Source organism: Loxodonta africana, chromosome 15, assembly GCF_030014295.1.
Source record: "Loxodonta africana isolate mLoxAfr1 chromosome 15, mLoxAfr1.hap2, whole genome shotgun sequence".
Classification (NCBI taxonomy): Eukaryota; Metazoa; Chordata; class Mammalia; order Proboscidea; family Elephantidae; genus Loxodonta; species Loxodonta africana.
This window is the reverse complement of record NC_087356.1, coordinates 30,779,864-30,924,042: the sequence shown is the minus strand read 5'-3', so window position 1 is coordinate 30,924,042 and position 144,179 is coordinate 30,779,864. Positions and strand designations below refer to the sequence as shown.

General features: G+C 40.1%; 2 protein-coding genes across 9 annotated transcripts; one reads left to right on the top strand and one right to left on the bottom strand.

Moving 5' to 3' along the window:
• Window positions 1-62,499: 62,499 nt before the first annotated feature.
• On the top strand, window positions 62,500-123,050 carry GCFC2 (GC-rich sequence DNA-binding factor 2). 8 transcript variants are annotated; one of them, XM_064268781.1, is made up of 17 exons: window positions 62,506-62,813; window positions 71,313-71,462; window positions 73,029-73,253; window positions 74,264-74,361; window positions 79,506-79,621; window positions 81,601-81,787; window positions 83,902-84,025; window positions 85,381-85,462; window positions 85,956-86,068; window positions 87,036-87,235; window positions 89,045-89,195; window positions 93,844-93,947; window positions 102,648-102,724; window positions 104,563-104,629; window positions 106,387-106,533; window positions 110,733-110,857; window positions 120,785-123,050. In XM_064268781.1, the coding sequence occupies exons 1-17, from the start codon at window positions 62,555-62,557 to the stop codon at window positions 120,900-120,902; spliced, it is 2,343 nt and encodes a 780-aa protein (XP_064124851.1). In that variant the 5' UTR covers window positions 62,506-62,554; the 3' UTR covers window positions 120,903-123,050. The 8 variants fall into 8 exon arrangements, 7 of the variants coding, with proteins under 7 accessions (XP_064124854.1, XP_023408582.1, XP_023408580.1 ...); XM_064268782.1 differs by having other exon boundaries at window positions 62,507-62,813; window positions 89,048-89,195; XM_064268783.1 differs by lacking the exons at window positions 79,506-79,621; window positions 81,601-81,787 and having other exon boundaries at window positions 62,505-62,813.
• Window positions 123,051-130,185: 7,135 nt separating this feature from the next.
• On the bottom strand, window positions 130,186-140,320 carry MRPL19 (mitochondrial ribosomal protein L19). Its single transcript, XM_003413704.4, has 6 exons — window positions 140,188-140,320; window positions 139,879-139,996; window positions 133,002-133,120; window positions 131,473-131,607; window positions 130,653-130,834; window positions 130,186-130,523 (listed from the first exon to the last, which is right to left on the bottom strand). The coding sequence occupies exons 1-6, from the start codon at window positions 140,288-140,290 to the stop codon at window positions 130,302-130,304; spliced, it is 879 nt and encodes a 292-aa protein (XP_003413752.1). The 5' UTR covers window positions 140,291-140,320; the 3' UTR covers window positions 130,186-130,301.
• Between the last annotated feature and the right edge of the window lie 3,859 nt (window positions 140,321-144,179).

The following is a 144,179-nucleotide window of genomic DNA, read 5'->3' as shown; positions in this document are numbered from 1 at the left end:
TTAAATATTTTATTTAACTCATTAATCAGTGTGAGAACCAGTAAGATGGGAAAACTCATTCAAAGGATAATCTAAAGAACAGACATATTTATGGATCAGGAGTATGAAAAGGAATGTGTAAATGGAGGCAAAAATGGCCTCTTCCACAGTGGAGGAGGGGAGTCAACTGAGCTTCTACTGGATAAAATAGAATTTGCATGTCTATTATAGACAAAAATCATTTTGCATTGCCGTCAGTCATCTACAACTTAAAATGAAACCCACAGCCGTTTAACCTATTCCGACTCATAGCGACCCTATAGGGCAGAGTAGAACTGCCCCATAGGGTTTCCAAGGAGCTCCTGGTGGAGTCAAACTGCTAATCTTTTGGTTAGCAGCCTGAGCTCTTACCCACTGTGCCACGAGAGCTTGTAAAATAGCTCAAAGATACAGAAAAACACTTATATAACCCCATAGATGGTGTTGTTTTTTAGTACAACAGAACAAAATGCTGCCCAGTCCTGTACCATCTTCACAATCATTATTATGTCTGAGCCCATTGTTGCAGCCACTGTGTCAATCTATCTCATTGAGGGTCTTCCTCTTTTTTACTGAGTCTGGAGCCTTGGTGGCACAGTGGTTAGGAACTTAGCAATTCGAATCCACCAGCTCTTCCTTGGAAATGCTATGGGTCAGTTCTACTCTGTCCTATAGGGTCGCTGTGAGTCGGAATCCACTTGACAGCAACAGGCTTTTTATCTTTTTGGCTACTTTAGCAGGCATGACACCCTGAGGACGTGCTCTATACAATGCATAGCTTTCCATTGAAGCACTCATTTTTCCCTAGTAAGATGAGATAACCAACACAGCAGATCACTACAAAAGCAATCCATTCAGGTACACCAGGAGTGCCAGAGGCATCCAGCAGATCAAGAGTGCTGTGGATTGAACTATTTGTTTCTGCTTGGTCATTGCTTCCTTGTTTCCAGACATAGCATGGACCCCTTCTGCAGTCACCAAAAGAGCATTGAACAAACAGCACCCATGCTAAGCACATAGGAGGCTGGGAAAGACACAGCAGACCAAGCAAAGGGGAAGTTCCTATAATGGACAATCAAACCATTGGCCTGAATCGTAAATTCATGATAATGAAGGCAGAGGAATAGCACAAAGTCATATTAATATGGACAGAGAGTAAGGTGTAGTTTCAGTTCTCAACATCCAGGTATGTGGTATAGGTGGTATGGATTCTCAGCAACAGAGGCCAAAACTCAGATGTGCAGAAAATATTCTGTTTTTCTATAACTCAGCTTGTTTCCTATTTGAGGCCCTATTAAATTTTTAATGCCCTTCGTTATTAATACCCTGAATGCACACATGAGGTTCTGGAGCAGAGCAGATTATCCAGGAATTCTGAGAAATACACGAAGATTTATTTTCCCAGACCCTGATTACACAGGAAAATTAATCTCAGCCCATTAAACTCCAACATCCCACTTTTCCTAGGGCTGTGTTTGGATTTCAGGGGCTTAAAAAGTACAAAGAAAGGCTAAGTGAGGGAGCCATTTCTGGTTCTCTGTGAAATCTGTCATCCAAAGAAGCCTCCCTTGTGGCCACTTTTTACCGCAGAGAGACTCTTCTTCCCAGCACCTGGCCCTCTTCATGTGCAGGGACTCTCTCTCTCTTACTTCCATGCTTGGAGCATAGGAATAACTGCAGCTTTGTTTTGGGTGTGGTCATTAGCTCTACAAGGCTTTCCAACTGCCCATCTTGATCCAGACCTTCCAGTCATTCTCTTCTAAGTCTTTCTCCCTCCCCAGAGGTCTACCGAAGAAACATGGCACCAGGGCCCTCTACATCAGATGACACCCCACACCGTACAGCTTTGCTCCCATCTCTTTCCTCCTTTCTTTGCTCTAGTTCCCACAGCCCAGAAATCTGGGGATGAAGTAGATGGGGAAAACCATTCCTACCTCAGATTCACAACTCTCAAACATTCAGCCTGTGCCTCCCCATTCTCTAGGCCAGGGTTTCTCAGCCTCAGCTCTATTAACTATCTAACCAGATAATTCTGTTATGAGAGTTGTCCTGTGCATTGTAGAATGTTTAGCAGCATCCTGCATACCCACTAGATGCCAGTAGCACCCACTAGTTATGACAACCAGAAATGCCAAAGATGCCCTGTCTTAGTTATCTAGTGCTGCTACAACAGAAATACCACAAGCGGATGGCTCTAACAAAGAGAAATTTATTTCTTCACAGTAAAGTAGGCTAGAAGCCCAAATTTAGGGCATCACCTCCAGGGGAAGGCTTTCTCTCTCTGTTGGCCCTGGAAGAAGGTCCTTGTCTTCAATCTTCCCCTAGTTGAGGAGCTTCTCAGGCACAGGGACCCCAGGTCCAAAGGACATGCTCTGCTCCTGGTGCTGCTTTCTTGGTGGTATGAGGTCCCCCCTCTCTCTGCCGCTTCTCTCTTTTATATCTCAAGAGATTTCCTCAAGACACAATCCAACCTTGTAGATTGAGTCCTGCCTCACTAACACAACTGCCACCCATCCTCCCTCATTAACATCATAGAGGCAGGATTTACAACATATAGGAAAATCACACAATACCAGGAATCAGGGCCCAGTCAAACTGATACACACATTTTTGGGGGGACATAATTCAATCCATGACATGCCCCTTGGAGGTAAAATTGCAGCAGATTGAGAAACACTGCCCTACAAAAAAACAAGGGGGAAAGCCTTCAGTATTTATTTCCTTCTTGCTTGCCTCATTTTCCCCTGAACCACTGAATTCAGGACTGCCTGGCTATGTGAAAGGAGGAAAGGTAAAAGGAAAAAAAAAATCTAGGGAGAGGAAATGTAGGTTAATATTTCATAATAGCTTCCCTTCACCTGACCACTCCATCTCAGTGGTACTCAAAGTCACCTGGGAGTTTATTGAAGATGCAGAATCTCAGGCCCCACCTCATACTTAGTAAAATAGGAACTCTACTGTAAGGGCCAGCAATCTGTATTTTAACAAGATTTCCAGGTGATCCTTAACCCATGTAGAAATAAATGAGGGCCATCCAACTGAAAGCTGGCAAAGGCTATTTATTCAGAGCTTGCTGTAGCAAGGGAGTCAGCCACCATCACCTGCATTAGGTGGAGACTCAAGGTCAGGCAGAGCAGTGGGAAATCTTTATAGTGAAAAACAGGAACGGTCTCAGGTATGCTGGGATTGGAGGTAGTGGGCTTGGAAAGCTGAAGGTGGGGAGGTGTACGTGATTGGTTTAGGGAGCATATTTGGCTTTCTCCAGTTGATCCTAAGCTGGAAGGGGAAGGCAAAAATGAGTGAAGCTGTTAGTTGTTGACCAAGTTCTATTTTTGACCAACTGCTGCAGAGGTTGTGGTTTGGCTCTCCAGACTGGTTGCTGCAGCAGACGTAGATTAGAATTCTGTTTTCATATATGGCCAGGCCATTGCCCATTTATATATTCAGTCTCTCAGCTGCTAGAGTATGAGAATCACTGGTCTTTCCGAAATACCTGGCTGAGTCCAGTGCTGCAGTTTGGACAGTAAGAAGATACCCTCAAGGAGTTGCCAGTTTAGCAGAGGAGAATAACACTAAAAAGACCTACCTACCTGCCATTCAAATCACACTGAGGTGAGGGCCTCAAAGGAGGCAGAAACAAGTTACCCTGAGTACAGAGACGAGGAGTAATTCCTGCAGACAGGGAGATCAGGAGAGCCTCGCAGATGGCACAGTATGTGTATTGAGTCTTGAAGGCTCAGTGAGATTTCAAAACAAAAAGGAGAAATAAGATAAATCAGCTACTTCTGAAAAAAGAAAAGATTTTTCATCAAGGGAGAGAGTCTGCAGGGCTCAAAAATAAAAGTGGTGTCTTCAGTTGGAGGGAAGGGATTGGTCATACTATTCTCCTACTGCTCCACCTATTGTTCTTCCTGTGTCTGTCTCCATGTACCAGATAAGACAGAAACACCAGAGCCAGTTAGAGATGTCAGCACAGAAGCAATAGACATTTGCCTTCTGGCAGGGAGCATCTCTGCCCATAGCCAGTCCTTAAAGGCTAACGATGCTCCAATAGCAGTGCTTGTGTAGCAGGAGGAAACCTGGGGAAGAGCTAAATCTTAGAAAGGGAATGAAGGTGGGACTGTCACATGAATAAGCAACCTGTGGAGAGAGTGGAGAGGGAACAAAGAGGAAGGGTCAGAACTAGGAATGAAGCCAACCCAGGGACAAAAAAGGAGAGGCAAAACATGGAAGGCTGCCATAGGAGTCTGTGAATTTGAATTAGCATCTTGAGAATCCAATTTGCCCTGGTGAAGCAAGAAATAAAATGGTGTGGGAGGAGTGGAAAGCAAGGATTGTATGACACCATTTATCAGCCATCCAGTCATTTGGCTGGTCATTCATTCATAAAACAAACAAGTATTGGACTCTTGGAGTCCCTGGGTGCTGAAAGCAATTAATGTGTTCACTGCTAACCAAAAGATTGAAGGTTCTAGTCCACCCAGAGGTACCTCAGAAGAAAGGTCTAGTGATCTGTTGCTGTTGTTAGGTGCCGTCAAGTTGGTTCCAACTCATAGCTACCCTATGTAAAACAAAACAAAGCACTACCCAGTCCCGTGCCATCCTCACAATCATTGTTATGCTTGAGCCCATTGTTGCAGCCACTATGTCAATCCATCTTGTTGAGGGTCTTCCTCCTCCTCCTTGTCAACCTTCTACTCTGCCAAGCATGATGTCCTTCTCCAGAACCGGTCCCTCTTGATAATGTGTCCAAAGTACGTAAGAAGTCTTGCCACCCTTGCTTCTAAGTAGCAAGTGATCTAGAGATCTGCTTCTCAAAATCAGCCATTGAAACCCCTATGGAGCACAGTTCTACTCTGACACTCATGGGGTTGCCAAGAGTCAGAGTCAACTTGATGGTAACTGGTTGGTTTTGGTTTATTGAGCTGTTACTATGCACTGGTTGCATAAGTGCTGGGGACAGAGTGGATTAATGGTCTAACTCAGGGGTCAGATGTGGAAACAAATAACTTCAACAAAATGTGATAAAGGCTGTAAGTGAGAAAATTAGGTGCTACAAGAGCACAGAGGAGAAAGAATCTGACTTGGCCTAACACTGAGAAAGGGTCATTCAGGAACACAAGGAGGTCAAAGACGCTCCAGGCAGAGACAATATCATGGGCAAGGATTCAGAGTTCATGGCAAGTGTAGGTTGTGGTGGGGGTTGTTGTAAGTTTTCACATCAGCTCCAATTTGTGGTGACCTTATGTATAATAGAACAAAATGTTGCCAGCCCTGCACCATCTTCATGGTAGTAGGTAGAGGGTAGGAGGAGACTGTAGAGAGAGGCACTGGTCCAATCCCAACAGGTTTCCTACAGTCCACTAAAGAGTGTGCATTTCTCTGGGTAGGAGACAGAAGGTCATGCAGTCTACTTGGAACTGTGCTCCAACCTCTAGCTATTAGAGCACTGGAAACCTCCTGTAAGTGGGTTGGACTCAAACCGGTAGTTGTAAGGCCCTATTGGTTCACTATATGGATTAATAAAACAGAAATGGCACGCAGAAGAATTAGTACAGAAATATGCATGCATTATTGCTTTTCCCCAACAGGATGTTAGCCCATTTTGTTGAAAACCATTGATGTACAATTTATTTGAAGCACCTACAAATAATAGGAATGCTGTGTTTTCTGTCATGACAATAAAATAAACACTAATAAAATATGACTTCAGGAGAGTTGAGGTTTCAGAAAGGCCTCTAAGTTTCTCTTTAGCAAGCGCCAGAGGAAACATGGTGGGCAAAGATTGAAAGTGTAAAAGCAAGAGTATGGTTTTGCTCAGAAAGCTGAGGCTGATCGTAAGATCTCGAATCAGAGTTCATGGTGGTGGTGGTGGCGGTTGTTAGTTTCTGTCAAGTCAGCTCTGATTCATGGCGGCCTTATGTATAATAGAACAAAATGTTGCCGGTCCTGCACCATCTTCATGGTGGTAGGTGGGTGGTAGGAGGAGACTGGAAAGGCAGGCACGGATCTAACCGAAAGAAAAGTTCTAAATTTGAAAACAAAATAGTTTCAGGGTCCTTGTATCATGGATTATTCTTTGTGCCCTAACTCTGCCCTGGGCTCAAATTTCTAAAAATCTTCATTTCAGAAACCCATGCATATTTTATGAATTGAGCCTAAATGTCCCATCATCACAAATTCCTCAGACTCCTTCTGCTCAGAGACTGATCATTAGTGAATTCATTTTGTATTCTAGCAGTTGTCGAAGGCAATTCTGAAGGTGTTACATTGAGTTTTGACATTAATTGATGAACACTTAAGCTCATCATAACTCTGCTGGGCTCCAGAACAGCAGAAATTAGAAAGATGAATGTCAGGAGATGAACCCATTGAAAAGAGCTGTGACTTCAGAGTCATTACTGTTGAATGCTCGGAGTTCCATGACATCCACAGTGAATGTAATAGGGCTCCTGGCTGCAGCCAAGCATAGGGCTCTGGGGAGAAAAAGAGTGATTCTGTATGTTGAGCAGAGCTGGACCTTATCAACAGTTCTACTTCATAGTGCTAAGTCCTGGGCACACATGAGAACTAGATTTGCCTTGTTCTATTAACTAGTTAAAGATGAGCATCCCAAAGGGGGGGAAACCATTTAGGAGGAAATCATAAAGAGTTTTTATTTCTATTACACCAGAGGATTTGTACAAATGGAAAATGTCACTCTTAGGCTCGCAGGCAGGAATTGGCGTCATGGAATCCCGTTAGCTTTGACAAGCAAAGTATTAAATAAAGACATGGAGCTAAGAAGAAAATAGAGCAGTTTTCCTTGGCAGCAATGGGTTCTTGTCCAGTTCCGCTCTTTGAATACCTCATTGGATACTCAGCAAGGGTCTTGACATTACAGAGCTTTCCAAAAGGATGGTGAAATGATTAGACAGGCTGAAAATCAATAAATATTCAAGATCCATAACAGCCATCTCAATGCGGGTCCAAACATATCTTGGGTCACTTGCCTGAAATTAAAAATCCAATCAACACAAATGGTGACTTCACTTCTCCTTTCTTTCTATTTACTCTTCAGAACGCCACAAAGGTAGATCGGTTGTTTGTCTTGGTTTAATTTTATGTTTTATGTAGGCCCTATCTCTGTGAGGCCTCTGGGTGGCAGTGCAAACAGCTTGCTTTTGGCTGCTAACCTCAAGTTTGGCAGTTTGAGTCCACCCAGCGTTGCTGTGAAAGAAGGACATTGTGATCTGCCTCTGTAAAGATCACATCCAATAAAAGCCTATGGAGCAGTTTCACCCTGGGACATGTGGGGTTGTCATGAGTCGGAATCAATTCAAAGACAATGCGTTTGTTTTTCTGGCTTATCATAGTGAGGCCAGGCAAGTAATTAACTAAGCTTTTAGAAAAATATTGAATTGTTTAGAATAATTTGTAGCTATACCTCCTTTGACAAATGAAGGTTTTCAGTGGCCGTTTTGTTTTGTTTTGTTTTGTTTTTTGTTTTTTTCAGAAGTAGATAGCCAGGCCCTTCTTCCTAGTCTGTCTTAGTTTGGAAGCTCCACTGAAACCTGTCCACCATGGGTGGCCCTGCCGGTATTTGAAATACCAGCAGTGTAGCTTCTAGCAACACACAAGCCACCACAGTATGACAAATTGACAGATGACTGGTGGAAGAAGTACAGCCAGAACGCTCCTTAGAAGCGAAGATCGTAAGACTTCATCTCATGTACTTTGGACATGTCATCAGGAAGAACCAGTCTCTGGAGAAGGACATCATGCTTGGTAGAGCGGAGGGTCAGCAAGGAAGAGGAAGACCCTCAGTGAGATGGATTGACACAGTGGCTGCAACAATGGGCTCGAACACAGCAACGATCGTGAGAATGGCGCAGGACTGGGCACCTAACAACAACAAAATACCTCCTCTGGGTCAGGTATAGTGCTAGCCTCTACATACTTTTTACTTCTCACATTCTCTGGGTGAGGAAAGGAATACGATTATCTTTAACTTACAAATGTGTAAGCTGAGGCTGGGGGAAGTCCACTGAGTTTTCAAAGTGATACAGCTGGTAAATTTTATAGCCAGGTTTCAATCCCAGATACCTTAAGCCCAGAGCCCAATTTACCATTCAGTCTCCATCCCCTGACTCAGTTGACTTACTCATCGGGGATATAGGATGAGCTCTTCCAGCTGAAGGTAGAAAAGAATTATTCTCACTAAGAGCAGTGTTTCATACAGCCAGCTGACTAACTGATGCAATTTAAGATGCGGTACTAAGTTTCTGGGGCAGATTGATATTCTTGAAGATTACAATGATGTTGCTGGTGACCATAGTAATATATAGCTCATAGAATTGTCAGAGAGCTTTCTTTTGAATATTGCATTCAGTCTTGTGTCTCAAAACCATTTATAAATTTGGAAGCCAAGCAAGTAAACCTTTGCAGTGATTATATTTTCTTGGATTAGCATGCATCTCACGTTCCTATGAGTTCATTGCCTGTTTTGTGTAATTTTAACCATATTTTTTTTTTCCGGTAGTGAATGTAATATGTGCTGACATGAAGGATCAGATTGTCAACACACACTCACAGATACCTTACCCAGATTCGAGACTTTCTAGTAACTTTGAGAATTTAAGTAATCATACGGCACAGAGTATGCAAAAGTCCAAAACTACCAACACCATGCCCTAGGTTCCTTCTTGCTGCATTAGGACATATTTGGCACAGAATAAATATACAGGGTATTTGTGCGATGGGTACAGCTAGCATTAACATGAAAGGGTGCTAATTTAGGCTGATTTACTATAAGCAGTTCTAGACAGACCAGGTATCTCTTGCTAAAAGTATGTCATAGGTAAGGAATCTCCCACTATTAAACACCGTTCATCTGTTTGCCAGAAGGTCTGCAATTAGCATATTTACAAACAGACAGAATCAGGAAATTCTTTCCCCAGCCATGCCTCCATAAAGTGAGAGAATAGAAGCAGGCCTGCTGCTAATCCTTTCCTTCCCAAATACATGCTCATTGGAAACATGTTTGAAAACATATATATGTCACATATCACATGTAATTAATAAACATCAACAATCCAGAAATATTTACTATTAAAAATACTTGATTGTGCTTCAGGTTCCCTCCAATCATTTTTCTATGTAGATTACATTTCCATGCAAATTAATTACTGTGAATTATGCGCTCCGTATATGCTGTATTTGTCTTAAGTTTGACCCAAAGGGATCTGCGAGTGTCGAAGACGGTCTGTCAGATGTGAATAGGAGGAAGTGAGACTCACACAGAAAGGCCAGAAAGCAAACAGAATTTAGCGCACACAGGGCACAAAGAGGAAACTACAGCACGCCAGCACACAGGGCCACTCAGGCAACAAGCTGGAACTGCAGGAGACGGCTTCTGTACGCGAGCAGAGTGTGGTCTCAGGGTTAGGGCACTGAGGTCTTATCAGTCAATTTAGAAGTTTCTAGCGTGTTATCGAGGAAAGGGAAGAAATTTTCGTCATGAGGAATCATATGGGACAAGGACAGGAGGGGAAAGGAGTAACTGCAGCCATTAAAAGATGGTTACACAATGGCAATGGAGTCTCTATCCTGGCGAACGGTATGGGGCATGGCGAGGATGGCCAGTTAGCCCACATCTATTGAGAGACCGGATGAAAAGGCAGGAATTGCCATTTCAGAAACTGTGTGAAAGGACAGCTAGGAGGAATTAAGGACGCTGAGGTAGCACATTATGTAAACCACAAACTGGCTTTATGACAGTATTGTAGACTGCATATGACCCTGGCCAATACGTTGGGACCATATTCCCCTATTTCTAAATAATATCCCCAAATAACACTTTTGGTGATTGTATACTATTACGGCATTTGGACACACCATTCTTATTTAATAAATAGCCGTTATTGTGAATTTAGATGATTATAGGCTGATGCGGTTTTCCCTCCCGAAAATTTGTAATCTATGCGACACTCATGAGGACCCATTCCAGCAGCAAAGCTGGGATATTTCTATATATGCTTCCCAACACTATACTTTAATATATATACTTTTAATCTTAATACTCATGTAGGAACCTACAGCAGCCTAGATCTCTGAGCAGCTACAGTTAGTAGAACCCTCCCGTTGCCCCACACTAGTCTTATTAGATGGACAAGAGGTAAACTTCTGTTTTGATAAGCCCTTAATATTTTGCCTGTTACTTTGAAGACCTGGTGGTACAGTGGTTAAGAGCTCGGCTGCTAAGCAAAAGGTCAGCAGTTTGAATCCATCAGCCACTCCTTGGAAACCCTAGTTCTACTCTGTCCTATAGGGTAGCTACGAGTCAGAATTGACAGCAATGAGTTGTTTTTTTTGTTTGTTTTTTTGGCTTGTTACTTCAGCATAACCTTGTCCATCCCTACTGATGAATTTGCAAATATTTTCCAGGTTTTTGTAAATTTAAATTTAGTTAGGTTTATATATAACATTTTGAATTTCCCCTTTTATTTTATTTCAAAAAGCATTGAAAACTTTTTTGCTGGATGGAGATGAGATATTCACCCGTATTTCCTTCTAGTTCTTTTGTAGCTTTGATATTTATATTTCATCCTTTTTAAAACAGCATTTGCTGTCCTTCTTTTCTAATCATGAGAGTGATGAGTGCTCAAAGCAGAAAACTTCAAAAATATGACAAAGAATAACTGAAATAAAGACAAAAATGTTGTATTATGTCACCACCAAAAGATAACCAGTACTAAACATTTCAAAAAGAATTAGTCAATGTTCAACCATTTCAACAGGTGGTATACGGTCAGGAACCGATGGTACTAAAGGAAGAAGTCCAAGCTGCTCTGAAGGCATTGGCCAAAAACAAGGCTCCAGGAATTGATGGAATATCAATTGAGATGTTTCAACAAACAGATGCAGCGCTGGAGGTCCTCACTCGTCTATGCCAAGAAATATGGAAGACAGCTTCCTGCCCAACTGATTAGAAGAGATCCATATTTATGCCTATTCCCAAGAAAGGTGATCCAACTGAATGTGGAAATTATAGAACAATATCATTAATATCACATGCAAGCAAAATTTTGCTGAAGATCATTCAGAAACGGCTGCAGCAGTATATCAACAGGGAACTGCCAGAAATTCAGGCTGGTTTCAGAAGAGGACGTGGAACCAGGGATATCATTGCTGATGTCAGATGGATCTTGGCTGAAAGCAGAGAATACCAGAAGGATGTTTACCTGTGTTTCATTGACTATGCAAAGGCATTCAACTGTGTGGATCATAACAAATTAAAGATAACATTGCAAAGAATGGGATTCCCAGAACTCTTAATCGTGCTCATGAGGAAACTTTACATAGATCAAGAGGCAGTTGTTCGGACAGAATGAGGGGATATTGATTGGTTTAAAGTCAGGAAAGGTGTGCATCAGAGTTGTATTCTTTCACTATACCTATTCAATCTGTATGCTGAGCAAATAATACGAGAAGCTGGGCTATATGAAGGAGAAAGGGGCATCAGGGTTAGAGGAAGACTCATTAACAACCTGCGTTATGCAGATGACACAACCTTGCTTGCTGAAAGTGAAGAGGACTTGAAGCACTTACTAATGAAGACCAAAGACCACAGTCTTCACTATGGATAGAACCTCAACATAAAGAAAACAAAAATCCTCACAACTGGACCAATAAGCAACATCATGCTAAACGGAGCAAAGACTGAAGTTGTCAAGGATTTCATTTTACTTGGATCCACAACCAACAGCCGTGGAAGCAGCAGTCAAGAAATCAAAAGACACATTGCATTGGGTAAATCTGCTGCAAAGGACCTCTTTAAAGTGTTGAAGAGCAAAGACGTCACCTTAAAGACTAAGGTGCGCCTGACGCAAGCCATGGTATTTTCAATAGCATCATATGCATGTGAAAGCCGGACAATGAATAAGGAAGACCGAAGAAGAATTGACGCCTTTGAATTGTGGTGTTGGCAAATAATATTGAATATACCACGGACTGCCAAAAGAACAAACAAATCTGTCTTAGAGGAAGTACAACCAGAATGCTCCTTAGAAGCAGGGATGGTGAGACTGTGTCTTACATACTTTGAACGTGTTGTCAGGAGGGATCAGTCCCTGGAGAAGGACATCATGCTTGGCACAGAACAGGGTCAGCGGAAAAGAGGAAGACCCTCAACGAGGTGGATTGACACAGTGGCTGCAACAATGAGCTCAAGCATAACGAAGATTGCAAGGGTGGCTTAGGACTGGGCAGTGTTTCGTTCTGTAGTGCATAGGGTCGCTATGAGTCGGAACCAATTTGACGGCACCTAACAACAACAACAATGAACACTTCATTGGAGCCTGGTGGAATAGTGGTTAAAAACTTGGCTGCTAACCAAAAGGTCAGCAGTTTGAATCCACCAGCTGCTCCTTGGAAACCCTATGGGGCTGTTCTACTCTGTCCTATAGGGTCAGTATGAGTCGGAATTGACTTGAGGGCAACTGGATTTTTTAGACATTTAATTATGTGTGTGGTCAGTCAGTCTTTTCCCTATGCAGAGATATACATTTATGTGAATAAATGGTATGACAATTTATGTAATATTTTGAAGCTCATTTTTCAAATATACAAAACATTCTATTTCCCGAGATAAATGCTTAATTTCTGCTTAGTATTTTGCCATGTGAATGTACCAAATATTTTTTTTTTAATTCATTGATTTGAGACCTTAAGGTTGTTTGCCATTTTTCACTATTATAAATCACAATGTGATGAATATCTTATAAATATACCTTTGTCCATAGTAACAGTTACTTTCAAATATAAATTGCAAATGTCATGCACAGTACTTTTTACATATATTGTCAAAATTTCTTCCAGAAATGTTGTACCAATTTATATGCCCCTAGATCCATTTTACAGGGCAGTTTTGCTCTTTCTATAGGGTCACTATGAGTCGGAATCGACTCAAAGGCAGTGGGTGTGAGTGTGTGTGTGTAGATCCATTTCATAGCATTCTTCCCAGTTCTGGGTGTTATCAGACTTTTTAGTCTTTTCCAGTTATAAACTAAAAATTACCCCTAGACATTTTACAATTAGAAAAGTTTAACATGTTCCCATCTGTTCACTGAGTTATGGAAGTTCTTTTTTACGAATTGCCTGTTCATGTCTTCTAACTGTTTTAAATCAGAATGTTTCTCCACCTTAGTTACCTAGTGCTGCCATGACAGAAATACCACAAGTGGATGGCTTTAAAATACAGAAATTTATTTTCTCACAATTCTGTAGGCTAAAAGCAAACCAGGATATTGGCCATGTCAGTTCCTTCTCTGGGCCTGTCTCCTGTTCTCTGGTGTCTGCCAGTATTTCTTGGATTCCAACACATATTTTAGAAGAACACAGTTCAATCCACAACAGCCTCCTTTCCTTATAAATACATTTTATCTCTTTCAAGTTTATCAACTCTTTATCATATATGTTGCAGGTAGGTTTTTAATTTTCTCCTTTCCCTTTTAGTTTTACTTATTTTTTTTAAACATGCAAAAGGATTTAATATTTATATAGTCTTATTAACCACTCTTTTTATTTAGGATGTATTTATTTTTCTCTATGCCCAGAAAGACCTTCTTCTCACTAACATTCCATAAATAACTGCTTTATCTCATCCTTCAGTTCTGATTTTTCCACTCTCCTATGTGAGAACAGAGTCCCTGGGTATAGTAAATGGTCAATGCACTTAGCTGCCAAACATAAAGGCTGGAGATCTGAATCCACCCAGAAGTACCTCAGAAAAAAAGCCTGGAGCTCTACTTCTGAAAAATCAGCCATTGAAAACCCTATGGAGCACAATTCTACTCCGCCACACATGGGATCGACATGAGTCACAGTTGACTCGGCAACTGGTTTATATGAGAACAAACAACTGAAGTTTCCTCTAGCCAATTCTGCTTTCAGTAAAGCAATCATTGCCAAACGCTATACACTGTGGCATCACCAATACCACTAACTCTGGACTCTCAACCCTGCCTCCTGCAACACTATGATGGCTACGCTAGTGATGGTCAATGTTATGTGTCAACTTGGCTAGGCTGTGATTCCCAGTGATTTGGCAGGTATTAGACTGGCTGGTCTTCCATAATGTAATATAATGTAATCACGTTCCATGATGTGATCCAATCAGTTGAAAGGGGAGTTTCCTCAGGGGTGTGACCAAGGTCATATGTCATTACCCTGGATGCCAGGGAGTCTGAGAAAGCTACAATCTGTTCTTTTCCGCAGGCTGACTCTACCTCCCACTGAGATTCATAAGATGGAAAGTTCCCTGCCACATGAAGGGGTTTGGATGATGAGCTGCCAAAACATAATGACAAATATCTTCTGAATTAATATTTCAAGCTAGTATCCTGACTCAATCACTTAAAACCATATAATTACCTTTTATCTCTTCAATTTATATACTTGAATTCAGTCACTTATTATTTTCATGGATCATTTATAAAATGGGTGTATCAGTTAAAATTAAATTCAGCTGCAAGTAAGAGAGAAACTAAAAATAACAGCGATTTAATAAGTTTATTTTCTTTCTCAAGTTAAAGAAATACAGAAATAGTCTTGAAGAAGAATGACATTCCATGGTGACAAGACCCAGCCTCCTTCAATCTTGTTGCTCTCCCATGTGTAATTTCCATTTCCAAGGCACCTTGATGGTTAAACAGCTTCTCTTAAAAAAAACCAAACCTATTAGTCAGTTGCGAAGGATAAATATTGTATAAGACCACTATTATAAGAACTTGAGACATAGTTTAAACTGAGAAGAAAACGTTCTTTTGTGGTTACGAGAGGCGGGAGGGAGGGAGGGTGGGAGAAGAGCATTCACTAATTAGATAATACATAAGAACTACTTTAGGTGAAGGGAAAGACAGCACACGATACAGGGGAGGTCAGCACAATTGGACTAAAGCAAAAGCAAAGAAGTTTCCTGAATAAACTGAATGCTTCGAAGGCCAGCGTAGCAGGGGCAGGGGTCTGGGGACCATGGTTTCAGGGGACATCTAAGTCAATTGGCATAATAAAATCTATTAAGAAAACATTCTGCATCCCACTTTGAAGAGTGGTGTCTGGGGTCTTAAACGCTACCAAGCAGCCATCTAAGATGCATCAATAGGTCTCAACCCACCTGGATCAAAGGAGAATGAAGAACACCAAGGACACAAGGCAATTATGAGCCCAAGAGACAGAAAGGGCTACATGAACCAGAGACTACATCATCCTGAGACCAGAAGAACTAGATGGGGCCAGCTACAACCGATGACTGCCCTGACAGGGAACACAACAGAGAACCCCTGAGGGAGCAGAAGAGCAGTGGGATGCAGACCCCAAATTCTCATAAGACCAGACTTAATGGTCTGACTGAGACTGGACGGACCCCAGTGGTCATGGCCCCCAGACCTTCCATTGGCCCAGGACAGGAACCATTCCCGAAGCCAACTCTTCAGACATGGATTGGACTGGACAATGGGTTGGAGAGGGATGCTGGTGAGGAGTGAGCTTCTTGGATCAGGTGGACACTTCAGACTATGTTGGCATCTCCTGCCTGGAGGGGAGATGAGAGGGTGGAGGGGGTTAGAAGCTGGCAAAATGGACATGAAAAGAGAGAGTGGAGGGAGAGAGTGGGCTGTCTCATTAGGGGGAGAGTAACTGGGAGTGTGTAGCAAGGTGCATATGGGTTTTTGTGTGAGAGACTGACTTGATTTGTAAACTTTCACTTAAAGCACAATAAAAATTATTTAAAAAAAAAAACTGTTGCTATCTAGTCGACTCCAACTCGTTGCAACTCTATAGGACAGGGTAGAACCACCCCATAGGGTTTCCAAGGAGTAGCTGGTGGATTCAAACTGCTGACCTTTTGGTCAGTAGCCATAGCTCTTAACCACTGTGCCACCAGACCTTCAAGTAGCTGCTAAATCTACAAATGTTATGTCCAGATTCTAGCCGCTAGGAAGAAGAAAAGGGAGAAGACAGGCATATCCTTAGGATATTTCCAATAAGTTGTACACACCACTTATACTGGTTTACATCCCATTTGGCAGAGCTTAGTAACTTTTTTTTTTTTTTTTTAGTAACTTAGACACGTGGCCAACTAACTGTAAGGGAAGTTGAGAGACATAGTCTTTATTCCAAGAGGCCATGGGCCCAGTTGAAAATTAGGGGTTCCACTACTATGGAAAAGAAGAAAAATGGGTATTAGGAGACAACTATAAGTCTTTGCCTCAGTAAAGTACCTTTATTTCTGAGATTGCAGAATTACAGAAAATTAAATTGCTTATCCAAGGTTTGGAAACCTTGGTGGCATAGTGGTTAAGTGCTACAGCTGCTAACCAAGAGGTCAGCAGTTCGAATCTGCCAGGTGCTCCTTGGAAACTCTATGGGGCAGCTCTGCTCTGTCCTATAGGGTCACTATGAGTCGGAATCTACTCAACAGCAGTGGGTGGTGGATCCAAAGTTTGGTGGCAGAGAAATTCTCTAATCAATCTCCCAGGCACCAGATCTGTTTGAACTCCCTGATTACTGCAAACCTCTTGGATGTGCCCCCCCACACACCCTGAAACTTCGAGTACTGGGATATATTTCACTTTCTCCATGGCATCTTCCCTAATTAAAAGAGCCCTCCTGGGTTCTGTAAACTCTGTGGGACTCACTGTTCCTATTACCATTGTGGTCAAGAAATTCTAAGGTAGCCCCCGAAGTTCCTGCCTCCTGGTATACCTGCCTTGTATAATCCCCTTCCCATAAATATGATGATGTTATGAATTTAATTGTGTTTCCCAAAAATATTTGTTGAAATCTTAACCCCTGTACCTGTAAATATGACCTTGGGGAGAAATATGCGTTTTCTTTCGTTATGTTAATAAGGTCATACCAGAGTAGGGTGAATCCTAAACCGAATCACTTTTGAGTTATAAAAAAGAACAGAATAGACACAGAGACACACACAAGGGGAGAACAGATACCAAGGAACTCCCAGTAGTACCGATAAGGAAGGATCAATCCTTAAAACTGGTGTCCTGATTTGGACTTCTAGCCTCCGAAACTGAGAAAATAAATTTCTGTTCTTTAAAGCCACCCACTTGTGGTATATTTTGCTACGACAGCACTAGACGACTGACAGATTGCTCTCACAATTATGTTACATTATATAAGACTGTCTTAGTCTGGAGAGAAAAATTCTCTTGCTGGCCTTGAAGAAGTAAGCTGCCATGTTGTAAGAGGGTGTGGAAGAGGGCCATGTGGCAAGGAGCTGTGAGTGGCCCCTAGGATCTGAGAGCAACCCCCAGCTGAAAGCCAGCAAGAAAACAAGAACCTCAGTCCTACAACTGCAAGCGATTCTGCCAACAACAACAAGGCTGACACCTTGGCAGTAGCATGGTGATACTCTAAGCAGAGAACCCAGCTCACCTGTTCCAAGACTCCTGACCCACAGAAACTATGAAATAATATATGGGTATTAACTCATTAAATTTGTGATCATTATTATGCAATGATAGAAAACTAGCATGATCATTGTACTACCTTGCATTATTAGAAGGAAAAAAAAGAAATGTGAAAATAGCATTCAATGAAGGCTTAAGAGATTAACCTATTAAAGTAAGATAAGTCTCAGAGAAGTTAAGCAACTTGTCCAAGGCATAAAGCTGCAAAAAAGCAGAACCGACCAACTGGACCAAGAAGTGGGCTGAGCTATTTCTAGTACTTTTCGAATAATTGTTTAATATGAAAAGTCCTTAAAACAATGGTCGCTAAACTTTTTGATAAAGTTACCACTATCAATGCAAAGAATATTTGAGTACTTCTCACCGTATTTATCTATAATTTATAAACCATATATTTACTTATGCACTACACATGTTTTGTTAGAATAGACACTGAATTTTTGTGTTTGTGGGTTTGCTTTATGCATTGACTTATTAAAAGGAAAGAGAGAGATGAATGGGAATGGAAGGAAGAAAGAAAAGAAAGAAGGAAGATGGAAGGAAGAGAGAGAGCAATTGTGGCTCAGATGTCATATGTCTATGAAGAGTGGAAAGGAGGAGAAGATCATGGGACAAAGGACTCCACTTGGAAGCTAAACTAGCACAACAAATATAATCATTTCTTAAGAGCGTTTTCAATACAGTAGTTTATGATCCAAACGCAGCATAGTATGTCAAAGGATTCCTGCCAACTTCCCTAGGAACTGTTGTAGGAACATTGAAAGTCAACGTGGACCATTACAGCCTATCTCTGATACTTTCCCTGTTGTTTAGATTAAATTACAAGTAATCTTATTACAAGAGCCTCTGGTCATTGTATAAAAATTGTAGTAGTCCTTCTCACCATTGAATTTCACAGTATGGTGATTAAACTTTTCAAAGTGCTAGAATTTTGGTTTCTATCTGCCTGATTGATTTCATTCTCTCTTCTGCCTTTTTTTTGGTTTATTCCCAAAATATTATTATGGCTTTTGTCCATCATTTCAGAAGGTCCTGTTTGTGCAAATTTTCAGTCTCTCAATCTTATTCTAGTAATATATCTCATGTCTAATTAGGCCCAGATATTTCAATAGCAGATGATGGTCTGGCTCAGATTGATTACAGCTGTTAGTGGAAGATAGTGATTGTTATTATTGTTGTTGGGTTCTGTCAAGTTGGTTCTGACTCATAGATAGCAACCCTATGTACAACAGAGCAAAATGCTGCCAGTCCTGCGCCACCCTCACAATCATCGCTGTGTTTGAGCCTATTGTGGCAGCCACTGGGTCAATCCGTCTTGTTGAGGGTCTTCCTCTTCTTCACTAACACTCTACTTTACCAAGCAGATCTCCAGGATCTGGAACCTCCTGAAAACTTGTCCAAAGTACGTGAAATGAAGCCTCACCATCCTTGCTTCTAAGGAGCTGTACTTCTTCCAAGGCAGATTTGTTCATTCTTCTGGCAGTTCGTGGTTTATTCAATATTCTTAGCCAACACCATAATTCAAAGCCATCAATTGCTCTTCAGTCTTCCTTATTCATTGTCTAGCTTTTGTATGCACATGAGGCAATTGAAAATACCATGGCTTGGGTCAAGTGCACCTGAGTTCTCAAGGTGACATCGTTGCTTTTTAACACCTTAAAGAGGTCTTTTGCAGCAGATTTGCCCAATGATACCAGTGATAGAGAGGTAGTAAAAAGACCACATCTCTTTTCATATTTTGGAATTTATTATAAGCTCCTCTGTAGCTCAGTGAAGCTTGTTTTCATTGCTCACCTCTAAGACTCAAAGAAATGTCAAAAATCACATTGCAGTACACCATTAATATTTCTTTGCCCAGCTGGCTGTGTAGGTTTTCAGACTGCGAATCTAATCTGTTTTACAAGCTTTCCTATCTAATTCTTGGCTTTATCCCCAGATTAGATACTGAACACTGTTTTAGCTGCTAATTTCCTTGGGCAGGTCATCCGTGCTGCAAAATAGAGGCAACTTTTTTATTTGTAGTCACTGCTCGAGTCACAGAGATAACAGGTGCAGTTTGCACTAAATTGGCTAGGAAAATATATTAATTAATCTCCCACTGTTCATGGATCTAGTAAAGGTCCAGGGACAAATAAAGTAAATAATAAAAGGATTGACAACTGCCACATAAGAGAGACAAGACCGGGAATTTTTTTTTTTTAATTTGTTTTTAACTTAATAAAAGCAAAAGTAGACAACTTGACTAAAACTTCTAAAATCAGAAACCCTGTGATTAAGGTGACAGTTATGGACTGATTTGTGTCCCCCCAAAATTTATGTTGCAGGCCTTACCCCCGGTACCTGTGATCACGGCCTTGTTTGGATGTAAGGTCTTCGAAGATGCTATCAGTTAAGTTAATATAAAGTCATACCAGAGTAAGGTGAACCCTAATCTCGTCTGAGAGGTGTCCTATAAAAGAAAAAATGCAAAGATAGTCAGACAGAGAGAAAACACCCGTGTGGCAAGGAAGTTATGTGGCAGCTACAAGCAAGGAACACCTGGGACTAACAGAAGCTGAGAGAAACAAGAAAGTATCTTCCCCTTGAGCCTTTGAAGAAAACATGGCCCTGCCAACACCCTGAACTCAGACTCCTGGCCTGCAGGACCATAAAACAATAAATGTCTGTTCTTACAAACCCCTCAATTGTGTTGCTCTGCTTGGACAGACCTAGGAAACTAATAGTGACCAAGGAATTGTTCAGAAACTTCTGGAATATAGTCACATCCTCGTCCAAGACAGGTGAGGGGGAGGAGTGGGAGTCGTGGATAAGCCCAGATTAAAACTTGTCAAAGCACAAAAAAAAAAAAAAACCATACATTTATCATTCTATAGGTGATACACAAGTGTGAATAAAAAGACCAAAGTTTTAAAATAGTCTGTTGTTATGGTTTCTTTATTTTTTATGAAAAATAAAGACTGAGAAATGAGTACTGAACTTCGAAAACTAAAAGTGGAAATTTACCAAGACTGCAAGGGAAGTATATATATATATAAAGATTCCATTTAAATTACACATATATTATTTAAATGGAATCTTTTTGTTTCCTGGAGACATTACAAAATTACGTATATATAATAATTTTTTTTAATTTTATGTATATATACATATAATTTGTGTATATATATAGCTTTGAAATGTCTCCAGAAATAAAAAGATATACCAACAACAAAAAAAAAAATAACAGTTGCTATTGAGTTGATGCTAGCTCATCGTGACCCTGTAGGACAAAACAGAGCTGCCCCATAGGATTTCCAAGCAGCAGCTGGTGGATTTGAACTGTTGACCTTTTGGTTAGCAGCCAAACACTTACCACTGGACCACCAGGGCTCCAAACAGATATATATATATAATTTTTAAATTTTATGTGTACATATGCATATAATATATGTATAGATATAATTTTGAAATGTCTCCAAAAACTTTTAAAAAATTTTTTTTCATTTAAATTCAGCTGATGGATTCTGCCCAGTTTTCCTCTGATTTTACGAGAGATTTTCTTTTTTTTTTTTTTAAATCTTCGACCTCATGTGCTAAAGGGTGCCTGCCCAGGCTATATCACACACAATCGGGGTCTGTATTAATAATGAGTGTGGCTCACTCTCCTTTCCCTGAGTTGAGCTCAAAGGATATCCACAGAATCACATCTGTGATTTAATGAACACTGGCTACGTTTGCTTTGGTTTGACTAGAGTTTACCTGAAAAAGAAACTCTAAACAAGGTTTAACAAAGAGACCAGTGTGGTTTAGGTCAGAATCTTCACACATCTCTCACTCTGGCAACGCCTTCTTTTCCATCTCCTGAGGGGATAATTACTTAGAGTTCTGCTTTCTGCTCACCTGCCTCCTTGTGTCAGGTTTGGTATCTCTATTGCAAGATAATTGCTGCCTGGAATATTCAATTAGCTTTTAATTAAATATTGCTCATTAATATAACTGCAAGACAATAAAACATATGTCATTTGATTAGCCAAAAAAATTCAAATATAAATGACATTCATTTTTATGCCAACATGTACTTTCCCTAATGAGACATTTGTCATCCTGCTATAAAAAGATTGTGTGTGATCTTACTTTCCTTGAGAGATTTTTTCAAATGTCTACAAGCAAAGTTTAAAAATTGTACCTGGCAACTCATATTCTTTCCCTTATTTCTACATCATCTATCTAGAAAAGAAAGCTGTGTACAATAGCATACAGTAGGACTCCTTTGTAACACCAGGCATTTAGATATTAGCTTACCCCCCAATTTTAAGCTATACTATCCTACATCAAAATTTGTTGCCTGTGGTCATCATATATTTTAGGAGACAGCTGGATTTTAATTTAACAATGTATTTTTTCTTATTGTAAAAGTAATATATAGTTATATAAGTAATCTGAAAATACAGAAGAGAAACCCATTAATATGTTGACGCATTTTCTTACAGTTTTTTTCTAAGAACTTTTTCTATGTTTCTTATTCTTTTTTAAAAAATTAGAATTATAGTATATATTATAATATTTAGTCCTGCTTTTTCCACTTAACATTATATTGTGACTGTGTCCTATGTTACTAACTATTCCAAAAATAAAGGCTACATATTTCGTACAGATCGACTATAATTTGTGGACATTCAGGGTTTTTTTTTTCCTATAATTTTTCACTATTATAGGTCAAAGTAAGGCAAACATTAATTATCCATAAATCTTGGCCACATCTTCGATACAGTGAGTTGCTTCTCTATGGACTTTCTAGCCAGGGTCTTCTAACCCTCCCAAAATGATTCACTGGGCCACAATCTTGCAAGGGGTTGGCCAGTTTATTATGTAAATTGAGTGACTTGCAGTCCACCAAGGGGATCGGTCAGTTCATGGTCCTGGTGAGAGGTCCCACCTTGAAACTGACAAGGGGTTTGCTTTATATAAACACTGGCCTCTGCTAATTCCACAGGTGTAGGAGGGCCTCGCTTCCGTCAAGAAGAGTCTGGAGAGAAGCACCACCTTTGGACCAAGGACCCAGGGTCCCTGCACTGAGGACCTCATTGACCCAGAAGGCAGAGCTATAACACTGAAGGCGGCGCAAGACAGCAAGATTTGCTTACCAGCCCGTAGAGCAAGAGTTGAGTGCTTTCAGGCAAAAGGCTTACTAGCAGAGCTGAAAGAGCAATAACATTTGTTTGTACAGGGCAAGAGAAGCATGAATGTGCCTCATGCAGGTTTTGCAGATCTCCCCACCTGGGCAGCAGATGTCTGGGTAGTGTGGCAGAAGGCAGCAGCAGAGGCCAGTGAGGCCCAGTGACAGAGCAGAAGCCGAAGAAGCCATGCCACCCCCCGAGCAACAGAGTGATAGTCTGAGGCAGCAATGACGTGAACATAGCATCTGATTGGAACTACAGAGTTCCTGCTCAATGACATAAGAATGGACATGGGTAGTTTGGGGAAGGTGAAGAGTTTCCTCTTTAGGAATCTGTTGTTATCGTATATTGTTTGGTTTCTATAAATAAGAAAATGGCTTTCACTTTCCCAACACTGTGTGTCTCCTGTGTCTGGCTCAGTCACAGACGAACATAGCACCCATAGAATGATTGATGCCAATCGGTGTATGTGTCTCATTCCCAGCAGTCCTATGGCTGCCTGAAAGTTTGGGGCACAGCCTGTCTGCATGTGCTATGCAGGTAGACAGAGAATACAACATCTCTGATAGTTTCCTTAGGTTTGATTTCTAGAAATACTATTACTGGAGCAGAAGTATTAAGTGAATACTTGTTTCCTTAGTTCATGTGTCTTCACATGGAATGGAGAGTCCTGGTGCAAACACTTCCGAGACCCTGTGGAGAACCTGAACCTGATTTTCACATAGGAAGGCAGAGTTACTGCTATGGTTGGAGAGTCAGGACAACCCTCTGGCCTCATATGGTCCCGTGAAGGTTACCCCATCTCTTGACCTCTTGGATCACTTAGTGATCGAAGTAAGATCAGGAACCCCAATGAGGAGTGACTGCTATTTAAAGCTTCCTGACCTGTAAGTAAGATGAAGTTGGGATGGGCAGTAGGAAGTCAGAGTTATCAGGTCTCAAGGTCTAGGACTGGAAGGAAGAGAAGAGGCCCACTGTGTTCTCCAATCCAGCTCTAATTTACAGGGCTGTACTTCAGAACATTTTCACTCTTTGACTCAGTTCTTTTGGCCTCTACTTTATCCACAAGAATCTAAGTAGGGAGTAGAGACAATTAGTAGGAGAAAGGCTTGCCTCGACAGCATACAACAACAGGCAGCAAACTTAACTAAACTTCCAAGAAAATAATATAAAGCAAGATTTCAGGAGAAAGAGAGCAGTAAATTCACACTTCGAAGCACCTTCTGCCTCAAATATACAACAATGATAGAAAACTTATGAAAAAAAATGAACAAAACAAGAGATAAACATCTCCATGAAGCAGACATGGAAAAATACTGCAAAATGGGGGCTGGCCTTGGGGTCAAGGAGTTAAAAGGAACAATTAGGAAATCATTCCTGTGGTATAATGAAGAATAAAAATGATCCCTTAGGCAGGGCAGAGGATCAGAGCAAGATCTACCGCCTAACACAGGGTTTTGTGAAGGATCTTCAACGCATGAAAGAAGCCCGAAGAAAACTACCACCAACTGTGCCTGTGACTGCAGGGAATAGGAGCCATGGGAGGCCAAAAGACACAGATGAAGCAGAATTCCAAACAACGTGAAGCTATCTAATGCTAAGAAAAAATGCTCTACAGATTTAGCAATCTATGATTGAATCTGATCTGAATGAAATTAATTTTATAGAACTGTCTTACCAAGACTTTAGAACAAATATATTAGGTCCATTGATGAAATAAGTGAAGGAAATACAACCAAAAAAAAGGAAAATAAAATTATAAAATAAAGCAAGCAAAAAAAATTTTAAAAAGACAGGTGGCTCAGGCAAAAAAAAAAAAAAAAGAGCTCATTTGAAATCTTAAAAAATAAAAATATGATCATTGAAATTTTAAAAAATCAATGAGTGAGATAAACTGTAGAAAGAGTACAGGTAAAGAAAGAATTAATGAATCAGAAGACACTCTGAGCATTCACCAAAAATACAGCAGTTAAGACAGAAATACACACACATACACACAAACACACACACGCAGAGTACATGATAAAGCAGTAAGAGACGTGGAGAAAAAACTGGAAAATGGCAGTATGTGTTTAAAAGGAGCTCCACAGACTAGAGGGAAGAGCAGAGAAATAAGGTTTGACAAATTAATGGCTGAAATTTTTCCAGAAATAAAGAAAGCATATGTCCTCAGAGTGGATGTGCGCTCCAGCTACTGAGCAGAATAAGTAAAAATCAATCCATACTAAGCTACATCAGAGTGAAATTATGTAATGTCAAGGTAAAAGAAATATGTTACAGGTTAGCAAAGAGAAAAGATATATTATTTTAAAAGAACATTAAGATTAGCAGCAGTTTTCTCCTCTGCAGAAAAAGATGCCAAAAAAGGTAATGAAGTAAAAATCTTAATAGCACTGAGCATAATAACTATTAATCTTGCCTTTTTTGTTTGTTTGTTAGAGCTTTACAATCTCTTCAACATCTAAGTAAATGTTAAAACATTCCCTGATTTAACCTTAAATCTCTTCTTTATCTCCTTTCAATCCCTCATGAGTTCATCTAGTCTCATCGCTTTAAATACCATCTCTACAAGTTGAAAAAGGTATATGGCAAGTTTGTATTCCTTTACTTTACTTATTCAATTGATATGCTGAAAAAACTCTCTGAGAAGTTGGGTTACATGAAGAAGAACATGGCATTAGGATTGGAGAAAGACTCGTTAACAACCTGAGATATGCAGATGACACAGCCTTGCTTGCTCAAAGTGAAGAGGACTTGAAGCACTTTCCAATGAAGCTAAAAGACTACAGTGTGGATTATACCACAACATGAGAGGAAAATCCTTTCAACTGGACCAATAAACAACATCATGATAAAGCACGAAGAAATAGAAGTTGTCAAGGATTTCATTCCTCCTGGATCAACACTCAGTGCCCACGGAAGCAGCAGTTAAGAAAGAAAATGGCATATTACATTGGGCAAATCTGTGGTAAAAGGCCTCTTTAAAGTTTTAAAAAGCAAAGATGTCACTTTGATGGGTAAGGTGCACTTGACCTGAGCCATGGTATTTTCAATCGCCTCATATGCATGCCAAAGAGGAATTGACATTCTACTTGTGTTGTGGTGTTGGCAAAGAATATTGAATATATCATAGACTGCCAGAAGAACAAACAAACCTGTCTTAGAGGAAGTACAGCCAGAATGTTCCTTAGAAGTGACAATGGTGAGGCTTCTTCTTGCTTGTTTTGGATATGTCATCAGAAGGAGCCAATCACTGGAGAAAGAAATCGTGCTTGGTGAAGTAAAGTGTCAACGAAAAAGAGGAAGACCCTCAATGAGATGGACTGACACAGTGGCTCCGACAATGGGCTCAAACATAGCAAAGATTTTGAGGATGATGCAAGACAGTGCAACGTTTTGTTCTTTTACATATAACGCAGCTATGATGCAGAGCCAACTTAACAGCACCTAACAAATACAACATGTTGATGAATTCTGTTGCGTTTACCTGTTGCTGCATAACAAATCTCCCTAAAACTTAGTGGTTTGAAACAACAACTTATTATTATCTTTCACCGTTTTGGGATCTGACAGGCTCAGCTGGGTGCTTATTGATTGTTGTTGCTGTTAGCTGCCATCTTCAAGTTGCCCCGACTTACAGTGACCCTATGCACAATGGAACAAAATTCTACCCTGTCTTGTGACTTCTCCATGATAGATTGGGGATTGGGCCATTGTGATCCACAGAGTTTTCAATGGCTAATTTTTAGAAGTAAATTGCCAGGCCTTTCTGTCTCAATCTGGAAGCTCCGCTGAAACCTGTTTAGCATCAAACCAACATGCAAGCCTCCATTGACAGAAGGGTGGTGGCTCTGTATGGGGTGCATTGGCCAGAAATCGAACTCAGGTCTCCAACATGGAAGATGAGAATTCTACCACTGAACCATCATTGCCTGTCAGGGTCCCTGATATGGTTACAGTCAGCTGGCGGCTGAGGCTGGAGACACGCAAAGGCTTCTTCACCTACAGGTTGGGTGCCTGGGCTAGGATAACTGGAACAGTTGAGCACCAGTTAGGTAACTCTGTCTCTGGAAGGGTTTTGACTTCCTCACAACATAGTAGTCTCAGAATAGTAGGTCTTACATGGTGTCTGACTTCTCCCAGAGTGAAAGTTCATGAGACCAGGCAGAAGCTGCAAGGATTCTTATTACTCAACCTTGAAAGTCCTAGAACTTCACTTTTGTCACATTCTATTAGGTAAGCAATTTACTAAGAGCAGCCCAGATTCAGAGGGAGAGGAAGAATAGAATCCACTTCCCTATGAAAGAATGGCATGTGTGAATATAGAGGAAATACATTGATGGCAGGCATTTTGGAGACAAGCTGCAACAACTCCCAACTTTTCATCTCAAGCCTTGACCTCTCCCCTGAATTTGAGACTCATATATGCAGCTCCCTGTTTGATTTCTCCATTTGACTAGTCTTGAACTTAACACACCTCAAATTGAACTCCTCATATTTCTACCCTCCCCTCCGGGGAGGGGGGAAGAAAACCCTATTCCTTCCACTATCTTTTTCATCTCCAGAAATGGGAGCTTCGTTCTTCCAGTGTATCTAGCCGAAAACTTTGGAGTCATCCTTGAGTCTTCACTCTAACACCTTGTATTCAATCCATCAATGAATCCTGCTGGCTCTATTTTCTAAATAAAACCAGAATTGGATCATCCTTAACACTTCCATACCATCACTGTGGTCCAAACAACTATTCCCTCTTGCCTATATAACTGCAATACCTGACCCAAGCCATGGTATTTTCAATCTCATCATATGCATGTGAAAGCCGGACAATGAATAAGGAAGACTGAAGAAGAATTGACGCCTTTGAATTGTGGTGCTGGTGAAGAATATTGAATATACCATGGACTGCCAAAAGAATGAACAAATCTGTCTTAGAAGAAGTACAATCAGAATGCTCCTTAGAAGCAAGGATGGTGAGACTGTGTCTTACATACTTTGGACTTGTTGTCAGGAGGGATCAGTCCCCGGAGAAGGACATCATGCATGGCAGAGTACAGAGTCAGCGGAATAGACGAAGATCCTCAATGAGGTGGTTTGACACAGTGGCTGCAACAATGAGCTCAAGCATAACAACAATTGTAAGGATGGCGCAAGGCCAGGCAGTGTTTCATTCTGTTGTGCACAGGGTCGCTATGAGTCGGAACCGGCTCGACGGCACCTAACAACAACAACAATATAATTGCAATAGTCTCCTAACTGACCTCCCTATTTTAGGTCTATCTTCCTAGAGTGTATTTTCCACAGAGCTACCAGAGTGGCTATTTTAAAACTATGCCAGTTCACGTTACTTCTTTTCCCAAAGCCTCCAATGGTTTCCGATCTCATTCAAAATAAAAACCAAAGTCCTTACACTGAATGACATGACCTTACACAATCTGGCTCTTGTTCTCTGGCTTCATCTCAAACTATTCTCCCCCACACTCATCCTCTGCCTTCACCCTAGCCCAGACACAATCGATTTCTTGCTATTCTTTGAACACATCAGATGCTTTCCCACCTCAGGACTTTGCACTTGTTTCCTTTACTCAGACTACTCTTCCACCAGATATCTGCAGAGCTTGTTCCCTCACTTCTCCAGAGCTTTGCTCAAATGTCACTCTCTCCGTGAGGCCTTCCTTTACAAGTGTGCTCACCACCCTACTCATTATCCCTGCATTTTTTACCGTAGCAGTTATCACCATCAGAAATATTATTATTTCTTTGATTATTGACTGTCCATACCCACTAGAATCTAAGTCCCAGGAGGTAAGAATTTTTCTCTCTTATGTTCCCTGATGTATTACTACACCTGAAACAGTGCCTAGAAAATTGTAGGTGCTCAATTCACAGTGGCATGCTGGGAAATGTTTAATGACCAGCTTTCCAAAACAAAAACAAAACCCACCCTTGACTTGTAGTATTTGTCAATTTCTATGTATTCCCACTCTGGCCGATTTTAAGCTAATGTCGCTGAACATGGGCTTGGGAATGATGGGCACGCTTGACTCTCCTGAGCTGGTACAAGTTGGCTTTAGCACATCACTGTAATATTTGTTTTAAAAAATGAAAGAATAAAAGAAGAAAGGAGGAATAAAAATTTATCTGTACTATAATTTAATATGGAGGGAAATCAAGACTTTTTCAAATAAACACAGAATTTTTTTTTTTATGGGAGTTTACCACCCACGGCCCTTGCTAAAGGAACTGCTAAAGAATCCTTCAGTAAAACCAAAGGGATAGTATGGAATACAAAAAAAAAAAAAAAAAAATGGCAGTGCACTACAAAGATAACTGCCTTCAACAAAAGTCATATGAGCAATACCAGTGATTGGTCTAAAAAAGTTACTTGTATGTTTAAATGCAAATATTACCCAAATATATTGGAAGTACTCCCCAAAAATTAAAAAATAATGGCAGCACACAAATTAATTAAATATGTTGATAAATTTAATGATCAAATGAAAAAATTAAAAACAAAAATAACTGATTTTTCATGTTTAAAAATGTGACACTAAAAGTCTAGACAACAAAAAGAAAAGTAGTAAAGAGTATCGATATGGCCTTTGTCTCGTTTAGGAGCTGGATACAGATTTTGAACAACCGTGTGTTAAATGTTTAAGGACAACCACTGAAAAACTAAAAAAAAAATACTGTATATAGCTTCCAAATAGTGAAAAAACAAGGAAGAGAATATGGAAAGTTTTACATGTCAAAATGTAGAGAAAAGTGGAGTAAGGAAAAAGGACAAGGAAGAGAAAACACGTGAAATAGTATAAATAATTCACATAAATAAAAGCAGATTAAATGCCGCTATTAACTGTCAGAAACATAGTTTTATTTTGTTTTTTGTAAATTCAACGTTATATCTAAGATATATACTTATCTCGAGATAAAACAGAGAACTTTAAAATGATAGTGTTATGGAGTGAATCATGTCCCCAAAAAGGTATGTTGAAGTTCTAACCTCTGTACCTGTGAATGTGGCCTTGTTTAGAAATAATTTCTTTCTTTGAAGATGTTATCAGGAAGTTAATAAGGTCATATTGGAGTTGAGTAGGTCCTACTTCCTCTAAGTGCTGTCTTAGAAAAGGAAAGAACAGATACAAAGATAGAATAACATAGGAACAAGATGCAACTGCCAGAAACTAGAAGAGAGGCATGGAACAGTTTCTGTGTGAGCCCTCAGAAGGGATCAACACGGCCAACAGTCTGACTCAGACTTCCATCCTCCAGAACCGTGAGACAATAAATTTCTGTTCTTTAAAGCCACCCACTTTGAGGTATTTTATTTTTTTTTTATGGAAGCACTAGGAACTGAGGAAAAAGCTATGCCAGATTTGCAAGTAAAAAGTGACAAATTGATCACAAGCATTTACTTTTGCCCCATTCTGAAATCCTACTACAATGTCAGTAAATGTTTTTAAGGCCCAAGACTACAAAAACAAAGACAATGGGAAACGAGACATAACCATAACATTTTCAAAGCTATAAAGTAGGTGAATTCTTGATAATTGACTTAACTGGTAATGAGGAAAGCAAGAAAGCTGATTTACACTGCAGACTGACAATGCTACTATGATTCGGTGGCAGCTGGGATCTCTGGAACAAAGATGAAATAATGAAAATTATGCTGAATATAGGAAGATTGGCTGAATGTGTTTAAGAAGCCATTCCCCAACTCCCCTCATAGGGTTGTTTTGAGGATTATATGAATAATGTATATAAAACATGAAGAGAAAAGCCTGAAACAAGTTGTTTTTGTCAGTTGCCATCAAGTTGGCTCCAACTCATGGCAACATTATGTGAACAGAACAAAATGCTGCCAGGTTTTGTGTCATCTTCATGATGCTTGAGACCATTGTTGCAGCTATTGTGTCAATCCAACACACTGAAGGTTTCCCGCATTTTCACTGCTCTTCCTCTTTACCAGCCATGGTGTCCTTTTCTAGCGATTGGTCTTTCCTGATGACGTGGTCAGTATAAGCAAGCTGAAATCTCACTATCCTCGCTTCTAAGGGAGCATTCTGGTTGCATTTTTTCTCAGACTGACTTGCTTGTTCTTTCGGCAGTCCAAGGTATATTCAATTTCTTTGCTAACACCACAATTCAAATGCATCAATTCTTCTGTCTTCATTTTTCACTGTCCAACTTTCTCACGTATGCGAGGCAATTGAAAAGAACGTGGCTTGGGTCAGATGCGCCCTAGGCACAAAGTTAATGTTCCATACATGTTTGCTATTATTTTTCCACAGTAAAATATCAATCGATAACTCTGTTAAAAAACAGACAAGTAGTAAAAAGTGTACTATAAAGGTGAAAAGGAGCCCTGGCGGCACAAACAGTCAAATGTTTTGGCTGCTAACACCAGCAGCTCTGTGGGAGAAAAAACCTGGTGTTCTGCTTTTGTAAAGATTACATCCTAGGAAACCCTATGGGGTAGCTCTACTCTGTCCCATGGGATTTTTATGGGTCAGAAACAACTCGACAATATGCGACAACAACATAGAGGTGGTGATAAATACTCAGAGAATTATCTAAGGGGAGGCAAATCAGGGCTTACTGCTTTTTATAACAAGCCTCACACAATATTTTACCTTCTATAACTATGATAAACATAAAAATGTAAAATTAGTTCAGTAAATTTGGAAACTGATAGTGGTGATGGCTGCACAACATGGTGCATAATTAATGTCACTGAATTGTACATGTGAAAATGGTTGAAATGGCCAATGTTTCATTTTGTATATATATATATATTACCACAATGAAAAAAGGAAATAAAGAATAAAAGGCAGAAAAGCTGGCTGGCACACTGGCAAATACTAACCAGAACGAAGCTGGTCTAACAATATTCATACCAGATAAAATAAAATTCACTTATTTAAGATGAAGAAGAAAGGGCTTTGTAACTACAAAGGTATAGTACCTTTGAACTTGTGTGTACCTAGCGGCATAGATTCACAAGAGATAAAAGCAAAAACTGACAGTATTATAAGAAGGCTTTTTAAAGAACATATACAATCTTATCACCATAGTCAGAAGTTGGTATATTAAGCAAATGAAAAATAGGATATGGATTATTTGAACAATAAAATTTGCAAATGAATCTGTTTTATATTCACAGACCCCTGCACCCAACAAGAATTCAAGTACACACAGGATATTTATAAAATCTACCAGGTGGTGGCGTAATGGTTAAGTGCTGCAGCTGCTAATCAAAGGGTCCACAGTTCGAATCCACCAGGCGCTCCTTGGAAACTCTGGGGCAATTCTACTCTGTCCTATAGGGTCGCTATGAGTCGGAATCGACTCGACAGCACTGGGTTTGGTTTTTGGTTTGGTTTTACCAGGTTCTGGGTCACAAAGAAAGTCTCGACATAAAAATATCAAGATGATACAGACCACATGCCATCAGCACAATGAAACTGAATCATATACCAAATCAAAAAACCCACTCCCATCGAGTCAATTCCAACTCATAGCGAATCATATATCAATAGTAAAAAGAAAATTTTTTAAAAGAAACCCATGTTGGAAAACTCAAAAAAAAAGAAATGCCTTCTTAAATAACTCAGCATTTAAAAACAAAATATGAATAAAAACACTAAATAAATAATAGATAACAATGAAAGTTCTGTGCATCAAAAGCAGCGGGATACAGTAATGTTTAGTGTTATATTTATGCCTTTAAATGTATATATCGAAAACTAAAAAATATATAAATTAAATGAGTAAACTGTTCACCTCAAAAACAAAAAAAAGTAAAAGGAAGTAAAACCTAAAGAAAGGAAAGAACACATTTTGAAGAAAAGATGCAGAAATTAACTCAATATTTAGAAAAAAGAAACAATGGGGCAATAATAAAAGAAAAAAAAAAGGTATTCAAAAATACGAACAAGATTCACAAACCCTTAGCAAAAATGAAGAAAAAAAGTGAAAGTATCCACTAAAAAGATGCAAATCTACATATAGAATGGAGATTTTCATGAGAGTAAGATTTAAAAAACTTTATCCCACCAATACTGAGAACTTGAATAAAGTGGACAATTTCTTAGAAAGATATAAATTAGCAAAATTAACTCCAGATAAAATGAAAACTAAATTAAATCAATAACCATTCAATAAATTAATAAGTAACCAAGTATTTATTCACTCTCCCCACAAACGACAGCAGGCCTAAATAGTTTCGTAAATGACTTTTACCAAATCTTAAAGGAATATCTAATCTAGTACTTTTTCATAAGATTATGTATACAACCTATGTAACTTATATTTTCTAGTAGCCACATAAAAATAGAAAGTATTTTTAATAATATATTTACTATATTCAAAATATTAGAATTTCAATGAATGATACTAAATATAAATCACTTTGAAAAGTATTAATGAGATATCTTATATACTTTTTTCCTACCAAATCTTTGAAATCCAGTGTGTATTTTACATTTACAGTATATTTTGTTTCACACCAGCAACATTTCCAGCATTCAATAGCCACGCAGAGCTAGTGATTCCCATACTGTACAGTGTAGTACAACTTTAGTCCCTATTTCAGAGGAGCTGTTTCATGTCATAATAGATAAAACTGCCCAGTGTATTTAACGAGGCTTAGAAAGCTCTAATACCAAAGCCAGTTAAAAATAGTATTAAAAAAAAATTACAAACCAATCCCTTATAAAATAAATGGAAAAACTGTAAATAAAATATTATATAAAATTCGTATGAGAAACCCCAAAACCAAGAATATCAGACATAATCTGAAAACAAACAAATAGCAGAATTTGTCCTACCAAATATTAACTTATTTTAAAGCTATGGTAATTAGGATAGTGTGATATTGGTGCAGACCCAAACCAAACCCATTGCTGTTGAGTCGATTCCGACTCAGGGCAACCCTATAGGACAGAAGAGAACTGCCTCATAGGGTTTCCAAGGAGCACCTGGTGGATTTGAACTGCTGACCATTTGGTTAGCAGCCATGGCCTTTAACCACTACACCACCAGGGTTTCCTGATATTGGTGCAGCACTAGACAAACAGACTAAAAGAACCATACAGAGAACATGGCAAGTGACAAGACAAGCTTTGCAAACAGAAGACAAGAATATGCTGCTCTGTCTATGGTGCTAGAACAGCTGATTGTCCACAATGAAAATAAATAAATAAGATGCCTACCTCACACTCTACAAAAAAAATATATTCCAATGGTTTAAAAACCTAACTGTGAAGAATGGATCTTGAAAACTTTAAAAGGAAAATTTAAAACTTCCATGAAACAGAAGTATCACATAGACAAATTTTAAAAACAATTCCCAGACTGGGAGCAGATATTTATAATTATAAAACTAATAATGGGATAGATCTGGAATACATAAGGAATATCCAAAAATCACTAAGGAAAAGACAAAAAAAGAATCCAATAGAAAAATGAACAAAGAATATGAGGAGGGAAAATCACACAGCAAAAAAAAAAGACAAAGAAACACAAATAAATGTTCAACCTCGCCAGTGATCAAGCAAATGCAAATTAAGACAATAACAAGATAGCATTCACACTCAGCAGACTAGTAAAGTTTTAGTTTGATGATTACAAGAATCAGTGAGAGTACAGCAGGAACTTATCCATGGCACAGTGGAGTGGCCCCATCTCCGCGATTACACTTACGGGTAACACCCTTGAGAAAATCTTCTTGTTTATTATGCAGACCAATTTAGTTCTCTCTTCTTGTCTTACTTTTATCCCTTCAGGCTAGGTCCAGAGAAGGCTCCAATTCCTCAACCCCAAAATAGATCAAGACATCTCATGGTGTTTTCTTATACAAAATATAAAAACAGCTTCCCTGAGTTGAGATAATTATACCACTGACCTACAAGACAAAAGTTGCTACAGTCAGTTTTATTTAAAAATAGTAATTATGCCTTCCCATCACAGATAGAAATTCTACTGTAATAAGAAAGGAGCCTTGGTGGCACAACGGTCAAGCTCTTGGCTGCTAACCAAAAGGTCGGTGGTTTGAACCCACTAGCAGCTCCATGGAAGAAAGGCCTAGAAATCTGCTCCTGCAAAGAGTACAGCCTAGAAAACTCTATGGGGCAGTTCTACTCTGTCATGTAGGTCACTATGAGTTGAAATCAGCCTGACAGGCCGCAACAGCAACAAGAAGAAGAAAGTGTTAGCAATAGGAGCAATAAAAATGGAAGCTAGCCTTGAGTGTTCCTGCAATAAGAATAAAGTCCAAAATCCTTAACAGAGCCTGTAGTTATAATAACGTGTGCTCTCTCACTGGCTTACCTCTCCAGAATCTTGTTGCCCCACTCCTTGCCTGGCTCTCTGCACTCCAGCCACAATGAGCCTTAGTAATTCCTTGAATACATCATGCCTTCCCCACCCAAGGGCTCTTGCTGTTCCCTCAGCCTGAAAGCTGTCTTTGGGTCCTCTTTGTCTCCCTAATTCATTCTCAGTTTACAGGTGGCCTTTCCTGCCAAACAATCAGTATTTGATAAGTACTTTTTTGCCCGACATATACTCGCTAAATAATCTAATGATTTGTCCTATTTGACCGTTCGTCTTCAGGTGATAAGCCTGGTATGATTCCTTTCAAAATCACACCGCAATCTAATAGTTGCATCCAATACCAAGGAGATTGGCAGCCTGAGAAGGCGGGTAACAGGGTGAAATCAGAATGCTAGTGGGAATGGGTACAGAATAAATAACTGTGCCAACTTTGACAACATTCACCACTACCAAAGCATGACATGAATGGGAACATAAAAACGAATGCCTTGTAAGATGAGACTAGGTCAAGGGCACACAGCAATGCTTTTTGGTGTTGGGGTTTGCCTTGGGCTAGGTTCTCCAGAGGAGCAAATCCAGTGAAGCATATGTATACAAATGTATACAGAGAATAATTTATTTCAGGGAAATGGCTCACATGGTTGAGGTGGCTGGCAAGTCCCAAAACCAAGGGTCAGGCATCAGGCTAGAGGCTTCTCCTGACTCATGTGAATGCAGGGGCTGACAAACTCAAAATTGGCAGGCCAGACATCAGGCCGCTGGCTCACAGGGCTGCAGGAGCTGGTGAATACCAAAATCTGCAGGTCAGACAGCAGGCTGCTGGTTCACATCTCAAGAACCAGAGATCAAAGGATGATGAGTCAGATGCAGGATCGAGAGAGGGTGAGCTTTGCCAAAAATCCATATATATTGATGCAGGCCACATCCCAAGGAAACTCTGCTTTCAACTGATTGGCTACTCACATAAGATCATGAAATGAAGGATGATTACATAATATCTGCCAAAGCACTGAGATTCATGGCCTAGCCAAGTTGTCACATAACCTTAACCATGACAGTCCACCACTTGTCAACTTGGCACCTGTACATATCTCCTTAAACTATACATAATCTCTAAATAAAGACAATTATAAAGTCATACATGTGTCTTACATAATGCAACTAACATGGGTACAACTGAAAATACACTAGCCCCATTTACATCTTATATTTTGTAATAAGTAATGGGATAAGGGGTGGGGGGTAGAAAACAAAGATATAAACCTGGAGTTAGGAAACCAAAAAGGAAGAACACACTCAGCATTTCTCAAGCTGACAGAACTGATTAAAGATTCAAGACTCAAATTGCAATATTGAAGGATTCTATGGGCAAAATACTGAATGATGCAGGAAGCCTCAAAAGAAGATAGAAAGAATACACAGAGTCACTGTGCCAAAAAAGAATTGGTAGACTTTCAGCCATTTCAGGAGGTAGCTATGTGATCAAGAAATGAATGGTATTGAAGGAAGAAATCCAGACATCGGCTCAAAACCAGGCTCCAGGAATTGATGGCATACCAAATGAGATGTTTCAACAAACCGATGCAGCACTGGAGGAGCTCACTCATCTATACCAAGACATTTGGAAGACAAATGCAGACCAACTACATGAGATCCATATTTGTGCCCAGTTCAAAGAAAGGTGATCAAACAGAATGCAGGAATTACTGAATGATATCATTAACATCACACACGGGTTAAAATTTTACTGAAGATAATTAAAAAGTGATTGTAGCAGTACATCGACACGGAACTGCCATAAATTGAAGCTTAATTCAGAAGAGGACGTGGAATGAGCGATATCATTGCTGATATAAGATTGTGGTACAATGGGTCGCTTTTGTGTGGCCTTTCTCACAATGGTCTTGTAACTCGGACCCAAGATGTTGGTAGGACTATGCAAATAGGGTAATTGTGGCCCACCAAAGGGGATTGGTCAGTTTTGTCATTCTGTTGCACTCGAAATGAGCCATCCCAGAGGCAGGAAAGGGAGGATCCCACCAACGCCAGGGAAGAATAGCCAAGGCCAGAGCGCATCCTTTGGACCCAGGATCCCTGCTCTCCAAAGGTCCTGGAACCAGGAAACCAAGAGAGAAAGGAAGCTGTAAAACTGAAGACAGTGAGAAATGGTGGTAGAGAAATGGCAGAAGGAAACACCAGCAGGAGAGACCAGCAGGAGGCAGTGTGGGGGGCTTCCCATTCCACAGAGAGAGAAACGTGAGTACCTTTGGGTAAGATGCTTGCTGGCAGAATGGGGTGCCTCTGGGCACTTACCGGCAAGGGCTAAAAGAGCTTTGTAACACTTGCCTGAGTAGGGCAGAGGCCAAGATGTCAAAGAGAGGCATGCCTATGGCACAGCTGGGAAGAGGCCATCCTGATGGAAGAACTGTACCCTAAATGTTCCTGAGCCTGAACTGTAACCTGTTACCTCGTGAATAAACCCCATAATAATAAGAATTTTCTGTGAGTTCTGTGTGGCCTTTGCAATGAATTACTGAACCCAGCACAGAAGTAGAGAGTGCTATGGGAGAGACAGTTGGTGTCAGAATTGGTAAAGATAGTGTAAGGAGGAGGAATGTCTGACCTCCACCTCACAGGAGTCAACCTTGGGTTGTTGATCTTGATTCTTCTTCTCCCTTGTGAGTTTAGAGGACGTTAGACACTGCCCCTAAGCCATTTTTACACAGATGGATCTTGGCTGAAAGCAGAGAGTACCAGAAAGATGTTTAAAAAAAAAAACTATGTTTTATTGACTATGCAAAGGAATTTGACTGTGTGGATCGTAACAAATCATGGATAACATTGCAAAGAATAGGAATTCCAGAACACTTCATTGTGCTCATGTGAAACCTGTACGTAGACCAAGAGGGAGTCATTTGAACAGAACAAGGTGATACTGAGTGGTTTAAATCAGGAAAGGTATGTGTCAGGGCTGTATCCTTTCACCATACTTTTAAATCTGTAGGCTGAGGAGATAATCTGAGAATCTGGACTATATGGAGAAGAATACGGCATCGAGATTGGAGGAAGACTCATTAATAACCTGTGATACACAGATTACAGCCTTGCTTGCTGAAAGCAAAGAGGTCTTGAAGCACTTACTGACGAAGATCAAAGACTACTGCCTTCGGTATTAATTACACCTCAACACAAGGAAAACAAAAATCCTCACAACTGGACTAATACACAACACCATGCTAAAAGGAGAAAAGACTGACATTGTCAAGGATTTCATTTTACTTGAATCCACAATCAATGCCCATGGAAGCAGCAGTCATTAAATCAAACAACAAATTTCACTGGGCAAATCTGCTTCAAAAGACCTCTTTAAAGTGTTGAAAAGTAAAGATGTCATTTTGAGGACGAAGGTAAGGCTGATCCAAGCCATGATATTTGCAATTGCCTCATATGCATGTGAAAGCTGGACACCGAATAAGGAAGACCAAAGAAGAATTGATGCCTTTGAACCATAATGTTGGTGAAGAATATTGAATATAAAATAGACTGCCGAAAGAATGAACAAGCCTGTCTTGGAAGAAGTACAGCCAGAGTGCTCCTTAGAAGCAAGGATGGTGAGACTTTGTCTCACATGCTTTGGATAGGTTATCAGGAGGGACCAGTCCCTGGAGAAGGACACCATGCTTGATAAGGTAGAAAATTCACGAAAAAGAGGAAGGCTCTCAACGAGATGGATTGACACAGTGGCTACAACAATGGGCTCAAACATAGCAATGATTGTGAGGATTTTGCAGGACCAGGCAGTGTTTTGTTCTGTTGTACATAGAGTCATTTTGAATCAGAACAGACTTGATGGCACATAACAACAACAACAAATACACACACATACACACGTATAACAAAACAAGGAAGAAACACTAAAAACAATTATGGTCCTTCTTTCTACAACAGGTCTTATGGTTGTAGATGGCATTTAAAACTCCTTCTTGCACCAACCATTCAGTATTCCTTTTGCTCTCAGCAAGCACTTGAGCTATGCCTGGTCCTTTGCCTGGTAGGGAGACCCAAAACTTTATTCTTGAAGAGTTTGAGACATTAGTATCATGTTGGAATTGGGTTGCTGCAGTTTTCCATTGATTTGAATCACAGGGTATGGTAGTACCAAGAGATATCCTAAGGAATCTCCTGTATTCCAGACATACCCTTCTTTAACTCTATTATGTAATATCAATACAATATCCCCTTGGTAATCAGGATCAATCACACAACCCAATATGGTAACTCTTCTTTGCCTGTTGATTTCAGAGGCATGAGGAGCACAAAGGGGCTGCGTGGTATTCTTAACTTCCAGTTCAACGGAATCAGTGTTGTGTCTCCTGGTGGGAGCATTCCTCCCTTTGGAACAAAGACCTCTAGATTCACAGAGCATAGAATCATGCAGACAGAAAGCTTAATTTTGCAAGTGGGTCACTAGGGGTAATTGTGCCTTTAGAAGGTCATTCCATGATTATATCAAGCCAGCTGCTTCAGCATGGTGGCAAACATGGTAAGACCAGAGAAATCTATGAGCAGAGGCCCATTGCCACACTTCATTTGCTGTGAAGTGATTTCCTTGATTCAAGGCAATACTGTGTGGGATACCATGACTGTGGATAAGGCATTCTGTAAGTCCATGGATGGTAGTTTTGGCAGAAGCATTGCATACAGGGAAGGAACAATCCAAAAGTTGTTTACCAGAAGGAGAGTAGTCATCTACAGAGGATGGCAGAACTTTGTTCCAAAATCCTAAGGATCTGCACTGTGATTCACCAATAGGAGCCTGACAAAGGCTCTAAACAGCATTTCTGTCTACCACTGACACTTCAAGCACCACCAAATGAGCCAGATCTTATGGCCCAAGTGGCAGAGTGGCTTGCACAGCAGCCTGAACCTGTTGTAGAGCCTTCTCTTGTTTTGGGCACCACTCAAAATAAACAAGGAAGTACCTCTCCTTAGAACATCTTGAATTTGAACTTCTAGCCTCTTGAACTGTGAGAAAATAAATTTCTGTTCTTGAAAGCCACCCACTAGTGGTATTTCTGTTAAAGAATCTGTGCTTAGTGGACCCATATCAGTAAACCCGGACTATCCAGTTTTATGTTCCTTACACCATTATCCACTCAAAACTAGCAGCTTTTCGAGTCACTTGATAAAGAGGCCGGAGTAGCACACCCAAATGAGGGATATGTTGCCTTCAAAATCTGAAGAGGTTCACCAGGTGTTAAGCCTCATTTTTAGCTGTGGGAGGGGCCAGATTAATAATTTATCACTTTAGAAGGAATATCTCGACATGCCCCACATCACTGGTCCCATAGAAATTTCACTGAGGTAGAAGGTGCCTGAATTTGTGTCAGATTAATTTCCCATCTTCTAGCACACATGTTTTACCAATAAGTCCAGGGTCATTCACACTTCTCCTTTACTAGGTCCAATCAGCATAATGTCATCAATATAAGGGAACAATGTGACATCTTGTGGAAGGGAAAGACAATCAAGGTCTCTGCAGACTAAACTATGACAGGGCTGGAGAGTTGGTATACCCTGAGGTAGGACAGCAAAGGTGTATAGCTGGCCTTGCCAGCTGAGGAAAACTGTTTCTGGTGGTCCTTTGAAACAGGTATGGATAAAAAGGCATTACCCAGATCAATAGCTGCATACCAGGTATGAGGATACATGTTAATTTGCTCAAGCAATGAAACCACATTTGAAAAAGCAGCTGCAACCAGAGTCACCACATGGTTAAGTTTATAGTAATCCACTGTCATTCTCCAAGATCTACCTTTTTTTTTGCCGGGCCAAATACTAGCTGAATGGGGTTGTGATGGGAATCATCACCTTTGCATCCTTCAAGTACTTGATGGTGGCAGGAATCTCTGCAATCTCTCCAGGAATGTGGTACTTTTGGTTCATTATTTTCCTAGGCAGGGATACTTCTAATGGCTTTCACTTGACTTTTCCTACCATAATAACCCTTACGCTTCTTGTCAGGGCTCTAATATGGGGGTTCTGCCAGTTGCTGAGTATATCTATCCCAATTGTGCATTCTGGAACTAGGGAAATTATTACAGAATGGGTTCAGGGACTCACAGGACCCATCGTGAGCCAAACTTTAGCAAAGACTCCATTAATACCATTAATAACCTGAATGCCATACGTCCTCACTCTGACTGATGGGCCATAGTGCATTTTGGGTCTCCTGGAATTATTGTCAGTTCAGAGCCAGTATCCAGTAATCCCAGAAAAGTCTGATTATTTTCTTCTCCCCAGTGAACAGTCACTCTTGTAAAAGGCCATAAATTCCTTTCGGGTAGGCTGGGAGAAAGATTAACCATTACCCCACACACTTAATAGCCATACCCACATGTATTCCCATATTTTTTTATACCGTATTTTTGTTTCTGTACCATATTTTTACACAAATAGCATGTACCTTCTACATTTGTTTGCCAACCACATCCTCTCCCTGAAAGGTATTTTTGTAAGTGCACTATTCCAATTTTTTTACAGCAACATATATTAAAAAAAAAAAAAAAACTCCATAGCGGGGCTTATGAAAATATTTTGTGTAAAAATACAATATATTAGAAAAATCAAGCAGTTCTTTTGTAGTGTAGCATATCTCCTTCTGGGTCACACTTTGCACTTTACCTCTTGGCACTCACTGCAGCTTAAGTCTAGTTATAGGTCTGGAAGCAACAATGAGCGGTAAGGATGGATACTGGGAACATTCAGCAACGTCTTGTAAGGCATCTGCCTCAGGCAATGTTCCAGGCAGTGCCTCAGGTGCCACCCCAGGTGATATCTCAGACAAAGACTCTTCAGGCACAACTGGGTTAATCTCGTTAGATAGGGGTGGATGGGATAATGGTTTTACTGGGGAGGGCGGCTTAGCAGAAAAAGATGGAGTAATCTCTTCATAAAAAAAAAAAAATCTCTTCATACAGGAGTAAAAACACTGGTTCCGTTGGGAAGAGCGATTCCACAAAATTTAGGGTCTCGATGTCTCCAGTTTCTTGATTATCTGTCCATATGCTCCCATCTCAAGTTTCAGGATCCCAATTCTTCCCAATCAATACCCTCACTTTAACTTCAGACCCCATTTGAGGTTGGGAATTCAATTGGCATTGCAATTTAGCCACTCTTTCAATAAGACTCTGGGTTTGGTTTTTGGCAATATCACCTTTGTTACTTCAAGAAATGAGGCTTTTTTCAGGGCATAAGTGGCAACTTTTAGGTCTTGTATGTGGTACAAGCTGTGACTCTGAAGATTTGAACACATTCCTTTCTTTCACAACTTAGTCTAAAAAAAGTAGGGCCAACCAACCAGCTTCCTTATATTATACTTCTCATTCTGACAAAATTGTAGAAAAGTATCAAATATGCAATCACCCAAAGCCTTGTCTCTCACAAATATTTGATCCACTGGTGATAATATTTTTATTTTTATTACTACCTCATGTCATGGATTAGCATTGCCCTCTTTACTACCGGAGGCACAGTCATCAGCAGCTTTAATACTAGCCAGACTTGAGAACCAATTCAGAAAACTCATCCTTACTCTTTTGTTCCTCTAGAACCACTCTCAGTACCAAATGTCTTAGGCTGGGTTGTCTAGAAGAACAAAACTAGTGAAGCATATATATATGTGTAAATATATAGAGAGAGAGATACATTTCAAGGAAATTTCTCATGCGGTTGTGGAGGCTGGCAAGTTTCAAATCCATAGGTTAGGTGTCAGGCTGGAGACTTCTCCTGACTCACATGTTACAGGGACTGACAAACTCAAATTGACAGGTCAAACTGCAGGCTGCTGGCTCACATTCCGAAAACTGGAGGTCAGAGGATGATGAGGCAGGTACAGGACTGATAGAGAGCAAGCTTTGCCAGAACATCCGTACATATTGGACGTAGGCCACACCCTCATGAAAACTCCCCTTTCAACTGATTGGTTGCTCACATCAAATCAGAAAATGGAGTATGATTACATAATACCTGCCAAACTACTGAGATTCATGGCCTAGCCAAATTGACACATAATCTTAACCATCACAGGGTCCTTTTTGGTTCTGCAGCTATCACAAGTGGTGTTTTTGAAACTCCCTTTGTAACACAGTATTGTGGATTGAATTGTGCCCCCCGCCCCCCGCCCCAAACAGTGTTGGAATCCTAACTCCTCTACCTGTAGAGTAATCCTGTTTGGAAATAGGACCCTTTCGTTATGTTAATGAGGCCATATCATTGTAGGGTATCTCCTAAACCTAATCACTTCTGAGTTAGAGCAGATGAGACACAGAAGTAAGCATATACAGCGGGAAGACAGATTTTGACAACAATGACAGAGGCAGATGGATCTACAAGCCCAGGAACTCCAGGGATTGCAGACTACTCGAAGCAGAAATAGACAAGAAAGGATCTCCCCCTAGAACAACATCTTGAATTTGAACTTCTAGCCTCTTGAACTGTGAGAAAATAAATTTCCGTTCTTGAAAGCCACCCACTAGTGGTATTTCTGTTAAAGCAGCACTGGGAAACTAAGACACACAGGTAACCAACAGAACTCCATTTGGATCATCTTTTTGGATTTAGCTATGGCACAAAGTGCCTGGATGGGGTACCCTAGAAGGGGCAGACAGTCTCCCATCTCTGAGGCCAGGCTATGTATGCGTTCAAGCCTGGCCAGGCTGGCAGCCCTGGGGCTCTTGTTCTCAGAGCAGTGTTGTTCTATGTGGTTGCCTGCCTGCTCCTCTTGCTAGGTTACAAAGTACTCAGGCTACAGGGTTTCTTACAGTGTAGCTGTTTCCTTGGCCCTGTGGTACTCTAGATTCTAGTATAGAACGTGCTTGCCCAGAGTTCAAGCTGTTAGTTAAAGGATGATAAAATAGAACATTCCAAGAACATAACTCTAGATCATGGGAAATGTTCCAGTCTCTCTCAGCTTCTCCAAGTTTTGGAGGCCTGCAAGTTTTGTTGTGGCACGCTAGGCCACCTCCAGGCTGATTTATGGTAGCCTAGCCATTATTGCTACCACTCGTTTGTCAGTTTGTCATAGTGTGGTGGCTTGCATATTGCTGTGATGCTGGAAGTTATGCCACTGTGGTTTAAAATTAGGAAAGGTGTATATCAGGGTTGTATCCTTTCACCATACTTATTCAGTCTGTATGCTGAGCAAATAATCTGAGAAGTTAGGCTGTATGAAGAAGAATGGGGCATCAGAATTGGAGGAAGGCTCATTAACAATCTGCTATATGCAGATGACACAACTTTGCTTGCTAAAATCAAAGAGAACTTGAAGCAGTTGCTGATTAAGATCAAAGACCACAGCCTTCAGCACAGATTACACTTCAACATAAAGAAAACAAAAATTCTCACAACTGGACCCATAAGCAGCATCGTGACAAATGGAGAAAAGACTTAAGTTGTCAAGGATTTCATTTTACTTGGATCCACAATCAATGAACACGGAAGCAGCAGTCAAGAAGTCAAATGACATATTGCACTGGGCAAATATGCTGCCAAAGACCTCTTTACAGTGTTCAAAAGCAAAGAAGTCACTTTGAGGACTCAAGTATGCCTGACCCAAGCCATGATATTTTCAATCGCCTCATATGCATGCAAAAGCTGGACAATGAATAAAGAAGACCAAAGAAGAATTGATGCCTTTGAATTATGGTGTTGACAAAGAATATTGTATGTACCATGGACTGCCAGAAGAATGAACAAATCTGTCTTCGAAGAAATATAGCCAGAATGCTCCTTAAAAGCAAGGGTAGTGAGATTTCGTCTCACGTACTTTGGACATGTTATCAGGAGGGACCAGTCCCTGGAGAAGGACATCAGCCTTGGTAAGGTAGAAGGTCAGTGAAAAAGAGGAAGACCTTCACAACCGATGACTGCACTGGCAGGGAACATAACAGAGAACCCCTGAGGGAGCAGGAAAGCAGTGAGATGCAGACCCCAAATTCTTGTAAAAAGACCACACCTAATGGTCTGACTGAGACTGGAAGGTCCCAGTGGACCATGGTCCCCAGACCTTCTGTTAGCCCAAGACAGGAACCATTCCCAAAGCCAATTCTTCAGACAGGGATTGGGCTGGACAATGGGATAGAAAATGATACTAGTGAAGAGTGAGCTTCTTGGATCTAGTAGACACAAGAGACTATGTTGGCATCTCCTGTCTGGAGGGGAGATGAGAGGGAGGAGGGGATCAGAAGCTGGCCGAATGGACTAGAAAAGAGAGAGTGGAGGGAATGAGTGTACTGTCTTAGTAGGGGGAGAGGAATTAGGAGTATATAGCAAGGTGTGTATAAATTTTTGTATGAGAGACTGATTTGATTTGTAAACTTTCACTTACAGCACAATAAAAATTAAAAAAAAAAAAAGAAGAAGACCTTCAATGAGATGGACTGACCTAGTGGCTACAACAATGGGCTCAAGCATAACAATGATTGTGAGGATGGTGCAGGACTGGGCAGTGTTTTGTTCTGTTGTAGAGAGGGTTGCTATGAGTAGGAATGAACTCAACAGCACCTAACAACAAACTGTGCGTGGCTGCTGTCTCCTCATGAGATAACTAATCTCAGATGTGGCAGGCTTCCTGGAGATTTGGCAGAAGCTCCTTGAGTCAAAAAGCTGCCCAGGTGGGCCAGAGGGAGGGGAAAAGGAAGACACAATTCTCAGGGGGCACTGAGCTTCTGTTGAGGGTGATGGAAAATTTCGGGAATGGCTAAGAGTGATAGTTGAACAACATGATAAATACAATTAATGTTGCTAAACTGTATGTGTGAAAATTGTTGAAATGGCAAATGTTTTGTTACCTATATATTTACAATCGGGGAAAAAAAAAAAAAAAAAAGCAGTCCAGGGCCCTGGATCTATCATCATTTCAATGCAAAGGCAAGAACCCACCAGCCAGAGTTCCATGAAGCATCCCTTTTGGTGGCTAGGACCCAGGGTGTGGTACCACGTCCAGGAGTAGTAAATCCTGCAGCAGGGTGATCTTCCACTCTTAGTTCCAGCACCATTGGGAGAAGGTGCCTGCCCACTGCACTGTATGCATTGCCATCCAGCTTTGCAGCAATTAGGAGAATAGGTGGGGCAGGGGTCTCAGGACAGCAGCCACATTTAGCTGGGGACAGGATGCCATGTGCCTCACTATTTGCCTTGAGATATATCTATATTCGAAAAGCCATATGGCCTCAGAAACTCTGGCTAGCACTTTACCCAAAGAGCTGGCCCATAGAGATCTCCAGTCATCCGAGCCCTGCCAGGGTGTGTGGATGGTGCCACTGACCATCTATGCCAGGCCAAGCTGCCCAACAGATTGCTTGGCTCAGGTTGGAGGCACAGGTTTTTTCAAACAACAGACAAGAACTGGAAGAGAGGTACCACCCACTTCTCCTTTTCTATCAAGCGACGGATTGCTCCGTGCTCAGCTCCCATGTCAAACTGCAGTCTGACATTTCTAGGTGAGCAGGGTTAGACTGATCTGGCAGGAAAGGTACAACATCAATGGGCAAAATGAGAAATATAGCCTTACAAGGCTGGCAAAGTGAAAATGAACTGTCTCAGCCACAGTAAACAGTGCCCTCATGTGGAAAAAATGTTTTTAAAAAAACAAACTGTTAAGGATGACCTATGGCTGATGAGTATTTCTCAGAAATATGCAAGAGGAAAATTACACTCCACCAACCCACCCCAAGGTGGCCAGCTGACAGTCTTCCACAGACCAAGACGCTGAAATTCTGTAGCCAAACACTGAATGATGAAGCACTATATGCAAGAAGTTAACGATTAGCTTTTAGCATATAAAATTTAAATCCAAGAAGTTGCCTGGGGTTCGACAAAACCTGACAATTTTTTTTTTAATATAAAGAAGGAAGTAAATACATCTAAAAACCAAAAACAAACCCATAGCTGTCAAGTCGATTCCCACTCATTGCAGCCCTATATGACAGAGTGAACTGCCCCATAGGGTTTCCAAGACTGTAATCTTTAAGAAAGCAGACTGCCACATCTTTGTCTTGCAGGGTAGCTGGTGGGCTCGAACCACTGACCTTTTGGTTCATAGCTGAATGTTTAACCACTGCACCACCAGGGCTCCTCTTAAAAACCAAACCAAACGCACCGCCATCAAGTTGTAGAAAATCCATTGTTCCTGCCCCTACTAAGTAGAAATGGATTAAAAGAAAGAAAGAGAGAAGGACAGGAAGGGAGAGAGAGAAGAAAAAAGGAAAGGAGGGAAGGAAAGGAAAGAAAAAGTAGTTTGAAGAGGTGCCAAATTATTAATCATTTCCTAGGAATGCACTCAGCTGCTAACCAAAAAGGGCTGGCAGTTTGAACTGAACCCTGAGGTGCCTCGGAAGAAAGGCCTGGCAATCTGCTGCCAAAAGATTACAGCCATGAAAAACCAATGAAGTGCAGTTCTACTCTGCAATAGTTGGGGTTGCCATGAGTCAAAATCAACTCAAGGAGAACTGTTTTTGTTTGTTTTTTTGTTTAGTTTTGGGGAGGCAGTGTTTTCCACTAGGCCCCAGGGTATAGCCAGCCCCCAGTGGAGAGCCTTGGGGCAATCCAAGCTCACCAGTGATCTCCTCCCCCTACCAGGAACGGCAGTAGCAATGGTGTTTCAGGCTGCTGGGCACTGAGTCAGATATTTGCTCCGTCCCCTGAAGGCACAGGTCTGTGCATGTGGGAGAGAGGCGCTCTCTGAAAGGACAGGCAAAGGTAGGAGGTGGAGAAAGCAGGGTCTGAACTTCTGGCTCTGGAGTTCCATGCTCAGCTCCAGCTGCTGCTCAGCCCACGGTGCCAAGGGAGGTCCTACCGGCGAGGTGAGCCGGTATTTACCATACGAAAATCAGCAAACCCTACAAATTAGTGCTTTTTTTTTTCTTGCAGAACCAGTTGTTGAATGTTTACTAGCACACCACTGCTCCTATTATTAATCTCCTGTTCTTTAAACTCTCACTCTCTTACTTCTGATATACTTACTTTTCATCAGCTCTAGACTTCAACCCCTTTCACCTGTTGTCTTGGTCATCTAGCGCCATTATAACAGAAATAGCCACAAGTGGGTGGCTTTAACAAAGAGAAGTTTATTCTCTCACAGCCCAGCAGGCTAGAAGTCGGAACTCAGGGCGCCAGCTCCAGGGGAAGGCTCTCTCTCTCTGCTCGCTCTGGCGGAAGGTCCTTGTGATGCATCAGTCTTCCCTTGGTCTGGGAGTATCTCAGCGCAGGAACCTCAGGTCCAAAGGTCGCACTCTGCTCCTAACACTGCTTTCTTGGTGGCATGACGTCCCCATGTGTCTCCGCTTACCTCTCTCCTTTACATCTCAAAAAAGATTGGCTTCACCATCTATACATACAATGCACTTCTGATCCAAATTCCAATGACATTTTTTAAAGTGATGGAGAAACAAATCACCAACTTCATATGAAAAGGAAAGAAGCCTCGGATAAGTAAAGCATTACTGAAAAAGAAAAAGAAAGTGGGAGGCCTCACTCTACCTGATTTTAGAACCTATTATACAGCCACAGTAGTCAAAACAGCCTGGTACTGGTACAACAACAGACACATAGACCAATGGAACAGAATTGAGAACCCAGATATAAATCCATCCACATATGAGCAGCTGATATTTGACAAAGGCCCAGTGCCAGTTAATTGAGGAAAAGGTAGTCTTTTTAACAAATGGTGCTGGCATAACTGGATATCCATTTGCAAAAAAATGAAACAGGACCCATACCTCACACCATGCACAAAAACTAACTCCAAGTGGATCAAAGACCTAAACATAAAGACTAAAACGATAAAGATCATGGAAGGAAAAATAGGGACAACGTTAGGAGCCCTAATACAAGTCATTAACAGAATACAAAATATTACCAAAGATGACAAAGAGAAACCAGATAACTGGGAAATCCTAAAAATCAAACACCTATGCTCATCTAAAGACTTCACCAAAAGAGTAAAAAGACCACCTACAGATTAAGACTTCACCAAAAGAGTAAAAAGACCACCTACAGATTGGGAAAGAATTTTCAGCTATGACATCTCCGACCAGCGCCTGATCTCTAAAATCTATATGATTCTGTTAAAACTCAACCACAAAAAGACAAACAACCCAATCAAGAAGTGGGCAAAGGGTATGAACACGCAATTCACTAAAGAAGATATTCAAGCAGCTAACAGATACATGAGCAAATGCTCTCGATCATTAGCCATTAGAGAAATGCAAATTAAAACTACGATGAGATTCCATCTCACTCCAACAAGGCTGGCAATAATCCAAAAAACACAAAACAATAAATGTTGGAGAGGCTGCGGAGAGATTGGAACTCTTATACACTGCTGGTGGGAATGTAAAATGGTACAACCACTTTGGAAATCTATCTGGCGTTTTCTTAAAAAGTTAGAAACAGAACTACCATACAACCCAGAAATCCCACTCCTCAGAATATACCCTAGAGAAATAAGAGCCTTCACACGAACAGATATATGCACTCCCATGTTTATTGCAGCACTGTTTACAATAGCAAAAAGCTGGAAGCAACCAAGGTGTCCATCAATGGATGAATGGTTCAATAAATTGTGGTATATTCACACAATGGAATACTACGCATCGATAAAGAACAGTGACGAATCTGTAAAACATTTCATAACATGGAGGAACCTGGAAGGCATTATGGTGAGTGAAATTAGTCAGAGGCGAAAGGACAAATACTGTATAAGACCACTATTATAAGATCTTGAGAAATAGTATAAACTGAGAAGAACACATACTTTTGCGGTTACGGGGCGTGGGAGGGAGGGAGGGTGGGAGAGGGTTATTTACTGATTAGTTAGTAGATAAGAACTACTTTAGGTGAAGGGAAGGACAATACTCAATACACGGAAGGTCAGCTCAACTGGACCGGACCAAAAGCAAAGAAGTTTCCGGGATAAATTGAATGCTTCGAAGGTCAGCGGAGCAAGGGCAGGGGTTTGGGGACTATGGCTTAAGGGGACTTCTAAGTCAATTGGCAAAATAATACTATTATGAAAACATTCTGCATCCCACTTTGAAATATGGCGTCTGGGGTCTTAAATGCTAACGAGCGGCCATCTGAGATGCATCAATTGGTCTCAACCCACCTGGATCAAAGGAGAATGAAGAACACCAAGGTCACACGATAACTATGAGCCCAAGAGACAGAAAGGGCCACATGAACCAGAGACTTACATCATCCTGAGACCAGAAGAACTAGATGGTGCCAGGCCACAACCAATGACTGCCCTGACAGGGAGCACAACTGAGAACCCCTGAGGGAGCAGGAGATCAGTGGGATGCAGACCCCAAATTCTCACAAAAAGACCATACTTAATGGTCTGACTGAGACTAGAGGAATCCCGGCGGTCATGATCCCCAAACCTTCTGTTGGCCCAGGACAGGAACCACTCCCGAAGACAACTCATCAGACATGGAAGGGACTGGACAATGGGTTGGAGAGAGATGCTGATGAACAGTGAGCTACTTGTATCAGGGGGACACTTGAGACTGTGTTGGCATCTCTTGTCTGAAGGGGAGATAGGAGGGTAGAGAGGGTTAGAAACTGGCAAAATTGTCACGAAAAGAGAGACTGGAAGGGCTGACTCATTAGGGCGAGAGTAAGTGGGAGTATGGAGTAAGGTGTATATAAGCTTATACGTGACAGACTGACTTGATTTGTAAATGTTCACTTAAAGCTCAATAAAAATTATTAAAAAAAAAAGATTGGCTTCAGACACTAATTTTGTTGATCTCATCAATTTAACTGCTGCTAATCCATCTTACTACCTCATAGTGATAGGATTTACAACACTTAGGGAAATCACATCAGATGACAAAATGGTAGACAACCATACAACACTGGGAATCATGACCTACCTAGCCAAGTTGACAGATATTTTGGGGGAACACAATTCAATCCATGACACCTGCCCTGTCTGCCCTGATTTGGAGCTCTCTCCAGACTTCATTCACATCCAGCTAGATTCCCTGGTCCATAAGACTCTTCCGTTGCTTACACACTTAGCAGCCTAGACCTACCTGTCTAAGATCAACCAACCATGAGACCACCAAAGTTGTGCCTTTTTCTCCTACCTTCTATGGCATGGCATCGAAGCATTGCTAGAGAAAATCTCCACAGCCTTGAGTGTTGGAACCATTTAAACCTGTGGCATACGGCGGCCTCTCAGTGCTTCTTGGAAATCTGTTTACTAGCACTTGAGCAGCTTCTGCCCCTATCTCCAACCCTAACTGTTCTGAGAGTATCCACTTTCCCAAAGTTAATTGCTGTGCCCCCATCCTTCCACAATTGGGAGAAAGACCCTGGCAAAGATTGCGGCATACGAAAACCAGTGGGGCAGTTCTACTCGTCATATAGGATCACTGTCAGTCAGAATCGACTAGACAGCACCTAATAACAACAATCCTTCCACACACTCACACATTCTCTGACTGTAACCTCACCTTGTACTTCATGAGAATACGAATTAATATAGGAGCCATAATGTAGGAATTCTCTCAACTTCTTGATGGCCAGTCACTAGAAGTATTTATAGCCACATCATCTTATTACTTCAAAGAAAGAATTGTCCTTGCTCCTTTCCTTCCTTCTTTTCTGTACCTCAATAACTTTATCTGTAAAATAGGGATAATGATACTGGCCTCATGGGATGTTTGTGGGTATTAAATAAGTTATTAACAAATTAATACATTAAATACTTGGAAGGTTTTTTAAAAAGGTCTTTACTGAAATATAATTCACTTACCATAAAATTCACATGTTGACATGTATAGTTTCATTGGTTTTTATTATATTCACAGATATGTACAACCATCACCACAATCTAAATTTAGAACATTTTTATTACCCTAAGAAGCCATCCTGTACGTAGCAGTCATTTTCCATTTCCCCTTCCCACGAGCCCTTGACAACCACTAATTTATTTTCTGTCTCTATGGATTTGCCTATCCTGGACAGTTCATATAAATGGAATCATACGATATGTGATCTTTTGTGACTGGATTCTTTCACTTAGCATAACAATTTCAAAGCTCAACTTATAAAATTTTTAGAACTGTGCCTAACACGTAGTAAGCGTGGTGTGTATTACTGTTTGCTATTACTATTTCCTGGCTTTATTCTTCCCCGAGGACTAAATCCCAATCCTTTCCACGCTTCTGAGATTCCAGTAATTATTCTCCCTCTGCAGTATTTTCATCTCTCCTTTTCTACTTTCATCTCCCTCTTGGTATATAAACCCTCTCAAGCCTATCCAATATCTAGTTACCTCCTATCTGTCTCTCCAGAGGAAATTAATTTTTTAAAAACTAGTCTACTGTTTCTGCCACATTTTCCTATCAACTCCTGGCTCCTAGTCTAGCATTCAGTAGTAGAAAGGGATTCTCTCTTAGAATTGCCACTGACTGTCAGAGACAGACCCTCAAAACAATCATGTTTGGTTTATTAAGTTGAACCACGTGAAATGGCCAATATGCAACCATTTTTGTCTTACAAAAATGGCAATTTTATTTTATTCAACCTTTCAATGCCCTCCAGCCAAAAGCTACCAGGAACACACCTACAGTCGATTACTGTTTGTTGCAATAAAGGAGAACACCCGTTGTGGGGATGTGTCCATAGGAACGTGTTGGAAAGCATAGCATTTGGGCTTATCTCGGATGATGCAGGCAGGGGGCTATTTAAAGAAGCAGGGCTTTGCTATGGATTAGATGCAGTCAGGAAGCAGAGACAAAATTATGATTGAGTGTATTAATATATCATCTAGAAAGAGGAAAGACTAGAGCAAACCTAAAGCTGTAATTGATAAATGAGAAATAATCACTCATAGTAGCCAGGTGTCCTAATTTCCTAGTGCTGCCCCATCAAAAATAACACAAATGGAAAGTTTTAAAGAACGTAAATTTATTTCTCAGTTTTGGAAGCTAGAAGTCCAAATAAGCTCTGGAGGAGGGTCCTACTGGTTGGTAACCCTGGGTGTTCCTTGGTTCATAGACAGTTCCTCACATGGTCTCTTCTCTGTGTGTGTGTCTCCATGCCTGTTTTCCGTTTTTGTAAGACACCACTCAGAAAAGGTTAGATTTAGGACTCACTCTATTTTAGTAGGAGCTCTGGTGGTGTTTGACTACTAACCAAAAGATCAGCAGTTCAAATCCACCAGCTGCTCCTTGGAAACCCTATGCGACAGTGCTACTCTGTCTAGGGTTGCTGTAAGTTGGAATCGACTCGCTGGAAACAATTTTTTTTTGTCCTACTTTGGTATGGCTTCATCAGTGTAACAAAAAGCCCCTATTTCCAAACAGGGCCATATTTATAAGTACACGAGTTAAGACTTCAACATAACTTTTTAGGGGGACACAGTGCAACCCATAACACCAGGATAAGGGGCTGCTTGTTCATCTTTGTGATTTAGACAATGTTCATGTCTTCTTTGTATTCAGACATTATAGAGCAGTCTTGTTTTTGTCTTGATCCATCATGGTCACAGAATGATCTTGCCTGATGGTGGTGTTCTGTGAAATTGTTTGACAGATGAACATGACAACCTACCTGTGAGTGCCAGGCCAGCTCCCAGCAACATCCTGGCTTGTCGATGGTGTTATGCCAGATTCTATATGTCGTAGACAGCTTTTTTTTTTCTCAGTCCGTTTTTTGGCCATAAGTAGATAATATCCATTGTCATGAATTGAATTGTGTCCCTCAAAAATATATGTCAGCTTGGCTAGGCCATCAGTCCCAGTATTGTGCTGTTGTCCTCCGTTTTGAAGCCAGCTGCGCAGTGGTTAAGAGCTTGGCTGCCAGCCAGAAGGTCAGCAATTTGAATCTGCCAGCTTTTCCTTGGAAATCCTATGGAACAGTTCTACTCCACCCTATGGAATCTCTATGAGTCAGAATCAACTCAGCGGCAATGGGTTTGGGTTTGTGTCCTCCATATTGTGATTTAATGTAATTTTCCTATGTGCTGTAAATCCTAACATCTGCCAGTGGTTAATGAGGCAATATTAGGTTATGTTAAAGAGGATTAGGGTGGGATATAACAGTCTTATGCAGATCACAGCCCTGATCCAATGTAAGGGGAGTTTCCCTAGGGTGTGGCCTGCATCATCTTTTATTTTATGAGATAAAAGGAGAGAGAAGCAAGCCAAGAGATAGAGACCTCGTGCCACCAAGGAATAAGCACCTGGAGTGGAGTACATCCTTCGTACCTAGGGTCCCTACACTGAGAAACTCCTAGACCCAAGGGAAATTGATGACAAGACTTTTCTTCAGAGCTGACAGAGAGAAAGTCCTGAATTCAGACTTCTAGCCTCCTAAACTATGAGAGAATAAACTCCTGTTTATTAAAGCCATCCACTTGTGGTGTTTCTGTTACCGTAGCACTAGATGTCTAAGACATTTGTCATATCCACAAGTTGGCCTCTGCTGAGATTTTGCTGATCAAGATCAGAACGGTATCTAGGAACAGACTGTATATTTGGACTAGGGTTAATCTCTTCTCCTCCTGTCCCAGGATGAGTTGTGGAATCATCTGACAGGACAATGGCTGCACAGTAATGTTTAGGACCCTGGACAGGATACACTGGCCAGTTGCAAAAAAGCAATTAGAAGAATTACAATAAATTCGCCTTTGCAATAAATATCAAAGACAGGTGCCTAGAATAAAAAACTCAATCAATGACAGCATGTCCCAGAACCCAGCTGGGTCTGTTTTAGAAAGCCAGGTGGCTTTTTCTTTTAGCCTAGTTGTGGACTGTTCTACTCGCCCTGTTGTATGTCGGCACAACAAGAAGTGATGTTATAGCATAGATGTCTCCTTGGCTAGAATAATTCAAAGGCTATGTGGTTATCCATTAAAACCCTAGCTAATGAATTTCAAGTCAAACTGGTTTATTGGGCTTCCAGAGAAGAAGTTATGTAATTTATGCTTTTTGCTAGGTTCGAAGTCAAGTTTTGACCTCCTTTTCCAGTTGAGGTTTTTTTAACGTGGGGTCTATAGTATGTACGAAGAGTCAATTTTTCCCTCCTGGGAATTTTTCCAAGTAACCTGCTCTTGTCATTGTTTGGAGATTTCTGGACATTCTTTTCACAGAAACATGACCTGCTGGTAATTTTAAATATCTGAAAATCTCTAACAATTATCCCAAATACACAGGTAAGTTAGAGCGTGGCAGGCAGGTGTAAGACTAACGTTTACATAATGGTACTCTAGTAAGGTAGACTGGAAACCCTGGTGGTGTAGTGGTTAAGAGCTATGGCTGCTAACCAAAAGGTCAGCAGTTGGAATCCACCAGGCGCTCATTGGAAACCTTATGGGGGAGTTCTACTCTGCCCTTTAGGGTCGCTGTGAGTTGGAATCGACTCGACAGCAGCTGGTTTGGTTTGGTTTAGTAAGGCAGAGCGTATATTGAATGTATTGGTACAGTTTACTGCAACAGGAGCAAAGCAAATTTTTGTCTCTCAAGTTGGGCAGATTCCTTGCATGGAGTTAAACAGTTCCTGCAAAGCAGTTTGGAGTGTCTCTGAAGAGAACAAACTGACTGTTGTACCCAGGCTGGCCCTAACATTAGCTCTCATTCCTGAAAGACTAGGTTTCGCAGAAGCACTTGTAATGGGTTTAGCAAAAGCATTTGCTGATGTGAGGTCAAGGTCTAATTTTTATAAGACCAAATAAAGGTTGAGATTAATGATACGATGGAAATTTAAGTTATGGAAGGTCCTATAAAAGAGAATATAGCTTTTGGCGTGCTTGAAGGAACAGTTATTAAATTTTGTCAGTAGTTACATTCATAGGAGTAGCTATGATCTAAAAAAAAAAACCACACACATCAAAAAGTCTTTTTTTTTTTTTTCCTTAAGTAGCCAAAGACCATATAAAGTCAACAGTAGCAGAATGAAGATCCAAAAACTAAACCTGACCTGTTTCTGCTATGTTGATTCTGGCCATGGCAACCCCTCATGTTACAGACTAGAACTGCTCCATAGGGTTTTCTTGGCTGTAATCTTTACGGAAGCAGATCACCAGGTATTTCTTCCAAGGTGCCACTAAGTAGATATCAACCACCGATCTTTATTTGTAGTTGTGTGCAAACCATTGTGCTACCCAGGGACCTTAGTATCGAGAAGTCTTTTAATAAAAGGTATCAAAATACCATAATAGGCAAGGCTAGTGGTAGAGCAAAAGAAAGAAAAAGGGCAATGAAGATTCAGAAAATTAATCTTGTTCTATAATCCTCGGCAGAAGCTACTTTTTAGGTAGTCAGCAACTTATTCTGTCATCTTGGACAGAAGCTATCCACTTCTGTAGTCAGAGCCTTCTGGAATATTTCTTAGAATTCTAAGTTTAAAGTCTCTGAATAGAACAGACATCCAGTAGTCAGAAGAAAGTGCTATATGTCTTTTAAGTTGGGATCAACATCTTAGATTTTTACTGGCATGTCAGTTGTTAACAGTACCAGATAAGGCCTACATCATCAAGGCTCAAGCACAGTTCTTCTCTATGCCTTTAGAAGACCCAATATAAAGTTTTCAGATCATGTAAAGTCTACTTATGTACATCTTCTAGAAATACAGGTTGTTGGTTATAGTTATGGGGTGAATTGTGTCCCCTCAAAAAGATATGTTGAAGTTCTAACCCTGTACTAGTGAATGTGACCTTGTGTGGACAGAGGAACTTTGAAGATGTTACCGGTTGGGTTACCATGAGGTCATGCTGCCATATCAAAATACCACAAAGTGGATGACTTTAAAGAACAGAAATTTATTTTCCTACAGTTCTGGAGGCTAGAAGTCTGAATTCGGGGCAGCTCTATGCTCTGTGTCTCTCTCGCTCACTCTCTGTTTACTCCAGGGGAAGATCCTTCCTTGTCTCTTTCAGTTTCTGGTAGCCCTGAGCGTTTCTTAGCATTCCTTGGATTGTAGATGGATCCTCACGCAGTGTCTTCCCCCAGAGGGTGACTCTATTTCTGTATCTGTTCTGCCTTTTTATAAGACACCACTCAGAAGTGGATCCTCAGAAGGGATTAGGATTCGAATCCCCTCTACTCTGGTATGACCACATTTAACACAACTGATAACAAAAGAAAACCCCTATTTCCAAATTCCAGGTCACAGTCACAGGTACAGGGGTTAGAACTTCAACAGTCTTTATGGGGAATACAATTTAATCCACAACAATAGGGTGGGTCCTAATGCTATATGACACGCATCCTTATAAAAGGATGAAGATAAACAGAGACAGGTAGACAGGAAGGATGCCATGTGATGCTGCAGCTGCAAGCCCAGGAACACCTGTAGCCACCAAGAGCTAGGAGAGAGGCCTGGAACAGAGATTCCCCCTCAAAGCATCAGAAGGAACAACACGGCTAACACCCTAAACTCAGATCCCCAGTCTCCAGAGCTGTGACACAATAACTTTCTGTTGTTACAATTGCCCAGTTTGTAGTATTTTGTTACAGCAGCCCCGGGACACTAATAGAGTCATTGGTGGCATCTTATGAGTATCTTGTAATGTTCAATCCTATCAGCTTGTAATAGGATAAAATCTAGGACTGCAACTAACACCCCAGTGCATGAGGCAGCCTGTTTTTGACTAAGCAGGACGTAACTTAGAGAGGATTGACATTAGCGCCTTCCAGGCAAGTGGCGATAATTACAAATCTCAGATTTCTGAGGCCCACATTATGGTAATTTGAGGTTTCTGAATGTTTTTTAGAACTCCCAGAGTTTTCTTTATTTCTCCCAAAGTTATGAATAATGACAGTTGAGATTCTGAGTCAAAGGCAAAGCTAGAAAAACGTTGTTGTTAGGTGCCACCAAGTCACCTCCAACTTATAGTGACCTTATGTGTAACAGAACAAAATGTTGCCCAGTCCTGTGCCATCTGAGGAAGGGTATGCATCAGGGTTGTATCTTTCACCATATTTATTCAATCTGTATGCTGACCAAATAATCTGAGAAATTGGGCTATATGAAGAAGAACACAGCACCAGGATTGGAGGAAGACTCATTAACAACCTGCAATATGCAAATGACACAACTTTGCTTGCTGAAGGTGAGGAAGACTTGAAGCACTTACTGGCAAATATTAAAGACAACAGCCTTCACTATGGATTATACCTCAACATAAAGAAAACAAAAATCCTCACAACTGGACCAATAAGCAACATCATGATAAACGGAGAAAAGATTGAATTTTTCAAAAAGAGATACTGAAAACTGAAAGCACAATTGTTGTTGTGTGCTGTGGGTCCATAATTTTATGAATGTGCTTCCACAATGATTTTTTTTTTTTTTGGCCTTAAAAGAGAGAGTTATTTTACTTACAAACATAATTTCCCAAAATGTTTTCCTCTGGGAAAGTTTTAAATAGGTTGGCATAAAAACGAAAATGTATTTGTTGTTTTTAACAAGAGAATTTTTTTAAAGATAGCTCTATCAAAGGAAGGGGGCAGTTTATGAAGGATTGACACAGTCCGTATGTAAGTAGCCCATTTCTCACTAGGGGGAGCTCAGAACCCACCAATAAGTGGCAAACCCAACCAAACCCACTGCCCTCGAGTCCGTTCCAACTCGTAGCGACCCTACAGGACAGAGTAGACCTGCCCCGTAGAGTTTCCAAGGAGCGCGTGGTGGATTCAAACTGCTGACCTCTTGGGTAGCAGCCGTAGCACTTAACCACTATGGCAATAAGTGGCAAGACAAGCTAAATAAAATGCCATTTCACCTATTTAGGGTAAAAACAGTATATTTGGGTATAGACGGCCAGATTTTCAGAAGTTGGAAATTTTTTGTATGTCAAATTTCAATTATCACCTTCTGTAATTCCAAATTATATGCAAAGGAATAAGAAAATATTGTAAGCAAATAATAGATATGGCATTATCCTCAAGTTCTTGGGGGAAAATTCCTAGTGTTCATAACAAAGAACAAACAATATAAGGCAGTTATAATTGTGGGTACCTGGAAAGACTGTTAGGAGAAACACAATTCTTGCTCTCTGGCCCCTTTTCCTGTCTCCATGTATAACCAGTGGAGTCTCTTCCCCTTTCAAGATTCACCATCTTGGGTACATTTGGGGAAGGGGCGATCTCATAGCCACCTCTAGGCTAGTGTGTTCAGCAGCCTGTCATCCATTCTGTTTCCTCTGACGCTCTCAGCTCTGAAACTGTGGTGCTGCCATCCCATCCCCACCGTGAAGCTATCATCACTGTCCTCACTTCAGCTGCTCAGTCCTTCTTTCCCAGCAGCAGTGTTAACCCAAGAGTGTGCGGAGTAGAGCAAAGTCTTACTAAAGGATTAGGGGAAATAGCACCATACCTTAAAAGTCTCTTGTCCCCCTAACCCTTGTTACTGGGAACGTCTCACTGGCCATGGTTTTCTTCAGGTTCCAGAACTATCACCACCCCCTCCATCACCCCCCCCCCACCCATTGTGAAGCCTTTCACTACCTTTGAAATTCTTCACAGCTCTCTTCACCACAGACTAGAGTTACCATATGTCCCACGCAAGTAAGTCCCAAATATTATATGGGTCGTATTTCTACTAAAAAGTTATTTCTCATTCATTTGAAATTTAAATTTAGCTCGGCGTCTTACAGTTTTTTCTAAATCTGTTAATGCTACCCTGGAGTCTTCACTCTGCTTTCCTTGGGACTGAAGGGGGAATTCCAAAATCTACCCCACTCCCCTTATTAAGCAAGTTATCTCTATTTCATCCTCTCCCATTCAAGCCATACCCAGGAAAACTCAATTTTCTCACTAATCTATCTCCCTTGGAACAAAGATTTAGTTTATGTTTTAAATAGCAGTTTTTATTTCTATCTCAGTAGCATATTACCTGGAGCCTTGGTGGTGCAGTGTTTAAAAGCTCAGCTGCTAACTGAAAGGACAGCAGTTCCAATCCACCAGCTGCTCGATGGAAACTCCACGGCGCAGTTCTACCATGTTGTCTTGGGTCACTATGAGTTGGAATTCACTTGACAGCAATGGCTTTGGGTTTTGTTTTGTTTTAAGTATATTACCTGTCTATTAACATATTTGCACCCAGTAAGTTGCAGTGCTTCGTTTTCAGGTTTCATTATTGCTGTTGAACATAGATGTTTCAGAATTGCCCCATCCACAAATTTAGTTCATTGGGTTCATGTTAATTCAGTACATACCACACACTGGACACTGTACTAGTACAAGGATACCAAGAGAGGCCTTGTCTTGAGAGACGGTGTAGCTTAAAATGAGGAAGGAGCAGCTATCCCACGGTCTACTAGTTGCTTTAAACCCAGCTAAAAAGGTTGAACTCCGCCTGCCATTTTCACGTTCAAGGTAGACATTGTCTGTGAGTTGGAGATTTTCAAGGGGAGAGAACAGCTTTCTGGAACAGCAGCTGTACACTCAGCTTATCCTTAAATAAACTGCTCCCTTTGCAAGCAACGCTGAGAGTGAATTCTGTCCTGCTGCCCACCTTTCAAACTGAGACAAACACCTGCCACGATTTTGAAGACTGGTGGGGAACGCTGTTAAGAAGGTGTAGGCAGATTTTCCTTTACGGGGAATAACTTCTACAGTTAGATAAACTTAATCCCTTTTAATAGGTTCTTATTAGCCTGCCTTTTGAAGATAATTCAGTTTTCAGATTAGGAGATACACAATGGCATTTGGATGCTGTAACAATCTGATATGCAGTTGTTCATCATGAAGAAGTTACCAGGAACATTAAAAAAAAAAATTCTTAAGGGTGATTGTCCTAGTCATCTAGTGCTGCGATAACAGAAATACCACAGGTGGATGGGTTTAACAAAGAGAAATTCATTCTCTCACAGTCTAGTAGATTACAAGTCCAAATTCAGGGCACCGGCTCCGAGGGAAGGCTTTCTCTCTCTGCCAGCTCTGGAGAAAGGTCCTTGTCATCAGTCTTCCCTTGGTCTGGGATTATCTCGGCACAGGAACCTCAGGTCCAAGGAATGCGCTCTGCTCCCGGCACTGCTTTCTTGGTGGTATGAGGTCCCCAGGTATCTCTGCTTGCTTCTCTCCTTTATATCTCGAAAGAGATTGGCTTAAGACACTACCTAATCTTGTAGACCTCATCAGTATAACTGCTGCTAATCCATCTTATTACATCATAGCGATAGGATTTACAACATATAGAAAAATCACATAAAATGGTGGGCAACCACATAAAATGGTAGACAATCACACAATACTGAGAATCATGGCCCAGATAAGTTAACAGATATTTTTAGGGGACACAATTCAATCCATGACATGGATGAATTTATCTTGTATCTACTCTAGGGCCTTGCTACTTAGAGTGTGGTCCTCGGACCAGCATCCTTAGCTTCACCTGGGAGCTTGCTAGAAATGAAGACTCTTAGGACCCACCACAGACCTGCTCAGTCAGTATCTGCCATTTCCGCATAGTCTGCAGGTGATTTGAAGAACATCAGACTTGAGTAGCCCTCTACAGTTTAGCATGGTGCCTGGGCTACTGGGTGGAAAAAAAACTGTATAATGTAGGGCTGTTTCTTGACGTAGTACCTAAAAGAGCACAGAATTTCCCTCTAATCACAATTATGATCATTTTCCTCACCATTTTAAAATTACAGTCTACTGTTTGGTTTTGTATCAGCAGCTTTATAGTGTGACTTAGACGACATTCATCACAGAACTGGAGAATTCTGAATGGATGGATGGTAGATTGAAAAGCACTGGGCCTAACGGAGCAGCCTAGCCTCTCCCTTACCCATCAGCTGGCTTCTGGAGTTCATTCTAGCCCTAAGGAGCACTTAGTCGGTGGTGGGAAGCTGCTCTTCCAGATATCACAGGTGTCTCTATTTTCTAGTCCTATAAGCCCCGGTAGTACAGTGGTTAAAGCATTCGGCCAAGCCACGGGAGAAAGATGTGGTGGTCCGATTCTGTAAAGATTACAGCCTTGGAAACCTATGGGGCAGTTCTACTTTTTTCCTACAGGGCCGCTGAGTCGGAGAGGACTCAGTGGCAAAGGTTTTTTTGGTTATGGAATCCTTTTCACATCACATGCCACTATCCTAATAAAAAAAAAACCTTCTAGTGTCCTGAAATTTATCTATCTAGATTTAAAAAGAAAAAGCTTTCTTTGCAATAAGTCATTAATAAATTATGAATAACTGGTCATGCATAGTGCCTGACTCCCGGACAGTTTGCTCACAGAGAGCTTGTGGATGCTTCTCTGTGTGGGACTCAACTCGAGCAGGCTCTGGGAGTCGCTCCGCTATGGTCTAAGAAACCACAACTTGGAAAGAGTACTTTGCATGCCCACGCCTGGGCCCAGGGAACTGGGCTGTCAACTTCATCGAAGGAAGGGAAACACGCATGCGCACTCCTGTTGACCCGGAGGAAGCGGGAGCGGACGCCGCCGCGCGGTATGGGTGCGCGCACGCGGCGGAAGGGCGGGAGTGCGCGCCGATCTTGCAGGACTCGGGTGTGGGAGGCGGGCACACGCGCGTGGCCGGTGCCCGAGGCCCGGGCTGCTGCCATGGCTCAAAAGCCGAAAAGGACTTTTCGGCAGCGCCGGGCGGATTCCAGCGACAGTGACGGCGGCAGGGAGTCGCCTACAGAGCCCGGGGCGCCGCGGGAGCAGGCGGCCCCGGGTCCTGCGGAGAAAAGGCCGCCTGCAGAGGCGGCGAGACGGCCGTTCAGGGGCCGGAGCCGGGTCTGGGCGAGTTCCCGGCGCGCCGCGAGAGCGGCCCCCTGTGCAGGCAGCGACCCGGGCGACCAAGGCGACTCCGAGAGCGGTGAGGGCGCCCGAGGGGACGTCCAGGCGGGGCGGGAGCAGGTCCGCGGGTGCCCGGAGCCTTCCGGGGCAGTTCTGTCGTCTGCCGCCGGCCACCGGGAGCCCCTAGTCGCAGAGGCAGTGAGCAGGACTCCCTCCCGCCTGAGAGCACTGGCCCGCTGCCTCCATCCCCGTTTGGGGCTCCTTTGGGGAGTAAAAGGAATTCTGTACGGATGGGTGGATGGCTCCTGTGTGTTTGCGTCCCGAGGTGACCTTAACTGATTGTAGCTATAGATCAACACTTGGTGTTTATGAGGAGTTAAATAATGCTGAATATGCTTAAGCAAGCAGGAAAGTTATATGTACCTTTTGGAAACTTGTCAATTCGGAGTTGAATCTTTATGTTTTAGAAAACACTTAGCCAGAATGAATTGTACGTTAGAAGAATCTAAGTGACAGGCTTTGGGACATTCTCTTTTGCCTGTTCTCCTTTTTCATCAGTTATTTGCAAAAACTGGGATGAAAAACAACTATGTCGCTGAGTAGCATAACCGATAATAAAGTTAAATATGGTGTAGTGATTTCAGGTACCAGTGAGTTCTTAAATATGGATTTGAGCAGCGTAAAGTTTACGTAAAATGTGCTGTTAATGTGTTTGAATTGGAGTTTAATAAGGAACAAGTTTTTGGTTAATCTTTTCGGTAAAAAATTTTCTCCCTGCTATTACTAGTCCATTAAGGCAATCTTGGTGTTTTCTTAGTCATTGTTAGGACCTTGTATCTGGTGATGGAAGTCTTGATAACTTTTTGTGTTTATTTTTCTACTCTAAAAATGTGTAAGTCATCTAGTTAAACTTTAGCAGGAATAGAGAGCACAAGTTTTCTGTTTGTTTGTTTGTCTTGCCTTCTCAAGCAGCGGTTTTCTAGCTTTTTGGTTTTACCAAAACCAGTTGCCCTCCAGTCATTACAACTCATAGGATGGAGTAGAACTGCCCTATAATGTTTCCAAGGGAGTAGTCTTAATGGAAGCAGGCTGCCACATCATTCTTCCACAGAGCGATTGGTGGGTTTGAACTGACAACCTTTCAGTTAGCCGAGTGCTTCACCACCAGTTCCGCCAGGACACTTTTTTTTGTTTGTTTGTTTCTAGAACCCCCTTTATACTATTAAAAATGATTGAGGGCCCCTGTGAGGTTTTGTTTCTGTGGATTTTATCCATTGATATTTACCATATTTGAAATTAAAACAGAAATGTTTAGTAAACCATTTTTTTAAAAAAAAAAACTATTGCAAACCCATTACATGGAAGGATAAATAACTTTTTTTTTAATATTTTTTTTTTGGTGAAAGTATACACAGCAAAATAGGTTCCCATTCAACAGTTTCTACACGTCGTGTTCAGTGTGTTGGTTAGTCTTCATTTTGTGTCAATATTCTCGTTATTTCTGTTTTAATTGCTCCACTCCCATTAAAGTAGTCTCACTGCCCCCCAAACTTCTCATCTGTGCTTTAGAGTAACTTGTCCATTTGGTATCATGTGGATAACTTTTTAAAAAAAAGATTGCAGTTCTCAAGGGTGAAATTCTCTACTTTTTGAGCTAACCTGCTATTTAGTTAAAAAGTGATTTCAAGTGATAGTTTCTGTTCAAGAATTAAAGAGTATCTCAGGGCAATAGTCTGGGGGATACCCTCAGTCTCAGCCGGTTCAGTAAGCAGGGGTTCTTTGAGAATTTGAAGTTCTCTTCCACATTTTTTTTCCTCCCCTTTTTATCAGGATCCATCTATTGTGACCCTGATCAAAACATTTGGTAGTGGTAGCTGGGCACCATCTAGTTCGTGTGGTCTCAAGATAGAGGAGGCCATGGTTCATGGATAATTAGTCCTGTAGTCCGATTCTTTCTCTATTTCTTGGGTTTCTTTCATTCTCTTTTGCTACAGCAAAGAGAGACCAATGGTTCTATCTTAGCCAGCTGCTTGCAAGTGTCTAAAGCTTCAGACGCCAAGTAACATTTTTGTGAAAAATAATTATTTTCCAAAAAATAGAAGAACACCATTGTTTCTCATTTGCCCATCTCTTTAATGTCTGGCCTCATGGAAGACAGCTGAATTGTCATAGCCGCTTCTGATTGAGTCTTTCGTGGTATGTGTTGGTTGAAGTATGTGAAGAAGATGCAGCCTTAGATATGTGGTTAGAGGAGTATTTAGTAGCCTTTTTCGATCATTAGTGGTATTCTGCTTTAATACTACAAGAAAACTCAACAAGTAACATTTTTCAAAGCTTAGGTAAGATACAGAATCTGAAACCATATCAGTACATTTTTTTGTACTCTGTTAAATTAAAATCTGTTGTACCCGTTGTGTATGTAGAATGAATCTTTTACCCGTGCGTGATTGGTAATATTGTGCGTTGACTATTTGGAATGTATTGGCTTGGTGAGTTTGCAGATTTTGCAAATGCTGACACTTTTTATGATACAATACCAAAAAATAACTTGGCTAATGTTACCACTAATATCATCAGTCTCTGAGTATTGGGAAACTGTCAGGTTCACAGTGAAGGATACAGGTTTTTCTAAAATTCAAATTTGCACTTGAAATTTCTCATTCTTGAAGTGATAGGCACACTTTGTTCATTTTTGAGAAATGATTGTCACAATACCCACTTCTGAATAGCCAGAGTTTGTCAATCCTTCTTTCAAGTAAACTACTTTTCCTCTTCAAAAACAGTAGCTAGTTCAGCATGCAACTCAGTCACACAAATGCTTTTCCTCGAAGCAACCATTGTATTGGAGTGCGCAGCAGAAGTACCTTATGCATACATCCCTTTGGTTGCACAGAATATTAAATAGATGTGTGCCGGAGACGGCCCAAGATGGCAACTTAGTCACACACACCAGTCTGCCCCCTACAGCGAAGAGCCAAGAAACTAAGTGAAACAGATACAGGTAACAGTCTGGGAGCCCAGAACAGCAATTGGAAGGATGAAGAATTAGATCAAACACCAAAAGGAGGGAGAAACTGGATGAAAACTGTGAACGAGGAAATTTATGGACTGTAGGCACCCTGCCAGCCGGCCAGGTGCAGCATGGTCATCTTGAGACAAAGTAAGCACTGTTCCTGGATAAGAAGCACAGGAAGGCAACTTCACAATAGGGAACGGAGATACTGTGTAGACAAACCCAGAGTGAAGCAAGGCGAGCAGAACAGGAACCATATCAAAGGAAGGAAAGTACTGGAAGTCAGGCAGGAGCCCTAGGATCCAAGCAACCATAGAGCAGAAAGAAAGCCAGACAATAGGAGTAAAACTACTCACTTGCAGTGGAGGCAAGAGATCCCCTCCTGGCCAGATGCTGGGCAGCTCCCCCCCCCCCCCCCCCCCGCCCATGCATCTGGTCAGGGCTGAGTCCTGATCAAAGGCCGCACTCTGCAGGGAGTACAGCAGCATCCAGGCCAGAGACTCGGGAACACGCTTCCCCCCTTTTACCCTCTTCTGTTCTTCTGGTAGCCAGCAGTGTACCAGCCAGCAGACGGCCCCCCCTTGCCTGGCAGTCCATGGCATGCAGTCCCACACTGTCCGACCTGCAACCAGAGGCTTGTGCCAGCTTCAGCCATCCCCATGCCGCCACACCCCCGGCAATTGGCGGCATGAGCTCTCACCCGACTCCCTCTCCCCTGCCCCCACTGCCACTCCCACCCATCAGTCCGCAGTGTGAGTTCCCTTGCCACCAACCTGTTGACCGGTGATCAAAGGAAAAGATCCATATGATCATCTCAATTGACACAGAAAAGGCATCTGATAAAATCCAACACTGTTGCCATGATGAAAATTCAGCAAGATAGGAATAGAAAGGAAATTCCTCAATATAATTAAGGACATATATGCAAAATCAATAGCCAACATTATTCTCAATAGAGAAAAACTGAGAGCATTCCTCTTGAGAACAGCAACAAGGGAAAGATGTCCTTTATCATTACTCTTACTCAATATTGTACTGGAAGTCCTAGCCAGAGCAATAAAGCAAGAAAGGGAAATAAAAGGTATTCAAGTTAGAAAGGAAGAAGTAAAACTATCCTTATTCACAGATGCCATGATCCTACACACATAGAAAATCTCAGAGACTCTACAAGAATGTTACTGGGACAAATAGAAGGATTCAACAAAATGGCAGGGTACAGGATCAACACACAAAAATTAGTTGAGTTCCTCTGCACTGACAAGAGGACTCTTAAAAGGAAATCAAGAAAACAATACCATTTACAATAGTCCCCAAAAGGATAAAAGTATCTAGGAATAAACATAACCAGGGCCATAGGAGACTTATACAAGGAAAACTATAAAACACTACTGCAAGAAACTAAGAGATCTACATAAATGCAAAAACATTCCATGCTCATGGATTGGAAGACTTACCATTGTGAAAAATGTCCGTACTACCAAAAGCAATCTATAGATATTAATGCAGTCCCAATCCAAAGGAAGGAGGCCCAGAATAGCTACAGCAATATTGAAGAAGGTCAAAGTAGGAGGCCTTACACTTGCCGATCTCGAAACTTACTATACAGCCTTAGTAAGCAAAACAGCCTAGTACTTTTTCAATGACAGAGACATTGATAGACCAGTGGAATAGAATTGAGAACACAGAAGTAAATCCATCCATCTGTGGGCAGCTGATGTTCAACAAAGGATCGAAGTCCATTCAGTAGGGGAAGAAATAGTCTCTTTAACAAATGGTGCTGGCAAAAGTGAACATCCGTATCCATGCCTCACACCATGCACAAAGACTAACTCAAAATGGATGAAAGACCTAAACGTTAAAGCTAAAGCTGTAAAGTTCCTGGAAGATAACATAGGACCAAAACTAGGGGACCTAGTATTCGGCATAAATAGCCTATCAAACATAACTAGTAATACACAAATAACAGAAGATAAATTAGATAACTGGAACCTCCTAAAAATTAAAACACTTATGCACATCAAAAGATTTTACCAAGAGAGTAAGGAGAGAACCTATAGACTCGGGGGGGGGGGGGGACTTCAATGACATATCTGGTAAGAGTCTAATCTCTAAAATATATAGAAAACTTCAACAACTCAACAAAAAGACAAAAACAATCCAATCAAAAAGTGGGCAAAGGAAATGAACAGACAGTTCACTAAATAAGGCATTCAGGCGGCTAATAAATATATGAAGAGATGCTTGCAGTAATTAGCCATTAAAAAACCAAAACCAAACCCGTCGTTGTCGAGTCAATTCTGACTCATAGCAACACTGTAGAAGGGAGTAGAATTGCTCTCTAGGGTTTCCAAGGAGCAGCTGTGGATTCAAACTGCCGACCTTTTGGTTAGCAGCTGTAACTCTTAACCACAGCACCACCAGGGCTCACATTAGCCATTCCAAAACAAAAAACAAACCCAGTGCCATCAAGTCGATTCCAACTCATAGCAACCCTGTATGACAGCGTAGAGCGGCCCTATAGGGTTTCCAAGGAGTGACTGGTGGATTTGAACTGCTTACCTTTTGGTTAGCAGCCAGTCTTTTAACCATTGCACCTCCATTAGAGATATGCAGATCAAAACTACAATAAGATACAACCTCACCCCTTTAAAAATGGTAATGGTCAAAGAAAACAACAAATGCTGGCGAGGCTGTGGAGGGATTGAAACTCCTATGCATTGTGATGGGATTGTAAAATGATACAACCACTGTGAAAGACAATATGGCACTTCCTCAAAAAAGTTAGCAATGGCAATACCTTGTGATCCAGCAATCCCACTCCTAGGTGTATATCCTAGGGATAAAAGAGCAGTAACATTGCTGCATTATTCACGTTACTGCATTATTCACAGTAGCAAAAAGATGGCAACAACCTAAGTGCCCATCAGCAGATGAATGGATAAACAACTTGTGGTACATACATACAGTGGAATACTATGCTGCTATAAAGAATAACGAGGAGTCCATGAACATAACATGGATGAATCTGGAGGGTATTATGCCAAGTGAAGTAAGTCAATCACAAAAAGACAAATACTGTATGGTCCCACTATTATAAAAGTCAAGAATAGATACGCACACAAAGCAAAGCTCTTTGATGGGTACCAGTGATGGAAGGGGGAATCACTTTCTAGATAGTAGACACTTGTTACTTTTGGTGATGGAAAAGGCAATCCCAAATATGAGTGAAGCCAGCACAGTTTGACCAAGGTAAATAAAGACACTAAGAGGTACAAGAGAAAAAGGGACAATTTTGGTAAATGCTATAACATATACAATTTTGCAACAACAGTAAAAACAACCGGAACATATATGTGTGGTTATGTAGGTAGATATGGATACATATATGTGTATAGGAAGGCATAGTCAAGTAAATGCGCTTGCATGTATGGGTATATCTGTAGGCATATGTCCATACACATTTGTGTGTGCTACATATATATTCACATATATAGCAAATCACATAGGGGGCACAGTTACAGAGGTTCAGCATATCCAGACAACTCACAGATTGATTTACTGGGTCAAGGGGCTTGGGACCATAGTCTCAGGGGACAACTTAGTTGACATAGTTCACAAAGATAATGTTCTACATCTTCCTTTGGCAAGTAGTGTCTGGGGTTTTAAAAGCTTGCGAGCAGCCGTCTAAGATACAACTATTGGTCTCTACTTGAATGGAGCAAAAGAGAATGAAGGAAATCAAATGCTCAGAAAAGAAACTACTCTACAGGACTCATAGCCCACACGAACTATAGCCTCTTCTAACTTGAGACAGAACTAGGCGGTGCCCAGCCACCACTACCGACCATTCTGACCAGGGACACAATAGAAGGTCCTGGATAGAATAAGAGAAAAATGTAGAATAGAACCCAAATTCTTAAAAAAGGCTAGGCTTACTGGACTGATAGATAATAGAGGAACCCCCGAGACTGTCACCCTAAGATACTCTTTAAACTCGGAGTAGAAGCTATTTCTGCAAATCACTTTTCAACCAAATAATAGATTGGCTTATAAAATGAACAGTATCATCCATGAGTAATGTGCTCCCTTAAACAATTAACTGTTTGAGGCCAAATGGTCAGTATATACCCGGAAGCAAAGACAAGAAGACAAGGAGGAGAAGGGAAGCTAGATCAATGGAAACAGAACAAACAGAATGGAAGTAACAGGAATGCTGACACATTGTAAGAATTGTGACCAATGGCACTGAACAATTTGTATAAAACTTGTTAAAGGGGAACCTAATTTGTTGTGTAAACTTTCACCTGAAGTACAATAAAATATTATTTTAAAAAATTAGATGTGTGCTCAAGGGTCAAGATTTAATAGAAATATATTTGTATTGTTTCCTTAAGGACCTTCTTAAGTAAAACTGGCTTTTTGTTTTGTTTTCTTGCCAGCGATAGTGGTCAAGAATATAACTACTGCTACTATAGATTGGTGTCACTGCCTTGATTCATACTAAAGGGGCCAGCAGTTTTATCTGCCACCGCTTTTGCTCACTTATGTAGATGTCCACACATAAAAAGGGCATGTAACATGTTAATATTATGATGGAAGTGGTTTTGACTTCACGGGTCCCAGGGACCTCCAAAGGTTGATGGACCACACTTTGAGAACCACGGCTCTGATGAGAGCTGCAGCTGTATTCCTTCCTCCTCCAAGTTATGATTTTACTCCTGAATTATCTAGAACTGTATGTAAGTCTTCTACTTAAGAATTACCTTAAAGGTAAAAAGTACTGTTTGTGTAACCTTATGTTTTAAGGTTATTTGTAAAGATTGTACAATAATTGTAAGCTAACAAATCCTTTCTTGTTGATAATACCAAGAATTCCTTTACATTTTGTTCATTAAGTTCTTATAACACCCCTGTGAATGTTATCTTTATTGAGCAGATTAATTGAAACTAATGAAGTAAATGACCTTCCCATGATCTGAGTGAAGACCACAGTGCTCATGACATCTTGCCACCAGCTATTGAAATACGATATGATGAGAGCCTAGATTGGGCGGAATTAGTTTCACAACCTTTATTCTTTGATTACTAACTTTGTGACTTGGAGCATGTTCTTTAGCCCCTCTAATTCTTGGTGTCCTCATCATTAATAACATTGACTTTACAGAACTGTCACTATTGAATGAAATAAAACATGTGAGATAGGTTTCAGTGTGCCTGGCACATAGTAAGTATACATGAAAAAAAATCTCTACTTGTTCACTACCACTATTTTCTATTCCAAATATTCGTTAAATTATTGTGCTTTTTTTTTTCTTCTGTGTTCCCTTTCCTCATCTCATTGCATCCTTTGTGAATATTTCATTAGTTAAGTGGATAGTACAAATAAGGTAAGTTTTTATACGTTTATTAGACCATTCATGGGTTTCAGAAAGAGTGGAAGGCAGAGAAAGGCGTGTTATGTTTACTTTAGGTACAGAGTAGGATTAAAACACCATATAATACCTAAGCCATATGTTGGTCATAATTCGAATTATTCATCCCAGTGTCTTGACTCTTTCTTGTTAGATTCAGAAAATGCCTTGTTAGAATCCAGAACAGTTGATCTCTCAGCCGATGAAGAGGATGGGACACATCACTCCTCAGAAAGTGAGGATGATCAGAGCTCATCTTCCGACAACTCTAGCTCTCCAGAAGAAAAAGAGTTTTCATCAGCAGGTTGGTAATATTTGTAATTTCAGTTAATAACTTTTTTCTAACGTCAGTATTTTCTGTACCGGTGGTTCTCATTATTGATGACATAACAAACTCTAGTGAAGTATGGGGCAAGTAATTTGTTAATAATGATTGTCCAAGTGCCAAAATTGACTGTTCATGTCAACTGTAAATGAAATGACAAGGTGAGCTGGTAGTTTGTCATACCCATAGAACACAGAGGGCGATAACCTAATATCTAACAACTGGTACATCTAAATGTCTCACATTTGTTTACGTGGGACTCACCACAGGACCTTGGAGCTTTACTTGGTTGTGCTCTAGTTATAGACTGTTTCTCACATTGGCGAAGTGATTAAGAGCTCGGCTGCTAGCCGAAAGGTCAGCAGTTAGAATCTACCAGCCACTGGTTAGAAACCGTATGGGGCGGTTCTGCTCTGTCACTGTGTCACTATGAGTCAGAATCAGCTCAATGGCAGTTATATTCCTGGATGCCCACAGAGGAGGTTCGGGCCATAGTACATGTAGTCCCCAGTTTACAGTGGGGTTTTGTTCTGATGACTCCATCATAAGTTGGTTCTGATGTAAGTCGAATACCTCAATTTTTTTTTTAGTTTTCATTATTATTGCTTTGTATTATCAATATCTATATAAATCTGATCTTTATTTGTCTTTGGGGGTTAAAAACATTACAAGTAAACTTACAGATATATTTTACTACATACATACGTGGAAAAATTCGTAAATTATAAAAATTTACTCTGATGAAGAATTGGACGACATCCGCATTTTGTCCGTTGCGGTAATAACTCCACTTATGGAATGTTCTGGATCACCTGGATCATCCCTGGGAATGGGGATGGCATTTCTCGTCAGAAAGTTAGAGTTGTCTGTGTGGCCCTTTTCTATTTTTTATATATTTTGCAGTAACATCTCACTGATTGCCGAATCTGTTGACTTTAGCAAAGTGATCAGTGTTTGGGTCCGTGTCGTCAAACAGCTGAAGCCCCTGATTTAACCTAGAAAAACTCCCGCTAATTCTTTTTTGTAAAATTTTTCGACAGCTTCTCTCTTCTCTCTCACTGTGTGTTTCTTCTTCAGCATGTCTTCCTCTTCAAAATCTGCTAAGTCCTAGTCTGTGAATCCCTCTTCTTCGCAATCTAGGAGATGTTCCACACTGGCAATATCAAGTTCTAAATTCAATGTTTTTGCCATACGGACAGTCTTTCCATCGGTCTTGTTCATCATATTATCCTGATCAAATGCTTGCAGCATGTTCACATAACTTAGCAATTTTCTTATATCCCCTGCATGCATTTTCCCAAAACTGGAATGTTCTCAGTATATTTTCGGATACTTCTAGATTGGATTCATTTCTCTAAATTACATTTAATTTCTATCAAATTAACTTAATTTCTTACTTTACTGATGTAGATTTTGTGCCATTTATTAAGTTTTATGCGTGTATCAAAATAGTGGAAAAAAAATGGGAAAATGGTGCCTTTTGTCTAAGTGTGAAGAATATTTTTTTTGGAGTTTGGTCTTCACTGTCCTCTCTGTTTCATTCAGTTAGGATCCCTGATGCAGCTTTCATTCAGGCAGCCCGCAGAAAACGTGAACTGGCCAGGGCCCAAGATGACTACATTTCTTTGGATGTAAAACAGACCTCCACCATCTCTGGTATAAAGAAAAGCAGTGATGAAGATCTTGAGAGTGAACCTGAGGACCATGAAGAAAGAATACTGTTCACCCCAAAGCCTCGAACACTTAGAGAAAGAATGGCTGAAGAAACAAGTATTTATTTATCAGTGCATAAAGATAAAGGCATTTTTATTATAATATTGTGATAAAGTCCCTATAGAAGCTTAGATAAGTGTCATATCGTAAAAGTGTTGGTGTTGATTTTTATGTAATATCAGTTTGGTCAAAGACATTATGACCTCTAATAGTTCATGTCTGTGGGTATGTGTAATATTTACTATTGCCTATTTAACAAGTTTAAAAAATACATCGTATAGTGTCTTATTTTTGAAACTTTGAAAACCGTCATTGTCACCTTATAAAGATTTTGTTTTAAAAAAACACAGGCATCTACATGTTAAAATCTTCCCTACTCCACTAGATGTCCTCTATCAGTAATCCTTAAGTCTCAAAAAACTGTTTTCACATTTCTCCTTTATAAGCAAGAATATGCATTTTGCCCAGGTTTTTGTCACTTCAAAAAATATTTTTTCAGAATGAGAATTTTGTTTCCTTATAATCCAGAAATTATTAAGTTATTTATAAATGTTTGGATTCTCGGTTAGGAATTGAGAGCTCCTTCTTTCTGTTTTCCATATATAGGGCTGTAGTGTTTTGAATGGGACAGTTTGGTGGTAAGAGTACAGGTGCTGAAGTCAGATCACTGAATTCAGGTCCCAGCTTCAACACAGCCCTCAGACAAGTTACTTATAACCTCCCAGCTTCTGAATTTCCTCATTTTATAAATGAGGGTACTAATAGTGGTTTTTCCCCTGGACTGTCATGAAGGATAAATAAGTTACCATATTTTTGCACAAATAACATGCGCCTTCTACGTTTGTTAGCCGCACGCTTCCCATTTTTTTACAGCAGTATGTAAGTGCTGTGCTAATTTTTTTTACAGCAGCGGCAAACAAACGTAGAAGGCATAAAAATACAATAATACATGTAAAATGCTCCTAAACCTGCATATTATAAGCCCCCAAAATGCAAGCTGCCGCTAATGGAATGAAAACTATTGAATGTTTATATGTGAACTTTTTTTTTTTTTTTTTTTTTTGTAGTAACTAGAAATGAAGAAACAAGTGAAGAAAGTCAGGAAGGTGAAAATCAGGATATTTGGGAACAGCAGCAAATGAGGAAAGCAGTGAAAATCTTAGAGGTAATAGTTTTTATACCGTATGTATTAGTTTCTTGTGGTTGCCATAACAAATAGTGCACACTAGAGGTTCCCAAACTTTCTCATTCTTGGAGCCCTAGTGTTTTGCTAATTTTACTATCGTTCCCCAGGCCAGAAGAAATACCAAAACAATTCCATTTATTAAATAGGTTCAAGAAATTCAATAAGGTTTATGTCTTAACAACTTAGTATCCAATTAGGTAAAATAATACGGATAAGTTAAAGAAACAATGTTTATTTTTATTTTTAAATAACCACAGTTACTTACAAATGGAATAAGTGCACTTATTAGACACTGCGTGACTTCTCAAACCTTAGAATCAGATTAGACACTGCCAGCCTCATTTCCTGATTTTTATATGGTACTTGTGTTTTATCACGTCACTGTTAGGTGCAGTTGAGTCAGTTCCGACCCATAGCGACCATATGTACAACAGAATGAAACACTGCTCAGTCCTGTGCCGTCCTCACAGTTGTTATGCTTGAGCCCATTGTTGCAGCCACTGTGTAAATCGTCTCATTGAGGGTCTTCTTCTTCTTCACTGACCCTCTACTTTAGCAGCTGCCAAAATCCCAGCTTCACAAATACTTCATCAAAAGGAATGTAGTTCAATCTAATATTGGGACTTTGAACTGATGAGAACTAGCAGTCCAACAGATGTTGAGTATTGCTGTTCCCCTAAAAAATTTAAAATATCCCTGTGGGATATTTTAGGGGAACAGCAATACTCAACATCTGTTGGACTGCTAGTTCACAGGGATACCTTGGCACACAGTTTGGGAACCGTAGTGTGCATTAATTTTAATTCGGATTCTTTTACTTGACATACTCCTGTTTTTACATAGTTATAGAACAACCAATATCTAATATCTCCAAAATACTTACTGGAGCCAATGAATCGTCATTTTCTTAACCGTTCCTCCTTTTGGTGACCATTTTAGGTTATTTCTGATTTGATTTTTCTTCCCTGTTAATAATATCAATGCGTATTTTATTGTCCTTTTTCACTTCTTCCCTCCTTTTGTTTCTTTTGTTCAGATGTGCTTTTGAGCTGTTAACTTAGGATAACTGCTAAGCGTGATACTGCTCATCAAAGGCAATGAACATATTTTATGGCACTTAATACATTTTTCTCTAATGCTTTCTAAGGAAACGTAGAACAATCTGTAATGCCGTTGATATTATGAAAGCGTTTCACCACAGCCTTGCCTTTAGGTGCAAGCTTAGTTGGTGGAAATGTAATCTCAAGCTTACTTGATTGGCATTTTTTATTACCAGCATGGGTGGATTCACTGATTCCCTTACTGAGGATCTGGTACATGCCACTGCATCAGTTTCCTGTGGCTACTGTGACATACTTGGTGACTTGAAACAACAGAACTTTATTCTCTTACCATTTTGGAAGCTGGAAGTCCAAAATCAAGGTCTCAGTAGGGCCGTACTCTTTTCGAAGACTCTGGAGGAGAATCTCTTCCTTGCCTCTTCTGGCTGCTGGTGGCTGTTGGCATTCGTTGGCATGTGGTCACATCTTTCTCTCCACCGTCTTCTCATTGTCTCCTCCTCTTCTGTCCCCAAACTCCCTGTGCTTCTCTCTCATAAAAATACATGTAATTGCATTTAGTACTACCTGGATGATCCAGGATAAGCATCTCCTCTCAAGATTCTTAGCTTCATCACATCTTTTGCCACATAAGGTAATATGCACAGGTTCTGGGGATTAGGATGTGGACATATTTTTTGAGGGCACCGTTCAGCCCACTACGGCCACTTATGGTGGTAGGTACTGAAATATGCAGTCCTAGTTGGGGAGAGGCAGCTAAACAAAGTAAGTATAGTGTGATGTTATGGGTTCTCTGAGAACTCCTGAGGTGGCACAAAGGATCAAATGAGTGGTCAGTTTTACAGGAGGGGAGATGCATGGAGAGACTTGGAAAAGCCTCTGCCAAAGTGATAATACTTGAACGGGTCTTTGAAAAAATGTTTATGATGTGAGGAATTAGAGACGAAAGCATCAGGAGCAAAGGCATAAAGGCTTGAAACAGTCTGATTAGCTTGGGGATTTTCAGATATGATTGGAGTTAGATGGGAGACTTAGAAAATTAAGGTGAGAAATGATGATGCCCCATATATTTAAAATTATGAAAAGTATAGTTAAGCCAATGAGTTGCCTGAATACCTGCTTCACCTCTTTACATGTCTTTGTCTAAACAGAGGTTCTCCAGGACCATTTGAACATTCTAAACATGACGATGGTAGGCAGTCATCAGGCAGAGGACAGTAATGTGAAATATACCATGTTACAAGACGTATTAGTTAGGAATGTGTTCTTCTGCAAGTAACAGAAAACTCAAATAACAGTGATTTAAACAAAAGTAAAAGCTTTATCTAGAAACCCTCCAGCAGACTTCCATTTACTTTTCATTGACCAGAATGAATTTATGGCTCTTTTGTCATGGAAAAGTAGTATTTAGCTTTTGGGAAATAGGCATTGGTTTAGCCAGACAACTGTGTCTACCACCCAAGGTGATATTCACCAAGGACTGTTGATTCTTCAAAAACTGCATGACTTTTTAAGATTACACTATACTGTAAACCAAACTAGTTATAAAAACATTGAGAACTAAGCTTTTGTGAAAATACAAGATTTTGTGTTTGGCTTTCATATGTGAATTATGATACAGTTTTGCAAAACCAGTGGCTTACTCATTGGAAGTACCATTTTTTTTTTCAACAACATAAATGGTGACTATACATGTGGACCTCACCAGATGGAAAACACAGAAATCAAATCGACTACATCTATGGAAAGATGTGATAGAAAAGCTCAATATCATCAGTCAAAAGAAGGCCAGGGGCCAGTTGTGGAACATACCATCAATTGATCATATGCAAGTTCAAGTTGAAACTGAAGAAAATTAGAGCAAGTCTAGGAGAACCAAAATATGACCTTGATTATATCTCACCTGAATTTAGAGACAAGAATAGATTTGATGGATTGAACACTAATGGCCAAAGACCAAACCAGTTATGAGATGACATCAAGGACATCATACATGAAGAAATCAAAAGGTTGTTAAAAAGACAGGAAAGAAAGAAAAGACGAAAACGGATGTTAGAAGACACTCTGAAATTTGCTCTTAAATGTAGCGTAGCTAGAGCGAATGGAAGAAATGATGAAATAAAAAATCTGAACAGGAGATCTCAAAGGTTGCCTCGAGAAGACAAAGTATTATAATGAAATGGGCAGAAATCTGGAGTTCGAAAACCAAAAGAGAAAAACACTCTCCGTATTTCTCAAGCTGAAAGAACTGAAGGAAAAATTCAAGCCTTGCATTGCAATTTTGAAGGGTTCTGTGGGCCAAATAATGAATAATGCAGGAAGCATCAAAAGAAGATGGAAGAAATACACAGAGTCACTGTAACAAAAAGAACTGGTTGACATTCACCCATTTCAGGAGGTGATCGAGAACTGATGGTACCGAAGGAAGAAATCCAAGCTGCACTGAAGGTATTGGCAAAAAAAAAAAGGGGGGGGGGCGGGGGGGGGAGGCTTCAGGAATTGATGGAAAACCAATTACGATGTTTCTACAAACGAATGCAGCACTGGAGGTGCTCACTTATCTATGCCAAGAAACTTGGAAGACAATTACCTGGCCAACTGACTGGAAGATATCTATATTTGTGCCCATTCCAAAGAAAGGTGATGCAACAGAATGCAGAAATTATCAAACAATATCATTAATATCACATAACTAGCAAAATTTTGCTGGAGATAATTCAAAAACAGTTGCAGCAGTACATCAGTGGGAAACTGCCAGAAATTCAAGCTGGATTCAGAAGAGGACTCGGAATGAGGGATATCATTGCTGATGTCAGATGGACCTTGGCTGAAAGCAGAGAATACCAGAAAGATGTTCACCTGTGTTTTATTGACTATGCAAATGCATTTGACTGTGTGAATCATAACAAATTATGAATAACATTGCAAAGAATGGGAATTTCAGAACACTCAATTGTGCTCATGCAGAACCTGTACATAGACCAAGAGGCACTTGTCTGGACTGAACTGGGGAATACTGCGTGGCTTAAAAATCAGGAAAGGTGTGTATCAGGGTTGTATCATTTCACCATGCTTATCCAGTCTGTATGCTGAGCAGATAATCCACGAAGCTGGACTATATGAAGAAGAACAGGGCATCAGGATTGGTGGAAGAATCATAGAATCTTTAACAACCTGCAATATGCAGATGACACAACCTTACCTGCTAAAAGCCAGGAGGACTTGAAGCACTTACTGATGAAGATCAAAGACTATAACCTTCAGTATGGATTACTCAGGATAAAAAAAAAAACATAAAGGAAACAAAAGTCTTTACAATTGGCCCGATAAGCAACATCATGATAAACGGAGAATACTGAAGTTGTCAAGGATTTCATTTTATGTGGATCCATAGTGAATACCCATGGAAGCAGCAGTCAGGAAATCAAATGATGCATTATATTGGACATATCTGCTGCAAAAGACCTCTATAAAGTGTTGAAAAGCAAAGTAGTCACTTTGAGGACTAAGGTGCGCCTGACCCAAACCATGATGTTTTTAATTGCCTCACGTGCATTAGAAAGCTGGACGTAAATAGGGAAGTCTGAGGAAGAATTGATGCCTTTGAATTATGGTGTCAACAAAATATTGAATATACCATGGACCACCAGAAGAATGAACAAGTCTGTCTTGGAAGAAGTACGGCCAGAATGCTCCTTAGAAGTGAGGATGAGGAGACTTTGTCTCATGTACTTTCAACATGTTATCAGGAGTGACTGCAACCCTGGGTTTAAACATAGCGACAATTGTCAGGATGGTGTTCCCTTCTGTTGTATAGGATTGCTGTGAGTCCAAACTGACTCGATAGGACCTAACAACAACACAACAGTGTAATTTAAAGTTCTAAATTTTAAAACTGAGGGTTTTAAAAACTTTTTTTTTAAATGTTTTGTTTTCACGTAGAGTTGCACAGGCATGGAATTTTTGTGCTGGCGGGGACCTTAGCTGCCCAGTTTCCTTTCATGCTCTTAACATTTGTAAGGTAAATTAAATGTTAAAAAAATGTAAATTTCATATTATTTCTAGGGAAGAGACGTAGACCTTTCTCACAGCAGTGAATCTCAAAAAGTGAAGAAGTTTGATACTTCCATTTCATTTCCACCAGTAAATTTAGAAGTTATAAAGAGGCAATTAAATACTAGGTAAGTAACGTTCATTTTGAAGTTACTTTTGTCCTAGATATTTAATAGTAAAACAATATAAATAATAAATGGGTTTATAGGTAGAAATAGCATCTCCTATGTTAACATAATTAACACATTAATTTCATTTTTGTGTGTCTTTAGTCTTTATAATAGATACATATTACCTAGTTAAAATCAATAATCATAAAATTCCGCTGCTTTTACTTAACATGGCCATAAGCCTTTTTCTGCCTGGTTAAATAGCCTTTAATTTTCTAAAAATACCATGTTTGTCCATATAGTTGATATATCATAACTTACTTGAGTACTTCCGTTAGACATTTTGATGTCGGAATTTTCTCAGCTATACTTTTTTTTTTTATACATAATGAATGAACATTTTGTTCCTATAGGTCTTTTAGTCTGTTAAATAATTTCTTAACTTTCCACAGGAGGTTGACCTTGGCAGTGGGTATACATATTTTTATGACTCATGGTAAAAATTGTCTTTCTGAAGTATGGCTATCTTTTATTTGTTGTTGAGTGCCTTCGAGCCTATTTGGATTCATAGTGACCCCGTGTGATGGAATAGAACTCCCCATATGGTTTCCTGGGCTGTAATCTTTCCAGCCTCAGGGTTGGTTTGAACCGCACCAACCTTTTAGTTAGCAGCAGCCAATTGCTTAACCAGGGCTCTTTCAACATTGTTATCTTTTATTTTACTATTTTTAATACTTCTCTCTTAAATAGTATTAATCGTAATATAAATGGCATTTTTGCTAAAAACAAAGCAAGCCCATTATAGGTTATTTTAAATATATTTTCTCTTGTACTGCTTAGGATCTAGTGTGTGTCTTTAGGCATATGAAGGAATGTGTATGATGGTGAAGGTCTTAATTAGCCCTAGAACAGTTTGGTACAGGGGGTTTGATTGTCCTGCCAAAGCAAGTAATTGTAAAGAGCATTTCACTGCATGTCAGTATTTTTCTAATACCTGGAAATAGGTTCAAAATTCTTTTCCCCAGTATCTTTTCTATAAATCAGCTTTAAAGTGGCTTCATTCCTTAATGATATTGCAACTAAAATGTATTTGCTGTAGTTGTTCATTTAAACGTAGATTTGATGTAGAAAAGGATGTTTTGTAACATTTCTTAGAGAAATAAAATTAAAAAATCTGTAGATATACCAACTTTTAGATATTGTGTTATCTCTGTATTCTAGGGTGCTGACAAACTATCAGTCCACCTTGTTCTATCTTTAAGGCTTTGATAGAGTCAAACATTAGTGGAAAATGCATTCCAGATGTTTTCAAAGAAAGTGTTTCTTATTCCTCCGTTGCCACATATACATAAGGGGTCACTGAATTTTAAAAGATAAGCAGAAATTGAATTGTATTTTACTGTTTTTCATGTAGTAACAGTTGATACATGTAATACTCACAGGAGCTGAAAGGAAGAGGGCTGTTTTAATATCAGGAGAGAGACATGTGGGGGCCATGCAGCAAGAGAAGGAATGGGATACTCCCTAAGGAGTGGTAGATTCTAACAACAAATAAAACAAAAACCAGAAGTCGCAAAACAGATACATTGTACCGCACCATAATGTACTCACGGTTCTAATGCCAGCTTGTTCAGATCGCATTATGCCAAAACAGACCACAGACTACGTCTTGTTTCAAGTATAGAAACACTGATTGCTCTAGCAACTCATGTAGTTTACAAATTCTCATCCATCCCAGCCTAGACCACAGTTACTAGCTTCTACTTTAAAACTACCCTGATAACTCTTGTCTGTAGACACATACACATGCCCTTTACTACCTTTCTGCTTTTGAGACCCGTTCCCATGTGATGCTCTGCATTGCTCAGCAAGTCTCATAAACCCAGGTTCCTGTAAATCAGCAGCTTTGAAAAAAATTCCATTAGGTTGCTGCTTATTATAGTAGAAATCGAAATTTGAAAAATAAAGCAGTATTTATTTTTATTTTATTTGTTTAGATTAACGTTATTACAGGATACTCACCGTTCACACCTGAGGGAATATGAAAAATACATACAAGATGTCAAGAACTCAAAGAGTACAATCCAGAATCTAGAGAATTCATCAAATCAAGCTCTAAATTATAAATTCTATAAAAGCATGAAAATATATGTGGAAAATTTAATTGACTGTCTTAATGAAAAGGTACATGGCTATAAATATTTACATTATTTTCTATTTCTGGACAATCCCCTTTACAATCTGGTTAAAAAAAAAATTAAATCCTAAAACTACTTTCTTCTAGTTTTTTTTCCCTACACATTATTGAGATATATAATATTAAGTATTCCCCTAATGATGGACCTTTGAGTTTTTTTTTTCAGTGATGTTACTATTTTAAATAGCACTGTATACAATTTTGTGTATGATTTTTCTGTATAAAATTCCATCTGTTTATAAGAAACATTCCTAGGAAGTGAATTAAGGAAAATAGTCTAATAAGGCTTATAAAACATACTGTCAAATTGCCCTCCAGAAAGATTGTGTCAGCTTTATTTTATTAATTTACTCAATTTTTTTAAAACAGGTTTTGTTTTTATAGATTATATTTCCATACAAAACAAACCCTTTGTTTTATTACCTATCTTTAGTTTCTCTTATGACTTATTTGTTCATCACTTTTGCATTGGTAATCTTTTTGATTCTTGGTAGGGATTTTCTTTTTTTTTTTTTTTTAACTTATTTGATGAATTTTTTTAATAGCTTAAAGATTCTTAGTACTTTATCCAATTTGGTATAGATAAAAAAAACTTTCCAGTTTGTCTTTTGATTTTGTTCATGATGGTTTTTTGACATTCAGATGTTTTGACATTTTTGTTACCACATTTGTCCATCTTTCCCTTTATAGGTTCTGTTTTTGTTTTACAGATACGAAGTCCTTCCATTGGGGTCTTCAGTTGTCTTTTTTTTCTTTTTTTAAGTAGACTAACCATTTTTAGAATAAGTTATGCTGTACTTTTCATGTTTATTTTTATTTAGATTTAAATGTTGCTAAACGATGCATGCTTTCTCCTCTATTGTTGGTTTAAACTGGCTGTCTTCTAGTATCACTTGGTAGTTACTTCTGTTTACTACAATGTAATTTTCTTTTTTAATTCATCTTTGAGGTGAATTATGCTGATAAAATCTCTTCAGCCGACACATTAATATAATCCATAGCCAAAGCTGTGCAGCGTCATGGGTTTGGGAGGAATTGTTACCCAAGAAGTGTAAAAATACCAAGTCCCTCTTTCTGCCCCCACAACTTTCTTACCTGTCTCTGATTAGATCTCTTCATTCTCTAGTTTTTCTAACTTCACCAGTTCCCTCCAGCGCCGCCTCCAGTCAGCCCTCTCAGCTTGTGAGTAAATGCTGCGCCTAACATTTCCCCCTATAATCCTGTCTCAGAGGAAGGCCAGCTATTCCTCTTATCTAAGGCTACTTCCTCCATCTCCCTGGATCCATCTTATTGGGTTTCAATATTTATGAGATTTATGGCTGTTCCAGTACTATAAGCTGATTTTCTGTTTCTAATATTAAAAGTATTAGCTGCTAGGTTTGTTGCTCACAGTATTTTATAATTGAGATATAGTATTGAAGATGTTTCTTTATATGAGAATTAAATGTATACACACACACATATATATGTAAAACCAAACCCACTGCTGTTGAGTCAATTGTGACTCATAGTGACCCTATAGGACAGAGTAGAACTACCCCATAGGGTTTCTAAGGCCTTAAATCTTTACAGAAGCAGACTGCCATGTCTTTCTCCCACAGAGCAGCTGGTAGGTTCGAACTGCCAACCTTTTGGCTAGTAGCCTTGCACTTTAATCACTGTGCCACCAGGGCTCTATATATGTGTGTGTGTGTGTGTGTGTGTATACGTATACCAAACCCATTGCCATCGAGTCAGTTCTGACTCATAGCAACCCTATAGGGCAGAGTAGAACTGCCCCATAGAGTTTCCAAGTAGCGCCTGGTGGATTTGAACTGCCAACCTTTTGTTTAGCAGCCATAGCACTTAACCACTATACCCCCAGGGCTTCCATGTATAGGTAGATCGATAGATTAGGTTAGATAGATAGATGTACATGTATATATCTTCTAAGAGTTACTTCTTTTATGTTTTTGTTGTTAGATGCTATCTAGCCAGTTCCAACTCATAGTGATCCTATATACAACAGAAAGAAACAGTCCCCGGTTCACCATCCTTTTTTATACTTGTATATGATTCATTATTCATGACCTGAAAAATATTACTTATATATGTATTTCAGATTATCAGCATTCAAGAAATAGAATCATCCATGCATGCACTCCGTTTAAAACAAGCCATGACCTTTGTGAAACGCAGGCAAGATGAATTAAAACATGAATCAACGTATTTACAACAGTTATCACGTTAGTATTTTTCATGTTGAATATAATTTATTATCTTTAAGTTAAATTATCAGCTAGAGATTTAAATTTTTTTTATTCCTGCTCTTAAAAAATGCGCTTTGCATATTTTTCCCCTAAACTTTCACCTATCACCTTCCAAAAACCCAAAACATTTAGAGCTAAGGGTTCAAAATGTCTTAAATTAATTCTAAGACTAAAAATGAAAAATTTTAATATCAAACTATTTAGTATTTGAGACAAAATATTTGTATGGCCCTAATGGTTATTTTAAGATAGTTCACATAAACCTGTAGGCTGCTGTGTCAGAGACCTAACGTTAGAAGGTTTCCAGGCCCTTACACAGATTGGTTAGGGAGATGAAAAAAAACTGATGGGTTTCAGTATAGATACATCTGTAAGTTCTCATGGGAGATTTGAATGCTTCCTCATAGTTCTCACACTGGTTTTGTATTTTTAGAGGTGTTATTGCCAAGGGGCAGTGAAAGAGGTGAGAACATAACCAAATAGCCAGTAAAGCAGAGTGACTTTCAACCACATGGCAACTTGTTGGTCATAAATTATGTGTACATGTGAAACTAGGAAGGAGCCCTGCTGGCACAATAGTTAAGCTTTCAGCTGCTAACCAAAAGGTCAGCGGTTCAAACCCATCAGCCACTCCACGTGAGAAAGATGTGGCAGTCTGCTTCCATAAAGGTTACAGCCATGGAAACCGTATGGCGCTGTTCTGCTCTGCCCCGTAGGGTTGTTATGTGTCAGAATTGAGTCCAGGACAATGGGTTTGATTTTGTTGTTGTTGTTAAGATAGGAAGTAATATGAATAACGTACTGGTAATACAAATATTTTCAGCATTTGGCTACAGGGACAAAAAAAAATTGGTGAAAACTGTTGAAGAAAATTTCATAGGAAGGAAATTTGGCAGTAGAGTTTTGTTGTTATTTTCAAGTGCTGAGCTACATTCAACAGCCACAGTACATTTCCTTAGGCAGGCCGAGTTGAAGCCTGTTAACATTGTGATAGGGAGTTAACGTTGCATAATAATATATGTTGAAACCCTGGTGGCGTAGTGGCTAAGTGCCACGGCTGCGAACCAAAGATCCGGCAGCTGGAATCCACCAGGCGCTCCTTAGAAACTCTGTGGGGCAGTTCTACTCTGTCCTATAGGGTCGCTGTGAGTCGGAATCAGCAGCACTGGGTTTGGTTTAGTATTGGTTAATGACATATGCAGTTTAACATATTATTGGTGAGTATGTTTATGCATACATATATGTATATACACCATGATTTCACTTTTGTTTTGTAGTAATTCACTTTTTTAGAGAACTTGCAGTATGAAATCAGTTTTATTCATTTGCAGGCAAAGCTGAGACATCGACAAATGAAAGCTTGGCTATAGATGAAAAAACACAACGGATTTTAGAAGAGATGGAATCTCGAAGGTAGCTACGTAAAGAGTTATAGCATCACCGAGCAAGTGTTTTTCACTACTTAAGCATAATTAACCATGTGGTATAATTAACCATAACCTGACATATTAATTTATGAGAATAATATAAAACCAAAATTTAGTTAAATAGTCTTCAACCCCAGAGCTTGAAGACATACTGGTGTATTTGGATCAGTTGAAAGGAATGGGTAAAATGAGATTTATCACGCTGAGAATTGCTTACAACTAGAAGCTGGTCCTAGGAAGCCATCTTTAAATTCTGATTAACCCATGGGAATATCCTGGATGGCAGTGTCTTATAATAGGAGAAAAAAAGAAGAACTACCAATTCAGACTAATGCTGCAAAGATTTCAAAAATATTAGCATGAAACTCTGTGCTAATATGATGGTGTACTTCTGGACATTTTTAGTTTTACTCTTTGTTTTAAAGAATTTATTTTCAACAAGAGCTTTTAACTCATTTTTGGTTTACTGCCAAATACAGGGCACGAAGAAGACAAGCAAGGGTGCTTTCTGGGGATTGTAATCATGAGGAAGGAACATCAAGTGATGATGAACTGCCCTTAGCAGAAATGACTGACTTCCAAAAAAGCCAAGGTCAGTTACCAAGTTTCTAATGTGCCTTGATTCAAAGTATATAAATTGTGGGAAATACCGTGTTGTATTTTTGTTCCTATCCTTACATACATAAGCTATATGAAACAGTGGGGAAATTCGAGGGAAAAAGGAAACATATCTTTTCCTTTAAGACTCATTTGCTGCCTCTGGAAAAAATTGGAAAAAACCAGGAGGGAGCGTTATGTTTCTACATCTTTATGGGTTTTTCCTTCAGCCTTTCTGGTTTTATTTCAGCAACACACACTATGTGATTATTTTTAATTTAAAACAACTGAATTTAGTGGAACCATTCTTAACATGGAAACCCTGGTTGCACAGTGGTTAGGAGCTATGGCTTCTAACCAAAAGGTCTGCAATTCGTATCTACCAAGCGCTCCTTGGAAACCCTGTTGGGCAGTTCTACTCTGTCCAATGAGTCAGAATCGACTCAACAGCAGTGGGTTTGTTTTTTCTTTTTTTTTTTTTTTTTGGTTTATTCTTAGCATTATGTGCTGGTAAGATGTGTATAGTTGAAAGAATGTGAGCTTCGGAGTCAAATAGACTTGGGTTTGAATAAAAAAAAAAAAAAAGTGTGTGATCGTAGGCAAATTCCTTGACCTCTCCAAATCTGGCCTTCTTGTTATTTGTTAAGTTTTCGTTTTGTTTCTTTTTTTGCCTGTAAATAGGATAGTAACACCTACCTTATAGGGCAGATAGTTACGGTGATGAAATGAGATAATGTATTGGTAATACTTTAACATATAGCAGGGACTCAATAAGTGGTATTTGCTATTAGTGTTGACATTACTATTACTAATATGACTTTTTAATAAAAATAAATTTTATGTGTTACTAGCAAAGGAAGTTTTCAGTTGAATTGATTGTGTAGTCATGTGTGACTATAAGGAAGCAAACTTAAAATTCACACATAAAATGCATAATATAAAGAAACTTCTTTTGTTTACAGGGGACATTTTACAGGATCGTAAGAAGATTTTTGAAGATGTGCATGATGATTTTTGTAACACTCAGAATATTTTGTTGAAATTTCAGCAATGGCGAGAAAAGTTTCCTGATTCTTATTATGAAGCTTTCATTAGTCTATGTATACCAAAGCTTTTAAATCCCCTAATACGAATTCAGTTGATTGATTGGAATCCTCTTAAGGTAATTGTGCTTAACATATGAAAAAATAATCCTGATCACTTGAGTTACTTAAATTCTCTTACTGTCAGGTTAGCTGTGAAATACCTCACCCATAGAACTGGAGCTGATAATCAGTGCTTTGGAGCAATAGTCTGGAAATGCCTGCTTCAGGCTACGTTCTTTTCTTGGTTCTCAAGTGATTTTTAAGACTTAGTGGCACTAAGGATGAGTAAAGCAAATACATTTTTTTTTTTTTAACAATTTCTGTGTTAAGGATCGCCCAAGAAAAGTATAAGGTGGTATTATACCTTAAGAATGTTACAGTCTGTATGGAAAAATTAGACCTAGGAACCTTGTTCCGAGAGTTCTGAAGTTGGAAATGACATATTCAAAAGAGATAACTAGGAAACTTGTATTGAGGAGGAGGGATGTAAAGGAGACTCTAAAGGGTATGTAGGATTAAAATCAGGGAGAGAGAGAAAGGGAAGTTTTATCTCGGTAAGTGATAGTGGCCTGATGAAAGCAATACTTAGGGACCTAGCAGTGATCTAACTTGAATAGAAGGGAAATCAGAAGTGGAGATAAACACTGGAAGGCTATTGCTATAATTATCCAAGTTCAAGGTGATTAATTCCTCACGTAGGTTGATAGTGACAAAGGGAAAAGAAGAAAGGGTTGATTACAAGAGGTGTTATGACGAAAGAATCAGTAAAATATGGAGAATAACCCTAACCCTTCAAATCCAAAGATGACCCCGGGGTTTGGATTCCAGTTTATTAGAGGAACAGTGATTAATAGAAATGGGGCCTTTCCAGAAAGAGAAAAGGGTTTGTTGGAATTTTCACTTCATAGATAATTAAATGACAGTGGGACATTTACAGAGGTCTACCTAGTAAGCTGGAAACCCTGGTGGTGTAGTAGTTAAGTGTTACGGCTGCTAACCAAAGGGTTGGCAGTTCAAATCCACCAGGCGCTCATTGGAAACTCTATGGGGCAGTTCTGCTCTGTCCTGTAGGGTCACTATGAGTTGGAACCGACTTGACGGCAATGGGTTTTTAGTTTTTGGCCTAGTAAGCAAACAGAAATGAGAAACTGAAGTTCTAGGAAGAGATGAGAGCTGAAGATAAAGATTTAGTGACGGGAAGGATGGAGCCATGTCCGTTAATCTTTCTCTGCCTTAGCCATGCAGGCCTGGTGGCACTCTTAGGCTCAGGGTCCTGTGGTCTTCACAGTACAGGAACCACGTCCATCCCTAAGGTACTGCTAGGTAAGTCATCAGGGCTGCAGCCGAGGTGTTGGACTGGGCACTCTCTTATGCCTAGCAGAGAGCTGTTCGTTCATTCAACAAGTAGTACCTGGGCAGCTGCTTTTTGCCTGGTAAGCTAAAAAAAAAAAAAAAAAAAAGCTAAGCTGCATGCAAATTATGTTTGTACTTATAAAAATGGCGAGAGCCAGAAGTGAATTTTGCTCGAGGCAGATGAATTTTTATGAATAATTTCCATGGGGATGTCAGGTGCTAGTCTAATAAATGTGTATTTTGCCCCTAACAGAGTGCTTGCCATTGGCAGGCTCTGAAGGTCCTGGCACACAGTGGGCACCTGCTGAACATTCGTTGTATGAACGAATGTGTGAAATGCAGCTTCTTACGTTGCTTAGACATCTTGTCTTAGTCACACTTTCCTGGCCTAGTGCCTCATACACAGCGTTGAGATACGGAATTATCTCTGTTGGGCCTTAGAAAAGCTCTGGTGATTATTTAAAAAGCTCGCTATTTTAAAATAAACAAATATTTAAGAATTCATTTGTAAGCTGTGTAATTCTATTTATAAGCAGGATTCCATAGGTCTGAAACAAATGCCATGGTTCACATCTATAGAAGAATTTGTGGATAGCAGTGTGGAAGATTCAGAGAAGGAAGATAGTTCTGATAAAAAAATCTTGGCTGCTGTCATCAACAAAACAGTTATTCCTCAACTGACAGGTACTACTTTGTAACCTTGATAAATTTACGTTGATCTTAGAGTAAAAGATCACTGGCTTTTGTTGCCGTCCCGAATTTTTTTTTTTTTTTTGAACACGGGGGAATGTTAAATGCAGTAGAAATCAACAGAGGTCCTAATTTTGGCTGGTTAATAAACACTCGTTTGTGGGAGTGGCTACCAACTGCCGATATTCTGAACCTTTAGCATTTGTGACATGTGCACCGCGTTGTGGCACCTAAGTCATTTATTAGTGGCACGCAGGCATCTGTACTACATGTGTCACTTTTTTTCCCTTAACTTCCCCCATCCCCTCAGGTTTCTGTTCTTTATTTCTTCTCCCTTTCTTTAAAAAACATCATGACATTTTTCTCACATCTGCCACTGGCAGTCAGAAGCACTTAGCATTGAAGTCTGAAGACACTTGTTTTATCTGACATTGTATCTGATGAGGGTCTGTTTCACCATGTCACCAGCTCTGTTTCAAAAGCTGAGTTACCCAGGTTTGTGTTGTACCTCCGCCAACTCGATGAAACTCTAAAGCTTTTCCTGATGTAACTTGCAGTGCAGTTTTGGGGACATGGGGTGTATTAGAAAGTTACCACTCCTAACTAGCTCTATTAATAATAGTATAGAATTTATTTGCCTCATTTAAATACTGTACTGAAAAATCCAAATATTTAAGATTGAAGAGTCCCACAAATAAGCAGCATTTTGAGAACTTAGTACTGGCTGTACATTTTTTTCTTGTACTTTATATTCAAAGAAATATTTGGAATCCACAGAAACTGTATCATATGAGGTTGTTTTAATGCTTTGGTTGTTTGTCCTCAGTGGCTGTGGGAGTTATCAGAACTGAGTTTTCCTGATAAGTTAAGTAAAGCCATTTCAGAACCAGCCTCATTAGTATTCACATCTTTCTTAAATTTTATTGTACACTCCTTAGTTTTCCTGTAGCTAACTTCACATAACTTTATATTTGTTGACTAAAAATTATCCCTGAGAAGCCCCAGTCTTACTGCACTGTAATTTGATGAGTAGTTGGTGCCTCTGAGGCTACAGAGCTGTTGTGTTGTTGATATGTTTTTAAAGTCATCTGGCTTCTACCTCCATATACCACTGACATTGGCCTAACCAAGGACACCAACAACTACCTGATAAGATCTCACTGGACATTTTTTAGCCCTTCTATCCCTCTTGAGAAGAGAAGTGACATGGTCTACCCTAACATTTTAACAGACTCACTCTAGCTATTGTGTTGAGAGCAGACTCTAGGGAGACCAGTCTGGAGGCTTTTGGACTAGTATGTTAAAAGTAGAGGTGGTACAAAGTAGTTGAATTCTGTATATGCCTTGAAGGTAGCACTAACAGGATTTGCTAATGGATTAGTTACGGGTCAAGAGAGAATGAGAGGAGTCAAGAATGACTACATGATATTTGGCCTGAGCACCTGGAAGGACAGATTTGCCATTTTCTGAAATGAAAAAGACTGAGAAGAACAGATTTAGGACAGGGAGGCTTGTCAGCTCAGTGTGGGACATGTTAAGTTTGAGATGCCGGTCATCCAAATGGAGATATATGTCAAGCAGGCTGTTGAATATACGAGTCTAAAAGGGGAGGTCCAGGCTACAGATAGAAATTTGATATTCATCAGCATATATATGGTATTTAAAGCCACAAGACTGACATTAAATACTAGGGAAGTGAGTACAGATAGGAAAGAAAGTGTATGACTTGAGTTGAGATACCCCAGCGTTTAAAGATCTTAGAGCTGACGAGCAGCCAACAAAGGAAACCAGAGAGGTAGGCAGGAAGCCAGAGAAGTGTGGTATCCAGGAAGGCAAGTGAAGAAAGTGCTTCCAGGAGGAAAAAAACTCTGATCACCAGTTACAGTTGTTGCTCATAGGTCAAGTCAGGTGAGGACTAGAATTGACCATTGGATTTTGCAATGTGAAGGTCATCTGTGATGATGAGAACAGTTTGCTTAGAAATAGTAGGAAATAAGGCCTAATTGAAGGGAATTCAAGGAGTAGGAGAGAAATTAGAGTCTGTAAGTTTAGACAGGTTTTTGTTTGTTTGAGGAATTTTGCTGTAAAAGGAAGGAGAGAATGGGGCAGGGCAGTAGTGGGGTTGGGGGAGTAGAGCCAAGAGAGAGTTTTTTGTTTTTGTTTTTCCATATAAGAGATAATAGCTTGTTTGTAGGCTGATGGGAAAGATCCGGCAGAGGTGGAAATGATGATGCCAGAGTGAGAGGGGAGAGTTGCTGGAGCAGGGTCTTCAGCTAAGCCAACGGGGTTGGAATCTCATGCCCACGTAAAGGATTGGCCTTAGCGAGGAGTGTGGGTGCTTCAGCCAGGGGACCAGGAGACAAGTTAGAGCATGTGGGCACAGCAGGTAAATGTGTGGATGCTGTGGGCAGAGCTTGTGGAGCTTCTCTTCTGATTGCTTCTGTTTTCTCGTCACATTAGGAAGTAAAGTGATCAGTGGAGAGTGAGAGTGAGGAAAAAGGAAAATGTGTGAAATAGTCGTCTAGAAGAGGCAGTCCATCAACGGAGAGTGAGGGCAAGGAGGAAGGAGAAGGTATGAAATAACCATCTAGGTGAGAGGAGAATGAGTGGGCCAGGGAAACAGACTAGGATTGCTGGGCAGCTTTTTTCTTTTCCTTTTTTTATTGCATTTTAAATGAAAGTTTACAGTTCAAGTTAGTCATATGAATATTTATACACACATTGTTATCTGACCCTAGTTGCTCTCCCTGTAATGTGACAGCACATTTCTCCTTTCCACCCTGTATTTCCCATATCCATTCAACCAGCTTCTGTCCCTTTCTGCCTTCGCTTCTCCCATCTAGACAGGAGCTGCCCATTTAGTCTCATGTATCTATTTGAGCTAAGAAGCACACTCCTCATGAGTATCATTTTATGTCTTATAGTCTAGTCTAATCTTTGAAGAGTTGGCTTCGGGAATGGTTTTAGTTTTGGGCTAACAGAAAGTCTGGGGCCGTGTCTTCTAGGGTCCCTCCAGTCTCAGTCAGACTGTTAAGTCTGGTCTTTTTAGTAGAATTTGTGTTATGCACCCCACTTCTCTTCTGCTGCATCAGGGACTCTCTGTAGTGTTCCCTGTCAGGGCAGTCATTGGTGGTAGGCGGGCACCATCTAGTTCTTCTGGCCTCAGGCTAATGGAGTCCCTGGTTTATATGGCCCTTTCTGTCTCGTGGGCTCATATTTTCCTTGTGTCTTTGGTGTTCTTCATTCTCCTTTGCTCCAGGTGGGTTGGGACCAATTGATATGTCTTAGATGGCCATAGGGTTGCTGGGTAGATGGCCACTTGCTAACTTTTAAGACCCCAGATGCCACTCACCAAAGTGGGATGTGGAATATTTTCTTAATAAACTTTGTTATGCCAATTGACCTAGATGTCCCCTGAAACCATGGTCCCCATGTCCCCGTGCTGGGCAGCTCTAAGGGCTCTCTGGGTGATGAATTGAAAGTATGTTTTCCTGGTGATGAATTGAAAGCATGTTTTCCTCCAGCCACACTTCAGTTGCATGACTACAGGCACAGACTCAGTGGCAGGATGGATTTAACTCATTTTGTGGCTTAGGCAGGCAACTTCAGCAAAGCCCAGGAGAGGCAGGGAAATTGCAGGTGTATGCAGATATGTAATTGTAATGACTGACCATGGAGTTTAAATGAAATGAGGAGGAAGGGAGTAGACACTAGAAGTGAGCGCTGTGAAAAGGTGGTTGGATCAATAGATTATAGGTTCTGGTGAGGCTGAAGGCCTGTTAGAATGGAGGTACTAGAGGAATTGATCTGGAAAGATGGGGGAGGGGTTATCACTGAGTAGGGTGTATGACATTGTGGTTACAGAGGGGATCAGTTACTAGTAATGACAGGGAATGAGTACAGCCATGGGAATGAGTGACTGAGGAGAGATGGAGCACAGGGTTATTGGGAAAGACCACACTACTGGAACAGTTAACACCATAGATTTTGAAATGACAAGAGTTATTTTAGGAATCGTGTTGGAGAGAGTGGCAGGGTCCCAGGAGTTGAGAATCCTCAGGGAATGAAAAGAAGTATCCTCCAGGATGCAGACTGCCTCACCAGAGTGGGGGAGCATGTCATAGCCTGCTGATGTGAGATTTTAAACTCAGTTATTTTAGGAGGGAAGGAAATGAGCAATAAGGAAGATACATACCTCCCTTCCAAGTATGAAGGATGTATGTAGGACAGAAAATAATTTTCTGTGGAGAAGGCGGCAAGGGAAGCTTTACCATCAGGGAGAGTCAGCTTCAGTTGGGGTAAAAAGGCAAAGAGGGCATACCAGCAGAATTTGAGAAAATGGGGGATTTTGCTGATGATTGACCATTCGTTTCCAGAGGGCTCAGTGGGAGGGTTTCAGGAGTGGGAAATGGAAGATAAGGTCAGAAAAGATGATGTTCTGGATAAGAGTCCCAGCGCATGAGGGCATGAGTGTCTTAGACTTCTTGTGCTAACTGACATGAACATATGTAAAGCGCATAATGAGATTAATCCCAGGGCAGATGGTGTTTTCAGGGATGGGAGATGTTGTCTTGTCAGAAGCATGGGACAAGCAAAAACAGTGTACTAAATAAATTGTGCATGACTGAAATGTTTGTTTCAGACTTTGTGGAATTCATTTGGGATCCCTTGTCGACCTCACAGACAACAAGTTTAATAACACACTGCAGAATGATTCTTGAAGAGCATTCAACTTGTGAAAATGAAGTAAGTAAAGGCAAGCAGGTAGTATTTTCTAGTTTGAATTCCTTGATTTAGTTATAACTTATTTTTATTACAAATCTTCCTTAATAGAAGGTGCAGAAGTACTTATAAGAAACTTTGGAGAAAAGTAGGTTTCTGTCTGATTGATAGAAACTAGGATGGACCATGTTTTCCTTTTTATTGTAGTAAAATCATAAGAGTAAGCCTTGATACTTCTGAACACTGTAACCTGAGAGGTAACTGTTATGATGAAAGGCCACACATACATGTGATAAGACCCAGATTGCTACTTTAATGCTGAGTAGCTAATTTCTCTCTGTTGAATGGTTGGTCTTAGGTATGTTCTCATAACCTAGCCAGCCATCATTCAGGTTTATGAATATACGTTGGCCCTGCAGAGATGAACAGGCAGAAATGCGTAGTGCAAATTCTTCCCTTCAAAAAGAAGAGAATAAAACAAAACTCATTGCCTTTGCTCTTTTGGCAAAATTACAGTGCCATTGTGGCCCTGCTTTAAAAATGATTCCAAAATTAGGCTAACGTTCATTGTATGAACTAGTTATTTGTATTCTACCAAAGAGCAGTAATGTCCTTAAGATTTCAAAGTTCAGTAGGGTAGACTTTCAGCTTATAGCGATCTGGTATTGAGTTTACGGAACATAACACAAAAAAAGAACTTTATACAGAGGCCCTGCTGAGAGTCTACTGAATCTCACTTTCATTGTGGTATTCTGTTTTTTATCATTCTGTTGTTAAAATTGTATACTCATGCTGTTAAATAAATAAACCTGTGATGTTGAGGTTTAAGGAGATGAGAGAGAAATTGACAATTGCAAATCACCCAGGTATAATGACCAAAGTGGTTGAAAATCAAGGAAGCATGTCATATTCATAGTGTGAATACCATCAAACTTCAGCACTTGGAATTGGGATCATGGAGGAGAATAGCCATAAGGAGAAATGAGAGGGAAAGGAGGGTACCAGCCTGATTCTGCCTTCAAGAAGAATGTAACTGTAGAAGAAATAAGATAATTTAAGATATAATTTAAGAAATAGCTATAATTTAATATAGGAAACGAGAAGTGTGAGGAGAAGCAAGGGTGACAGGGAACACTTTTGTACCGAATTCCTGTTGTGCACTAGGTACACTGTGAAGTCTTGGCATCTGTGTCGTCTCACATAATTCCAGGAGTTCTGTCAAAAATGAGTGGTAGCCTCATTTTACAAATGAAGTAACTGAGTCTTGAAAACTTGTTCACAGTTACACCATGACTTAGAACTAGGACATGAACCTTGGTTGTTCTGACTGTAAATCCTGAGTTCATCTCTCTGAGCACGTATCTCCCTGTGAGCAGCACAGGTGAAGTGCTATGAAACTTCAGCAAAGAGGCAGGAGAGAGAAGTTACTTTTAACAGTGGGAATTAGGAAAGAATTTATGTTAGAGGTGGCATTTGAGCTAGGATTTGAACATACAGCCATTGATGGAAAAAAAGCACTTTCCACTTGTCTCCAACAGGGCAAAGACACATGTAAGATACATGAAAACTGCTGGAAGAATTACAGATACTTAACCTAGAGAAAATAAGGTTTGTGGGGAGATAGATTATATCTAAAGAAGGAATAGATTTATTCCGTATTGTTAAACAGCACAGAACCAGCATTGGTAGATAAGAACTATGAGGAAGTAGGCATACAATCCTGTATGTGCTTTCTATGTAGGATTATGTAATTATAACCTAAATGCAAAAAGTACTTTACTACTTAAAAAATGCTTCCTTTTTTTTTTTTTTTTCATTTGATCCTTGCAGCCTTGTGAAATGTGTTCATGTTAATACATTTTCTAGATGAAGAAGCTGGGACCCAGAAGGGCCAAGTCAGTTGCAAAAGATCACTTGGATACTAAGTGTCAGGCCTGGCACTTTGTAATCACTGAAGCCTTTCAACAGTATTATAGGTTGATTCATGAAGTTCTTATACTAGGATTTTTTTATTCTGGAAGCCCTCCCCCTATGAATGAAGGGTTCTTTAGCATCAGTAGGAGGCTGGAAGACATCAGGGATTTTCAGCCTTGGCACTGTACACATTTGGACCAGATAAGTCTTGTTGTGGGGCGGGGTGGGGTGGGGTAGGGGTATAGTGATCTGTGCATTTAGAATGGTTAGAAGCATCCTGGCCTCTCTATCCACTAGATGCCAGTAGCACACCCCTCAGCCTTGACAACCAAAAATGTCTCTAGACATTGCAAAATGTCTCCTCAGAGGGCAGTATCATCCCCAGTTGAGAATCAGTGGACCACATGATGTTCTAGTTTACTAAGACAGTTGACCACTGAAATCACTGTTTTTTTCAGTGGTGTGTAAGAAATTGAAAAGAATGAGAATGCTTCCCGAAGAGTGGAGTCAGACAGCATAGTTCTAGTTTTCAAAAGTGAGAAGCAAGCACATTGTGTAAGCTAACACCTGGTTTTGATTATGGTTAAGGTTCTCAAGATTCTAAAGTACAGAGGCAGATTATTGTTACGGCTGTCGAGTCGGTTCCAACTCATAGCGACCCTGTGTACAACAGAACGGAACACTGCCCAGTCCTGCGCAATCCTCACGGTTGTTGCCATGCTTGAGCCCATTGTTGCAGCTACTGTGTCAGTCCATCTCATTGAGGGTCTTCCTCTTTTTCACTGACCCTCTGCTTTGCCAACCATGATGTCCTTATTCAGGCACTGATCACACCTGACAACATGTCCAAAGTATGTGAGACGCAGTCTCGCTATCCTTGCTTTCAAGGAGCGTTCTGGTTGTACTACTTCTAAAGAAAGAAAGCAGTGATTACAGCAATCTGACATTGAGAGGGTTCCGAAATACAAATGATGCTTAACGTTTGTTTATCAAAGCAAATTCTCAAATATTACCTCACTTTACTTTCAGTGATAAATAAGGGATGTATAACACAAGTACATAAATAGTGCATTTAACTGTCCCACGATGTTAGCATGGGTCAGATGGGGAAAGATAAACTTAGCAGTTCTGCAGGTAGATACCCAGAAACTAGTAGGTTGTATCCAAAGAATACTGACTAATAGAGACGTAGCTACCTATGGAGAGTCTCTTAGCGTTAGGTATCTTTTCAGCCTTACCCTGTTCAATCTTTTTATTAAACTGAATGAGGATGTAAAATACATTCTAATTCTAATTTCCCAATGGAAGAAATGCTAGAATTTCTATGACAGACCTACGGATAGTAGAATTAGAATTGAAAAGAATTTCAAAAGATGGGAGAAAATGGATTGACTCATAAGATAAAATTTAAAAGGAATTAAGGTATGTCCTATCTTTGTGTTCAAAAATTCAACTACATAAATAAAAAATGGAGACACACGGCTTTGAGGCAGCATAGCTAAGACAGAGGGATTATAACCAATATCAGTCAACAGTGTCCCTTGAGTAACAGAAGGACTAGCGGGAGCTCATCCTCCATAGGTGTGTGCTGTTGCAAGTGAAAGTGGTGTTTGTGCTCTCTGCCTGCAGATTAGACCTCCCTGGCATTGTTGCGTTTAATTCTGAGTATAAATATATTAAGTGGAGAGTGCCTGCTAAGATGGTATGGGAAAGAGAAGATAAAGGAAAAATGTGATCACAATCTTAAAATCTAAAGGAGTATCATACGGAAGGGGGTAGGTTTATTCTCTGTCATCCAACAGGATAAACTAGGACCAAGGAATGGAAGCTTAGGAGAGAGAGGTTTGTTCCTCATTTTTAAATGGAATTTATTAGGCAGAAACTGCCCAAAGTTATGGGTGCCGTTGGGTGATAGGTAAATATTGTTAGGCATAGGTTGAGTGGCAAATTAGTGGAGCCGTGAAAATGAATGTAACCGTCAGGTAGGTATTTAGATAGATTTGTGGTTTTCAAACTTCTATTTTTATCAACAAAACCTTTTTCAAATAACATCTTACAGAACCCAGTGCACAGTCACACAAAAAACAAAGCTTCTGCTGTAGTGAATACCTGCCATCATTCTCCCCTAAGCATCCCAACACCCGCCCCATACATGGAATACAGAGCAGTCTGAGACCACTGGCGCAGGCCTGGTAGTGCCTTTACAAAGCCATGTGAAAGTATATTTACAGAGGGGTGGGTGTGGGTGGGTGTGTGTGGGTGTGTATGCAAGTCTGAGTGTGTAGTTCAGAATACTTTTTAAAACTTTATATTTGAGAAACTTTATTTTTTTCAAGGAATAAAAAATATAGTTTAATACTTGGAAAAAATTAACTCAGTTTTAGGATGTGAGTTTGGGGTTTGTTCTGTTTTTAAATATTTGTAAATAATTTCAAACTTATAGAAAAGTTCAATTAATAAGAACAGTATACCAGTGTACCTTTTACTCAGGTTCACTTATCGTTAACATTGTCCTGTTTGCTTTATTATCTGCTTTCCCATTATATATACAGGTGTTTTTTTTTTCTTCCTGAGCAATTTGAGGGTAAGTTACATATTTGCTAAGAATAAGGATATTGTGTTACATAACTGTAGTACAGTTGTCAACTTCAGTAAACAACAACACTTAATCTACCATCCATATTCCACTTTCGTCAGTTGACTCAATAATATCCCTTATAGCGTTTTGTTGTTGTTGTTGTTTTGAGAACTATTTTTAAGAAACAACAATGTAAACAATATGGAAATATATGTCAAGGCTGGCATCCAAAGCCATTTAAATTAAAGGAAAAAATCAAACCAGCTTTTTTTTCCTAGCACAAACCCCAAACTCAGTAAGTTACATAAGTTCAGATACTACTTTGTGGATATATTGTCTAGAACATTGTTCTTTTTTCTTTGAAGAGAATTCAGAATGTTTAAGAAATAGAGTAAAATAAAATATGGTTTTGTTTTTAATGTTAAATATTGGTATATAGTCGCTTGAAGAATATATTATAAATAATTAAATGGAAAGAGAAATAGTACTTTGGTTAAATGTGCTTCGTATGAAGAGCATATTTGGTTGAATTCTACATTTATGAGTAGTTTGGTTAGGGAAGGATGTATGACAACTTGTGCTACACCCATTGTGATTGACTTGAAAAATTCCTTTTACTCTATTGTATGCGTCATTTTCACTTTTAAATTGGGATTCTTTTTTTAAGAATAAGAAAATATTACAGAAATTTTGGTAATAGATGAAAAATTTTTTTAATTATATTTTCATGCTAGTACAAGGATTGATATCATTGGATATTTTCACCTAACCTTTTCAAAGTTATAATTCCAAATAGATATGTAAGTTTGTATCCAGGTTCTTCCACTTGACATTACCTCATTAAACAATTGTATTTGTGGGTTACTATAATCTTCATAAACTTTAACTACCTAGATAATATTTCCATGCAGGTGATGGCTATAATATGACATCCTTAGAATTCCCTATTACTGAATTAAATGAATAATTGCTTTTGTAAGGATCAGCACAAAGCTGGCTCCCATGAGAAAGAGATTAAGGATGCCCCAAATGTCCAGCATCTCCAAACTGCTGTACCACTCCATCATTTCTAACATCAACTCCTTCCCCTCCTCTCACTACTCCCCTTCCCATCTTTTAGTTCAGATATTCACGAACTGTAGGGCGGGTAGTTATAATTAAGTGGTTTATTAGGGAAGTAACTCAGGATCGGAATCCACTTGGAAGCAACAGGAACAACTCAGGATGCAGCTTCTTGAGCAGGACAGCTCCTCACCCTTCGCCCCTGGGCCCTGCTGTGGCCTTGCTGCTGCCCCCAGGCCCTGCTGGGGTCCTTCTTGGGTAAATGTTACAACTCTTAGCCCTGTGGGTAGGTAAGCCCCACTGTAGCCATCTCACGCCGGTCTCCTGGCTCCTGCCATCTCCCACCTCTATCATTCTTGCTACTGCTGTGCCATCGTCTCTCGTCTCTCTCTGTCTCCTGGCTCTAGGAGGGTCTCAGTGCAGGAGTCCTAAGCCCAAAGGATGCACTCCATTCCCATCTTTTCTTGGGGTAGTCAAGTCTCGCGTTTCTGCCTCTGGGGTGGCTCATTTTCAGCCTAGCAGGATGGCAAAACTGACCAATCCCCTTGTTAGGGTTCCACACACTTTATTTGCATGTTCCTACTTCTACAAGGGTGCCATGCACCTTATTTGTATTATTAGCCAGCTGTCCAATCCCCTTAGTGGGCCACAAGCACTATATTTGCACAGCCCCACCCAATATTTTAGTGGGAGTTACAAGGTCATGGCTACAAAGGCCATATAAAAGTGATACATCCCACATGAATATTTTGGTTGTTTCTAATTTTTACTATACAAACAGAATGAGTTTGCCAAAGTTAATATTAAAAGACATAGACAAACCAACAAAGGAGCCATAGCTAGAGTGTATGGAAGACATGTACAAATCAGTAAGAAGATGACAAAAGCTAATACAAAAAAAAATAATAAAATTAGCAAGTAGATTAATGCAGCACTTCACAAAAAAAGGCATGTCCACATATCAAGAATGAGAAGATTCTCGACATTACATTTCTGAACAATGAACATTAAAATACAATGAGATATGACTACATACCCACCATAATGGCAAACATTAAAAAATATATACCAAATTTTGATTAGGAAGTATGGGGACAGGATTTCTCATACACGGTTGGTGGGAATATCAGTGGGATACCACTACTTTAGAAAAAATTTGGCATTTTCTACAAAGTTGAACATACGGACACATCCTATGGCCTAGCACTTCTATTCTTATGTATATAGCCATTAGAAACATATGGCCTTAGGTACTGAAAGACATGTATAAGAACATTTATAGCACCGTTATTTGTGATAGTCTATAAACTGTAAACCCTCTGAATGCCCCATCAGTACTATTCATGCAACAGACTACTACACATTGGTGAAAATGAGCAAACTGTAGCCATATGCAACAACCTGGATAAATGAAGATCTCTTGTACCCAATTGTAAAAATGGCATGGTGGGCAAGTCTCACCTCCTCTAACTTCACAAGGGAGGAGTAGAAGAAAGATCAACAGCCCAAGGCTGATTCCTATGAGGCAAAGGTCAGATATACCTCCACTCTGCAACATTTTTTACCAATTCTGACACCAGCCATCCCTTCCACAGCACTCTGCACATCTGCTGGGTTCAGTAATTCATTGCAATGACTACACAAAACTCATAGACAATACAATTACGGGGTTTATTGGGAGAGTAACAGGTTATAATTCAGGATCAGGAACAACTCAGGATACAGTTCTTCAATCAGCTTCTTCTTAGCCGTGCCTGCAGGCAGGCCTCTCTAGCCCTTGGCTTCTGCCTTCCTTGGGCAAATGTTACAAAGCTCTTTAGCTTTGCCAATAAGTACCTGGAGGCACCCCACTCCACCAGTAAGCCTCAGCCTGAAGGTGCGCAGCTCTCTCACTCCATGGGATGGCGCACCCACTGTAGGCGCCTCACTCTGTGGACTGGGAAGCCCACTGTGCCATCTTGCACAGGTCTCCTGGTTATGCTGCCACCATCTCTGCCACTGCTTCTCACCATCTTGTGCCATCTCTGGTGTTACAGTTCTTTGTCTCCTGGGTCTAGGAGGTTCTCAGCACAGGGGCCCAAGGTTCAAAAGGTGCACTCCACTCTTGGCTCTTCTTTCTTGGTGGTAGTGAGGTCTCCTCTGTGCTCTGAGATTGGCTCGCTTTTAAGCCTGGCGAGATGGCAGAACTGACCAATCCCCTCGTGGGGTTCCTTTCACCTTATTTGCATAGTCCCCCCCTCACAGGGGTTCCATGTACCTTATTTGCATTATTAGCAAGCTATCCAGTCCCCTTGGTAGCCCACAAACACCTTATTTGCATGTTGTTCCATGTTGTCTTGGTGATCAAGAGTAACTTTCATAGTCAAAAAGACCTACGCCTTTTGTACTGTTTCTAAAATGTTTTGTACTTTCCCTAAATTTAATCTTTTATGCACAGATTATGATGAGATTGCCGAATTTTTGAATCACTTCATTGAGCTTGGCATCATTGGCCTCTTTCAGCACTTTGCATTCAACCTTATGGGCTGCTCATCATCAAAGTGACTTCACCTCTTTATCGCTCACTGGCTGGCCATGAGTGCCTCAGATGTTGTTGTTAGGTGCTGTTCAGTCAGTTCCGACTCATAGCAACCCTATATACAGCAGAACGAAACACTGCCCGGTCCTGTGCCATCCTCACAATCATTGTTATGCTTGAGCCCATTGTTGCAGTCCCTGTGTCAGTCCATCTCATTGAGGGCCTTCTTCTTTTTCACTGACCCTCTACCAAGCATGATGTCCTTCAGGGACTGGTCCCTCCTGATAATATGTCCAAAGTACGTGAGACAAAACCTCACCATCCTTGCTTTTAATGAGCATTCTGGTTGTACTTTTTTCAAGACAGATTTGTTCATTCTTCTGGCAGTCCATAGTATATTCAGTATTCTTTGCCAATACCATATTTGCGTAGTCCCACACAATCATTTTGTAGGAGTCACAAGACCATGGCGAGAAAGTCCATATAAAAGTGATTTTTCATACACTAGTTAGTAGTTATTTTAAAACCTGATTTTGTGTGCATGTACAAACTTATAAAAAAAAATTATACCAATGTTAAATTACTTTTTTTTGTTGTTAAACATATTTCCACCTATGGTCATCATTTATACTTTTCAAATTTTCATATACAGGGCTTACTTAAATCCATTGTTTCAAGAATAAAGAAGGCAATAGAAGATGACGTTTTTATTCCTCTGTATCCAAAGAGGTAAGAGCTGTTCATTTTTAGATTGGTTGAAATAACTATCCGTGTAATATAGATTTATTTAAGAATATAATGAAACCATGTAAATATTTTCAAAGCACAGATACACATATTCTATTAAGATGCAAGTTGACATCTCAAATAATATTTCTCAGGCACCTACTGTGTGACAGGAATGATGGTTAGCATTTGGCAGACACACTTTTCTTATGGTATCCTGGGAACATGAGGAGCCCTGGTGACACAGCTGTTAGGAACATGAGAGGTGGCATAGCAGAGTGGCGAGGAACACAGATCATGGAGACTGGATCCACCATTTGACCTGGGGCCTCGCTATGCGTCAGTGTCCTCATCTGTAAAATGGAGATACAATTCGTACTTACCTCACAGGATGTTGAGGATGAAGAACCGGTTCAGAACAGAACAGGACTGGCACAGAAGCAGCGCAGCATAAGGCCTAGAAGCCCACTGAGGGGCCAGAAACTGCATCAGTGAATTCTGCAGTCACATTAAATTAGGAAACAGGTAGTATTTGATACAAGTTCATACAGGTGCTAAAAAAAGCATCTGTTTATAGTGGAATGGTTCATGAACTGTAGTTATCCAGTGGGTACTCCTCAGAGGTTGGAAGGGCTTTATGGAGGGGGACAAGGAAAGGAACCTCTGAGTTTTCTGAGTGGAGTACCTGGGTGGTGCTAACAGTTAACGTGTTTGCCGCGCTTACCAAAGGGTTGGTAGTTCAAGTCCACCCAAAGGTGCATGAGAAAAAAAGGCCTGGTGATCTACTTCCAAAAAAATCAGCCATTGAAAACCCTATGGTGCACAGTTCTACTCTGACACACATCAGGTCACCATGAGTCAGGTCAATTCGACAACAACTGGTAATCTTTCGGTAGGCTAGATAGATTTAACGTTTTAAACCATGAAGAAACGTCTGCAAGCAAAAATTCTGGCAAGATTTGTTTTATAACTTTTTGGATAAGTAATACATTCACATGGTTCAAACGTGTGTTTATTTATATAATGAAGACTTTCTCCCTCCTACTCCTGCCTGCTGTCCACCCAGTTTCTGCCCTTCTCCCTTGTGTACATACTTAACACATGCAATAATAATCACTGTTTTGTTTTTTTTTTTTAGAATTCCTTCATGCAAATACAAGTAAATGCTAATAATTGCTATAATCTTATTTTGCCCTTGCTTTCTGTAGAAAAGGATGTGTACTGTAAATGGCTGGAACCAATGTTTCGTATCTTTTTTCACTTAGTAAATCTTTAAGACCTTTTCATGTCATGTTTAAGTACTTTTTTCATTTTTTTAAGCTGCATAGTATTTCATAATATAGATGTACTGAGACTGATGGTGGCACAGTGGTTATCCTCGGCTGCTAACCGAATGGTCAGTGGTTCGAAACCACCACCTGCTCCACAGGAGGAAGATGTGGCAGTCTGCTTCTATAAAGATTACAGCCTTGGAGACCCTATGAGGCAGTTCTACTCTGTCCTGTAGGGTTGCTGTGAGTCAGAAGCAATTTGTTGGCAGTGGGTATATATACATGTATCTGATAAGCATATGAGTGGTTTCCATTACCAGCGATGATGTTGTGAACGACCTTGTACACATGTCATTCTGTATGTGTGCAAGTATATCCACAGGGGGCATTTGCAGCACATGCGTTTGTCATTTTGATAGATACCACTAGGTATCACCAACACCTTCATTTATTTTCCATTAAGGCTATTTGGTTGCTTAAAAAAAAAAAAAAAAACTCAGTTTTTTAATTCCTGGTTCTAGAAGATTAACAGTTTTTTGCATTTTCTTTTTTCTCTTTATTTCAAATTAGTGCTGTAGAAAACAAAACATCACCACATTCAAAGTTCCAAGAAAGACAGTTCTGGTCAGGTCTAAAGGTAAGCAGGAAACTGCAATACCCACTACAAAAAAAAAAAAAAATCCAGATTTTAAAAAAATCCAGCTTATTAGAGAACAGAGGTTTGCAGGCATTTTCTGTAAGGGCCGGATAGGAAATGTTTTAGGCTTTATAGTCCACATCATCTCTGTCGCAGTTACTCAGCTTCACCACTGTGGTGCGGAAGAAGCTATAAACAAATGCACAGGGCTGTGTCCCAATAAAACTGTATTCATGGACACTGAGATTTAAATGTCACATAATTGTCACATGTAACAAATTTTTTTTTCAACCACTTAAAAATGTAAAACTCATTTTTTGCTCATGGGCCCTACCAAAGTGGGTAGCAGGCATTTAACCCACAGGCCATAGTTGGCCAACACCTGGTCGAAAAGCTAAAGGATAAAGTCACTAGCTAAGTCATTGACAATGGGGATGATAAGAAGATGGGTTCAAAAGATGTTGAGGATGAAGCATTGAAAGACCTGACGGCTAATTAATTCAATATGAGGAGATTAGGATGCTAGCCAGGTTACCAGTCTTTGAGGACATTTTAGGGAATGCAGGAAGAAGAGATTTGGGAGGAAAGGTGAGAACTGTTTTGGACACAGGGCGTTGAAGATGTCAATGGGATATATAAGTGTAGAAGTCCAGGAGTCAATGGGATTTATGAATCTGAATTTCAGGGAACAGACGTGGGCTGGAGATTTGGGAGTCAGCCCACTTAGGCAGTGTTCGGGGCCATAGTCATGAATGACAGCCTCTGAGGAGATTGGGTGAAGCATGAGAAGAGGGCTACGGCAGGAACCTTGGAAAACACTGACATGAGAGGTGGACAGAGAGTGGGATCTTCAGAGGAACCACAGAATGATTACAAGACAGCAGCTTCAGGGAAGTTAAGAGAAGATTTTCAAAAATGAAGACAAGAGTGTTAAATGTCACAAAGAATAATAGAAAGACTAAAAACCTTTATTAGGTTTGACATTTAGAAGGTCATGGGTGACTTCAGTTAGCTAGAATGTTTTCATTGGGGTGAATTGGTATTTGCCATGTGGCTAAGTCAGGGGAAAGACTTTCGAGGAAGTGGGAGCAACATGAACAAGTGACATGAAATGTGAAGAAGAGTTGCAGGTTAGTAAAACTGCATGTAGCTCAGCACTTAGAGTAATATTATAGCACTGGAAAGAAAGTGGAAAGCACCATAAAATACACAGGAAGTTCTGGATTTTGAGGAGGGAAAGACAAATAATATAGCAATATTTATTAGAATTTATTATGAGTACTTTACCCAAATTATATCCAAACGCACAGTTATTAATCTTATATATCAAAGAAATGAAGTTCTCAACATTGATTGATTTCTCAAGGTCACTCATTGGTAGCAGTGGCACTGGCTTTGACGGCAGCCGTTTATGAATCCTGGGGTCTTTCAGTCTCGTACCCAGTGTCCCTGGGCTCCGGTAGAGGATGGATTAGGGGAGGCAAATTGTTGATCTGGGAAGGCTCCAGTGAAGTTATTTGAGATGGATAACTTTGGTTATTCTAGAAAATTACAATGGGATGAGCAAATACATAAAAATCAGAAAGAATCAAGTATTTGTTCAGAAATGTTTTTGTATCAATTCTAAAATTGACAGTTCCACCAGGGCTAAATGTAGTGAGAGTGCAGAAGTGTTTGACCAACTGTTAGGTTTCTTAAAGATTAATACAGTTTCCTTTTGGGAAAAGGATTCGTATTCATTTGATATTTTATTTTAGCTCTTCCGCAACATTCTTCTTTGGAGTGGACTCCTCCGAGATGAGGCCTTGAAAGAGCTTGGATTGGGGAAGCTGCTAAATCGCTACCTTCTTATAGCTCTCCTTAATGCCACACCTGGGCCAGATGTTGTTAAAAAGTGCAACGAGGTACGTTGTGTAGGAACTGATCCTAATTTTATCATTTTTTAAAAGTCAGTTGTTAAAGTCTGTTTTAAAACAAAATAACAAAAATTGGGGCGCTGGCACAGGAATATAGAAATGAGTTGAACAGACTAGAAAACCAGAAGCAGCCCCTCTGTATTTAGGAACGAGCGTACCAGTAACAGCTGCCATCGAGTCGACTCTGACTAGTGGTAACCCCGCGTGTGTCAGAGCAGAACTGCGCTCCGTAGGGTTTTCAGTGGCCGGTTTTTTGGAAGTAGATCACCAGGCCTTTCTTCTGAGACATCTCTGGGTGGACTCGAACCTCCAACCATTTGGCCGCTCATGGATTCCAAGACTTAGTACACTGGTTTGAAACATCACCAGTACGGGAAAGAAAAATTATTTAATAAATGCTGTTGAATGTTTATGAAAAAGTATGTTAGATCCTTACCTCTCAATCTGTACCGATACGAATTTCAAGTGAAATAAAGAATGAAACGTAAAAAAGAAAACTTTAAAATCCTGTACTAAGAAGAAAATAAATGATGATATCTGAGAGTGAGGGAGTCTTATCTAAACCTAAAGGCAAAAGAAGATATGAAGAGAAAAAAAAATAGATTTAATAAAAATATAAAACTTCAGTGGATAAAAACATAAAACAGAGATAAGTTGATCATTGTTAAAACTGTGGAGCTCACTATACTATTCCTTCTACTGTTGTATGCATTTGAAATTTTTTGTAATGCAGAATTTAAAAGAAAGTTGAAAAACTGAAAAATAAAAATTAGAATTCACAGGATTATAATCCAAACAATATAAAAAGCCCTTTACATATCAGTAAACACTTCAAATACTCCAACTAAATATGGCCAAAAGTCATGGAAGAGGCGGTTCATCAAAAAAGGATATGCATAGAGGACACAGTTACAGATATGTCTTAGACATAACCCAACACCTCACGAGATTGGTTTGCTGGGTTTGAAGGTTTAGGACCATAGTCTCGTGGGACAACTCACTTAATTGGCATAATATAGTTCATAAGGAAACCCTGGTGGTGTAGTGGTTAAGTGCTACGGCTGCTAACCAAGAGGTCAGCAGTTCAAATCCGCCAGGTGCTCCTTGGAAACTCTATGTGGCAGTTCTACTCTGTCCTATACGGTAGCTATGAGTTGGAATCAACTCAACAAGCAGTGGGTTTGCTTTTTTTTTTTTTTTTGTATAGTTCATAAAATGTATATTCTCCATGCCAGTGTGCTGAGTACCATACTTTTATACAAGTAACTCATGTGTTATACTTTTTTTGGCCAACTTCGCACTCCCCCCACCCTGCAAGATATTTTTGTAAGTGTGCTATGTTAATTTTTTCCAGTAACGTAAAAAAAATAGCATAGTGTGTTTGCGAAAATACCTCACAGTGGGAGGGCATGATTGGCAAAACGTATAATGTGTTATTTTTGTAAAAATACAGTAGTGTCTAGGCTCTTAAAAGCTTGCAAGCATCCATGTAAGATGATATTGATCTGTACTCGTCTGGAAAAAGAAGGAAACCAAAGACCCAGTGAAGAAAGTAGTTTATAGGACTAAGAGTCTACACAAACCACCATCCCATCTACCCTGAGACTACCTACTATTCTGATCAGGGCCACAACAGATGGATCCTGATAGAACGGGAAGAAAATGTGAAACAGAACTCAAATTCTTCAAAAGTCCAGACTTACTAGACCAGTTGAGACTAGAGGACTCCCTGACACTATTGTCTTGAGATACTCATTAAACCTTAGAGCAAAACTGTCCCTTGAGGTCACCTTTTAGCATAATAAGAAAATGGCTGATAAAATAAAGAGTATCACCTTTTTTAAAAATCATCTATAGGAGACTAAAAGTTCAAAAATGACTGAAAAGCAAAAATTAGAAGGTAATAGGGCAAGGAAGCTAGAGTACTAGAAATGCTACAACCAAAATGGAATAAATGAGAATGATGACATATTGTGAAAAACGTAACCAAAATAATAATTTGTGTAGAAATTTTTAAATGGGAACCTAATTTGCTATGTACATTTTTCATCTTAAACACAGTAAAATAGTATTTTTAAAAAAGGGTAAGTAAAAATAAACATATAAAAAATAAAATAAACAGAACTAATAATAAGAAAAAAACCGCACTGGCGTCGAGTCAATTCCAACTCATAGTGACCCTAGAGGACAGAGTAGAACTGCCCCATAAGGCTTCCAGGGAGTGCCTGGTGGATTCGAACTGCCAGCCTTTTGGTTAGCAGCTGTAGCTCTTAACCACTACACCACAAGGGTTTCCAATAATAAGAGAAATGCAAATTACATAGCAAATTTACCTGTAGTGTTGGCAAAAGTTTTTTTGTTAATATTAAAATTGTAATTCCCAGTGTTGTCAAAAATGCCAGGAAACAGCCCCACGTCATTCCAGGGGCTCCGTCCCCTAGAACATGAAGTGCAGAAGTCCTGGGAAGCTGTCTTCTGCAGCGATAGAAGGAAGGATACAGCTGCTCTGCAGAATATTCTGGCATGATGTATACCTGCCTTTTGACTTGGTGATTTTACTTCTAGGAATCTATCCTGAGTTAAAACTCGGAAATGCTCATATAGATTTAAGTACAAAGAATCTGTTACAGCATTATTTACAATAAAAGTTGGAAACCACCCAAATATCCAAAAACGTTACAGTCTATTCATGTTGAAGAGTTTTTAAGAATATAGGAAAATACTTTATAATATAAACTTTGAAAAAAACGACATACAAACTTTATGTATCAACTCCTGTCAACAGTGATTGTTCTGGCTATAGTTTTTATATCATGCAGTTTTAAACATTATATACTAAAAATTATAAATCTTCCATGTTTTGGGTTTAAGGCTCAGCTTAGTCGCCTGTCACTATGAGGGTGGTCAGGAAGTATATTTACACATCACTCTCTCTACAACTATGGCTAGAAGACCAGGACAAGAAAATGTGGTTTTAAATTCCAGGATCATTTATGGAAAAGATGGATGGTTGCTTGAGAATTTTATTGAGACTTGGGATGCAGAACAAGGGGAGAGCAGTTGCAAGACCAGTAAGGGCTGATTTAAAAATTTTTTAAAACAGATACAGTTTGCATCATAAAACTTGTAGGACCTTCTGCCTTAGGCAGTCACAGTGTGTTTTATCTGGATAATTAAAAAAGGTGATTCAAGAATAGGATAGGGTAAATCTTTTTTTCCCCAAGCATGTTTTAAATGCTGACTAATCAGATGTTTTAAATGCTGACTAATGAGATTTATTTTAGAAAGAATACATTCCAAAACCTTTATTTTTAATGTATTTTATAATATAAATTAAATAAAAGTTCTATATATTTGGTACATTTTTACTTTTTTCCCAACTTTCTATTTTCTATAAAGTATTGATTTTGTCAACTCAGCATAACCTGTGTGATTGTCCAAGATTTCTGTGAATGGTATGATCTCAAATTTTTCTTTCCTTCCCTTTTTTACCCTTCTTTTTTTCTTCTTTCTGTTGTGAGGAAGGTTTTTTGGGTTTTTTTTTTTTTCTCCTTAATATTTTTCTATTTTTACTAAAATTTTCCACAGAATCATGTATTAAGGATGATGATGATCAGATGAAATGTGAATTTTTTCAAAAAGAAAAACTGAATTCACGTATGTTGACTCCTGCCGCCATGGACACTGTATTAAATTAGTAGAAAATGAGAAATAATTTTTTTATGCTGTGTATCTTAGAACCGCTTACTTGACTCCTTAACCTTGTATATAGATAATATACTAGAAAACCAATTTCTTATTTTGAAATAATACTGAATGTACATATTTTATAGTAGTTGTGTTTAACTGAAAGTTTTGTGTCTAGGAAATTTGTTTTTTTTAAGTTGTAAATTAACGTCTATACAGATTTAAAATGGCTCAGGAGTAAAGAATATAGAAGGAAATACAAGTGCAACTAGAGAATCTTCATAAAATCTATTTTAAGCTCTTAGCCTTAAAATGTGATATTTTCTTTTAAAGTATGTAACCCTTGACAAACCAAGTAGGGAAAATTCTGAAAATGTATTGAACCATAAACTATAAAACGGGGGGAATGGTATTCGGCTTGCATAATCACTCCGAGTGTTAAATGAGATTGTTAGATGATAACTCATTATTGTAAACCAACCATGTGTTTTTATTAACAGGTAGCATCATGTTTCCCAGAAAAATGGTTTGAAAATCCTTCCATGAGGACATCTATTCCCCAGCTAGAAAACTTCATCCAGTTTTTAGTGCATTCTGCACTTAAATTATCTAAAAGTGAACTCAGGTAATATGTACATTGTTCTCATCTTGATAAGCATAATTCAAGGGTTCTATTGTGCTCTCAGCCATTTTAAGAAATATTTGTACTTTTCCCGTATTTCTACATATCTGTTCGAGATTCCATAGTACTGTAGAATTAGTGCATATTTTCATGTGTGACCCTTGCAGTTGCTCGCTATTTTATTCTCACACCTCATGCGTATTAGTTTATACCTTTAAATGTAAGTCTTTTTAAAAAGTTTATACCTTTAAATGTAAGTACTTTTTTAAATCACTTCCAGAAAAATATAATACAAAGGGTTTTAGAATTAAAACTATTAAATCAAAAATCACTTAAGCTTTTTTTTTTTAAATGTGTTTTTCATTTTCATAGCCATTTTTAAGTCTCAGCATTTGTTAAGTACAGGTCTATAGCCTGATGTTTTACCCAATAGTAGCTAGATTTCTGGCCTGGATGTCTCATTAAAAATGCCAGATATTGAGACAGCCCAAGATGGCCGCTTAGTCACACATACCGTGCCGTCCCCCAACATCAAAGAACTGAGAAACCTAGTGAAACAGATAAAGATGACAGTCTGGGAACCCAGAACAGCAAACAGAAGTATGAAGGATTAGATTAAACACTGAAAAGAAGGAGAAACTAAATGAAAACAGTAAACGAGGAGACTTAATGACTGTAGGAGCCCTGCCAGGAGGCTTGGCGCAACATGGCCATCTTGACCCAAAGCGAGCAGTGTTCCCATATGAGGAGTACAGGAAGGTAACTTCATAGAATCCCCAATAGGAGAGAGAGATAACTGAGTAGACAAACTTGGAGCAAAGCAAGATGAGCAGAACAGAAACTGAATCTAAGGAGGGAAAGTGCAGGCAGGCAGGTGAAAGCTCAACATAGAGCGGGGAGAAATAGGGATAGAACTGCTCACCAGCAGAGGTCCCTGATCATTCATGTGGGTAGTACTCGTAGTACTCATGGAGTGGAGGATCCTTGGAGCAGTGACTAGAGACCCCCGCACCCAACCAGACTCGGGACAGCTCCCCTGCTCCTTGCATTTGCTTGGGGCCAGGTCCTAATTGCCAGCTGCGCTCTGTGGGGAGTGTCCCAGTGCCTATGCCAGAGACTAGGGGAACACGCTACCCCTCCCCCCACTTCTGCCTTCCCAGTGACCAACAGTGTGCCCTCCTTCACCCCTGCCCAGTGATCTGTGGCATGCCCTCCTGTGCCACACTCACCGCACCAGCAACTGAAAGTTCATGCCATCATACCACACACCCAGCAATCAGCGGCGTGTGGTGTGCTCCCACCCTGCAACCAGCAGTGCAGGCTCCAGTGCCACCCACCCAGTGACTTGTGCACCCTTGCCCTGACCACCTAGCAACTGGCAGTGCATGCACACAGCGCCTAAACCTGTAACCAACAAGAACACTCCCTGCACCCACACCCAGTTACCGGCTGGACAGACACATCACCTCATCGGCAACACCAGTCACATTCTGACAGGCGCATTCTGCACCTCTGCCAAAAAACAAGCAGGAGATTCTAGTGCCTTTATCCAATGTCCACCCAGCTACAATGTCACACGTCCCATACCCAAACAGTTCCTGCAGGCTGTCTGCATTTGCACTGAAGCCCCTTGATGCCCTACCACCTACTGAGACACCAATTCTTGCATGCATAGCAGGCCTACCCTGTCCATTTGGGTAGCACTCGCTCACAGCAGATGCAGAAACATCTTGCCTGACCTCCAGAGAACACACTAACTGCTAGCATGAACCCAGGACCCCATGGTCCCACAAGGGCTATGGAGGGACTGTGACTACCCAACACTTGTCATTCAATATCAGGGAAAGAACTGGCTCTCCCACCTCTACTCAGTCTGTTAAGGGAAGACATACGAGCCTAACCACAGAGGACTAACATGTGGTTGTGACCCTCCATACCCACTAGTGAGTCCAGTCAACAGACACCACTGAAGTCACGCCTTAATGCCTAGGAGACAGCAGATACTAACAAATCATGAAGAAACAGGATAAGATGGCACAAACAAGTGAGCGAAAGAAAGCAGCAGAAAACCTTCCTGAAGAAGAAATGGTAATAGAACTACCTGATAAGGAATTCAAAAAACAGTGAACAAGGAGACTTACAGACCACAGGAGCCCTGCCAGCCAGCTTAGCACAACATGGCCATTTTGACCCAAAGTGAGCATTGTTTCCATGTAAGGAGCACAGGAAGGCAACTTTATGAAATCCCCAGTAGGAGACAGAGATACTGACTAGACAAACCCTGAGCCAAGCAAGGCGAGCAGAACATAAACTGAGTCTAAGGATGGAAAGCAGGAAGATAAGTTAGAGCTCTACAGATCCCAGGCGACCATAAAGCAGGAGAGACAAAGCCCCCCACCTTTGCCACGGCAAAGACAAGGCTCATCGCTATATGAGCATCTACAACTAGCTAATACCCCCCCCCTTCCTTGCATGCATATTGCATTCCAGAGATCAAGCATCCCAAACTGAATCAGCACTGACAACACCTAAGAGTGCCATCTAGTGGTTCTCAGGAGAAGATACCAAGCCGCTGAGTCTTTCGCACTCATAGTGAACCTGTGGAACTGAGAGGACCTGCCTCAAGGGGTAGTGAGTTGTAAGTCTTTGCAAAGGCAGGCTGCCACATCTGTCTCCCGTGGGACAGCTGGTGGGTGCAGGCTCTGGCCTTTCGTTTGACAGACGGGTGCTTGGTGGTGGCATGACCAGGGCCCTACAGAAAATTTTCCCACAATAAAGACAATACAAAATTTAAAGCAAAAATAATAAGGCCCAGTTCAACAAAAGGTAGTAAAACACTCAAAATCCCAAGGGAAGAAGGAACAATCAAAGGTGAAACATGAAAGGAAATCTCTCCTATGGCGGCCACAATAATGCAACCAGTAAACAAAAAAGCGTGGTTGCCATACTGATATCAGATAAAATGGACTTTAAATCAAAATCTATTACAGGCGATAAAGAAGAACACTACATGATAATAAAAGGATCAATTCATCAAGAAGACTTAACAATTTTAAATATATATGCACCCAATAGCAGTGCACCAAAATACGTGTAACAAATACTAATATGAAAGGCGAAATACACAACACCACAATAACAGCAGGGGACTTCAACACAACACTTCCAGTTGTAGACAGAACATCTAAAAAATCACTAAGGATATTGAGAACTTAAATAAAATCATCAACCAGTTGAACCTAACAGACATATATAGAACATTCCACCTAACGTCAGACAACACATTCTTCTCCAGTGCACATGGGTCATTTCCCAGAAAAAACCATATGCTAGGACACAAAACAAGCCTCAACAAATTTAATAAGACTGAAGTCATACAAAGCAACTTCCCTGACCACATAACCATATGAAGCTAGTAATCAACAGCAGGATAAATAAGGAAAAAAGAATAAATACATGGAAACTAAATAATAACACTACTAAAAAAATATTGGGTTATGGAAGAAATCAAAAGTGAAATTTTGAAAAAATGAAATTTTAAAATTCTAGAATCATCAGAAAGTAGAAACACAGCATATCAAAACACGGCAAAAGCAGTACTCAGAGATAAATTTATAGTAATAAATGCCTGCATTAAAAAAGAAAAAAGATCCAAAATCATTAACTTAAACCAATAACTTGAACAAATAGAAAAGGAAAAGAAGTCAAAAGCTACCAGAAAAAAAGAAATAATAAAGATCAGGGCAGAAATAAACAAAAATTGAAAGAGTTAACAAAGCCAGAAGTTGGTTCTTTGAAAGGATAAATAAAACGGACAAACCATTGGCTAGATAGATACAAGAAAAAAACCTTCACACACACACACACACACACAAAATTATAGGCCAGTATTCCTTATGAAGATAGATGCAAAAATTTTCAACAAAATTCTCGCCAACAGACTTCAGCAGCATGGCAAAAAGATCATACACCATGATCAAGTGAGATTCATACTAGAATTACAAGGGTGATTCAACATTTAGAAAATCGATGCAATCCACCATATAACTAAAAACAAAGGAAAAGAACCATATGCTTATATCGGTCGATGTAAAAAAGACATTGCATAGAATTCAGCACCCTTTCCTGATTAAAAAAACACTCAGCGCAATAGGGATAGACGGGAAATTCCTCAACATAATTAAGGTCATATATGCAAAACCAGCAGCCAGTATTATACTCAACAGGGAAAGGCTGAGAGCCTTCCCTTTGAAAATGGGAATGAGACAAATACGCTTATTATCACCACTCTTATTCAACGTTGTACTGAAGTCCTAGCCAGAGCAATAAGAGAAGAAAGAGAAACAAAAGGTATCCAAATCAGAAAGGAAGGAAACTGTCCCTATTTGCAGATGATATGATCCTGTACGTGGAAGACCCTAAAGATTCCACAAGAAAAATGCTGGAATTTAATAGAAGAGTATAGCAATGTTGCTGGGTACAGATTAACACACAAAAATCAGTTGCTTTCTTCTACACTAAGACAACTCAAAAAGAGAAATCAAAACAATACCATTTACAGTAGCCCCCAGATTGGTAAAATACCTAGAAATAAACCTAACCAGGCACATAAGAGACTTACACAGTGAAAATTATCCAGCAATCCCACTTCTGGGTACATACCCTGTTGTTGTTGTTGTTGTTGTTAGGTGCCTTCCAGTTGGTTCCGACCCAGAGACTCTGTGTACAATAGAACGAAGCACTGCCCGGTCCTGTGCCATCCTCATGATCCTTGTTATGCTTGAACCCATTGTCGCAGCAACTGTGTCAGTCCATCTTGTTGAGGGTTTTCCTCTTTTTCACTGACTCTCCATTTTACCTAGCATGATGTCCTTCTCCAGGGACTGGTCCCTCCTAATAACACGTCCAAAGTATGTGAGACAAAGTCTCGCTGTCCTCACTTCTGAAGGAGCATTCTGGCTGTTCTTCTTCCAAGACAGATTTGTTCGTTCTTTTTGCAGTATTCTTTGTCAACACCATAATTCAAAGGCGTCAAGTCTTCTTCAGTCTTCCTTATTCATTGTACATGTTTTGCATTCGTATGAGGCGACTGAAACCACCATGGCTTGGGTCCGGTGCACCGTAGTCCTTAAGGTGACAACTTTGCTTTTTAACACTTTAAAGAGGTCTGCAGCTGATTTGCCCAATGCAGTGTGTTGTCTGATTTCTTGACTGCTGTTTCCATGGGTGTTGATTGTGGATTCAAGTAAAATGAAATCCTTGACAACTTCAGTCTTTTCTCAGTTTATCATGATGTTGCTTTTTGGTCCAGGTGTGAGGATTTTTGTTTTATGTTGAGGTGTAATCCATACCTTCAGTGGTCTTTGCTCTTCATCAGTAAGTGCTTCAAGTCCTCTTCACTTTCAGCAAGTAAAGTTGTGTCATCTGCATAACACAGGTAGTTCATCATATAGTCCAGCTTCTTGGATTATTTGCTCAGCATACAGTTTAAATAAGTATGGTGAGTGGATACAGCCCTGATACACATTTTCCTGACTTTAAACCACTCAGTATCCCCAGTCCTGTTCGAAGGACTGCCTCTTGATCGATACACAGGTTCCTCATGAGCACGATTAAGTGTTCTGGAATTCCCATTCTTTGCAGTGTTATCTATAATTTGTTATGACCCACACAGTCAAATGCCTTTGCGTAGTCAATAAGACACAGATAAACATCCTTCTGGTATTCTCTGCTTTCAGCCAGGATCCATCTGACATCAGCAGTGATATCCCTCGTTCCTTGTCCTCTTCTGAATGCAGCTTGAATTTCTGGCAGTTCCCTGTCCATGTACTGCTGCAACTGTTTTTGAATGATCTTCAGCAAAATTTTACTTGCGTGTGGTATCGGTACTGTTTGATAATTTTCACATTCCATTAGATCACCTTTCTTTGGAGCAGGCATGAATATGGATCTCTTCCAGTCCATTGGCTGGGTAGCTGTCATCCAAATTTCTTGGTGTAGACGAGTGAGCACTTCAGCACCACATCCATTTATTGAAGCATCTCAATTGGTATTCCATCAATTCCTGAAGCCTTGTTTTTCACCAGTGCCTTCAGTGAAGCTTGGACTTCTTCCTTTAGTACCATCAGTTCTTGATCATATGCTACTTCCTGACATGACTGCATGTCAACCAGTTCTTTTTGGTTCAGTGACTGTGTATTCTTTCCATCTTCTTTTGGTGTTTCCTGTGTCAATTCAATATTTTGCCCATAGAATCCTTCACTATTGCAACTGGAGGCTTGAATTTTTTCTTCAGTTCTTTCAGCTTCAGAAATGCCAAGCATGTTCTTCCCTTTTGGTTTTCTAACTCCAGGTCTTTGCACATGTCATTATAATACTTGACTTTGTCTTTTAGAGCCACCCTTTGAAATCTTCTGTTCAGCTCTTTTACGTCATCATTTTTTCCATTTGCTTTAGCTACGTGATGTTCAAGAGCAAGTTTCAGAGTCTCTTCTGACACCCATTTTGGTCTTTTCTTTCTTTCTGTCTTTTTAATGACCTCTTGCTTTCTCCTTGTATGATGTCCTTGATGTCATCCCACAACTCACTGGTCTTTGGACATGAGTGTTCAATGCTTCAAATCTATTCTTGAGATGGTCTCTCAATTTAGGTGGGATATACTCAAGGTTGTACTTTGGCTATCGTTGACTTGTTCTAATTTTCTTCAGCTTCAACTTGAACTTGCATGTGAGAAATTGATGGTCTGTTTTGCAGTCAGCCCCTGACCTTGTTCTGAGTGACAGTGTTGAACTTTTCCATCATCTCTTCCCACAGATGTAGTTGATTTGATTTCTGTGTTTTCCATCTGGTGAGGTCCATGTGTATAGTCGCCCCTTATGGTGTTGAAAAAAGGTATTTGCGATAGGAAGTTGTTGGTCTTGCAAAATTCTATCATGCTATCTCCAGTGTCATTTCTGTCACTAAGGCCATATTTTCCAACTACCAATCCTTCTTTGTTTCCAACTTTTGCATTCCAATCACCAGTAATTATCAATGCATCCTGATAATGTTTGATCAATTTCAGACTGCAGAAGTTGGTAAAAATCTTCAGTTTCTTCATCTTTGGCCTTACTGAATAATAGTATTAACTGGTCTTCCTCTTCAATTTGTCATTCCCGGCATAGTAGCCTATATGATTATCTGATTCAAAATGGCCAATACCATTTCAGCTCACTAATGCCTAGCATATCGATATTTATGTGTTCCATTTCATTTTTGATGATTCCCAATTTTCCTAGATAAATACTTCATACATTCTAGGTTCTGATTATTAATGGATGTTTGCAGCTGTTTCTTCATATTTTGAGTTGTGCCACATCAGCAAACGGAGGTCCAGAAAGCTTGACTCCATCCACATCATTAAGGTTGACTCTGATTTGAGGAGGCAGCTCCTGCCCAGTCATCTTTTGAGTGCCTTCCAACCTGAGGGGCTCATCTTCCAGCATAGTATCAGACAGTCTGCTGCTGCTATTCATAAGGTTTTCACAGGCTAATTTTTTTCAGAAGTAGACTGCCAGTTCCTTCTGCCTAGACTGCCTTAAAAACCAAAAGCCAAACCCATTGCCATCGAGTCAATTCCGACTCATAACAACCTAAAAATAATGACATGAACAGACATATGCACACCTATGTTCATTGTTGCTTTATGCACAATAACAAATGAATGAAAACAACCAAAGTACCCATCAGTGAATGAATGGATAAGCAATTTGTGGCCCATACATACAATGGAATACTACAGAACCATAAAGAAGAATGATGAGTCCACGAAACGTAACATGGATGGACCTGGAGGGCATAATGCTAAATGAAATAGGTCGAGCATATAAGGACAAATATTGTATGATCCCTTTTTATAAGAAGACAAGAATAGATAAATATAGAGAGACCAGTGTTCATTGGTGGCTACCAGAGAGAGGAGAGGGGGTGGGGTAAGTACACTATATACTATAAAAAAAAAAAAAATTTTTTTTTTTTTTTTTATACTGACTACTTATTTTTGGTGATGGGAAAAGTGGCACCAAATGTGGATGTAGTGAGCATAGCACAACCCAAGTAAAAAGTTTTTGAACACATATGGATGAATATAGGCAAATTGGTATACAGGTGGGTACAGATGCGTACATAGGTGAGAAGAGATAGAAGTATGTATAAAAAACAGGTATATGTAAATACAAATATGTGGCTGTAGATATTTATTGAAGAGATAAATACAGATACTCCTCAGACATAACCAAACACCTTCTAATGTTTGTTTTCTGGGTTTGAAGGCTTAGGCCCATAGTCTTACGGGCCAGCTCAATCAGTTGGCATAACATAATTCACAAAAATCGTGATCCGCATCGTAGCGAAGTGAGTAGCACCTGGGCTCTTAAAAGCTTACAAGCAGCCATCTGAGACACAACTACAGATCTTTCCTTGCCAGGAGAAAAACAGTAAGAACTGAACCAAAAGTGCAGACAAGAGCAAGTCTCTTTGAGCCAGGACCTCATCTACTCTGAGACCAAAAGAACTAGATGGTACCCAGCTACCACCACTGACCATTCTGACCGAGGTCACAACAGTTGGTCCTGGAGAGAATGGGAGAAAAATACAGAGCAGAACTCAAATTTTTATTAAAAAAAAAAAAAAGAAGAAGCCAGACAAACTGCAGCAATAGAGAACAGAGGATTCCCTGACACTATCACCCTGAGACACTTTAAACCTAGAACTGAGCCTATCCCCTATTTAAAAATCATCACAATGAAACCAACATATCAACAGTGAGAAGATATAAGGGGGTAGGGAAGCTAAAGTACTGGAAAGGGAAGAACCCGAACACAAAAGAATCTTGACGCGTTGTGACAAATATAACTAACATCACTGAACAATTCACATGGAAATTGTCAAATGGGAACCTAACTTGCTGTATAAACGTTCTCAAAAAATTCAATAAAATAGTATTAAAAAAATAAAATCAAAGGGTGGAAAAATATATCAAACAAAGAGTAACCAAAAGACAGCAGGAATGCCAATAATTTTGATAAAATAGACTTTAAGTCAAAATTCATTATAGGAGACAAACAAGGGCATTATATAGTGATTAAAGGGGCAGTCCACCAAGAGGACATAACCATAAAAAATATCCGTGCACCCAGTGACAGCTCCAAAATACACAAAGCAAACTCTAACCAAATTAAAAAACAGTTTTACAGTAATAGTAGGAGACTTTAACACACCACCTTCAATGATGGATAGAAATAACACAATCAACCAACTTGACCTCATAGACAGATATAGAGCACTCCATCCAACAGCAGTACTGTATACATTCTTCTCCAGTGCACATGGGTCATTCTCCAGAATAGACAATATTTTAGGCCACAAAGCCAGCCTCAATAAATTCAAAAACACTGAAATAATACAAGGCATCTTTTCTGATCATAACACTATAAAACTAGAAGTCAGTAACAGAAACAACAAGGGAAAAAATTAAATGCATGAAATTGAATAACTGCTTACTTAAAAATGCCAGATGTTTAGGGACTTGAATATAGTGATGTTCTCCAGGGGGAACAAAACAGAACAGAATTGTAGCATTTGCCAGTGTCTGTGGTATAAATACGATCACCATGGTTCCCACTATGATTTAGCTTGTTCTGGCACACCACTGCTTAAATTTCTGTGCTTTTCTAGTTTTTACAGTCGTTCACATTGAAATTTGCCAGAATATATCCATTACTGGTTCGTTTTTGAAGTTTATAATTATGTGGAGAAGGCAGCATCTCTATATTTTATGCTACTTGTAGCTATTGGTTTAAGGTAAAGCTTTTGTTTTAGATTAGCTTTTGGTGATTAGGTTCTGAATTGACCACTGTGCCTTCACACTTAGGTTTGTTTTCTTTTCTTTAGGGATGAAGTGAAAGAAATAATTCTTATTCTGGTGAAAATAAAAGCTTTGAATCAAGCAGAATCCTTCATAGAAGAATACCACCTAGACCATCTTAGATCACTAATTAAAGAAGTTTGAGTAAATTATTATGGAAGAATACTAAAAGCGAAATTTTAATATAGTCAAACTCAGTTTCTGGCTTGAAAGGCAGTTTATCCCTCTTTTTTGTTTCCAGTTATAGAGTGGAGGATTGGCTTAAAAAAAAAAGGCAAGTCTCCATTCATTCCTCCATTCCCTACTTTCTCATTCTGCCTGCTGGTATCGTGAGAGTCTGAGGCTGAGGTGTTTGAAAGAATTAAACACATACAAGCAACATGTTTCTCTTTGATTCTTTTCCAGTTGAAAAGAGGAATTGAAGAAACCTTGCTTGTAGCTGTTTTGGTTTAGATGAGCATGCAAATAATAAATCTAGCACCCTGACCTGTAGAAACTTAGACTTCTAGTTCTTACCATTTTAACCTCTATTTACAAAAAAGAAGTTGAAATGGCATCTTAATTGGAATGAATTAGCTGCTAAGCATATTGATTAAGGCATTTTAAGGCTTTTGATAATTAATGATTGTCAAATTGCCCCTCAGAAATCTGTACCAATTTATTTTCCCAACCCATGTGTAAGAGCAGTTCTACTCTGTCCTATAGGGTCTCTATGAGTCAGAATTGACTCTACGGCACTGGGTTTTTTCTGGGTTTATGTGTGAGAGAGTGCCAGTAAGCTTCCACCAGCAATGCTTTTTTTTTTTTTTTTAATTTATTGCAGATTTTATTGGTGCAAAAATATTTTGTCATTAGTTATAGGCTTAGAAACGAAACAGGTATATTTAGATACTTAGAGTGTGGGGTTCATTCTCTGATAAAATGTTCATATAGTTGAGGCAAAGAAATTAAAACTTTTCCGGATAAGAGAATACTAGTAATTTTTTTAAAAAAATGTTTGTTAAATAATTCAAGGGTAACTCTTAAATATGTATTCTGTAAATTTTTGCCTCCCCCCTCAAAGATAATGAATTAGGTTGCAGGATTTGAGCATGTGGCCTCTGACATTGTTACCTTTAATTCTGAGGCCACATATAATGTGTTTTAACAGTTTGCTGTGTTATGTAATGAAGACCCCTGATTCACTAGTGTGAAGGGTTTTTTTTTTTAATGTATTTTAATTACATAAATTATACAGGAATACAATCTCCTCTAGAAAACTGAAAGCATTGCAGAAAAGCATTTAGCCTTCCCTCACAGCTGTTGTTCTCAGGTACCGACTGTTTTCTTTCTAGTGTTATATTTTCATACTTTTTCCATTTCCAAAAATATGTGTATGTGTGTGTGTACATACAGCTTTATGTTTTGCACATAAATGGAAACAAATACTTCATTGCATATGGAATTTGTATTTTTTTACCATTAAAGTGCACATTTGGAAATTTCTCTCTGACTCTTGAATTTTTAGTTAAAGATAACGTCAGATGCATTCCCTTACATTTTTAAGTAGAGCTGAGAGACTTCTCTTGCTTTTCTTAGACCGAAAAATACCATAACTGCTTTCAAAACTACAGGGCAATTTAAACTACTCTAATAGTTTTTCATTACATTTCATTATACTTGGAGTTTGAACTTCACGGTTTTTACGTCATATACTATAGTCGAGGATGTTTAAAAACATTTGGAAACTTGCCTAATCCTTAGTGCAGATTTTTTTGTTGTTCTTACTATGAAAGAAGGAAACCCTGGTGGCATAGTGGTTAAGAGCTATGGCTGCTAACCAAAAGGTCAGCAGTTTGAATCTGCCAGGCGCTCCTTGGAAACTGTATGGGGCAGTTCTACTCTGTCCTATAGGGTCGCTATAAGTCGGAATCGACTCGACGGCAACGGGTTTTGTTTTGTTTTGTTTTTTAATGAAGTGAATGGAATAAAGAAAAGGAACACAACTAGCAAGAATAAAACTTTGAATTGGCAGCCCATCTCACATCCTAGCTTTTTCCCTAGTTTCAGATTTTTGTTCACATAAATAATGAGAAATTTTTCCAGAATCAAACATGATCGTTTTTGTAGGTTTTTTTTGATTTGTTTGTTTCTTGCTATTTTTTCCATAATGGCTATTAAAAAAAAAAAGTTGCCGTCGAGTGGATTCCAACTCATAGCGACGCTAAAGCACCTCACGGTGGAGTGTGTATGCATTTTTTAAGCCCTTAACAAAATACTTACCTGTATGAAAAAAAAAAAAAAAAAGAGAAATACTGTACGTGATACAAAACCTGAAAAGGATATTACAAGAAAATGACAGACCAATGTCCCTCATGAACACAAAAATAAAAATCTTTTAACAAAATATCAGCAAGTTGAATCCAACAACATATAAAAAAGATAATACATGATGACCAAATAGAGTTCATTCTAGGAAGGCAAGGTTGCTTTAACATTTGTAAGCCAATCAGTGTAATTCACCACATGAGAATAAAGGAGAAAAACTATATGATGATCTCAATGGATACATAAAAAGCATTTGACAAAATCCATCACCCCCTTGTGATAAAACACTCGGCAAACTAGGGATGTAAGTTCTTCCTGTGATAAAGGGCATCTGTCAAAGACATCTGTACCTAACATACTTAATGGTGAAACATTACATCCTTTTTCCTAATGGTCGGGAAAAAGCAAGGATGTCTGCTCACATCATTTCTATTCAGCATTGTTTGGGAGGTCCTAGCCATGCAGTAAGTCAAACAAAAGGCATAAAGATTGAAATACAGGAGTAAGTCATTATTCACAAATGACATTGTCTACACAGAAAACCTCATGAAATCTACCCCCTCACCCCCCCCCAAAAAAAAAACTACCAGAACTAATCAGTGAAGGTCACGGGGTACAAAAATCAAAGCCAGGAGCATGCTACTGATCTGATTGGAAAGTTAAATTTTAAAAACAATTACATTTTCAGTAGCATCAAAAAACATCAAATCCCTAGGATCAAATTTAGCATGACGTGTAAGACCTCTGCGCTGAAAACAACAAAACTTTACTGAGAAAATCTTTATTGAAAAATGATGTATTCATGAATTGGAAAACTAATTTTTGCTAAGATGTCTATTCTCCCTAAATTGATTTATAGATTCAATGCAATTTCTCTTAAAATTCCATCAGCTATAGGGTTGCTATAAGTCGGAATCGACTTGATGGCGGTGGGTTTGGGTTTTTTTTTTTTTTTTGGTTTGCCAAGGAAAAATAAGTTGATTTTTAAAAATTTATGTGGAAATACAAAAGTCCTAAAACAGCCAAAGCTAGCTGTTCTAGGTTGTGCAAACAGTTAACATGCTCAGCTGTGAACGGAAAGGTTAGTGGGGGAAGGTTGAGTCCACCTAGAGGTGCCTTGGAAGAAAAGCCTGGTGATGTACTTTCAAAAAATCAGCCACTGAAAACCCTATGGAGTGGCTCTAGTCTGACAGCGGAATCCATCAAGGGCAACTGGTTTTATAAATGTGTGTAACAAAAATCTCAAAAATATGATTAAACACGTTAGATACAAAAGAAAGCACACTGTATTATTCCATTTATGTTAAATATAAGACAAAACTAAGGTGATGGGGGAATGGAAAGGGACACAAGCAAGCTTTCTGAGGCGATGAGAATGCTCTAGGTCTTGTTTGGTGGGTTCACAGATGTATTCAGCTGTTACAAACTCCCCTAAGCAGAGGCTCTAGCTCGCCAAGCTCTCGCCAAAGACGGGTGTGAGTGAGGCGGTCTCTGTACCCTGGCTGCTCCAAAGCAGACTGCCCGCAGATCAACCAGTGGCGAGGCACTCAACAGGACACTGGCTGGCAAGTGCGCCCTCTACTGGAGGGATGAAGAAACCTCATGGTCACAGGCCTAGCACTGTGGCACTCTGAAATCAGATGTTATCTAATATTCCGATGCCCAAACTTCCCTTACGGCGTCTGGTGCGAGAAGTTGCTCAGGACTTCAAAATAGATCTGCGCTTCTAGAACACAGCTGTGCTTTGCAGGAGGCATGTGAGGTTGGCCTTTTTGAAGACACCAACCTGCTTGCTATCCAGGCCAGACATGTAACGGTTATGCCAAAAGACATACAGCTCGCACGCCGCATACATGGAGAACATGCTTAAGAATTCATTATGATGGTAAACATTTCATTCTTTAAAAGAAATAAACATTTTCTCCCTGATAGTTCTGAACATTAGATTCGCCCTCCACACACCCACGGGGTCAAAATGCACCTAAGTTTATGATCACAAATGGAAAAACGGGACAGAAATCAGGCACTGGCAGTTCTTGCCTTATCATTTGTGTATGAAGTCTTCATAGAAATGCAAGGACATGAAGCCTTAATGCAAGTCAAAATGTTGCAGTGAACAAGTGTCAGCAGTTCAACTTTATAACAATTATGAATAAACCAGTTATATTTTCTGGACAATGCAATGCCAGCATTTGGATTTTTTTTTTTAAACAATTACATTTCTTATTGAAATGGCAAAAAAAAAAAAAAAAAAAAACTCATCTAAGAACACCTAAGATCTGTACATTTTATTGTATATAAATTAGCCCTCAATTAAAAAAAAAAAAAAAAAAAAACACCATGTAGGTCAGACAAGTGTCTGGAATAGTAAACAATCTCTGACCATCTTACCACAGGTCTGGGCACCACTGACCATACTGATTGCCCTCCATGATACTGGTTTCAAAGGTCGTCAGAGAACTGATACGGATATCCTAGGAGCATTTTAACATACACAGTAAATTAAGCCAGTGATTCTTAACCCTTTTCCTGCCCAAACCTAAAGGATACAACAAACTCTCATAAAGAGCTGTGCCTTAGAATCACTGCCCTGGACTGTTCCATGCTAATAACTCAGTATGACCCGCTAACCAGATACATGCGTACGACAAGCATGTAACTATACTGACCATAAAGATACTCTCCTAAACATTTAACTCTTACAGAGTCGGTCCAGAGAAATGAATTAATGCTTTTATTAAATGTCTGAAGAGCACTAAGGACGACTGCCTACTTGAACATTTTCACGTATGTGGCTGCATGGCAGAACGCATACAAAACCACAGTTCCCAAACTCTGAGCCAAGGTGACCTGACAGGGACACTGAGGGGTATTTTAAATTTTCAAGGGAGACAGCATACTTCGCAGGTCAGAACCCACAGGTACTAACTCAAGCTAGTTCAGTTTCAACACAAGATCATATTGCATTTGTTTCAAAGACAATATGTACTTGTGAAGTTAGATTTTTAGAGGTTATCGTGATAAAAAGTGGGTAGCACGTGAACTCCCATGTGGGACAGGAAATGAATGGTGGTATCCAACCTGATTCCAAGGTTTGAGAAGCTGTGTAGCAGCCAACAGGCACCCACCCACATCTCATTAGTAATTGTGACTTAAGGATGCTTTCAAATTCTGCGCATTTTTTAAAAAATATTAGGTTATTTGGGCCAAAGTGCTTAATAAATGGAACTGGTATTTCCTTTGGTTTAGGGGGTGCCCTTAAAACTCTGCAAACTAAGGGCTCTGTGCATGGAAGAAGTTGGAACCACTGATAGAAACTGCGTGGAAAAGAGCAGGATGTTCCTAGAAGCATTAAGGCTAAAGTCATAAAGGGATACACAGGGTTACCATTTCCTGTTGTGCTAGAATTTTCAGGAACACATTTACGATTTAAAAATAATAAAAAGCTATTCAAGATAATTAAATTCCATAAATAACTGCCTTGTAAAGTGACCAGCCATCCAGGTTTGCCCAAGACTGAAGGGTTTTTCAGGTAGGGTTTCAGGGCTAAAATGGTAAGTCTCCAGCAAATTGGTCACCCTACTACCTTGACTGAACCACATTTCCCGGGCACTTTGTTTAGCTAGGAGCCCTGGTGGCGCAGTGGTTAAAATGCTTGGCTGCTAAACGAAAGGCCGGTGGTTTGAACCCACCAGCGGCTCTGCAGGAGAAAGACGTTGCAGTCTGCTTCTGCAGAGATTACAGTATCGGAGACCCTGTGGGGCAGTTCTGCCCTGCCCTATAGGGTCACTGAGTTGGAATCGACTCGACAGCAATGGGTTTGGGGTTTTTTTGTTTAGCTAATTTGGAGCAAAATTACCTACCTTGAATTTCACCTCCATTCTGCTGTTCCTACAGCAGGCAGTATGTTAAGTGCCCAAAGGAAATCCACCACCATCACGTCGATTCTGGTTCACAGCAGCCTCACAGGCCGCAGTAGAACTGCCCCATAGGGCTTCCGAGGCTGTTACCTCTGGGGAAGCGGACCGCCACAACTTCCTCCGTGGAGTAGCTCGTGGGCTCAAACTGCAAACTCTTTGGTCGGCAGTTGAGCACTTAACCATTGTGCCACCATGGCTCTTTACGTTAAGTGCACTTGTTCTCAATTCTACCTATACATTGGTCATATGGGGAGCTTTTTAAAAATACTAACACCCATCCCTCACCCCCCTCCAAATATTCTGATTTGTCTGGAGACTTTTTAAAAACTGACTTTAAGAGTTCTGATTCAAATACGTATGAGTTTTAACATCAGCCTAGCCACCTATCCACCAGCTTGTGCCACTTGAGAGAAGTTGCTTGCACCTCTCACAAGGTTGCTGTGAATGTTGAGAGATGTGAAATACCTCACACGGTGTCTGGGACACAGGAGTCCCTCTAATGGAATAGCCTGTCCCCGAAACTTCAAAACTTGGATCTCTTTTCTTTTAATCTTTCTAATGGGAAAAACGTCTAACATTTTGAACACTGTGAATTATACAAGACTCACTGGGTTATTTGCTTTAAGCTACTAACTGTCCCATCACAACAGTAAAGAGACATTTAAAAACAACACATTTAATGCATTAAGATTTGCTTTGTTCCTGGGGGAAGGATTTCCCAGCAATTTTAAAGAGAACCATACAGAGTGAAAAACATGACCAGTTGGGTGTTGTTATGAGAACGTGTCCTTATAAGCTGATCACACGTTTGCCCGTGCTCTAGAATGTTGAGTGGCTTTCTCAGCAAGTCATCTAAATAAGTGAATGACGGTATCCTGTTGCTTGTTCAAAGTAACTAGATGGCCATGTAACATCAGTGAAAACGATCAAGGAAGCAGCTGAATGTTGAGAACACCAACAGCTAATATCTGAAAATTTCTTTTTGAGAAGAAATGTTACTGGAAAAATAGCTAAATGTATTAATTTGTCAGATGAATTATTCAAATGGTCATTAAATTATACTATAGGGAAAAAGACAAAACCACAAGGAAGGAGAGAACAGGACAAGATACAGCCAGTATGAAACATTGAAAATCATATGAACGAGTCATAAAACCACAAGGTAGGGCAGAAGAGGACAAAAGACAACCAGAACACAATTTTGAAAGCTGAAAAGCATATGGTTAGACCAGCAGACTTGAGAAAGGCAAATCAAACCAGCAGCAGAGAACTGTGAGACTCAACCCAACTCACCCCTCAGAACTGTCCAAAGGCTGGAGAACTGTCAGCTCCAGGACCTCAGCAACTGGGTGGCAGCAACTGGACGGTGGTTAAAATAAGAACCTGGTCAAACTATTTGGAGAGTTAATTCCCTGAGATCCCTTCCCCCACTGCCTACCACTGGCTGCCACCCCTCTTCCACACCAGCTAAAGTCCAGAGGTTTATTCTCTGGAGAGGTTAAAAACAGGTTTTCTAAACTGCGGGGAATACCAGGCACTGTAGCACGTACAGGTACTAAGCCAAAAGCTGGGCAGGGTGGTAGGGGCAGAATGGCTGTATACATGCAGAGTGCGAAAGAGATCTCATCCTTCTTGCCGCACATAGCCCCCAGAACACTGGCAGACCGACCCTTGCCCTCTGAGAAGATTGGAGGCCTCTTCTCTAGAGAATGTGACCAGACCAAAAGACACTGGAGGACGGGACTCCCAAAAAAGGCCCACCCAGATAACCTTAGAAACCCCCTTCCACAAATCCAAAGTTTACAATCAGCTTTTTAATCCTCCATAAATCATGGATTATCAAATGTCCTGAAAAAGCCTAAAACATAAAAAAACAGAAATGACTGAACACAAAAATGTGAAGGAAACAGATGCTTCAGGAGAACAATTTAAAAAAACAAAAACAAACACTATCATGCATATTCTCAGAGGAAAGAGAATGAACCCACAGACAAGAACATAAAATAAGAAAAAGGTACTATATTTTAAAAAAAAAGTTTTAGGAATCAAAAAGGGGTCTTGAGATTTTAAAACATGATACCAAAGAGTTTTAAGTTCAGGTGCTAAAAAGCAAAGATGAAAAAAAAAGAAAATTAGATTCAGTCCTGGAGAGCCAACTTCCAAGTAACAGCTCCACAAAGCAGCAGCAGAGAGGAAATCATTGGACACAAACCATTTCCCGGAACCAAAGCCTACGCTATCACACTGAAAGGGCTCACCAAGTACCCACCACGGTGGATGAAAACAGATTGACACCGAGGCACATCCAAGATCCATGCTACTACTACACTGTCGTTTCAACCTGAAGAGCAGCACGCCCAGGTGATCCTGGTCCAAGTGATCTCTAGGCTCGGTCAGACCATGTGTGATTATGTCCCAGCTTTCATTTCACGCCCAGCTCATGGACCAGCATGGACACTCCTATTAGCCCACAAATGTACTGTTCTGACTTACCCCTAAGAGCTAGAGTTTGATTCAGTCTACTTCCTTTGACCGTATTTCGGTCAGACTCATTACCTAGTCCCCACTGTAGTCAGATGCCCTGACTGTGGTGAGCCTCTGTAAAGCAGGGCTGAGTCATGACCTTAGCGATGGACTTGACCTTATTGATGGACTTCCCCAAAAGCGACTTTGGTAAATTCTTAGGGAAGCTGAAGCCAGACTATGACCCAAAGACTCTGTTTTGTTCTCCCAGAAGCCTTCATGTAATGATGAGAATTTTGCTGTTTTATACTTGCTAACACGTTTTTCAGAATGAAAAAAGAAAAGCAAGGGAATGAGTAACACCAGATCAGGACAGTGCCTACATCTGGGAGAGGGTGGGATCCAACGGGGGACTCACAGGAGTCTTCTCATATATACTACAAGTTCTATTTCTTAACCTGGTGGTGAGTGCATAAACGTTCATTTTATTATTATTCTCTAAATCATACTGTACTTATGTTCTGTATTTATTTCACAGCTTTTAAAAAACCATCCTCTCCGCTCCTCTTGCTCAGATTCCATGCTCACTGAAGAGCTTCCTGGTGACGAACTGGCTTCTGTTGTAGCTTCGTCTCCAGGAAGAGAATGGACACCTGGGCCACTTGGCATATACGTGTCTCTTTTTAAAGTAATAAACTGGTGTGTTCATTTTTTTTTAAAAAAAAGGACTAGTCAAATATGAAATGCTTACTGATTTAATGACTATGTTCTTATAAATGAAATTAAATTGGCCTCTAAATACATCTTCTGAAGAGTCAGTGTATCCTCTGAGTCACCAAACTGATTCGCAGAATCAGGACTTATTCGATGCTTCGATTTCACCCCATATTGCAGCTTCAGTTTGTGAAGTGTCATATTCCCTCATCATATCGAACTCAAGCCAAGGCTGACCCCACTTCTGAGCTTCTTTCATTTGTTCTTCAGTTAAATAAAGATCAAACTGGATTCCTTTCACATTAAATTTTGGACGTTCCCAGCGTTTGGACCAGGGCTTAGGCTTCATTTTTACTTTCAGCTAAGGAAGACAGAAGGAGAGGAATAATTAGGCTAGGAGATGTAAGTAAAAATCTTCCTCAGTTTTCATTAAGGATATTTCTTTCTTATTTTATAGTTGCATTTCCAATTCTAAATGTCCCTCCTATACCTGATTCACAGGAACTTCTTGGTCTGATTCATGTGCTACTGGCTTCATGTTCCTATCAAAGGTGCTGTATTCAGGAAGGGCATCTCTTAAGTACAGCAAGCTGTCATCCAGCCGTTTCTCTAATTTGACCACTTGGATCTCCTGAATTCGGGGATTATAAAGTTGAAAGCAAATCTCAACACCTTAAAAAAGAGAAGAAAACATATTCTTAATATAAGTCCAGATTCCTGTATAAGCCTCACACTACGGTAAAAACTGTTTCAAAAGGGAACCGGCATAGGGTTTTGCACGTAGGAAATGTGACATAAATTTGTAAAGAAATGCCTCCAAGTCTTATAAAACGGGGGTGATGACTGCGGCGCCTGTTTTGTGTCAGAATATAAGCAAAATGGGGGCATTCGTTCCAGTAAATAACCCATGAGGACATCATTATGCTATCTCAATATCCTCATGGGTTATCCATCCTAATGTGAAAGCCCCCACACTGCTTTGTAGTCACTTATCTCCTTCCTTGGTGTTACCATGGTTTGAGGAGTCTACCTCTAACAGCTGTTATCAATGCAGGGGAGGAAGCCTTCAAGAGAAAGCAGACCAACCATAGTCAATAACCAGTTTTCATACCATTCTAAGGCCACAGGCTCATGAGGAACACTGCCATGTCTTCCCCTAGAGTCCCCTTTCACTTTCAAGTTCCATGGGGTCTCTATGGGTTGGAATTGACTCAATGGCAGTGAGTTTTGGTTTTATTCTAGAATAAAGAAAACAGAAAAGAATCTCAATAACATTTTCTAGAAAAGCAAAATAATGAAATGAAACCCACCTTGTCCTTCAATAGTATTCCTAAGGATAAATGTAGCTCCAAGTCCTTTTCCTGATCTCTGGATGCAAATCCCCAGAAACTCGCTCATTTTTCCATTGGCATAAGGGTCTGCTGTAGTTACACGAAGTATGCTTCCTACCAATTCAAAAGAGAACTTTTATATGGGATGCAGAAACAAAATACAGCATTTCTAAGTAATTTCTTCTTAACTTTCTTTAAATATTCCCATATTATGAATAAATACTTAATAAGTGTAAAATCCAGATATGTGAAAAACAATCTTCTTCATGCCAAGAAAACTAAACTTATGGACTGAACTGTGTCCCTACAAAATATGTGCTGGAATCTTAACCCCTATACCTATGGAAGTAATCTCATTTGATAACAAGGTTTTCTTTGCTATGCTAATGAGGTCTTATCAGTGTAGGGCGTGTTTTAAACCAATCACTTTTAAGATCTAGAAGAGTCGATTGTTGCTGTTAATGATGCCGTCAATTCAGTTCCGACTCATAACAACCCTAGACATGATAAAATGAAATACTGCCTGGTCCTGTGCCATCCTCACAATTGTTGCTATGCTTGAGCCCAGTTGTTACAACCACTGTGTCGTTCCATCTCGTTGAGGGGCTTCCTCTTTTTCAGTGACCTCTCCTTTACCAAGCATGATGTCCTTCTCCAGGAACTGATCCCTCCTGATAACATGTCCAAAGTACGTGAGACGTAGTCTCGCCATCCTTGCTTCTAAGGAGCATCGTGGTCATACTTCTTCCAAAACAAATCTGTTCATTCTTTTGGCAGTCCATGGTATATTTAATATTCTTCGCCAACACAATTCAAAGGTGTCAGTTCTTCTTTAGGCTTCCTTATTCACTGTCCAGCTTTTGCACGCATATGAGGCAACTCAAAGTACCATAGCTTGGGTCAGGCGTACCTTAGTCCTCAAGGTGACATCTTTGCTTTTCAACACTTTGAAGAGGGCTTTTGCAGCCGATTTGCCCAATAAAAAAAACTAAGTGTCTGTCAGTCTGTCATACTGTGAGGGCTTGCACGCTGCTGTGATGCTGGAAGCTATGCCACCGGAAATACCAGCAGGGTCACCCATGGCCAAGAAGTTTCAGCTGAGCTTCCAGACTAAGGCAGACTAGGAAGAAGGACCCAGCAGCCTACTTCTGAAAAGAATTAGCCAGTGAAAACGTTATGAATAGCAACAGAACAAAAGAGCAGATTAGGCACAGAATTAGGCAGACACAGGGAAGACCAAAAGTAGAGGAAGATCAGTCCACAAGCTCAGAACTCCACGGATGGCTGGCTCGAAAAGCTGAGACAAGGATTTTCCTGCAGAGTCAACAGAGAGAGAGCGTTCCCCCAGAACCAGCGCCCTGAATGCAGGCTTCTAGCCTCCTGAACTGTGAGAAAATACATTTCTGTTCATTAAAGCCACTCACTTGTGGGATTTGTTACAACAGCACAAAGAAACCAAGACATAACCCTTCAAACACTAATAACAAAAGTACCCAGCTCTTACTGACCGACATAGAACTCTGGAATGTGGAGTACCTTCCTCCTTTCTAACATATCTTTTCTTTCTATTTGAAATTTCAGAGGATTTGTTCTTCCTCTTGGAGGGATGAATTCAGGACTCAAGAACCTGTAAAAAACATTAAAAACAAAAGTAAAAGACCATTAGGAGGAGTACTGTTGCTTTACAAAGAATATATTGATGTGTTGCTTTACGAAGAATATATTGATGCGTCTTATTCTTCCTTCTCTAAATAAAAAAGGTTGATCTTTTTTCTAAAATTGTTGTCAAAGCTCATAAAAACAGCTAACAATTTCAAGTACTTGCCCATAGTGTTAATAGCTTTATTAAACCTCTAGAACATAAATTAATCCTTACAACACCCAGGTAGGTTTGGTATTATCATCTCCTTTTTTTCAAATGAAGAAAGTGAGGCTTAGAGAAGGTAAATATCTGAACCATTATTATAAAAAAAAAAAAAAAATTGTTATACATTAGCGATAAAACTGTCAAGTTAGGACTGAAACGTAGGCAGGTCTGCCTGACTCCAAAGCCTGTGACCATAGCCACAGCCCGCATGTTGATCTGTACATGTTATAATAAATTATACTGGAAAAAACAGAAACATTTCAATTACCAATTACACACTGACTTTTAAAATAATCATCCTGTTTTGTTGTGAAGTTACCACTGAGTCAGTTACAACTCATGGCAACGCAGTGTGTGCAGAGTGGAAGTGCTCCATATGGATTTCAAGGCTGAGACCTTTCAGAAGCAAATCACCAGGCCTCTCTTCTGAGGCACCTCTGGGTGGGTCTGAATCACAAACCTTTTGGCTAACAGTCAAGGGCTTAACCGGTTGTGCCACCGGGGACTACCCTGATCATCCTATTACCTGATTTTAAACTCATTATTAAATATTTAAGCTACAGAAAAAAGAATAAATGCCACTATGATGAACACTCCTGTCTCTACTATGAGCTTAAATAAGTTATCAATATAAATGAAGCCCTGTGCACCTCCCCTGCTCCCTATAGTTGATTACTACCATAAATCTGGTGATTACGCCCATGAGTTTCTTAGTTTTCCTCAACTTTTGACTTTGAAAATTTTCAAACCTACGAAAAGGTTGAGCAAATTTCAGATACAAGTTAGCGGAGATTTCTACCATAGTCCCGTGTCTGCCAGAATTCCCACCTAAAACTCGGTCAGTTCTGGCCAATCCATTCCCATCCAGGGGTTAAGGAGCTTTTGTGAGAACAAATCCGCTCTGGAATCTAATAACCTAGAAAATGTCTTCCACCTAACTTCACCAATTGTTAACATTTTACCTTATTTGCTTTATACGTACATAACTTTCTTCCTATATCATTTGAAAACATTAAACAGCAATGTATTTCATCCCTCAATACTTTAGAAAGCATCTGCTAAGAACAAGGTCCTTCTCCTACACGATCACAATAAATACCTTAAAGGCATCTAAGAAAATTAGCATTAACTCAATAATATAATACATAACTCATATTCAATTGTATCTAATTGTCCTGGAAAAAGGCTTTTATAGCTATTTGTCACTCAATCTAAAATACATCAGGCTTCACATGTTGTGTCTACTGGTTAGTCTCTTAAATTAGTCCTATCCTCTCATCTTTCTACTTTTTTGGAACACTGGTTTTTTTTGAAGAGGCCAGGGTCTGCTCTCTTATAGAACATGTCTGGATTTGTTTCATTGTTTCCACATGACTAGCCCCCACGTGTCGGTCAGTTTGTCGTACAGTGGGGGCGTGTATATTGCTGTGATGCTGGAAGCTATGCCACCAGTATTCAGATACCACCAGGGTCACCCATGGAGGACAGGTTTCAGCTGAGCTTCCAGACTAAGACAGGCTAGGAAGAAGGACCCAGCAGTCTACTTCTGAAAAGCATTAGCCACTGAAAACCTCATGAACAGCGGCGGAACACTGTCTGATACAGTGCTGGAAGATGAGCCCCCCAGGTTGGAAGGCACTCAAAAGATGACCGGCGAAGAGCTGCCTCCTCAAAGCAGAGTCGACCTTAATGAAGTGGATGGAGTAAAGCTTTTGGGACCTTCATTTGCTGATGTGGTACGACTCAAAATGAGAAGAAACAGCTGCAAACATCCATTAATAATCAGAACCTGGAATGTACGAAGTATGAATCTAGGAAAATTGGAAATCGTCAAAAATGAAATGGAACACATAAACATCGATATCCTAGGCATTAGTGAGCTGAAATGGACTGGTACTGGCCATTTTGAATCGGACAATCATATAGTCTACTACGCTGGGAATGACAACTCGAAGAGGAATGGTGTTGCATTCATCGTCAAAAAGAACGTTTCAAGATCTATCCTGAAGTACAACACTGTCAGTGATAGGATAATAGCGATACGCCTACAAGGAAGACCAGTCAATACGACTATTATTCAAATTTACACACCAACCACTAGGGCCAAAGATGAAGAAATAGAAGATTTTTATCAGCTGCTGCAGTCTGAAATTGAAGCAACATGCAATCAAGATGCATTGATAATTACTGGCGATTGGAATGCAAAACTTGGAAACAAAGAAGGATCCGTAGTTGGAAAATATGGCCTTGGTGATAGAAAAATGCCAGAGATCGAATGACAGAATTTGCAAGACCAATGACGTCTTCATTGCAAATACCTTCTTTCACCAACATGAACAGCAACTATACACATGGACCTCGCCAGATGGAACACAAGGAAATCAAATTGACTACATCTGTGGAAAGAGACGATAGAAAAGCTCCATATCATCAGTCAGAACAAGGCCAGGGGCCGACTGTGGAACAGACCATCAATTGCTCATATGCAAGTTCAAGCGGAAACTGAAGAAAATCAGAGCAAGTCCACGAGAACCAAAATATGACCTTGAGTATATCCCACCTGAATTTAGAGACCATCTCAAGAATAGATTTGACACATTGAACACTAGTGACCGAAGACCAGACGAGTTGTGGAATGACATCAAGGACATCATCCATGAAGAACGCAAGAGGTCACTGAAAAGACAGGAAGAAAGAAAAGACCAAGGTGGATGTCAGAGGAGACTCTGAAACTTTTGCTCTTGAGCGTCGAGCAGCTAAAGTAAAAGGAAGAATCGATGAAGTAAAAGAACTGAACAGAAGATTTCAAAAGGCCTCTTGAGAAGACAAAGTAAAGTATTATGATGACATGTGCAAAGAGCTGGAGATGGAAAACCAAAAGGGAAGAACACGCTCAGCTTTTCTCAAGCTGAAAGAACTGAAGAACAAATTCAACCCTCGAGTTGCAATTGTTAAGGATTCCATGGGGAAAATATTAAACAATGCAGGAAGCATCAAAAGAAGATGGAAAGAATATACAGAATCATTATACCAAAAATAATTAGTCAATATTCAACCATTTCAAGAAGTGGTATATGATCAGGAACCGATGGTACTGAAGGAAGAAGTCCAAGCTGCTCTGAAGGCATTGGCGAAAAACAAGGCTCCAGGAATTGATGGAATCTCAAATGAGATGTTTCAACAAACAGATGCAGTGCTGGAGGTGCTCACTCGTCTATGCCAAGAAATATGGAAGACAGCTTCCTGGCCAACTGATTGGAAGAGATCCATATTTATGCCTATTCCCAAGAAAGGTGATCCAACCGAATGTGGAAAATTATAGAACAATATCATTAATATCACACGCAAGCAAAATTCTGCTGAAGATCATTCAAAAACGGCTGCAGCAGTATATCAACACGGAACTGCCAGGAATTCAGGCCAGTTTCAGAAGAGGATGGGGAACCAGGGATATCATTGCTGATGTCAGATGGATCTTGGCTGAAAGCAGAGAATACCAGAAGGATGTTTACCTGTGTTTTATTGATTATGCAAAGGCATCTGACTGTGCGGATCATAACAAACTATGGATAACACTGTGATGAATGGGAATTCCAGAACACTTAATTGTGTTCATGAGGAACCTTTACATACATCAAGAGGCAGTTGTTCGGACAAAACAAGGGGATACTGGCTGGTTTAAAGTCAGGAAAGGTGTACGTCAGGGTTGTATTCTTTCACCATACCTATTTAATCTGTATGCTGAACATATAATCCGAGAAGATGGACTATATGAAGAAGTACGGGGCATCAAGATTGGAGGAAGACTCATTAACAACCTGTGTTATGCAGATGACACAACCTTGCTTGCTGAAAGTGAAGAGGGCTTGAAGAACTTACTAATGAAGATCAAAGACCACAGCCTTCAGTATGGATTACACCTCAACATAAAGAAAACAAAAATCCTCACAAGTGGACCAATGAGCAACATCATTATAAACAGAAAAAAGACTGAAGTTGTTAAGGATTTCATTTTACTTGGATCCACAATCAACAGCCGTGGAAACAGCAGTCAAGAAATCAAAAGACGCACTGCGTTGGGCAAATCTGCTGCAAAGGACTTCTTCAAAGTGTTGAAGAGCAAAGATGTCACCCTGAAGACTAAGGTGTGCCTGACCCAAGCCATGGTATTTTCAATCTCATCATATGCATGTGAAAGCTGGACAATGAATAAGGAAGACTGAAGAAGAGTTGACGCCTTTGAATTGTGGTGTTGGCGAAGAATATTGAATATACCATGGTCTGCCAAAAGAATGAACAAATCTGTCTTAGAAGAAGTACAACCAGAATGCTCCTTAGAAGCAAGGATGGCGAGAATGCGTCTTACATACTTTGGACATGTTGTCAGGAGGGATCAGTCCCTAGAGAAGGACATCATGCTTGGAAGAGTACAGGGTCAGCAGAAAAGAGGAAGACTCTCAATGAGGTGGATTGACACAGTGGCTGCAACAATGAACTCAAGCATAACAACGATTGTAAGGATGGCGCAGGACAGGGCAGGGTTTCGTTCTGTTGTGCATAGGGTTGCTATGAGTCGGAACGGACTCGACGGCACTTAACACATCACATCACCTGACACTATCACAGCAGGAGATACATAATGTCAACTTACAACACTGCTGGTAAAGCTAGGTTGACTGCTTGATTAGGATAAATAATTTCCCCCATACATTTCTTCATACTTTAAATATTTCACACATACATATCTGTGTGTCTGCGCAATACATAACCTTGTTCTGTGTGGTTTTAAAGGTGCCCTGCTGGCGAAGTGGTTAACAGCGCTCAGTTGCTAACCAAAAGGTCAGCTGTTTGAACCACGAGCTGCTAAGAGGGAGAAAGATGTGGCAATCTATTTCCATAAAGACTACAGCCTTGGAAACCCTATGGGGCAGTTCTACTCTTTCTTACAGGGCCTCTATGAGTCAGAATCGACTCCATGGCAATGAGTTTGGTTTGGTTTAGTGTGGTTTTAAGCTCCATTAAAAAAGGTTTTATAGTCTATCAGTTTTTTTGCAGGATGTTTTTTCCCCCACAAATTATGTTTGTGAAATTCATCCATGTTTAAAAGTTAGCTCTAGTTCATTAATCTTTCACCACTGTATAATATTCAATCATATGAAGGTATTTGCCTATTTACTTAATGATAGGTATTTCAGGTGCTTCTATTTTAAAATTTTGTTTGTTATAAACAACACTGTTGTTGTTGCCGTTGTTGTTAGGTGCCATCAAGTTGATTCCGACTCATAGTGACCCTACAGAAGAGAGAATTACCCCATAGGACTTCCAAGGATCAGGTGGTGGATTTGAACTGTCGACCTTTTGGTTAGCAGCTGAGCTCTTAACCACTGCACCGCCAGGGCACCACAAACAATACTAGTATGTTAATTCTTGCATCTCCTTGTATGTGTGTGAGAGTTCCTTTAGGTTATATACCTTCTGAGCAGACAGGTACACATAACTTACAAAATGTTGCCAAACTCTTTTCCAGGGTAGTTATACAATTTACATTCCCATTTAAGTTTTACTAGGTGTTGCTCTTTAAGAGATGGCAGATATCCCTTTTCTAACTAAAAAAAAAAAAGTTGTATTAGTAAATCTTTTCTGAGTCTCTACCAAAAAAAAAACCAAACCAGTTGCCCTCGAGTCAATTCCAACTCACAGTGACCCTACAGGACAAAGCAGAACTGCCCCATAGAGTTTCCAAAGAGCACCTGGTGGATTTGAACTGCAGACCTTTTGCTTAGCAGCCGTAGCACTTAACCACTATGCCACCACGGTTTCCTTCTGAGTCTACAGGTTCCATAAATCCTAATTTATTTCAAGTTAGAACTTCAGAATATTTGAAAGGTTAAAGCCCACAAAAACCACCCAATTAACAATCTAGAATCCTTTCAGAAGACCATAATTTTAAAAAGGTCTTTACTTAGCTCTACAGGAACATATTCTCCAAATCCGAATTCATCTAAATTTGTCTGTAGCTCCAAGGTTACCACCATTCATTTCTGTGAACCAGGCTTTTACGCATACTGTTTTGAAGAACAAATTTCAGACACAAGTCGGTAAAGACTAGGGTTATCACGTTTGCCAGGAATCCCCACACCGTGAGTTCTGGCCAATCCATTCCCAGCCAGGGTACAGAATCTTTTGCGAGAACTGATCGGCTCCAGAACCTAAACAGGTATAAATAAGATGGGTCACAGAAAAAAAAAAAAAAACTCTGGTACAAGCTAAACGCCAGAGCTGAAAGAACTTCGAATTTGGGGAATCCCTCCTTTTAGGTCTTATTTAATAAGAACGGAGAGAAAGTTTAATGCTGGCTGGGGGACAAGGGACGGAAACAAACCTGAGGGAGGTGCGCTTTACACACGCGAGCTCACGAAGCTTAAACACAAGCCCGTGGAGTGGGAGTCCCAGCCCTCGCTTCCGGCCCGAGACCCCTGAAGCGGACACTTATTCAGGCGCCCCCGCCAGGGTCTCACCTCTTCTTCTGCTGCGGGACCTGGCGCTTGTCCACGATGACGGGTTTCGGCGGTGGCTGGAACGTGCCGGGCCCCGAAGGCCCAGTACTCTGCGGCCGTCCCGGCCCCACGTGGGCGCCTGCGGAGCGAACAACCGAGGTCAGGCCCGCCTGGGGGCCCGCGCAACATCCACCAACCCGCGACCCCACAGGGACCTCCGCCGAGGTGCCCCTGACCTCCTGGCCCTGGGCCGCGCGAGCGGGAACCGCCTGCTCCCAGCTTGGCTCCGATCCCTCCCACGTCCAGGCTCGCGAGCCCCCCTCGGCTTACGGTAAACAGCAGAGGCTGGTACAGGGAGCAGTACCCTGGCGCTTCTGAAGCTCCGGGCCAGGCCCACCGCGGCCCCACAGCCCCCTGCAAAGCAGGCTGCCATGTCTGTTCCTCGGGTCGAGACTACAACTCCCAGTAATCAGTGCGACGAGGTTGCGGCCATCTGCTGCCGGACGGTGGCTGCTATTGGACAAAAGAATTAAGCGTTTAGTGGTAAGAGCTACAGCTGCTAACTTAGAATTCGGCGGTTCGAATCCACCTGGCGCTCTTGGAAACCCTATGGAGCAGTTCTGCCCTGCCCTGTAGGATCGCTATGAGTTAGAAACCTTTGGATGGCAAAGGGTTTGGTTTTTGGGGTTTTTTTTTTTGGTGTGAATATTCTAGAGAAAGTGCGTATTTCTCTAGTTCTCCAGAACGTGCCAGGCTACGCCCCTCTACGTGGGTGCATTTTCAACCTAGAAGGCTCTAGCTCTATCAACTCTTCCTTCACTTTCTCAGGCAAGCCTTTCCTATGTCAAAACTCCCCTTATGTGCTTTCATTAGTATTAGGTACCTTTCATTAGTAGCTCTCATCTCCTTTGCAGTTTTTCCTTTACTTGTCTATTTTTTGGATTAGTGTCTAACTCCACTACTATAAGATAAGCTCAACAAGGACAGGGACGTGGTCTGCCTCAGCACATAGGACCTACCTGGCACTCAATACCTCTTTGTTGAGTGCAAGGAAAAAAAGAATAGCTCCTGATGGAACAACTGGCACAAAGTACCTGAGACAGCAGAGAGCAGGAACTTAAATTGAGTTGTAGTTGAACAACTCTGGGTGAGGCGAAGCTGAAAACAGTAAATTTTTATGTCTTTTAAGGATTTTGGAATTTGCATTCTTGGCAATGGTGAGCCACTGGAAGGACTCACCATTGCTTCGATGTGATTATTTAACTACTTAGTACGGGTCATTCCAGAGACCCTGGGTGGTGAAAACAGTTAATGTGATTAGCTGCTAACTGAATGGTTGGAGGTTCAAGTCCATTCAGAGGTGCCTTGGAAGAAAGAGCTGGCTATTTACTTCGGAAGAATCAGCCATTGAAAACCCTATGGAGCACAGTTCTACTCTAGCACATACGGGGTCACCCTGAGTCAGAATTGACTCCAGCACAACTGGTTAACTGGCCATTTCATTTGGATTAATATCGCACAGTTACCGCAAACTCGACATGTCCATACCAAATGCGTTGTTCACCTCCAAGCATCCTCCCCAGTGCTGTCTATCTCAATAAATGACTTCAACATCCACTCCGTTGCTTAAGCCAAAACTCTCAGTGCCATCCTCTGACCCCGCCCTGGCTCTCCCTGGATGAAGTGCCTAAAACTACATCTGGCACCATCAAATATCTCTGGAATCCTTATACTTACTCATCCTCCCATTCACATCTCTAATCCCGGTCGCCATCCTTTGTCTTCAGGATCACTGCACATCACCGCACCTGCCTTCTCATTTGTCTTCTCACCTCCAGTTCCCGCCAACCTTTCTCCACACAGCAACCAAAACATGGCTTGAAAATGCATGCCTAGTTCTGTTCTTTCCCCAGTTTAAAGCCTTCCATAGTTTTCTGTAGACCATGGAATAAAAATCAGTTTCTCAGCCATGTGACCCACCTCTGCAGCCTCCCCCTCATACTTGAGCTTACCATCCTGAAGATACCTGTGCTGTTACCCCAGAAAGAAGACCAGCGTTGCTTTATTTATTTTTATCGTTCTATTTTTTTAAATTTATTATGGTAAAATATATATAACAAGATGTTTGCCATTTCAATCGTTTTTACACATACAATTTCAGTGACCTTAATTACATTCACCATGTGCAACCATTACCACTATCTGTTTCCAAGTTTTTTATCACCCTTAACAGAAACTCAGTGCCCACTAGGCAATTAATTCCCCTTCCTCCATTACCCTAAAAAAAAAAAAAAACTAATTAACTTTGGTCTCTATGATATTTCATATAAGTGGAATCATACTATAGTTGTCCTTTTGTGTTTGGCTTATTTCACTTAGCATGATGTTTTCAAGGTTTGTGTGTGTCATAGCATGAATCAGAACTGTATTTCTTTTTATGACTGAATAATACTCCATTGTGTATATATATCACATTTTGTTTATCCGTTCATCTGTTGATGGACACTTGGATTGTTTCCATCTTTTTGGCTATTGTGAATAATACTGTAATGAACACTGGTGTACAAGTATCTGCATTCCTGCTTTCAAGTCTTTGAAGGTAGGTACATAGGAGTGGAATTGCTAAGTCATGTGGTAATTCCATGTTTAACTTTTTGAGGAATTGACAACCTGTTTTCCACACTGACTGCACCATTTTATAATCCCACCAGCAATGTATGAGGGTTTCAGTTTCTCCACATCTTTGTCAACACTTGCTGTTTTCCATTTTTCTGACATCCATCCTAAGCAAAAAAAAAAAGTTACTGAGTTGATTCTGATTCACAGTGACCTTGTAGGACAGAGTAGAACTGCCCCATAGGGTTTCTGAGGAGTGGCTGGTGAATTTGAACTTATGACCTTTCTAGTTAGCAGCCAAGCTCTTAGCCACTGTACCACCATGGCTCCAATATCCATCCTAGTAGGGGTGAAATGGTATGTCATTATGGATGGTTTTTATTTTCATTTCTGCAATGACAATGAGCATCTTTTCATGTGCTTGTTAGCCATTTGTTTATCTTCTTTGGTGAAATGTGGTACCATGGATCTCTTTGGTAGGGCCCTTCTTGCCATGGTCTTCTAACTCCCACCCAAGTGATTGGGTGGGACTGTGCAGATAGGGTAATTGTGGTCCACCGAAGGGATTTGGAGCCCTGGTGACGGCAGTGGTTAAGTGTTTGGCTACTAACCAAAAGGTTGGCAGTTTGAATCTACCAGCCACTCCTTGGAAACCTTATGGGGCAGTTCTACTCTGAACTACAGGGTCACTATGAGTTGGAATCCACTCGATGGGAACAGGTTTTTTCAAGGGATTGGTCAGTTTTGCCACACCTCTGAGCTTGAAATGAGCCACCCCAGAGATGGGAAAGAGAGGATTCCATCACCACCAAGGAAGGGCAGGCAGGAGAGGAGAGTGTCTCCTTTAGACCCAGGAACCCTGTGCTAAGAACCTGGTGGAACAAGGAGAGAGAGAGCTGAAGAAGCAGTGGCAGAGAAATAATGACAGGAGACAATGTGGTGGGCTTCCTGGCCCACGGAGCAAGAAAGCTGAGTGCCTTTAGGCAGAAGTAGATGGCAAAGTAGAGTGCCTCTGGGCACTTATTGGCAGAGCTAAAAGAGCTTTGTAATACTTGCCCAAGCAGGGCAGAGGCTGAGGGCCAGAGAGGAGTGCCTGCTAGCACGGCTGAGAAGAGACTATCCTGATGGAAGAACTATATCCTGAGAGTTCCTGAGCCTGAACTGTAACCCGTTACTTCCCTAATAAACCCTGTAATTATGGGTATTGTCTGTGAGTTCTGTGTAGCCATTGCAATGAATTATTGAACCCAGCAGAGAAGTGGAGAGTACCGCGGTAGGGACGGTTGGTGTCAAAATCAGTAAAGGTGGCAGGGGGAGGCATGTTTGACCTCTGCCTTGTTGGAATCAGTTTTGGGCTGTTGATCTTGATTCCCCTTCCTCCTTGTTAAGTTAGAAGAGGTCTGACACTGCCCCTATGCCATGTTTACAAAAGTCAATTCAAGGCCTCTGCTCAATTTTTTATTGGGTTGTTTCTCTTTTTGTTGTTGAGTTGTAGGAGTTATTTATCTATATTCTGGATATTAAATCCTTATTAGATATGATGCTCAAATATTTTCTTCCATTCTGTGGGTTGTGTCTTCACTTTGTTGATAAAGTCCTTTGATGCACAACAATTTTTTTTTCATATATTAAATTCTAATGCGTGTACTTTTTTTTTTTTAATTGTGATTTAGGTGAAAGTTTACAGAGCAAATTAATTTCTCATT

What these genes read in the sequence shown, in the direction of transcription:
- GCFC2 (XM_064268781.1), top strand. Translation starts at nt 62,555, where the DNA reads ATGGCTCAAAAGCCGAAAAGGACTTTTCGGCAGCGCCGGGCGGATTCC. An exon ending in CCAAGGCGACTCCGAGAGCG is followed by an intron (nt 62,814 to 71,312) that starts GTGAGGGCGCCC and finishes CTTTCTTGTTAG; the next exon opens with ATTCAGAAAATGCCTTGTTA. An exon ending in TTGTTAAAAAGTGCAACGAG is followed by an intron (nt 106,534 to 110,732) that starts GTACGTTGTGTA and finishes TTTTATTAACAG; the next exon opens with GTAGCATCATGTTTCCCAGA.
- MRPL19 (XM_003413704.4), bottom strand. Translation starts at nt 140,290, where the DNA reads ATGGCAGCCTGCTTTGCAGGGGGCTGTGGGGCCGCGGTGGGCCTGGCC. An exon ending in GTCCCGCAGCAGAAGAAGAG is followed by an intron (nt 133,121 to 139,878) that starts GTGAGACCCTGG and finishes TGTTTTTTACAG; the next exon opens with GTTCTTGAGTCCTGAATTCA. An exon ending in AAGAAGTTCCTGTGAATCAG is followed by an intron (nt 130,524 to 130,652) that starts GTATAGGAGGGA and finishes TGTCTTCCTTAG; the next exon opens with CTGAAAGTAAAAATGAAGCC.